The sequence below is a fragment of the Manis pentadactyla genome, chromosome 13 (assembly GCF_030020395.1).
Source record: "Manis pentadactyla isolate mManPen7 chromosome 13, mManPen7.hap1, whole genome shotgun sequence".
NCBI lineage: Eukaryota > Metazoa > Chordata > Mammalia > Pholidota > Manidae > Manis > Manis pentadactyla.
Window position 1 is genome coordinate 5,107,376 of NC_080031.1, and position 134,376 is coordinate 5,241,751.

At 48.5% G+C, this 134,376-nt stretch overlaps 6 protein-coding genes across 16 annotated transcripts; 1 reads left to right on the plus strand and 5 right to left on the minus strand.

Moving 5' to 3' along the window:
• Positions 1-7,246: 7,246 nt before the first annotated feature.
• On the minus strand, positions 7,247-22,831 carry SCN4B (sodium voltage-gated channel beta subunit 4). The gene is made up of 5 exons (XM_036919903.2): positions 22,608-22,831; positions 14,523-14,695; positions 13,278-13,506; positions 10,812-10,941; positions 7,247-7,378 (listed from the first exon to the last, which is right to left on the minus strand). Exons 1-5 carry the CDS (start codon positions 22,666-22,668, stop codon positions 7,285-7,287), a joined length of 687 nt encoding a protein of 228 aa, XP_036775798.1. The 5' UTR covers positions 22,669-22,831; the 3' UTR covers positions 7,247-7,284.
• An 11,713-nt stretch (positions 22,832-34,544) lies between these two features.
• Positions 34,545-44,355, minus strand: SCN2B (sodium voltage-gated channel beta subunit 2). Of its 2 annotated transcripts, none has more exons than XM_036919897.2 (4): positions 43,426-44,355; positions 36,154-36,390; positions 35,622-35,832; positions 34,545-34,994 (listed from the first exon to the last, which is right to left on the minus strand). In XM_036919897.2, the coding sequence occupies exons 1-4, from the start codon at positions 43,483-43,485 to the stop codon at positions 34,795-34,797; spliced, it is 708 nt and encodes a 235-aa protein (XP_036775792.1). In that variant the 5' UTR covers positions 43,486-44,355; the 3' UTR covers positions 34,545-34,794. The 2 variants fall into 2 exon arrangements, with proteins under 2 accessions (XP_036775792.1, XP_036775794.1); XM_036919899.2 differs by having other exon boundaries at positions 34,546-34,994; positions 36,154-36,320; positions 43,426-44,303.
• Positions 44,356-50,163: 5,808 nt separating this feature from the next.
• Positions 50,164-71,868, minus strand: JAML (junction adhesion molecule like). Of its 5 annotated transcripts, none has more exons than XM_036919895.2 (10): positions 70,949-71,868; positions 66,435-66,497; positions 63,979-64,130; positions 62,400-62,625; positions 59,323-59,435; positions 58,444-58,681; positions 55,468-55,606; positions 53,524-53,584; positions 52,342-52,428; positions 50,164-50,649 (listed from the first exon to the last, which is right to left on the minus strand). In XM_036919895.2, the coding sequence occupies exons 2-10, from the start codon at positions 66,475-66,477 to the stop codon at positions 50,533-50,535; spliced, it is 1,176 nt and encodes a 391-aa protein (XP_036775790.2). In that variant the 5' UTR covers positions 66,478-66,497; positions 70,949-71,868; the 3' UTR covers positions 50,164-50,532. The 5 variants fall into 5 exon arrangements, with proteins under 5 accessions (XP_036775790.2, XP_036775788.2, XP_057347149.1 ...); XM_036919893.2 differs by having other exon boundaries at positions 70,913-71,868; XM_057491166.1 differs by lacking the exon at positions 70,949-71,868 and adding an exon at positions 70,679-70,866.
• Positions 71,869-72,008: 140 nt separating this feature from the next.
• MPZL3 (myelin protein zero like 3) lies at positions 72,009-93,028 on the minus strand. 2 transcript variants are annotated; one of them, XM_036919902.2, is made up of 6 exons: positions 92,600-93,028; positions 83,691-83,857; positions 80,937-81,147; positions 79,453-79,558; positions 77,812-77,875; positions 72,009-74,840 (listed from the first exon to the last, which is right to left on the minus strand). In XM_036919902.2, exons 1-6 carry the CDS (start codon positions 92,670-92,672, stop codon positions 74,814-74,816), a joined length of 648 nt encoding a protein of 215 aa, XP_036775797.1. In that variant the 5' UTR covers positions 92,673-93,028; the 3' UTR covers positions 72,009-74,813. The 2 variants fall into 2 exon arrangements, with proteins under 2 accessions (XP_036775797.1, XP_036775796.1); XM_036919901.2 differs by having other exon boundaries at positions 79,453-79,618; positions 92,600-92,747.
• A 2,822-nt stretch (positions 93,029-95,850) lies between these two features.
• Positions 95,851-103,930, minus strand: MPZL2 (myelin protein zero like 2). Of its 2 annotated transcripts, none has more exons than XM_036919905.2 (6): positions 103,669-103,930; positions 102,560-102,726; positions 102,059-102,269; positions 99,789-99,936; positions 97,774-97,849; positions 95,851-96,233 (listed from the first exon to the last, which is right to left on the minus strand). In XM_036919905.2, the coding sequence occupies exons 1-5, from the start codon at positions 103,724-103,726 to the stop codon at positions 97,786-97,788; spliced, it is 648 nt and encodes a 215-aa protein (XP_036775800.2). In that variant the 5' UTR covers positions 103,727-103,930; the 3' UTR covers positions 95,851-96,233; positions 97,774-97,785. The 2 variants fall into 2 exon arrangements, with proteins under 2 accessions (XP_036775800.2, XP_036775799.2); XM_036919904.2 differs by having other exon boundaries at positions 95,851-96,299; positions 103,669-103,929.
• Positions 103,931-123,256: 19,326 nt separating this feature from the next.
• LOC118929640 (T-cell surface glycoprotein CD3 epsilon chain) lies at positions 123,257-132,853 on the plus strand. 4 transcript variants are annotated; one of them, XM_036919906.2, is made up of 9 exons: positions 123,257-123,394; positions 123,541-123,616; positions 125,509-125,529; positions 126,621-126,635; positions 129,220-129,243; positions 129,664-129,891; positions 130,690-130,857; positions 131,401-131,447; positions 132,236-132,853. In XM_036919906.2, the coding sequence occupies exons 2-9, from the start codon at positions 123,550-123,552 to the stop codon at positions 132,290-132,292; spliced, it is 627 nt and encodes a 208-aa protein (XP_036775801.1). In that variant the 5' UTR covers positions 123,257-123,394; positions 123,541-123,549; the 3' UTR covers positions 132,293-132,853. The 4 variants fall into 4 exon arrangements, with proteins under 4 accessions (XP_036775801.1, XP_057346582.1, XP_036775802.1 ...); XM_036919907.2 differs by having other exon boundaries at positions 123,294-123,394; positions 123,508-123,616; XM_057490599.1 differs by lacking the exon at positions 126,621-126,635.
• The last annotated feature ends 1,523 nt before the right edge of the window (positions 132,854-134,376 follow it).

Below are 134,376 nucleotides of genomic sequence, written 5' to 3' on the forward strand. Positions count from 1 at the left end.
TCATCCCACCTGGCCTCTGGGCCCCATTCCCTCAGGTCTCTTCACTCTGTCAGCTACCAAAGCCTTTCTGTCTCTTCCCCACCTGCTTTTAGCCCTGCTTTTATTTTTTCCATCTTAAACAGAAAACCATGCATCTTCCTACCCGGACCAATGTGTTTTCTGCCCTTCAATGCCAAGTTACTTGAAGTGGTGACCAGCTGACTTCCACACCCTGCAGTCAAGCTCCTGCTGGCATCCCCTTCTAGGTGCTGGGCTTACTGGGGTCGTCTCTGAAAGGACTGATCCTCAGCTTCGCGATGGCCGTCCTGGCCAGCGCTCCTTGCTGCCTTGACCTCAGAGGCACCACTCAGCCTTGTGCTGGGCTCCGTCCTCATCAGCCCCCTTTCTGGCCTCCTCCGCCTGCACCCAGCCCCTGAGTGTCATAGCTCAGAGCTCCCTGGGGAGCCCAGCTTTCCCGTGGTCTGAACAGATTACTGACTCCTAAGTTCCAGGCTCCTGTTTGCATCCACTATTCTGCATCCTGTGGGCAAACTTGACATGTTTGTCAATGAGCTCACTCTCTCCTCCCCACCCACAACGTGCTGCTCTTCCTCCATTCCCTTTCAGGGGGCACCTACTCATCCCTAAGCACCCAGCCATCCACGGGAGGAGCTTTGAAGCCGGCCATAGCGCCTCTGTCACCTTACCCCCCAAATCAAGCTCCGTGTACCCCACTTCCCAAAACCCTTCTCCCCACCCACTTCCTGCCTTCGTCTCTTGCTGGGCAACACGTCAGCCTCCCAGTGTTCACTGGCTCCTGTCCTACCCGCTCCAGCTCAGTCCTATCTCTGCCCTGCTAAAATCTTCCAGGGACTCCCCATTGCCCACCCAACGTAAAACGTGAGCCTTCTGGTAGGGCCTACAAGCCATGCATGATCTGGCCCCGCCTCCCCTGCCCACCGCCCGGCCTCCACATCCCCATCCCCACCACAGCCACTGCTAAACCTCCTGCAGCTCCGGGCACCCCTGCCATCCCACAGATTGCTCTGCGTCCACCAAACCCACCTTCCTCCTTCCCGGGCACCCAGCAGCTACGCTTCCCAGCCTCCCTGCGGGGTGCCTATGGGAAGAATGGGGTCCTCTTCCGGGCCTGGCCCATCAAGCTTCCACCACATCACCTTCCTGCTCTCCTTCCCCATCCCCCGTCCGCACGGAGAGGAAGCCAAGGACCCGGAGGAGGGCAGAGCACAGGGAAGATGCTAGGCCTCCGAGCGAGACATGGACGGTGGCCCGAGGAGGAGACCCGGATGGGACCATGACACTAGGAGAAGTAAACTTACATCGTGACAAGTCTTTGGTTTCAGCCCTAGAGACCGTAAAGCTCCCTGAGAGTCTGGTCCGTATCCAGGCCATTCTGGCGACGCCAGCACCCAGCAGAGCACCTGCTTCAGAATAGGCACTTATAAATGTTTCTTGAAGGAGTCATAAAAATAGCTAATACTACCAGCCATCTATTATATAGTACTTACTATGTACCCAACACTGCTTAATGTGCTTTTACATACATTAATTCATTTAATCCTCACAACACTATAAGCTAAGTACTGGTATTCTCAGCTCCCATTTTACAGGAAGTTTTAAGAAAATTCAAAAACAGTTCAGGTACTTACTTACCCAAGGTCACACAGATGATAAGTGATGGACCCAGGACTGCCCCAGAGTGCAAAGACCACACCACCTTGCCCGGCACCTGCCTGGGAAGAGGTTCGTTCCCTGACAAGACTTGTCTTCAGGGACAGAGAGAGTGGAAGGGGTGTCCGCAGGCCCCCCAGTCTGTGCTCGTGCCCCCCGAGCGGATCCGCCCTCTGACATGGCCTCTCCTGTTGGTATCTGCGTTTGCACTGATGCCTTCACCCAGGAAGCTGAAAGTGGGATTTACAGGGCCGTCCCCCACGGAGAGGCAGTGTGACGCAGTTTGGGGGTTGCCGAATGCAGAGGAGGGAGGTGAGTCAGCCAAAGACAGGACTTGAAGTTTGGAGAAAAGAAGGAAAATTAGGCCTAAAGGACCTTCCGAAGAAACCACTTCTGTGCCCTTAGAAGTGCAGGCATGGGCCTTTGGGGGTCAGCAAAGCCCCCGTCCCTCTTACGGAAGCAATGGAGGGACAGGAACAGGTTGGGGAGGTGGGGGTGGAGGCTTCTAAAGTGACCAGGGGAGGAGGCAGCGACCAGCTGCTTTCCAGGCGCAGCAGGAATGAGTGGGGGCCAATTCCCGGCTTCCACCCGAGGGCCCTTTTGAAAGGTTGCCTGCACACGTGCACACGCTTTACCTTCATTTTCAGCTTACAGACTCCTGACATCCATCTGGTCTGGGTGCCCACCACCGGCTCAAATTCAGGGCCTTTTATTTATGTGTGTTTTAGCCCTGGTTGAGTCAGCATGGGGTTCACGGGGTGACCTCCTGTCCAGGTTCACCCAGGACAGTCCCAGTTCCTAAGTTGGTTTGGACGCATCTGGTGTTCTATTCGTTCTAGCAGCTGTTGAGTGGGGAAAGGAAGCAGGGCTGAAACAGAGCAAGGATGGGAGCCATCCGGGCCTTGGGAGCAGTGCTTCTATGGGTAACTGCAAGTTCAATGCTCAGCATCGCAAGAGTGTTATAAACTCAGACTTGCACCAGAAAATTTCAATATCCAACAGGTCTACAGCTGATGGGAAGGTGCCAGGGGCCCCAGGCAACAGGCAGTACCTGAAGACAGGTGAGTGGTAGCAAGGGGGAAACCAGGTGACAGTCTGGTCAGGGTGGGAGCATGGAGCAAGGTCACTATACCAAGCACTGGGGAGGCAGTGCTGCCGGAGACACCTGCTGAAATTGGGGACCTCTGATGGAGCAAGAAGAGTCTTTGAACAGGATCTTCTGAGTACTTAGTGTTTGAAGCCCTTTGAAATGCAGTCTGAGGCAAATCCATGGAGGAGAGGGCTAGGGTATGGTGAGCAATTGTGGTATGACAACGTCCAAGAATATAAGTACATGCTCGCACATGCGCACAGGCACGCACACACACACACACACACAGATACACGTGCACACAGCCCTGATTCCTTCCCAGCCTGGCCTAGCAGCCAGCAGCTGGGAAGTCTTCTGAAGGAAGAGTGATCTATGGGCAATCTACGTCCAAATAATGTCCAGTGGACAACATGAAATGCACATGGGTAGAGTCAGCCCTGAGCTAGGAGCCTAACCGCTGCCCCATCCCCACCCCCGGGCAGCCTGTGCCCCCGAACAGCCCGACCAGCCAGGCAAGGCCCAGAGCACCTGCACACTCCAGCCGGCGAGTTGTTTGTGCTTTTCGTCTTTAGGTCGCCCTTGTTCATTTGAAGCTCGTTTCACTGCACCCATGTGTTAACGTGGGGCAGGTGGTGCTGGGGAAGGGGATGTGATGACATTTAGTGGTACCAGATCATCACCAAGGTCATCAGTACAGGAAGGGCCCTGGCAGTGATTCTAATATTAAAGAACCAACCTTCCAACTTCTCCAGAGAAGGTATCAGCGCTAACATGACTCGCATGCCTATGGCTATGCCAGGCATTCTTGCACCTTTTACCCTGTTACCTCACCAGGGCAGGTGACATTGTAGACATAGGAGACTGAGGCCCGAGAAGAAACTTGTCCCAGTTACAGCAGGCAAGTCATAACACCAGCCCCCACTCTCACTTAGCCGAAAATGGAAGTCCCAATCCATTTCTATTAAACATAATTTTTATTTCATCCAAGGCAAAGCTAAATAAAATTCTACAAAGCAAAACATGTTAGAAAGGCAGGACAGTCTGATCACACCTATCCTGTGCTTGAACACAAGTCAGTGCTGGGTGTGTGCACCCCTGCGCCTCCCAGAGGCACCCACGGACCTGAGGCCTCCCCAGGCCGGCTGCTGCATTGCTGAAGCCATAGTGATACAGGAAAACTGACTATGGGTATTGTCGTCTTCCAAGCCAGAGGAACAAACCATGCATAAGATAGTCAAAAGCACTGAATATCAGGGGGGAGGCGGAGGGGGAGGACCCCAACCTGAGGCGAAGCAAAGGGAAGCGAGCTCTGGGATTTCCCCAGAAGTCCCCCCCTGCTCTCCTTCCCCCCACACGGCAGCTGCCTGTAACAGTGAGAGGGAGGCATGGGGCAAGGGAACCAGGAGCACGACTGGTCTGCCCCTCTGTCCTTATCCTTTCTCAGCCTCCAGGGCCCCCAACAGGTCTAGCTCAGGCCAGGAGAGATGGCTCCCAAAACGTGCAGTCTGCCCTGTGTCAGGCACACTCAGCCTTTACACACACTCACATCCCCTCCTGTGTGCAGCCACCTGCTCCAAAGGCATGTGTCCCCACACGCACACGCCACAGCCACGGAACACACATGCACACCCCCACTTGCCACCATCTCAGGAGCATGCTCTCTGCTTGGCCGCCAGGTCTGGTCAGCCAGCCAGGGGTGAAAAGTCCCTTAAGCAGCACTGACCCCTCTCCAGGCCTCTCCAGCATCCCACATTCATTCTGGCTGCCTTCTGTTCAAGTTCAACACAGGAGAAGCCCAGGACCTAGAGCACTATAGTCCTGCAAGGATGAGGACCTGGGAAAGGCTTTGTCTTCGGTCTCACCCACTTTGCTGTCAGCACGCTGCGCACACCCAAGGCTCCCAAGATGAGCTTTGTAAAGAGCTCTCTCCCACCCACAAGCCTAGGAAGCACCCTCGCCAGCACCTGGAGACCACCCTCAGAGACGTGCGTGCACTGAGGGTCTGCCTGGGAAGACGGTGGTGCCTTTCGACATTCTGTTGTGAATTCGTGTCACTGCCTCTCCATGGGTGTGACCCCAGCACTGGGGCAGCATGATTCTCTGTTGTGAGGACTAAGTTTAGCATTCTCAGTTCCCCACTAACTAAATGCCAGGAGGGCCCCCGGGCACTGCAGCAACCAGTAGTTTCCCTACAATCCTCATCACCTCTACTGAAAACCACCAACACAAGCCACGGACAGGAAGCTTTGAGCATCACGGCCAAGGCTTCCGACATTACAAAGATTAGAGAGTGTGTGTGTGTGTGTGTGCGTGCATGTGTGTGTGCGTGTGTTACAGGGATGGGACACAGAGGAAGGCAGGGCAGACTTGGAACGATCCCAATTCTAACACCTGGCTTCCTAGATCACTTTCCAAGCCAAAAAGATTTTTTAAACAAAAACTCGCCAAGCCTCACAACAGTCCTGTGAGGTAGGTAAGTATTATTATACCCATTTTCCAGATGGGAAAAGCTGAGCCGAAAGAGGATGCATGACCCGCCATTAGTTGGCAGCAGGCCCGGGAGCGGGGAGGGTGAGGCTCTTCCCGCTACGCAATCTGCAAGGCCTCCTCTTGAGAGGGGAAGAGGAGCCCGGGACACGCTGCCCACTAAGTGCTGAGCTAGGAACGGGGAAGACAGCGGTTTTCCATGAAAGCAGCTATAAGACGTTTTCCAAATGGCTGGTGGCTCTGCCCCCAAAGCCAGGAAACTCTGAACCCATGCCTAGAACGGGTTCTGGGTGGAGAAGGGTGGGAGGGACAGAGGCAGATCAGAGTGGGTCCCTGCGAACCGCTGTGCAGCAACGGGCCTTGGGGGGCCACGAGCACTCTGCAGGGGCTGTTGCCCATCAGTCCCCCCTCTCCACCCTGCGGGAGGCTTGCTGCTGACCTTTGGCAGGGAGAGTCCTGAGGCAGGCCCTAGAAGCCCTGGAGAAGCAGGCTGCTCTCCTACCACCCCTCCCAGGGACCCAGAAATTCCATGAGAGCAAGGGAATGGGAGCAGACCAGGTGAGACCCCTGTCACCACGCCACCCCTCACCTCCCCATCCCACCCCACAGGGTAACACCGCCACAGCCCCCATCGGGGACCCCCATGGGAGCACAGGGCAGATGGCTCCAAGATCCTGTCACTGGCCAGGGAGCCAGTGGTGACACGATCCACCCTGGTCCCCCGCAGGACCCTGGGTGGAGGTGCGTTGGGGAAACCTCACCAAAGCCACCCCAAGTTGGCTTTAAGGATGGGGGGGGAGGGACAGTGTGCACGGGAACTAAGGCACAGTCTAGCCCCACACACGAGGGGTGTGCATACCAGATCTTAGAAGAGAATCCCTGCTCCTCCCCAAGCCTGTGATGGAAGGGGGAGGTGCAGCTGAGCAGGGGGCAGCCAGCACACCCAAGGGCCCCCTCACCCAAAGCAAGAGGCCCCCTGTGGAGAAGGAAGCCCTGAGCTGGGGCTGGAGATGAGCAGCCCTGGGCCAGGAGAGGTGGGGTGGCAGGGAAGATGGGGACGGGGGCACAGAGGCGCAAGCCAACAGGAGGGAGGGCTGGAGGGCGCAACACCTCAGCGAGAGGATGTCCCTGCCCCTCGGGGAAGCAGGGGCGGGGAGAGCCAAGCTGGGGTGTTCCCAGGGTGGCCGTGGTCCCGCCATGCCCGGGAGAAAGGTCGGCCCACTGGCAGGTCTGGGGTGGGCATTCCAGTGGCCGAGGGGCCCAGGACACCGGCTCACCCACTCTGCAGTCCTGATTCCCCAAGGAGAAGTGCTGGGAAGGGCATACATGGTGCCCCAGTGTCCAGGCAGTTGTCATGAGCCCCTCAGGAACCCAGAGATCAGGGGAACAGGCTTGGTGCACCAGGACCCCCCAAGCCCAAGGTGGCCAGCCTGGGTGGGAGGGTTCCGAGACTCCAAGCAGCAGAGGGAGGGTGGGAAGAGGACAGGGGTGAGGGTCCGAGGCAGGCAGGTACCCTGCAGGTGGGGAAAGGGACACTGCTCACTAGAGGGACGTCGGGGAGCAGGTACCCCTCCAAGCCCCACTGCAGGCCTGCCTCCAGCAGCCTCCCAACCCTCAGCGGTGAGGTCTCCACACTGCTGTCCAGTGGGGTCCCACTGCTGCGCAGGCCCCACTGACCCTCCACGTCTCTCCTGGAGAGAAACCTGGGGGCAAACCCAGGTAGTGCGGGTTCAGGGTGGGGAGACTGAAGAAGACCTGTGTGCCCGGGTGTCGGGGGACCAGCCCCCCACACCACCACCCAGCCCCTTTCCCTTCCAGAACCTTCCGCAGGCCCCGTCCCATGGCCAGCCCTCCCCCCGGGGGGCTCCGGCTGGGAGGGGTGCAGCAGGCTGGCAGGATCCCCGTTCCTCCCCACCCAGAAAGACTACAGGTCGGGCCAAGCAGCAGGTGCCTCGGGTGCATGGAGTCACAGACACGGCTCAAGTTCCATCCATCCCCGCAGCGTGGGACTCCGGCTGCCGGGCCACAAGTGGACCTCACACTTTCGTTGGGGGCTTCTCCTCCGCCCTGGAGCCGGGCAGCCCGTTCTCTGTGTTGTCATTCCCTGAGGAGCTCACGAGGCACTCTTTCCTGGAGAGGAAGAGAGGAGGGTGGTCTGGTGGGCAGAGAGGGGCGGCGCGGCCGCTGGAGGGGAACCCGGGCCTGCACCCAGCCCAGGCCTCTCCCTGGCCTCCTGCAGAACAGAGGTAACCGGAGGGCACACCACCTGACCTCTCTGGACCTGTTTCCTCCTCTCCAGATGGACATGACGGTGATACCCTCTTTGTGGGGACAGCGAGAACAGTGCGTGAGCACAGAGTGTGCTCAGTGGGGCTGGCTGTCACCTAGTCGGCTCAGCACAGCACAACGCAGGGCACCAGGCACCGTTCCCGGGGCTCGGTGCCCAGGCGAAGCCAAGCCAGGGTGATTTCCAGGCTGTGACAGCCCGGGGGAAGGGTCGAGGCCCGCGGGCAGTACACCCAGGGCGAGGAGCTCCTCGCCGAGCTCCTGGGACCAGAGGGAGTTGAAAGAGCTCAGGAGGGGCAGAGCCAGCAGAGGGCTTGGCACCAACAACAGCAGGGGGTGGGATGGGCAGAGGCAGCAGGAAGGAGAGATGGTTGGATGGAAGGCGTGCCTCGGGCGCACTACCAGCCCTGACCGGCCTACGCTGGGGGTGCTCCCATTTAAGCACGTCCCACAGCAGGGCCAGGCTGCCCAGAGCTCTCCATGGCGGACCCGCTGCTACACCACTCTGAGCTTTCTGCTCTCGAAAACCTCCAAGTCTTCTTACGGCTGTTGTTGCTAAACTACCTCTTAGCCTCACTCTGTGTAGCTGGGTTAGAGGCCTTCAGGAAGGACTGAGCATTCTCTTCTCAGCAGTTTCATCTTGCAGGATTTAGCTCAGAGCTCCAGCCTATCAAGATCCTCCTAGATCCCAATTTAGTCACTAGGTTCCTAGAAATCTGATATCATTCTTCATGTAGTTCAAGTACTAATAACAATGAAAAAGCAGAGCCTTGCGGCATACCGCTAAAGACCTCTATTTAGATGGGTCTGTCATCTATCATCTATCTTTATCATCTGTCTACCTAAGGTATAGTCGATCCAGCCAGTTCCTAGCCATCTAACTGTACTCTCAAGCAGTCTGTATTTCTTTACAGAGAACCTACTGGGTCCCAGGCACTTGGGCTAGCTGGAAGGATGTACAGTTTTACGTGGTGCCCACTCAGCCGTCTTTCAGGGGATGTGACATCAAACAAGTCACTGCAACACAATGTGGTAAATGAGGGGATGGGGGTGTACCAAGGAGGAACCCCACCTAGGGAGACTACTAGGGGTCAGGCAAGGCTCTTTAGGAGTGTCATTTAAGCTGAGACTAAGATGAGCAAGAAAAGAGGGAGGAGACATTCCAGAGGATGCAAGTAAAAAATGTTCCAGGCCCCCGTGAGACCCTTTCTCCAAAGCCCTCTGATCATGCCAGGCCCTGCAAGCCCTCACCAGCTCCCCTGCAGTGAGAGAGAAAGCCAGTCTCAGCCCGGACTCCCAGGTCCCCAAGGGTCTGTCCTCAACCCCTTTTGCAGGCTTTTTCTCCCTTTCCGACCCAGCAGGCTCCCCACTCTCTCAACAAACAAAATGCCTTGTTCTCCAGGCACATGTTACTTCCCAGATTCTGCCTTGGCTCTCAGCAGTTCCCCCATCTGGAACACCCTTCTGCTCACCCTCCCCAGGCCTTAAATTTTATCCATCTTGCAAGGCCCATCACGAATGCCCCCTTGGCAAAAAATCCTTCCCTAGTATTCCACCCTCTTCCGAACCCTTCAGCATTCTGTCTACCTCTTTGCTGGCCCTGATCCTTTCTACCTTGTATTGTATGTATTTGTATTAACAGCTTATCTTCTTTACTTAAGAGCAGAATCTTATTCCTTTCAGAACTTCCCATAGCACCAGGCACAGTGTCTTGTACACAATACCTCAAAAATAGCCACCAAATGAAAGAATGAATGACTGAACTGTAGATATACCCCATGAGCCAGTAGGGTATGGTGGCAAGAGGTTAAGCTCTAAAGCCAAATGATCAGGGTTCAGATCCCAGCTCTATCACTTAGTAGCTGTGTGGCCTTGAGGAAGCCACTTAACCACTCTGAGCCCCACTTTGCTTAACCATAAAATAAAAATTATGGACATTATATAAAAATGCCTGGCGGAGTACCTAGCATGCGGCAGGCACTTGGTGAATGACAGCAAGCATTATCGTCTGCGGCAGTCTCCTGACCTACCTGCCTTGTTTTGATGAACCTGTGGCGATTCCCAAGGACCACTGTTTTCTAAGTGCTTCTAAAACCATATGTTGAATAATTTGCTCCCCAATTCCACTCACCATCAGTAGCAAGATTGGTTATTAATAACAGAATGTGGTCCAACTCCATGCACCCGGCCCCTCTCAACGTCTCCAAAACGCTCACAGCCTCTGGCCACGATGCAGGGAGACAGCCCAGGAATTCTTCATCTCAACCAGCGCCTGGGATGAGAGGCCCAGTGCCTCCCGGCTCCCCACTCCAAGGCCATCCCCTTAATAGTCCTCCTTCCCCTCTCACTAGTGCAGTTTCTGCCCTTTCCAGCCTAGTTCCCTCTTCTCAATAAAGCAGAATGGGGCGAACAGGAACAGGGCGGCCTCCCTCCTCTGTTGCATCTCCTTGCTGCTGTCACCGTCTCTGCTCCAGTGGCAGGCCTGCCCCACCTCTCTCTCGCTAAGAGCACCACTTCCAAATGCCTTTGCTGTGCCCTGCTTTGCCACACGCACCACCTGCTGCTCTGGAGCCTGACACTGTCCTGGCAGTCCTGGGCCTGGGTTTACCCCCTCTGGGTCGGCCCCACCTTCCTTCCTCCCCGCTATAGATGCCCATTGTTAACCTGAGCTTACCCTAGGGCTTCCGGGGAGGCCATAGCAGTCTCTTAACCTCCCCCAGCTGAACCTTCAGAATTCTACAATAAAATGCTCCCACCTCCCTAAAAGGGTCTTCCCTTTTTAGAGTTTCTGTACACGGGATTTTATATTTTCTCTTTAAAAAATATTTTAAAAGCTTCCATAAAAGAGAATCCACAACCATCAAAAAAATTTCTGAACTTAAAAAAGATTTCCTAAATCCCTTGCCAGGACTTTAGGTTGGGGTGGTACAAATGGAAAGAGAAGCTAACTGGATGGGCAATCAGATAAGGAAAGGCAAGGGTGTCGTATTTATGTACTCAGTGAATGCAGTGTAGTCAGTAAATCCCACTGGGAGGATGGGGAAGAGGGAGCGAGATTAGGAGAGGGGCTGGCAGATGGGGAGCAGGGTTGCAGGGACAGAGGAGAGTGGGAGGATTGGGAAGCGAGGAGATGGCTGGAAGGGTGGAGGCACATGGCAGCAAGGTGGACAGCAAGGAGATGCCAGGTGCAGAAGGCAGATGCCAGTGGGCACGCCCACAAGATGAGCGTGAGAGGGGGCCGGGTGGGGGGCAGAAGTGTGGTACGGAGGCAACTCACTTCTTCTCCTGAGTCTTCTTGATGATGAAGGCGACGAACTTCTTGACCAGCAGGATGACGATGAGGAGCCCGATGATCCCGCCCACGACAGCCAGGATGATGAGCGTCAAGGTGTTGTCCACTTCCTCCACTGCGTGGCCAGAGCAGGGAGCGAGGAGAGTGGGCGAGGGGAGCAGGAGGCGCCGGGCACCTGCACCGTGGCAGCCCCAGGGCTCCCCAGCCTCCCGCCTCAGCAGCTAGGACACACCCTCCCCAGGCCTTGCAGCAGGGAGCAGGGAAGCTGGACCATGGCCCCCACAAAGAGGGCCCTTCCCCCAAAACACACACACACACCCTCCCACAGACACACACTCGCAAGCTCTGGGATAATTCACACTCGGGCCCACAGCACCCAGGTTTGTCGAGGCCCCCACAGTGCCCCCTGAGAATTTCCTGGCCTCTTTCTAGGTCTCCTTCCACCATGCAGAAAAATATTAAGACTTCCTATAAATCATTAGTATGGCAGGAAGACTTTGGAGTCAAATAGTCTGAATTTTAACTAAAGGATTTCAATGGTCACTCATGAGCTAGTAACCTTGAGCTGGTCACCTAACCCTTCTAGCCTCAGTTTCCTCATCTGAACACTGATTCCTGTCTTGCAAAAACTGCTCTGCCCACAGTTACTCCCATGTCCATTGAGAAAACTCCATCCTTCCAGTTGCTGTGACCCAAATCCTCAGTGTCACCCTTGATTTCTCTCTTCATCTCAAACCCCATATCCAATCCACCTGAGAATCCTAATGGCCCAAACTTCAAAAAATTCTAGAACCTGACATCTTGGTAGCACATTAACCTAAGACATCCCTTCCCTGGATATGTGCAGCAGCCTTCTAACTGGTCTCCTCTTGGTGTCGTGGTTGTCAGCATAGCAGCCAGAGTGATCCTGTTCCTGCTCAGAGCCCTGCGGTGGCTCCCGTGTCACTCATGCTTACAGGGACCCCCACACAACCTGACTTAATGTGACTCATCTCTTGCTCTGTGCCCTGCTCCGGCCACACTGGCCTTCTTGCTGTGCAAGTATCTGTCTCAGGGCCTTTGTACTTGCTGTGCCTTCTGCCTGGACTATCTTCCCAGACACCCTCATGGCTTCCTCTCTCGCCTCCTTCAAACATTCTTACTCCATGCCGCCTTCCCTCCTGATGCCACTAGCACCCCATCTTTCCTTCCCCGTTTTACTTTTTCTCTGTAACAGCGGCCATGTTCCCTTGCATGGAACTTTCTTCCTGATTGCGTGCACTACAGATCTCCCCTGACTAGAAGGAAATCTCCCTGCAGGCAGGAACACGTCTCTCATGCTCAGCCTGAACCCTCGGCAGCTGGAACAATGTCCCCCGCGTAGTAAGTAACATTTGTTGAATAGATGGATGGGTGGATCTGTAAGAACAGAGAGAAGATGCACCCCGAAGGAATGTGTGAGGAGCGAAGGAGTGAAGGTAAATAAGAGTGCCGAACTCAGAGCCTGGCACCCAGGAGGGCTCCATAAATGCTGCTGCTCCCCTGCCCCTTCTCTTCCCTTCTGGGAAAGCTGGGCACAAAGTGCTACATACAGACTTAACTCAAGTGGCCCAGGAGCAGAACGAGGTGGATGGCCTCCGGTTCTGCCCTTGGCCTGGACACCAAACGCTCAGGTACCTCTCTCTCCAGGCAATGCGCGCCATCTAGGGAAGCAGTGAGCCCCCAGGCACACAAGAGATGCAACACGATCAGGACCCTTGAGCCCATTCCCTTCCTTTTTTTTCTGTGCTTCTGCGCCTCCGTAGCCTTCCAGGACCCCCGTTCATGAGGCCCGGCCTAACTCCCCCAGACCCTTCTCGAGCCACCGCCAGTGTCTGGGCTCACGTGATCACCTCACTACTCATCACCTGCTTCTTCGCTGTCTCATCAGTCCGGCTGGACTCCGCAGCCGGGATCTGTGCTCGGGAGGGGACGGCCCATTCTTCGCAGTCTCTGCTACCCCAGCTGCCACGTGCTCCGCCCCAGCTTCAGTTTCCCCATCTCCTGTCTTGCCCTGAACCGTAATTCCTCAAGAAAGAGCCCTGTGTATCATCAACAGCACTTTTTGGTTCAATACCTGGCATTCAGTCAACTGTTGCTGACAGAACACACAAGAGTAGTAACGCTCCGCACACACAGAGAGCTTTTCCCATCACAAAACACCCCCATGTCGCGCCTGCACCCCTCAGGACCACCCTGGCAGGAGGCCGACCATACAGATGAGTAAACAAGACTCAGGCTAAGTGCATATCACCAGCTGCTCAGTGGCAGAATAAGCCTTCAAGCTAAATTATTTGAGCTTCCAGGAACCCTTCCAAGTGTGAAGCAAAAGGACACAGCAACGTGGCCCGTGTAACCATGTCCCTGTAGCACTGAGCTGGGGGCCCCCAGTCCTTCCCACTCCACTGCCCGGTCCCAGCCCCCACTGCATACATTTATCTACAACTCGGAGTAAGATAGTGGCCTGGTGCTGAAGATTATTCTCCTTGGGGTTCTTCACGTGACAGGTGTATTTGCCCATGTCACTGAAATCCACGTTCCTCAGCAGGATAGAAATGTTGTTCATCTTGTCCTTCGTAGTGCCCTCCAGAGTGATGCGGTCATCGTCTTTGAACTTCACCTTGGGGTCAGTCTTCTCATTCTTCACAGTCCCCTCTATGAGCTGTGGGGGAAAACGGGGGTTGGAGGTGGCCGAGAAAGAAGCAGGGTCCTCAAGAGCCATGACGTCACTCCAGCCCACTGCCTGGATGGCTTCCCTGTCCAGGTCCAGGAAGAGCCTGTGACTCGAGGCGCTCCCTCCCCTTTTCCTTCCTGTCTGGATCGCTCTGCCTGTCTAACCTGAATTGTGCTTGCTGCAGGCTAAACCCATTTTCTGTTATTAAGGTCTCCCTGGAATACAGCTCTTAGGGCTTTCTTGTAACAGCCTTTTACATAATGATTCCTGCAAGTACCACACTCATTCCCCTCTGTCACCCCCACCTCCCCCACCCCACTCAAGCCTTTGCTGATGCTGTTGTCCCAGGTCCATCTGAATTCTTGCCCTCCTTCAAGACCAGGACCAATCGTACCATGGTAGCCATCAGCACCCTCTGTGTTCAGCACTTAATTATATCCGGAGTTGGTCTCCTGGGACTTCCCTGTGTATGTCTCGGGTCCTCTGTGGACTGCAGAGTAGGTACGCAATAAGCACCTGCCGACTGGCCCTCCGCACCGGGCCCGCAGCCCTTTCGGCCTCCTGCAGAGCTCGCCCTCTTCTCTGGCTTCCCCTCCCTTCTTCCCAGGTCTGCGTCCCCAGCCCTTCTCCCACGTGGACTCTTCTCATTCCCCCTCTCCGAGCCTTCCAAGGGTCTTTCTATCTCCTGTTTTTTTTTTTTAATTAAATAATTTCTACACAAGCAACCCAAGTTTCAGGTATTTCTTCAGCCCAGACAGACACTAGCCAAGAATTCCAACAAGCCCCAAATTCTGGCAACACGATCGCAGCATCCCTTCTGCTTAGATCCTTCTAGACAGGCTTTGGAAAGAATACTGGGAGACAGGGTGGCAAAAGGTGGGTTCTTGAGCGCATCAGAGTGGGGCTGGCCCAGAGGGGACCAGAGCCGGGAATGGAGGACAGGGGTGAGGCAGCAGGGAGGGCAGGAGGGGCTGCAACGTCCTGTCTCTTCCCGCACTACTTACAATCTTGAAAGTGTCACTGCTGTTGTAGGACCATGAGAACTGGAGGTCGTAGAAGCCAAAACAGCTGGAGAAGGTGCAGGGCAGCAGGATCTCCGAGCCGTTCACAGCATAGATGGTGGTGGCCTTTCCCACAGACACCTCCAGTGACAGGGACGCAGGCAGCAGGAAGAGACCTGTGTAAGGGGCACCACCTCCCTTAATGAACCCCCCCCCCCCACACACACACACACACCTCCAGGCCGCAGCTCTGGAAGGGGGCTCTCAGGCAGGGTGGAGTGGCTTGGCCAGGCAGGGCGGTCTCCGTCACCCTCAGTGTCAATTTCGGGAGGATGGCTCTCTTTACTTGCATTGATACTGACCGGGGCCACTGGCCAGAGTTCGTTTCTCCTGCCTGGCCTGGGCGGAGCTGCATTCTGGGCTTCAGCGGCCTTTGTGGCACTCCGACTAACCACCAGGGGTCACCCCAACCCAACGCCACCTTGCAGCGAAGCTCTTGCAGCGAAGCAGCCTGGGCGCGCCACCTACCCGGCCGCGGTCCCCGAAAGTGCCGCCCTGCACCCCGCCTCGAGCAGGATGGGCTCCTAACGAGGTTTCCCCTGGGAATGTGCGCGGCGCCCTCGTTAGGTTTTCTGGAAATTTATTGTTTGGGGGCGGGGTCCCGTGACGTGAAGAAGGGAAAGTCTGCAAACGCGGTGCCCGGACACTGCCCGGCGGCCAGTCGCCAGCGAGCCCTGGGACTCCCGCCGGCCCCGAGGGGCGCAGAGGCAGAGGGTCTGCGCTTGGCCACGCGGGCCCAAAGCCCTGCGGCACCGACCGGGACCCTGAGAGCAGAAGGGAGACGGAAGCGGCAGGAATGGCAGGGCGTGGGGCGCGCTCGGCACTGGGCAGCCGCCAGGGCGGAGGGGGTCCAGCGATAAAGGCAGAGGAAGTGAGAGGGCGCAAGACAGCGGAGCGGAGGCGGGACGGCCCGAGCGCGCGCGGGGTGCCGCGAGGAGGACGCAGGACCCGCGGTCCCCTCCCCACCCGGAGCGGCCCGTGCTGCCCCCCTCGCCCCGCGGCCCCACCCGGCTCCCAGTCCTGGAGCCACCGTCCCTCGGGGGCCCGCCCCCGCCTCCTCCACACGCCCTCGCACGCGCCCCCCGGAACGTCACCACCACCGGTCGGCCTGAGCACGTGGACCCCGGGAGTTTCCACTCGCGGCCTCCGGAGGGCGACTTCCAAGGGCACCTGGCCCTCGTCCTGTCCTACAGAGTCCTTGGAGAAACCCAGGGGTACCTCAGGGTCGTGGGGGGGCCGGCGCACAGTAAGAGACCTTGCTCGTCGTGTCCCTAGGAGAACCGGGCACCAGGGTCACCCTGGGTGAGGCCACCCTTCTCGGGTTCCCAGCGATCCTGAGAGTAAGGACCCTGCCCCGGGCCTGAATCCTGCCTAGTGCTGCAAGCGGCTGATTGCATTTCATTCTCACCTCTTACCGGCCAGGGGAAGGGTATTATTAATCACACGCAGCAGCTGGTCCCAGAAGGACAAGGAGCCTTGTCCAGCATTGTTCAACGTCCCCGCGGAGCTGAAATCTGAACGGGGGACTGACTCAAGGGCTAGTGGGCCGTTGACAGCAGCCGCCCGGCAGCACTGGCTTCTGGCTGGGTTTCCCTGATATTACTTCCGAGACTGCAGCTTCTCGCAGCCACTCAGGCCTCCAGCCTGGCGCACCCAGGACGCCAGAGCTAAGGACGCAGACTGATCCATTAGCGTCGCTGCCTCATTTTAGAGACAGGTCGACCCAGCCCCACATGGGAGGTCACTCGGATGAGCTGACTGGGGTTAGTGGCTGGGCAGACTGAGAACCCCTCTCTGCCCAGGTCAGCTCCCAGCTCTGCAGAAAATTCCCAGAACTGGTCTTGTTCCCAAGACAGCCAGGGCCAGTCTGTTTTAAAGGTCGCCAACCTCACACGCTCTCCCATCCTCTTAAGGAAGGACCTCTTTTGCCTAACCTGAGTCCCCCATGGTGCCTCGTAAACCAGTTTCCTTTTGTTTTTGTCCTCACGAGAAAATGATGTCTGGTGCCACCTGCATAATGCTTTGCAAATGACAGAGAAGGAGCTCCAAGGGGAGCCAGCGGCCCCAGGCTGCCCTCAGCTTCTTCACATCCCCTTAGCTTCTGATGGCCAAGTGGGGGCTCTCACCTCCAAGGGCAGAAGTAAACGCCGTGCTCCAGTACCTCTCATCACCCTGCCACCGTCAGTAATAGGTGATATTTATTGAGCTTTCACTATGCGTCAGGCATCTTATGAGTGACGTACTGTCACAGCTCCATATTTTAGACAAGACAACCGCATGGAGAAGTTACATGACTGGTCTAAGGCCAACAGGAGACCTTTCTAGCACCAAAGCCCCAAAGCAAGAAAATCCTTCCTTACATCCTCACATAGTGGGGTTTGCCACCAGGGTTCCAACTAGTGCTGCGATCAGCCATCAGCCCTCATTCTTTGATCAGCCCCTGCGTTCCAGGCATTGTTCTAGGGCAGAGGCTTTCGAATTTGAGCCAGAGTCAGAATTACCTGAAGGGCGATTATATCCAGCTCAGCCTCGCCTCTGGAGTCTCTGATTCAGTAGGTCTAGAGAGGAGGCTGAGATTTTGCATTTCTAAAATGTTCCCAGAGAACACTGTGGTCAGGGATGACATTCTGAGAATCACTGTGCTGGAAGATTTATACGTATTAACGCCAACTTTCACTGAAATGTCGAACGGCAGGTGCCATAGTAAATGGTGAATCTGGGATGGAGCATGTCCTATAAGACAGGACAGGCATTTTATAGATACCGTCTCATTTAATCCTCATAACAATCCCGTGGGGTAGTCATTATTTCTATCCCCAATATACAAAATGAATAAACAGGCTCAGAGAGATGAACTTGCTCAAGGTCGCTGACCATCGGGTTGGAATAAGCAGTATTCACACTGTGGGGACCCACTCTCCTGCGCGCTCCGGGTCTTCTTTTTACCTCTGCCCCACCCCGCCTGCCCCCACAGACCATCACCAGAAGTCTGGGGACAGGAGCCAGGCCCAAGATCCACCCTCCAGCCTAGAAGATGGCCTTGTGGTGGGGGACCCCAGCTCGGCTTCTCAACGCCACCCCCCCTCCCCCCAGTGCCCCCACAAGCCAAGGAACGGAGTGTGGAGGTGGAGCTGTGGCAGGAAAGCTCTCCGAAGGCAGCTTCCTGATAACTATGGGCCTCCCTCAGGAGTACCACAGCTCGAGGCTCCAGTGCTCGCTGGTAGCCCTGCCCAGGAACCGGGATCCTGGGGAAGATGGGGAACACAAGTCAGGGGTCAGATCACCTCCCCAACTCCAGCCAGAATGAGATATCCAAGAGCACCAAAGAAAACGTATCAAAAGTGAAACCTCTTTGGCTGCTTTAAATAGATAGAAGCAAAAAAGAGCAGAACCAGAGTCCAGAATAGAGGAGAAAACCACTTCTTTGAGGTCTGGTTCATGACAGTGCACATTTCTGCCTGACTGGTGTGCACCTCTGTGGCTGACTTAACTCTAATACACTCAGGAATCCCAGACTCCCAGAAGAGGGCACCGCCATTCCCACCACAGCCTGGGGGGCACAAGGGAAGGCAGAGATGTTTCCATGAAGAAGTCCAGAGCCCTGCGTAGTTAAGGCATCAGAGAGGGCGGACCAGGCGGGCCTCTGCGCTGTATGCCCGCCCAGCAGTCAGGAAGTCCTGCCAGCTTGCCCCAGGGGCCTGCGTCCTCCTGTCCTCTCCCCTGTGAGGCTGTGCTAGGGGGCGCGGAGGGTGCACAGGCAGGTGATGATCCGCTAGAGGCCCCCAGACGTGCTTCAGTAGGGCGACCAAGCCAGGAGCAGAACGGCCAGCAGATGCAAGGCAGGCCCCACTCTGCCTGCTGCCCTTGAGAAAATCAGAGATGCCACACCTGGTACGCACATCCCCAACCCACGGATGGGTGTCTTGCCTACCTCCTGAACTGGCATAAAGCCAAAATGTGAGCTTAGAAAACCCAAGAAAGGCTTCAGTGAGTCCGTCCTCTGACCTAAGCAACCTGCAGGTAGAGGAGGTTAGTGTTTGAAAGAGGGCAGGGAGCATAGCTGCCCCATCACAGGTCTGCATGTAACCGGGGCACCCCTAGCTTAATGACCAGTGTCAGCCAAGACTGTCGCCAGGCCTCCACACAGTTTTTTCCTGACACCCTGCACCACCTCTTAGAGGTAATTTTTTCCATATGGCTATTTCCCTGGAGTAAAGTGCTTTGTCCTAAACGTAACTCTTCAGAATTTCAAGGTGCGTGTATGTGCATTTGGGATTGGGAGTCTCTTTCTGGATGGATGGATGACCCCCAGCTATTCATGTGGTATCCAGACCTAGACCCCGAAGCTTTGCCTTCGCTTACTAAAGGGCCCCAACCGTTTAGCCACTCCCAGAGGAACCAGTGCCTCTTCACCATCCTCTGAAGGCTCCAGCCTCCCTCTGCCCATCCTCATCTGGTGCCATGGGTTTTATCTAAGGATTGACTCAGGACTCCCAAGTTTTATTAAAGTGAAAAGGTATTGGGTACATGCAAATGTTACCATTAAATATTCACACCCAAAGGAATCTTTTGGCTCCCATCAGACATTCCAAGGCAAATGCCAAGGCAGGACACGGCTGCCACCTGCTCTGCTACTTTCCCCCACCTTCAAGGATCAGTCACACCCACCCCGGTGTGGAGGAAGGAAAGAGGGGCAGGGTAGTGCCTCTCTAAGTTTAGCTTGCCTGGCATGGCGGGCGGAAACACGGCTGACTTTAATAAGGAAGCTGATACACTCAGCCCCAGCGGAGTCAAAAAGGCTCAAAGTTAGAGCTGCGAGGCAGAAAGTGGGCCCCAAGGCCAGCGGGACAAGACCCCCTCCTGGGGTGCAGGCCCTGGGGGCTGTGGGAGGCAGGGCTGGGCCAGGCAAGGCCCCTGGGCCCAGAGACAAAGGAAAGATTTCAGCTCCCTCTCCCTAGGCAACCTGCCTGCTTCCTGCCCACTCCCAGGAGCTCTGCTGGGATGGAACATGCTCCTGAGGCAGCACTGGATGCTCGACAAAAGCAGCTTTACTAACAAGTCCAAGTGCCATGAGCCTGCCCGTCCTCGTGCAGGCCACAGCATGGGCGTGCATGGCCAGCCTAGGGCTTACGCCGACCCCTACACCCCCAGCAATTGGGAGGGAGGATCTGTGCCCAGGGTCTGCCTGTCCTGCCGATTCCACCAGGAGGCAGCCAGTCATAAGGGCCTCAGGGCACCCCACAGGCCTGCATCTCCAGAGAAAGAATCACTGTTTACAGAGGCGAGCCTGGGGGGTCCCTCCCCTCCTCCCCTTTGCCGTCTTCCTCTCCACGAACTCCTTACTTAGCCTTCCCTTCCCCTCCTCTGAGTGGGACTGAGCGCCCTCTCCTTAATTGTGTTCTCATTAAACAAGCCCTTAATAAATACATACTAAGGGAAAGAGGGTTGTGCAACATAGCACCCTCACAAGTGATAATTACACACAGATCACAGCAATTAAGCAAATCAGGGAACAACGAAGGGGTGGGCAGGACAGATATCTTACCAGTTACATGCTTAGGAAGGGACTGGCACCCTCATAAACCTCCATAGCAATATACAACCTTGCAGGAACTTTGGAAAACAGCACAGAGCTCCTCTAAGGATGAGGAAACCACAGTGTATAGGATATTCATAGACCTGAATCTTCCATGGGGAACCCTCAATTTAAGAAAAGGGTGTCCTGTCAGGTTACCAAAAATCTTGAGTCTCAGCCTGTGAGTTGACCTGGATATGGGGAGAGGGGGCAGGAGGGGTAGAGGACTCCTGGGAACTTGCTGCTCTGGACCTGCTCTGCACAGTTGAGAGAATGACAGTTCTGGGTCCCCCAGGCCTCTGTACTCCCACGGCCATGCTGCAGAGCCTTCTTCAGCCCATCAACACAATCCCTGCTGACCTTCCCCTCCTCAGACTTCAGTTCACCGGGAGGCAGGTTGGTGTGACAGAGCCCGCGAGACCTGGACTCAGTCCTACTTGACCATCAGCTGGCCGTGCACCGTTGGGCAAGTAACTTGCCGTCTCTGTACACTGTGGTTTGCTCATCCTTAGAGGAGCTCTGTGCTATGTTTTCCAAAGTTCCTGCTAGCTCTGATGCGGCCAGGGAGCATCTCCAGTTAGCTGGCCGGTGGACCCTGCACCTCCCCTCCTGGACTGACAGCAAGGATGGCATCTGTGTCCCAGGCTCAGAACAATGCCACTCTGAGGCATCAGCAACGGCTGCCTGGGCAAGGTCCAATTGAGGACTCTGGTGGTGCCCCCTCTGCACCAGAGGGGCATGAGGCACAGAGCGGGGTGGCGGGGGGCAGTGCTGGGGCCTGCTGGTCTCCCGCCTGCAAGTCACCCTGTTCTCCCCTGGGGCTCCCAGAGGGTGGCTCAGAGATTCCTCCGCACCTGCTACAGTGGGTCCCTGCTCTCACCTGGTCTACCCAGCCGAAGAGTCCTTGGAGGAGGTGGGGAATCCACCTGGAGAAAAGTACCAAGACTCTGCCCACAGTCCCCCCGACACACACACATAGGCGTGCTGTCTAGTGTGGTTCCCCACGGAAGATTTAGGTCTGTGAATATTCTAACAGCCCAGCTACTGGCATCCTGACCCCCAGCCAGGCAGCAGGAGGAAGGGAAGCCAGAGGTGTTGATAAGCAGGCGACTTTAATGACTGTATGAGTTTGAATTCCCCAGTGACCCCTTATCCCTGCCATGGTCACAGTGGAAATCTGGGCTGAGCCGAGGTGGGAAAGGGGGGCTCATGTGGAATGGCACTGTGCCCACCCCATGAAGAGGGGCCTCAGGCCTCACAGAGGCCCGCTTCCTTAGGCCCACTGTGAACCCAGCGTACATCTGTGCAGAAGGCCTCAGAGCAAACACCAGTTCTTCTGTCCAGCTGTAGGGGTGTAAACCAGGGGCTCCTGAGTGAAAGAAAAAGTCCATCCCCCCTCCACCACCAGGTGCCAACATGACAGGTCTGCATACACTACATTTGCAGAAACAGCAGCGACCACCCTTAAAGGCTTCTGTCTCCGTTTTCAGCACAAATGCCTACACAGTGTGCCCAGCCCGGTGGGAGAAGCTGCCAAAAGCCAAATCCGACAATATAAACAGGAAGAGGTGCAGGTGCCAGAGATGGCGTCGGCTTACATTGAAATCCGGCTGTGATTTATAAGGTTACATTCTGGACTAATAAATACCATTCTCTAATCTCTCAGAGTTTGGCACTCAAAACTGTCATGTGCTTATTTATAGATATTAATGCTGTGTTCCTTCTGTGTCCCCTGGATGTGTCTCCTCAGTCTTCATGTTCATCCCAAAAATGAAGAGCCAGAAGAAGGTTAAACAGTCCTCCCTATGGAATCTTTGCAGGAAGAGAGACAAGATCCTTCCTAAATGGGGGTTTGAATGACCCTCCAAGTCCCTTCACCCCCTTCCAGTCTTTAGGAGCTGACCGGAAGGCAGTGGGCACCAGAGGAGGTAGAGGGCAGAGCAGACAAGCCGAAAGAGGGCCAGGAGGAAGGGAGGGCCCTCCTCCCCCCTGCCCCCCCGCCAATTGGTGCATGCCTGATGCCTGGGCAACGAGCATTCGAATTGCAAGCAGCTGGGGGCAGGCGTAGAAACCACATGCACGTGCAGCCCACCTGGCAACCCCGACCCCCAGGGCACAGACACCCTCCGCCAGCACGCCTAAACCTCTGAACTTGGGAGGCCCTCTCTGCAGCCCCAAGACCCAGCTCCAGAAGCCTAGGGCTGAAGGCGCCAGGGACAGCAAAGAACTAATCGTCAGGCTAGGGGGCCAGAGGGGCGAGGGTCGCACACGGTCCCCAGGGAGCACCGCAGTCCGGGCCGGGTGTCCGGCAAGAAGCCCGTGGCAGCGGTGCTCACTCGGCGCTGCACTGCAAAGCCCACCTGATCCGACGCACTGCTCCTCCAAGTATCCCCTCCTCTGGGGGCCAGAGGGGGGAAGAGTCAGGGGAAGAGACCAAGCCGGGGCTGCCTTACCCAGAAGCCCAGTGCCCAGCCATCTCGCCCGGACAGCGCCTCGGTCCCCAGCCCGGGGCATCGTTCCGTTCTCTCCGCAGCGCGCCGGGGGCGCGGGGATGGGATACAGGGCACAGCCGCGCCCGCGGCCCGCGGCGTGCGGTTGGCCCCGAAGCTTCCGGGCAGCTCTGCGCCGTGGGTCGGGGCTCGGAAAAGTTAGCGGGCAGAGAGCGGGGGGCGGGGGGAGAGGAGGAGCCGCGGCAGGAGCGGCGGCCGAGGGCCCGGGAGGGAGGGAGGGAGGGGCGCCCCGTAGAGGCGGGACGCAGGGGCGGGAGCACCGCCGGGCGGGCGCAGAGGCCAGTGGCGCTGCGCCTCTGCTCTGGAAGCGCTCCAACCGCAGGAGGGGCGGTGGCCGCGGCGGAGCCCGGGGCGCCCCCGCCCGCTGCGCACCCAGCCCGGCGCGCCCGCCTCGTGGTCCGGGCGCCCCGGGAGCAGGCCGGGACCCCATTCTCTCTCTCCAGCTCGGACTGGACTGCTGCGGCTTGGCTCTGCAGGGCCGCCCGCAGCCGCCCGCACCTTCCCAGACGCTGAGATGCCAATTAGCAGATAGTTTCCGGGGAGCAGAGGTGGAGCTTTTCGGGTGTTGGGAGGCTGAATTGCTGTGCTTTGGGAACGGGGGTACAGTAGCGGCTTCCTCTCCCCGGGCCGCGGAGGGACCGCTGGAACCTCCGCAGCCGGCGCTGCGGCAGCGGGTGGGCGCGGGCGGGCCTGACCCTGCAGCCTGGGCGCCCCGCGCCTGCCGCCTGCGGCGCCCGCTGTGCAGGGCTCCGGGAAGAGAGCTTCAGATTGCAAGCTGCCCCCGCCCACCCACCCACCCCTTGTATTTCTCCAGAGACTCCTGGGAAATCATGATGCTCCTGGTTAGGGGATCAGGGCCAGACACTTCACCCTCCCGCGGCACCCCTACTTCTCATTTGCCCCACCTAGGTCTCCCCTCAGACTCTGCCCCCTCCACCCTCCTCCAAGAGCCTCCCACCTCCCTCGGAGGCGGCGAAGAGGCCCTCCCCTGCCCTTTGGGGTGCGGGTGGAGAAGCCCAGGGCAGCCTCCGCCTGGAGGATCACAGCCAGGTCAGAGGGCTAAGGAGAGACTGCTAGCAGCAAGCCTTTCTCCGGACAGTCTCGAATTAAAAGTGAGCAGGGCTATGTGGGTGGCTTGGTAAGTAAAGTCTGATGTCCTCAGCACCGTTCCCAACCATCCAAGGTCTCCCCTCCCCCACAGATCTTGTCTGCATCCCGACCCTCCATTCCAGGTCTGTCTGGAGACTAGTTCAGACTTGGAAACCTGCTCCCGCTTCATGGCCTGACCCCCACTACAGCCCCAGCAACGGCCTCTCACCACCCACCTTTTTTACTTGGGGTCTTGGGCTTCAAGAGGTCATGGACCCCTGAGGTTGTATGGGAACTGCTGAATGTCTGCTTTTCTCTGGGGGAGAGGGTCACTGCCGTCCCGCAGTATGGCTGTGCCCCTGGCCCAGTGGCTCTCCAGTTAAATGCTGGGGAGTAAAATCCCAGTTCCAGCATTTATTGCTACATGACCTTGAGCAAGTTATGTGATCATCGGCAGAAGCCTCACCTGTCATACAGTGAAAGTAATATTACCTCGTGGGATTGTTAAAAGCCATGGCACCCTTAGACCTGGGTGACAGAGGCCTCTGCCCTGGACACCTGAGTTCAGAAGGTCCCACTCTGGCCCTCCTCTGGCCTCACTGGGAAAGGCGGTTCATGGGACAAGAGGGAGGGTGGGCCATGCACCTCCTCTTCTAGATCATGCCCTGGATTTCTGGAACCCCGAAATTCCCTGCTTAAATGTCAGTACCCTGAGCAAGCCCCTTCCCCAGGTCCGTCCTCTCAGGAGCTGCCAGATGTGTCCCCACAGGCCCCGGGGAGTGGACAAGGGACAGCAGGTTGCAGGGGATGGGGGAGGGGGCTGGAACTTGACATGCAGGTGGCGCATTCTCAGGCACGGGTGAAGGCCCCACCCCTACAGGACCACAGAAGAGGAGGCCAGGGAATGCTTTTGGACCTGGTCTTAAAATTAAGACCAAGGAAAAATTAATCAAGTCAGAGGCTGGTAAGTAATTTTAACACTTTGTTATCTTGATGTATAACTTATGCAGACAAATACATCATTTCCATTTGTACACTTGCCCCAGGCCTTGGAGCTGACTGAATGAACTGTCACTGCATGTAAAATTGCTTAGCAGAGTGCTAGGCACAGGGCAAGCACCCATTTCAGCTCTTATTATTTGCAAAGAAGTCTGTGGCCCAAAAGGCTAAGCCTCTTACAGTCTCTAAGTTTGCACCCAAACCCACTCCTTTGCCAGGCGGTCCCAGGCATTAGACCCACAGGACCAGGCATCCATGCTGCCCATTTTATTTTTACAGCAGGGGTCATGTTTCTAGAACAGGAGGCTGAGGTGAAACAGGGGGTGAGCCAAAGGGAAGGAAAGTGACCCCTGCCCAGAGAGGAGGGAGGGAGGGGGACAGAGCTCCCTGGATATCTTTAGATCCCAGCAACAGGAAGAGGTGCCAGTTGCCCCCCTGCCCTCCACCTTCCCTCTGCCTCGCTGCTCACCAATTCTTAGAGCCTGAAGGGTCCTTTGGGAACCCACACGTGTACCTCACAAAAAAAACAGGCCCAGGGGTAGAAGGTGTGGCCCAAAGTCACAGAGAAAGTGACCCCTAAAGTCAGAATTCAAACCTCCCCCACGTTTTGATTCCCTCCCTGGACAGCCCAGCATTTCTCTGAAGAACATCAGGAGGCCCCACAGCCGGGCAAAGTGCTTGACAAATGCATTAGTGGCTAGAAGGGTTTTAGTTATAGGGCACTTTCCTCAAAAAGTCTTAAAACTCTAGACCATTGATCTAGCGTGGAGAAGCCTCCGGAGGGTGCCAGGGGAGAGGGCAACAAGAGGTCAGAAGTCCTTCTCTCCGCCTTTTGAAAACAACCTCTTTGAGGAGCCCTCCCTCATTTAGACCCCTTCACCAGCTCAGGAGCCCCCAGCCACTGGGTGGGGAGGGGAGGAAACGGGCAGGCGCCTGGGCTCACCTCCCTCCTTTGGCTGGCAGTCCCTTGAGGGTGGGGACGGGGCTTGGACACAGCCCCCACTGCACCTGACAGCCTTGATTCTTGGTGACAGGGGAATGCACTCAGGCCTCCGGAGACCTGGTTCACAAGCACCTTAGGAGCGAGTTTGCAGGGATGCAGAGAGGGGTTGGCCCAGCGCCATGGTGCTTTTTGGTCTCAGGCAGGAGAAGGAGCCTAGATGTAAGGGGGAGGAGACTGTTTCCTTGCAGGGTTCATACAGGTTACTTGAAGCAGTTCATCCAACAGTCCTCTCTGGGACCAGGCGACCCCCTCTGTTCCTGCCCTCCAGGGAGCCAGACAGAAGCAGGAGGGGAGGCAGCCTGGAGGAGCAGTGCGTGGGGGGGGGCACGCAGGCGGTCAAGGGGCTGAGCTCAGCTCCCACCCCCGTCAGGGAAATGCTCTTACAGGGGAAGTCGCTCACCCCTGGGGCAGTCCCGCTTCTCCCAGAGTGGCTGGCTGGAGGGCTCCATTTCGTCAGCTCCCAGAAAGTCGGCCAAGAACCCCCGCAGGGGAGGATGGGGAAGGGAGGGCTCCAGTGAGGTCTGCAGAGCTATTTCGGGAGGAGTTTGCCCTGAGTGACAAGAGCCTGGCAGGGAGCCTCCACCCCTGGCTCCCCTGCGCGGCCACCGCCCTCTCCCGCTGCTCCCATGGCCCTCGCTGCTCTGGTCAGGGCATTGCAGGTATCGGGAGATCGCCGGGCCGCACTGACGCGTCTGGCCTGGGCTGGTGGAGGCAGGGAGCCCCCCAGCACCCCACCTCGCAGCTCCTCATCAACCTGGGAGCTGCCATCGGTTACAAGCAGGGCCCCTACCTCAGGATGGGGGACTGCACGCACCAAGATCTTCTGCGTGTATCAACTTAAAGTTAAACGCTCCCAAATCCCTCAGCCTCTCCAGCTGGCGTTGGGTACTGGGCAGCTGGACAAACTTTGGGGAGCCTATTTCTAGTGCACCTAGGTCTGTTCCCTTAACACCCACACCTGCTGCCATCCTTCCCTCCTGCCCAGGGTGCCCGCTCGCCCCCAGCCACAGTCTCAGCATCCCCTGAAGTCTGGCAGGTGCCGAGGGGGTTAACAGGACGTCCTGCACCAAGCCACCCACAGGCTTGCGGCTTAGCGGCCCAGCAAGGACCCAGCGCTGGCCACCTTGCCCACTGCCCCCAGCCCACCTCCCATCAGGGAGCTGGGGTAAAGAAAAACCCTTCCGGAACCCTCCTCACCCATCTGCCCTTTCTAAGGGCTCTGGGCACAGCAGGTAGACAGCCACCTCCTCCATCCCTCCCTTCCTCTCTTTCTGTTTGTTGCCAGGTTTTGCCCAAACATCCTTTCAGGCAAAGGGGGGTGGGGAACCCCAGACAGATGAGCTCACTGGAAGGAGGAGGGCAGAGGAAGGAGGGAGCTGAAGTATCCCGGTGAGGGAGGTGCTCACTGGACAGTCCCACGCTGGAGAGGGCATGTACCCACTTCCAGGAGCAGGTGCCTTCCCTCGCTGCAGCTCAGAGACAGGGTGAGTCCCAGGCATCTCTTCCTTCTGGGCCGCGTTGGGGTAGAGTGTGAAGCCCCAGGGCAGGGCCTCAGCCACCCTCCCAGCATCCCAGAGCTGTGTTTATCCCTGCTTCGGGGGTCGCCATGCCCCACTGCCCTGCCATCAAGGGAGAATGGGGGCTCAGGAGGGCTGGGGGCTGTAGGCATTGGGAGAGTTTGTCATTCACTGCAGCCTGGCTGCCCCTGGGACTGCTGAATGGCCAGACGTCCTCCTGGAACCCTAGATCTGGTCCTGCCGCTGAACTGGGCATTGAGACAGAAAGACCAAACCATGTGTGTAAAAGTGTGCAGAGTGCCAAGCCTGAATGCTCCCGCCCTGGCCCCTGTGAATATTTCTGACTGGGAGCAGTGGGTCTTGCAAAGTGCGGGGTGAGGGGGGATGTGGAATAGGAGAGATGTGGCCAGGGAAGAAGGTGGGGAATGATGGAGAGGCCCAGAGAAGGCAGAAGCAGGGAAGTGGAGGGGAGTCTCCCTGGATGAAGGGTAACTTGGACAAGTTGGAGTGTGACACGGCCGAGGAGGAGGGCTGGGGACAGGGAGACAACCGGCCAGCAGGTGAAGAGGAAGTTTTATAGGTTTTCAGTAGCCAAGAGAGGAGAAGGTGGCCATCAGAGGTCAGAGCTGTTTGCAGAGAGCTGTGGGGTCAAGGGCCAGGCTGCAGGGGTGGGACCCGGGGGGCTACTGAGAAGGCTCTGCCTCTGCTCCCAGGCACTCTCACTGCACCTTGCTGTGCACAGTCGTGGGGAGGTAGGTTCGGGGTCACCCTCCCCCTCCCCCTCACAAGTGTTTGGGCTGTAAGAGGCCAGTCGCCTGCCCTTCCTCACCGCATGACAGGATGGCTTCAGCACCACACCCCCTGAGCTTGAATTCTCTGCTATTTTCTAGCCATGTCACCTGTGGGCACGTGAATTAGTGTAGCAGAACCCTGGCCTCCTCATCTGTACATGTGAGGGAAGAATGCAAGCTTGGGAGCTGTCCTGATGGTGAAGTCAGCTGATATAGTAGAATGCTTAGCTCAGTGCCAGGAAGAGTAGGTGCTCGGGAAATGGTGGCTGCTCTTATTAGTCTAATCAACACGCACGCATCCCCCCCACCCTCCGCCCTTCAAGCTCTTCCAGGCTGGATATGTGCCCCTCGGCGCAGCCCTTTCCAACCGTGTCAGCCCCACCGGAGAGCCGGCGTAGGGCACGCTGTGGGCAGGGGTGGGGTAGGGGACGACAGGCAAAGCTGGGAGGGTGAAGGCAGGCCAGGAGGACTGTCACCTTTTATCTACAGTCTCAACTGGAAGGACAGGGGACGCTTTGCCCTGGCTGAATGGCCAAAGCCACGAGTTAGACTTGGCCTGATCTGTGGAAAGAAGGGCCCAACTGATGCCTCACTCCAAATTCCCATCCTTTCCCAACCTCTTTCTCACTGTGACTAAGGGCTTGCCACTCCCCGAAAACCATGGACAAATGAAGATGAATAGGGAGGAGGGGTACAAGGGTACAGAGGTGGCCTGGGGAGAGCATGGCTGGTAAGAAGACAGAGGGTCAGGAGTTAACCTATGTGTGGTCATAGTTATCTTCAGGCAAGCAAGAGTTAATCCCATTTCTATCATTTGTTCCTAAAATGAGGGCTGCAGAAGGCCACTGTTGGTAAATTTAGAAAGCATCACAAAGTATGCCCGGATATATGAATTTTCTCAGCAACACCCCCAAGCTATGCTTGAATACCTTCCGGGATGGGGCTCTCGTTTTCTCAGAGAAACTCAACCCTCTGCAGAGTCGGGTCTTATACTGGATCAATATCTGTCTCTGCCCACTAGCCCTAATGTTTCGCCTTGGGGCAGAATGGGACAATCTAATCCCTCTGCCCTGTGGCCACAGGCCTGGCCACTGCCTTGGCCGTAGCTGTGACACACACTTCCCCTCCTGGCAGACCACAGCCTCTCCATCTGCCCATTTGCCCACAAGAGGGGCTCTCAATCTGTTGAGTCAAATGGCTCCCAGGCCCTATGCCACCTGTTTGCAGGGAATTTGTCCCAGTTGAGAAGCAGAGGCAGCTGCAGTCAGTATAAAGGTGACTTTGCCAGGGCTGCGAGGGAAAGCCCCTCCCGGGGGGTCCCCAACGGCCAGGCTGAGCGTCCAGTGTCCACTTGCCCCCCCTTCCCTAGCACCTCCTGGACTCTCACGGTCATTATTGCCAGAGAAAAGGAAAGGGCTGCTTTCCTAGGCTACCCACTCACAACTCATCTATTGCCATCACCTCCATCCCCAGAGTCTTTCTCCCTTTTCTAGCTCGAGGCCTCCTCTGCTGTGCGGAGCCTGCAGAGCGAGCGGGCGGCGCGGGCGCCTGTGGGCTGTGGGGAGGACAGCCAGCCTGGAGCCTGATGGGAGATCCTTGGCAAGTCTTGCCACGCGGCCTTAAGCAAGTCAATTCCTTGTTCTGGTCCTCAGTTTCCCCTTCAGGATAGCCAGGAGCTTTGGCCAGGTAACCCCGGGAGCCCTCCTGTGTGTGATGTTGTAAAGATCTCCTCTCCTATCCCACTCCTCTTGGCCCCCAAGACCTGTCCTAGGGACTCTGAAAGCCTCAGCATGCAGGCCCCTGTTCCACGGCAGCAGGCTGCAGGCAGGCCCAGGCTGTGCCAGATCCCTGCAAGGGGCTCTGCTGGGAAGTGTGGAGCAGTGAGAATGGAGAGGCTCTCGTAGTGGCCCCTCCACCTCAGTCAGGGGACATCGGAAGTCAGTGACCAAGTCTGAGCCCCAGAGTGGGAGGCAGCCCTTCCCCCACAGGCAGCTTGTTCTGCGCTCAGGGCTTCCCCTCCGGCCCCAAGCAGGCTGGGCCAAAGGCCGTCAGTTTAGGGGAGAGGCCTCAGCCAGATGCAGCCCTCCAGAAGCCGGGCCTGGCTCCAGAGGGCTCCGAGAGAGAAGTCCCAGGAGGAGGAAGCCGGCCAGAATCCCCGCCGCCTTCTGCTGGCTCCACATCCCCCTCAGTCCACCTCCACTTTGCTGTCTCTCAAGTAGAGAAGCACCTTCTCTGGCACCCCTTCCTTGGAAGGATCTGAGGGCTCTGGAGCCAGACGTCCTTTTAAACCGAGGTACCCGTGGCCCTGTTAAGTGCCAGCCACCTCTGTCTAATGCTGCCATCTCCTTTTTGGCTTCTTTCTCAAGTTGTAATCTTTGCAGGATTAGGACTAATGTCAGTCTCCTCCTGGAACATTCTACAATGTATCTGGCCAGTAACCACCGGCAAAGTTCTCTGGGTCACAGGCAACAGACAGAAATGACAAGGAAACCAGGAGAAAGGGAGAGCCAAACCACACGAGCATTTCCTTGCCCTTCAGAAAGCTGAGGCTTTTCTTACCCAGTGAGCCTCCTAGGCAAGGGCACGTGCATGCGTGCGTGCATGTGTGTGTAAGAGAGAAAACTGCAAGGAGAGACATAAGGACAGCAAGCAAGAGAGAAAAAACCTGGTGTGTCTGGGCCAGGGGGACGCCTTTGGTCCTGAACTCAGAGCTGACTCAGCAGCACATAAACAAGACACAGCAGCCTGACTCCTGCCCTGGCCACTCTCGCCCATGAAGTCTCAGGAGGGCATACTGAGCAGCTGCCATCTCTTCTTCCCAAGTCTAGAGCAGGCGAAAGAGCTATCTGCCTAGTCAGACTCAGCTGAGAAAGACGGGGCAGTCTTCATCCCAGAAATAACCAAAAGCCCTCCAGGAAGTGGGTGTTCAGCCACTCTGCCCTCAGGGTGCTCCCAAGGTAGAGAGAGAGAGAGAGAGTCCCCTGGGATTCTGGGAAGACAAAGGGGAACAGAGATGAAATATCTGCAGCAGGGGTAGCATAGAACGGCTCGGTCCTTGACGGGGGTCTGGTAGTGTCAATGCAATGACCAGGAATGGGGCCTGAGGGGGCCCTGTCAGGATCCTGGCAAAGCCTCATTTCACTCCACTCTGTACCCCTGAAAAAAGCCACATTCAAAGGATATTCAGGAGAGACGATGTGTTTATTATAGCAATAGATCCAAGCAGTAAGACAAAGTGCAGAAGAAAGTCCGCTCCGAAAGCAGACACACCCCACATTCAGGTCACAGAGGACTGTTTGAGTCCTTCTCCCCAACACCTCTCCCAACCACGCACAGCACGGAAAGCCCAGAAAGTGCAGAACTAGTTGGGTTTTCCCCTCCAAGTGCACAAAGAACATAACATGATTTGCCTTTGGTGAACCAACTTAAAACACTGAGAAATGATTGTTCCCCCGCCCCCAGCCCAGTGGAACTTTTGGGGTGGATGTAGTGAGATGTTTTATATTTGTATATGTAATATACCTATACCTATATATAGACTATGTACAAATGCGTCAGCAAGCTCCAATACAGGAAGACAGCAGCAGGAGGCACAGTAAGAGACAGGCTGTCTATCCTTAAGACATAAGTAGGAAGGAAAATTCTTGATTCATCACCCGTTCCAACTGCTCCAAGCCATTTCCACGGCCTGGGACTCTCTTTTGGACCTGGCCCGTATTTTCCATTGTCCTTCTGCTTAACCTGACCTTGCAAACACTTATCAGCCCACCTCCCCAAGGAGATTCATAGGGAGAAATATGGATCCAATCAGCTTTTCCTTTTTATACATTGGGAATAACTGTGATTAGTCCAGAGCTAGGGGGCAGATGGCTACTTCCAAAGCCAGTTCCAAGGCACCTCACGGCGTTTCAGTCCTGAAAAACGGTTCTCCGTTCTTCGAAGCTACATCCCATGGGTTGGCCAGCCCATCTCTTTTTACAGTGGCCCTTCATTAGAAGGAAGACAGACAGACAGGGGACTCTGAGACAGCGGGAGAGGCAGAGGCCGTCGAGAAAACCAGGACTGAACCCAGTAGAGCGTGGTGACACGGACATGCAGCCAGAAGTGGGGCTTGACCCCCACCGTGCAGGAAAGGGAGCAGTTTGCTGGCATAAGCTAGAAGCGGGGTAGAGCCGCGGCTTGCTGACTTCCCACCTCTTCTCACAGAAGCCCCACTTTTTTCCCAGCCTCATTGCCTGGGGGAGGCAGCTCGCTCAGATCTCTGGCAGAGTCTCAGAGGCTTAAGAAGGAGTGCATTCGAGGGTGGGCACCTGGGGCAAAGGTGGTTCCTGGCTCATCCCCATCTGTTCGGGCCCCTGAGGCTCCTGGGGAGGCACATTGCTCTCCCCGGTAAGGGCAGAGAAAGGAAGGAACCCAGAAGTCTTTGGGTTCTTTATGGAGAATTAGGATTTAGAATCAACCTGGGAAATATTGCAAGTAAGTCCCGTAAATGTTCTGTGGCCTGGAGAAAGGTTCCCAGCATCAGCACAGACCCTCCCTCATCCTGGGAGAGGACAGCACCGACCAGGTTGCCCCAAAGTGAAATCTGCAAGCTGGAGAGGTGTACTGCAGCCACCCCTGGTCTCAGCTGGCACGAGGCCCCTGCCACCCGTCTCCCCTCTCAGCTGGTTGGTTCCAAGAAGGGGCAGTATCCGCCCGCCCCAGGCATCCTGGAGCTTAGCCCACCCCCATTGGCAGTGTGTTGATTGGCAGTTAGGTACTGAGCCTACCGAGTTGGAGTTTCCAGACGGGGTGGGCTCACGCCACCCAGGGGCTCTCTGGCTGGCTGCCCATCCCCCACTCTGCACCCACTCTCTCTGGCCTCTCACCCTCCTCCCTGCTCTACCTTCCCTCTTCCTTCCTTTCCTCCCTCCCCAGGGCCTTCTTCTCCAACTCCAGCCCTGGAAACAGTGGCTGCAGAGGTGGAATTAGATGCACCAAAAAAAATTAATCTTGATCCCCACGGTGCTGACCTGGCAGTTCCCAACTCTGTTATGGCTTTGTGTGTGTCCCCAGCACCCAGCACAGTGCCTGGCACACAGGAGATGCTCAATAAATGGAAGTTGAACTGAATTAAACTGAATCTCCCATATGTTATTGCTCTCTCCCCAAACTGGCTATCTGATGGGCAAAGGCAGAGAATGGTCCCTGAGACTGTCACAGTCCTGTCTCCACCCCTTTCCCCAGACAAGTTCCAGCCCTGGGCTCTGACACCCTGAGCCCGGGCAAGGCCTGTGCTCCTGGCAAGGCTGGGAGGCGCTGAGGAGGGTCCCATGGGAGGCAGGGGGCACTAGCAGCAGCTCTGCCCTCTGACCCCCATCAACCCGTCCCTGCCCCAGCCACAGTGTGGAGGGGCTGGGCTCCTCCACGCTCTGCACATCCGTCCCCAGAGGCCCTCCCACTGGGAAAGCTATGGCTCTGTTGACCCAAACTGGACACTCAGGAGCCAGAGGAAGTGGTAGGACCCTCGGTTTCTGTCAGTGAACCTCAGTTTCCCTGTCCCCAGGATGCCCTGGCTAGTTGATCTCTGAGGTCTTCCCAAGTGGTGTTCTCCACGTCAGCATTTACTCTTCTCTCTCTCTCTCTCTCTCTCTCTCTCTCTCTCTCTCTCTCTCTCTCTCTCTCTCTCTCTCTCTCTCTCTTTCTCTCTCAGCTTAAATAAGTCCCTCTTAATGTGAGTAAAATGGCAGTGAGATTGGCTCTCCACAAAGGCTGCTTGTTTCCATACAGCGGGAGTTGTTGGCAAGGGAGGACGTAACACGGCTCCAGACGTGGCCCGGCGGCTGGGGCCTCAGCAGCCCCCAGGCTCCCCTCACGCTCCACAGGGCATCCCAGGCCAGAGCCAGAGGCCACCCCACGGAGGGTGACCTGGAAGGCTGGAATAGAGCTGCAAAGGGAAGCCCCTGCCCACCCTGCAGGGCCTCCTGCCCTGCCCTCTCTGCCCTGACTGCCCCCCACCCACCGCCAGCACTCACCCTGCAGGAAGGCGGGTGCAGAGCGCTCCGTTGCCCTGCGGAGCCCCCACCGTTCAGCCCCTCAGCTGAAGTTCATCCAGTTAGTGAGTATGGTGAAAAATGACCACTACTGGACCCAGCGCACCCGTGGCCCAGCCAGCGGCTGTTCAGTACTAGTCTCGCCAAAAATCCCACGGGACTGGGGCCAACCGGGAGCCATGAGGCTTCTATTGCAGCAGCTCGGCTGGAGAAGGGGGTGAGCTGAGCAGCTCCCGGCGCCAGGCTGTCCCCGCTGGCCTCCAGCCCCGGCTTCCTCAATACTCAGGAAACGCAGTCCTCCTTCAACAACGCTCCCAACCCAGGCCACCGGGAGCCGTCACGGGAAGGCCGGTGTCCTCCGAAGCCACACCAGACAGTCCCCGCACTAGGCAGCCAGACAGCTGCCTCCTCCACTGCCCCCCCACACCCCCTGCCTCTCAGGGCTGGCAGCTCCGAGCCCCCTGTCCCCCCCCCAGGGCCCACACACCCCAGACGCCGTGGCAGGTCCCTTAAAGGAGAGGTGGGTCGCTCTTGGTGCGGGGTGGGGGATACGAAGTGAGGGGCTCGGAGGGGCCCAGACGGGCCCTGGGATCCTGGTTCAAGGGAAGCATACCAACAGAGGGCGGGCAGGGATACACTGTGCAGGGCGGAGGGCGGGAGGCGGACAGGACGCGGGCCGGGGCTGCAGGGCCGCCGCGGTTACTTGGTACCGTCCTCCACGTTGCCCTCGCCGTCCGTCTTGCCCTCCTCCTCCGTCTTCAGGTCGTCTGTGCTCAGCTTCTGCTCCTTTTTCCTCCTCACGCACTTCACGACCATCAGCACCAAGATGACCACAGCCAGGAAGCCCCCCACGGAGGCGCCCACGATCACAGCCACCGTGGAATCCCGCTCAGGCGGCTCTGCAGAAGCGAAGGCCACAGGGCTGAGTGGGGGTGGGGGGGAGCCTCCTCCACTGGCACCTGCCCCCCAGGATGCACGGGGGGCCTGACTTCACGCTCCTCCGTGGAAAGGACTTTAGTCAAAGCCAAAACTCAGCCCAGCCATTAATAGCTAAGTGTCCCCTCCCCAAACCCCGGGGCACCTGGAGCCCCGGTGGGGGGCAGCGCCGTGCAGTATTAAGAGCGCCGGACTCTGAGATCGCACAGACTCCAATCTGAGTTCTGACTGTACTATATGCAAGTTGGGTGACTTCAGGTAACTTTTTTAAGCCTCAGTTTCCTCCTCTGTACAATGGGGATAATAATAGCTCCTCCCACGCAGGATTTTATGAGGATGAGACAGGATAATGCATATATCCTGGGACATAGTAAGCGCTCAATAAATGAAGCTGCTGTTATGATTCTTAAGATTGTAATCATGACCGACGTCATCACGAGGACTCAGACAGGTTCCCAGGCCTCCGAGGCCCGGAAGGAGGAAAACCGCCGACGCCTCCCTCCGCTTCGAAGGGCGCGGCCCGAGCAGCCCTGGGCCGGGCCTGCCGACTGGCGGGCGGCAACGGTGCGGGGCCCGCAGCAGCGCCTCACCTTCCAGGAGGACCTGCAGTTGGATCCTGCCGTGGCCGCGGTGGCGGTCGGGCGGGTTCATGACGTAGCAGTTGTAGGTGCCCTCATCCTCCAGCTGCACGTTTCTCAGCGTCACGGACACATCGTACTTGCTGGGGTTCCCCGAGAACTCCACGCGGTCTCGGAACTGCTCCAGCTTCAGGTTAATGATCTTCATGCGGAACTGGAGGAACTGGGGGCGGGGCGAGGGGCAGGGCGGGGCCGGATGAGCAAGGACCCGCCAGGGGAGCGGGGTGCCCCTCCTCCCGGGCAGCCTCAGGGCTGGGAGAGAGGCAGTTACCTGGGATCTCCGCCTCCCTCCCAGGGCCACCCAGGTACGACACCACACCTCCTGCCAAAGCCCTGCGGAGCAGACAGCCCACAGGGTGCTCCGGGGCCCGGGTATTCTGGGGTCCTGGTCCAGCGCAGGAGCAGGTGGAGGGAAATGTGCGCTCAGCATGGGACCTCCTGCTCCTGCCCCACCCCCACGCCCCATCTCCGCCGCAGGACTCACCATCTCCTCGGAGCAGTTACTGCACCCCTGGTAGGTCCAGTTCAGGGAGAACTGTTTGTGGTTCACTGTGTAGCAGGAGTTGAAGGTGCAGGGCAGGCGGGCATCAGAGCCGTTGAGGACATTGAGGGTGGCAGGTACTGTGACTTCCATGCTCCGCCCTGGTGGCACTGTGGACAAAGCCACAAGCTGGTGAGGACTGTGTGTGACAGAGCTGGAGAGGGGGCCAGCCTTCTGCACCTGGCAAGGAGCAGAGCAGGAGTTATGGCAGCAGGCTGGGTCCCTCAAGGCTGAGACCGAGGGGACAGCGTGGGGTGGGCAAGGCTCAGAAGAGGCACCTGACGTGGCCCTCAAGCAGCTCAACGTTGAGGTGGCAACAGACCAAACTGGCTGTTAAGCCAGGGATGGACAAATGGCCCCAAGCCTTTTCCAGGGCCATTGCTGTGCAGCCCTCCACCTGGCTGTCCTGTCCCAGTCCTGCCATTGCCTCCTGTTAGCTGAGAACCCTGGACAAGGGGCTTCACTGTGCTGGCCTCAGTTTACCCCTTCCTCCCCACCACTTCCATCCACCTCCGCCGAGCCAACGCTCTCCCAGCTAAAGCCACAGTGTCCCACGTGGGGGGACAGCCGGAGATTCAGAAGGCCTTGCGCTCTTGGCGCCTGAGCCGGAGTAAAGCGGTGTGTCCGGCCCAGCCCGGCCCCTTGCCCTCCCCGGACTTCCAGCAGGCAGGAAAGAGGACAGAGGAACAGTGAACGGGAAGAGGTGCCCCAGAAGACTTGGCACAATTCCAAGGGACCAGCTGACGGGTCTACAAGGACAGAAGTCCCTTTTGGAGAAGTCAGGCATGCAAACACCACAGCCAGGAGCCGATCAAGCTGAAGGGGTGGCAGGGTGGGAGGAGCAGGTTTCTGTGGAATCCCGTAAGGAGCTCCAGCCTTGGTCCAGGAGACCTGGGTGCGGGAGCTGAGAAAGGCCCACTCAGACATCCTAAGCAGGGCAGAGTCCAGAGCGAGGTGAGGGGGCCAACGTCCTTCCAACTGAAACGGCTGTGCCCCTCACAGGGCAGAGAGCCTCAGGTACAAAATATAAGGGGCACCCACTCTCGGGGTCATGCCATACCTCTTTAAGCTGCACCCTAGGCCCTCATTTGCCTCACCCTAGTCCTGGCCTTCATTCTAAGGTTCTAGGCCAATATTGTCAAAACCTCATCCCAAAAGATTAATTTCCTTTGTAGAGGATAAACAGCAATGTTCAGCATCAATAATTTTTCCACTTATTTACCAAATACTTACAAATTGCCTACTACACTCCAGGACTCAGTCTAGACCCTGGGGGTTACTGCTGTAAACAGAGTCGCTGCAACATGTAACTTGTATTCCAGGCAGGCGACAGACATTAACAAGGAAAAACACTAATGTCACTTCAGGTAGTGATACAGGGCAAGGACTATAAGGAACACAGCCAGGTGAAGGGGGTGTCAGGGAAAACACTCTGAGCGGGGGACATGCAGGCAGCTCCTGAGTGAAGCAGGGGAGGTGGTCATTGGAAGTTCTGAAGGAATCGAGTTCCATGGCAGTGGAATATCAAGAGTGAAGCCCCAGGGGCTGGAATAGGCTTCATGGGTCTGCGGCACAGGAGCAGAGCCGTCAAGGGGACAGACCCTGAAACCCGAGGTCTACGAGTTAGGCAGCAACCAGGTGGTCAGGGGCCTCACTGGCCAGAACAAGGCGTTAGGACTTTATTCTCCCAAGAGAGGTAGGAAGCCACTGGGGGCTGGCGGCAGGGGGCATCTAGAGAGCTGCCCCGGGGAGAGCTGTGGCTGCTGGTACGGAGAGGTCACAGGGACGTGGGCTCCATCCCAGCTCTGCCCCAAGTGGCTGGGGGAATGTGGGCCAGCCTCCTCACCTGCTAAGCCTCACCCCTGTGCTCTGCAAAACTCAGCAGAAGACACCCACCCTCCAGGGTTGGCATGATGATTAAATAGGATAAAATATAGAAAGCACAGCACAGTCTGCCTAGCATAAGTGCTCCTGGATAGCTCTTATCCAAAATTCTCCTCCAGTTCTGCCCCCAGCAGAAAGGGCCTCTGGAGCCATCTGCCCGCACAGCACAGCCCCTTGGACCTCCCCCAGGCCCAATAGGGGTGCAGCAGGGCGGGAGGATGCCCTGCAGGGCTTTGCCATTTCAAACCATTGCCTTGTACAAAGTTGCAGGGCCCCACCCCAGAAGCGGCCATACTGCACCGGGAAGCAGATAGCAAAGTCTGCTCAGCCCATCCCTGAGGGTGTGTGGCCAGGGCCAGTATGGAGAACTCAAGAACAGAAGATGCTCTGACCTGCTTGTCCTGGAGGCCAGGCTGAGCCCTAGATAGAGGGTTCCGCATGTGCCCCCACCCAAGGGCCTAGGCTCCCGGTGTGCGCTGAAGTGCCCGTCCCGGGAGGATGAACTGGGGCGGGTGAGAACAAGGCCCGGCTCCAAGCTCTCCACTTTCATGCCATTACGGAAGCACGGCGCCAGCACCAAGCAAGGAGGAGGTGTGCAGAAAATGCCATCGCCGCCCCCGCTCTGCAGAGGCAGGGAAATCTGCAGGGAAGGAGCCTGGCAGGGCCTTGTCCTGAGCTCACCTCGTGTCCCAGGAAGGCCCTGCCTCCGCAGCCCCCTTCCTTGGAAGGGTTTGCTACCTGCCAGGATCCCCCCAGCCAAAAGGAGCCTCCAGGTGACGCCAGGAAGTAGCAGACCTGGCTGACCCACCCCCGCTCTGTCCTGCCCCGGCCCAAGACATCACTCCCATTAGAACTGGAACCCCACAGGGCAGCTCCCTCCACGCTTAAGGAGCCAGCACTCCCTGTGTGGGAGGGCAGAGCAGAGGGGAGCCAGGGGCCTTTTCTGGCTGGCAGGAGGGGGCAGAGGGAGGGGCGCACTGCAGGGGCCTCCCCTGCAGGCCTGCAGCGCCGCCCCTGCCGCCGGCACCAGGAGGAACCCGCGTGCCCTCTGGTGGTCAGAGAGGCCAAACATGAAGTCCCAGCTGCAGGGAGGCCCAGAGGTCGCGGATCCCAGGAAGCCAGGGCGGGAACCTCAGCTCTAGACCCCATGCCTTACCAATGAGGAAAGCGAGGCCCTGAGAGAGACACTCAGAGGCCAGAGACAGGCTACAAAGCTGGGCCAGTACCATGGTTTCTGACCCCTGGTCCCGGTGCCCCCCTCAGCCTGCATCTTCTCAGGATCACAGACCCAAGGCAAAGGCCAGAGGCCTGTCACCAATCCAGGCCTTCATGAAAGACAGGAAGCCATCGCGCCACAAGGTCAGAACTGTGCACAAAGTCCTGGTCTCTCGACGAAATCTCCTGCTTCAGGAAGGTAGCGGATCCATGGCGAGGACCACTGAATGATCTCCCTAACAACAACAGAGTGCTCACTGTGTGCCAGGCGCTGTTCAAGCAGCCTGCAGACATCACCTTTATACTCAGCAACACTCTTAGCACCCCCACTTTCCAGATGAAGAAACCGAGCACAAGGAAGTTAAGTGAGTAACTCAAGTTCACAGCTAGCAGGTGACAAAGCTAGATTTGAACCCCGGCTTCCAGGCTCTAGACAGAGAGCTGAGGGTTGGTGAGGAGGTGATGACCATTCCAAGGAGTGTCAGGGACCGGGCCTCCAGTCCGCAGGGCAGGACCAGCCCCAGGCAGGCTGGCCAGAGTGTAATGGGCCTATTTAAAGGGCCCTCCGTACAAGGGGAGCCACAGTCTTCCTGGCTGTCCCATTTGGGACCAGGCCAGGGACCTGGTACTCCTGATTTCTAAGCCACAGAAAGGAAGTAATGATCAGCGGGGCTGCAATAAGGACGTGCCTCTGATCTTAGCTCCAAAGCACCACAGTGCCCAGGTGTCCCCACTTTCTCCAGGCCCCATGTCGTACCCTCTCCTAACTCGCCCATCCTGCAGACATCACAAAATCGGCTCGTCTCCTGGAGAGACTGGAAGTTCATTGCTCTCACTCCTCTTTGCTACCCCAGAGCAACCTGTGAGGCAGGTTTATTTTCCCTGTGGTTAAAGAGAGAGAGACACTGTGTCTAAGCAGGGAAATTGTCTCCCAACCTTCTGGAGTACACTCTCCCCTTGGGCAGCTCCTGCCTCGCAGGTGGAGGTGACACTCAGCCCCTGTCTCCTGAACTGCCTCACCCTGTGGACCCTCTCCCACCCTAGGGACTCCACTCCCAGCCTAGTCCACTCCCGTGCAGCCAGGAGAGCAACGTGTCCTCTCACCGTCGCTCCCCCTGAAACCTCCACTGGCTCCCTGTTACTTCGGGATTCCTGGCACGGCTTCCAAGCCCTTTGCCATCTGGGACCAGCCTACACCCTGGCCCCTTCTGCCAGCTCCCAGCCCTCCAGGCTTCCTCCACTCCGGGGACCCCAGAGTTCTACTCTTCCAGACACCACCGCCTCCTTTTACCCCTCCGTGCCTTTGCACAGGTTTTTGCTTCAGGCTGGGGAGCTCCTTCGCCCTTCTGCCCCTGGGGCCTTCCTCCATACCCTGCAGGTCCCTGTGACTAAGGCAGGTCCCGCTGCCTCCACGACAGCTCCCCAGTGCCTGGGCCCTCTCCCCAGCCCTGGTCCTATCGCCTCCACACATCTCGGAGGCGGAATGGCATAGTGGCCGAGGCCAGGGTTCTAGAGCCCTGGTCTGATCTTAGGCAAGATAGTTAACCTTGCAATACTTCTATTTCCCCATCTGTAAAATGGGGGACAATAATAGAACCTACCTCCGCGGGCTGTTGGTAGGATGAAAAGACTAAACTAATGTGCAAAGTTCACAGCAGTGCCTAGCACACAGTCAGCCCTCAACAAAGGATAGCTGCTGTTACTGTTATCACAACATATACGATAATGTGTTGTTATTATTTGATGCACCTGCATTCTGAATCCCTCGGGAAGCCTTGAGGAAATGACTCTCACTCATATTGGTATCCCTGGACCCAGAACAGTGTGTGACACACAGCGGGCACCCCATAAAAGTCTGTAGAAAGAAGGGAAGGCATTTTCCTCTCTGTGTCTGAGTCCCTGCCCCCAGGAGCAGACATGTGCAGGGGCTTGAGTGAGGACGAGGCTGTACTTTCCAGGCCCCTGCTAACTGACCCACACTTTGGTAACCAGACTTGTGATCACAGAGTTAATAGTCTCAAGAAATCTCTAGGGAAGCCCAGTCTGGGTTGTTTCTAACCAAAAGCTAGTCTCGCATGCTGCTGCCATGTGCACAGAAGGCTGCTCAGCGTGGCCCCTTCCCTTTGCCAGCTCTGGAGTCCTCACAAACCCAGCCCCTGATCCAGTCCCCGCCCTCATCACCTGCGGCATCCTTCCGTCTGGGGACAGATGCCGTCCTGCAGAAGTCCCGCTGTCCACCTGAGCGCTCTGCCTTGGAGTTCCGAGGTGTGACTTCTCACAGCACCCACCAGACTCAAGTTGCAGGCCCCGTTCCTGCATCCTCCCCCCAGGCTTGCAGAAAGGCTTTAGTTTCCTCCTCCACCACCTCACCAACCCCCTCCCTGACCTCTTTACCCCAGATCCATGTGCCCCTCCGCCACGGAGCCCCTTTCCTTCCTTCATTTGGATCAGACTCTCACAAGGCTGCCTCCCCCCTGAAGGAAGCTCTCCCCAACTCCCCCAAAGAGTTCTCCATCCCTGGCTCCTGACACACAGGTGTTCCACCCGACTCCCTCTCTTTTACCTGCCCTTGAGATTCCTGGACCAATTATTGTTAATACAGCAGTACCACTTCTTGAACATTGGGGGCAGTAGAAGTCAACGGTTAAGAAGGTGCTGCAGTCAGACAAGCAGGGGTTCAGCTCATCTTAAACTGGCCGCGACCTTCTTAGGCAAGTTACTTAACTTCTCTGTGCCTGTTTCCCCTCCTGCAACCTGAGAGTAATAGCCGTATCTACTTCCTATGATGACCGAATACCATGAACACTAAACAAGAGATGTAGCCTCTGGGCACGTGAAAAGCATTCATAAAAGGTTAGTGTTACTGAGCACCTGTTACGTGCCAGACTCAAAAAAACAACCTGGCGGTTGTAGGCATTCCTCAGTTTACCTGTGAAAGAACTGGGGCTCAGAGGGGTCAAGTAACTTGCCGGCGGTCGTGAAGAAAATGACAAGGTAGCTTTAAACCAGATCTGATTCCAAGGCTCATGCTCTTTGTACTGCCCGAGCTTCCAAACATTTCTGCTCTGTCGTTAATATGTCCAGTAACTGAGCAAAGCTAATAGGCCTCCCACAGGCTGCCGGGGACTCTGCACAGCCTCTGTTTAGCACTCCTGCCAATATCCAGCACAGCTCGCTAGAGGAAGAGAGAAATTGTGATGGGGAATATCCCCACTGACAGCCCTTGGACTTGACCAACTGCTACACCGGCAGTGAGAAAATTTAGGAGCATGAATGAAAATACCTATAAAGCAGGCTTGCAAACACCACTCCAGCCCAGCTACATACCAGTAAGTGGACAAGTATGACATTTACATTCGGATCATGTGTCAGCAGTCCGCCAGGCTGGGCCAGGCAGGTCTGAGACAGGGTGTCAAAGGGGCACAGCCACCCCGAGCCCACGGGCTCCTTTCTGATCTCTTGATCCCTTCGCCTGAGCCCTCCTCCCGTCCCTCCGGCCCAAGCCAGAGGCCTTCTCGGTCAGTGCTCGCCTCAGCCGCTCTCTTCCCAGCCCAGAGCTCACTCCTCAAGCCCGCTTCCCACGTACTTCTCAACACATTTCCCCAAATCAGGGGTACAGATCTCCAGGAAGCCGGGCCCAGACTTGACTTTCTGCCCCAACTCCCCCACACGCTCTTTCCTCATATCCTGAATCCACCGGATTCCAAAGATCAAGGTTCACAAACGAAACCCCTTACGGGCACACAAGGTCCCAGAACCCCACGAGTGCAGCAGCTGAAAGAAAAATCCATGAAGAGCCTCTGCGGGCCAACCTACCCCTCTGCCCCCACCCTCCCATAGGTCCATCTCAGGGATACCCAAAGAAAAATCACCTCCATTGCCAACTGTCACCCCCGACAACACGGAGACCCCGATTCAGCATTTCTGGGACCAAGTCATCCCGGCACTGTGCAGTCCCCAGTAATGTCTTCCCCAGTCTCCGGCACCTCCCTTCCCAAGGACACCAAAGGGAAGCTCAAACAACGATGTCTTCTTTCCTGCCCCCTGCCCCCATCCTCTTCCAGCTGTGGCTAACACTGAACCCTCAAGAGCATGCAGATGTGCAATCTAACTTACCCAAAGAGAAAAAGAGACTGAGCCCCGTGAGACTGAAGGCAGGGCGAGGTAGCCAGGCATCTCTGTGCATTTTCAGAGACTGTGATGTTAGTCGGGTGGGATATGGGAGAGCGTGAATTGGGGGGCCGAGGGCTACACGGGTGGAATGGTTGAATGCTAAAAAAAAAATGCACAAATGTACTTCAAAGACACATACAACATTACTGAAGCTTTATTTCCATCTCTCTAATATGGCCGGCTTGTCTGTGGCTGCTAAAAAGAGAGAGGGAGTGTGTGAAGGAGAGAGAGAAAAAGGGGGATGGAGTAAATTTTGTGGTTGGTGGATTTCAAAAAGCAGGTGGGAGGGCATAAAAGAGTCTTTCTGAAAAGAGCAAAGTTCCCAGAAATTGTCACCCTCTAAAACAAGAACTAAAGCAAATCCGGCCTGTTTTCTTTGATGATTGTTGGGTTTTGAAAGCTGTTAGAAGAACCCATTCATTTCAAAGCTGATGTAAGGAGGGAATTCTTTTTGTCCTTTAAGAACACCCCATAAAGGAGTTGCTTGTTTTTGTGTTATTTGGAAAGGGAAGTGAGTTGGGGGGACTTTTAGGAAGTAAGGACTTCCTCCTTTTTCTAGCATTTCCACTGAAAACAGAACATTTGAAACAGGCTGGTGTAAACGCATCTAAGAGATCTTACAATCGGATGTTATATGGACCTTTGGGGAATCCTGATTCACTCAAATCAACAGCAAAAAGACATTCTTGAGACAACTGGGAAAACATAAACATGGACTGAGTATTAGATTATATTAGCGAACGATTCTTCATTTTGCTGAGTGTGACAAAAACATGGTGGTCATATGCTTTAACATATTTATTTGTTATACACACTTGAGTGTTTCTAGGGGAAATGGTGACTGGAATTTGCTTTAAAATATTCCAGGAAAAGAAAAGAGAGGTGGTGGAGGTGAGTGACATGGAGTGGACAATGCTGATCGCTGAAACTGTGCCAAGAGTTCATCATATGGCTCTCTCTTCTATTGTGTATGTTTGAACATTTTTCCTTTGAAAACAGAAGGAAAAATGGGCTAGGATCACAAACAGGAGAACTTAGGTGGATTGCCAAGGTGGCCCTAAACAGAGAAGGTCTCCTTCCTCTTCTGGGAAGACATTTAAGTAGAATCCAGGTTCTTGGGCAGCCAAATCACATGCACACGGGATGGGCCATCAGTGCACCAAAGAGGGAGCAACTCATCACTGTGAGCTTGAGCTCTGTGCCAAGTACCTTATGCATGACATCTCGGCTTGACTGTAACCCTGGGATAGGTGATTTCTTCTTCTTCTTTTTAATTGCAAATAAGGGAAGTGAAGCTGGGAGCTCAACCCACCCAAGTTTACATAAGGTAGCTAAGGGCAGAGTCAGAGCGGGGATTCAGACTGAGGTCCGGGTAAAGCACTGGGTGTTGCGAGGATTCCTCATTGCCCATCTCCCAGGGGAGGAGACAGGAGACCTCCCATCAGGTTATTTAGAGACACAGGGAAGAGAAAACTGGTGTAGACGAGCAAGAGGAGTGTGCTGTGAAAGGAGCTGAGGGGCGGGGTGTGGAGGAATGAAACAGGACACCACAGTGCTTGGCTCAAAGCAGACACACTCAACAGGCAGGTGACGCAGAGCTGCACTGGGCAGGCCTGAACGGATGAACGCATGTGGAGAGGGAATGGGGGAAAGCAGACGTCTGTGAAGGCAGCAGGACCTAGCCCGGCACTGAAGCTGTTCAAGGCCAGGGAGGACTGAAGCGGGCCAGGTTCTGGGGACAGTACCTTAAGGCAGAGGGGAGGAGAGGAGACCTCCATTGCTCTCCACCCCTCAGAGGTGGTCATCAGGATGGGATCTTGCACAGACCCTGTCCCCCAAGTGCCCCTGTCACTAGACCAGAGAGAGTCTGGCTCGTCCACAGAACACACAGTCCAGGGGAGGGAAAACCAGGGGAGAGGAGGGCAGCCTAGGGAAGAAAAAGTACCCTCCCTCCCAGGTCTGCTCCAGCTAGTGGCCCGGCTGCCAGGTGTGTCCTGAGGAGTAGATGGGCTGAGCCCAGCCGGCCCAGCGCTGCTCCAGGCCCCAGCCGGATCCCATTCTGCAGCTCTGCCTCCCAGGCTGCCGCAGACACAGGTCAGCCCGAGAGTTTTGGTTTGACGTAGCCGGCCTCCTCTTTTTCCTTGATGCAGCTGAGTGCCTGCGAGGCGGGTGAAGCTGCTTACCTTGCTCACTTGGTCACACGCTGGGCCCAGAAGCTTCTATTTTGGAACTTTGGCTAAGAAAAACTGGGTACATGACCTCTAACAGAATAGCCTTTGTCAAACTCAACCATCAAGGACCAAGGGTCAGAAGGTACCCCATTAGGGGCGAGGTATCCCGGCAGGAGGAGAGCCACCCCAGAAACTCCCCACAGCTCACATGGGCCTCCTGACGCCCATTTGCTCCGAAAGAGCACGCCTTCCCTAGGGGCCAGTAAAATCCTGGGAGGCAGACACTCCGAGAGGTAATTTCCAGAATGAAGACACCAATATCAAAAATGTCTACTTTGGGGAGTAAAATCCTATTTTTGGCATTTATATGCCATGCCATTTAGCTCTGAAGATGTTATTAGACAACATTCAATTACCTACTCTGCTGGGAGAAGCAGGATCACAAATGATCCAAAGGAAAGTAGTTTCTCTTTGCTGCTGGGAGGCCTCGCTGAGGCTACTGAGAGCCTCCCTAGATTGCCTGAGAGCCTCACCACTCAAAGTGTGGTCCCCGGACCAGTATCATCAGCATCACCTGGGAGCTCCTTAGAAATGCAGAGTCCCAGGCCCCACCTCAGCCCCAAGGAATCAGAATCTGCATTCTTAACAGGAGCTCTGGATGATGCTTGAGCACATTAAAGTTTGAGAAGTATTGTCTTCAAATCCTATGAAAAGGTTTGCCTCCTAGGAGCAAGGGACAATAGGAAGCCAGGTTTGGGTGGCTGGAGAGAAGGGGCTGCTAAGCAAGAACAAGTTTAGGATTCAACGCTGGCCTCCGGTGATCTGCACCTGGCCACCAGCTCGGGAATAACATGGTAGGAATTCATTTCACTCACCTCTCCTCTGCCCCACGCCCTTCTCAAGCCACTCCATACCAGGTGAGGCTTCTCTTAGCCTGCAGAGGCCTTCACATCTTGGTGCCTTTGCCTTTGAAGTTTCTTCCTCTAGGAATGCCTGTCCTCTCTCTTCTGCTTGGGAAACTTGTAGTCTTTTCAGATATCTTTTCTGAAGTCACCCATTCCTCATCTTCTACGTATCTATTCTCATCATGCTCCTGACACTACGTTCACTCATTGTTTATCAATTCCCTCGTTCAACAAATTCAAGTATCTACTTAATGTCCCATATACGCCAGACAGTAGGCTAGAAACTAGAGACTCAGAAATGAATGAGATACGGCTCACCCTTTGAGAACTCACATTCTAGAAAGAGAAACATGTATAGAAAACCCATCCATACCTGATATTGCTTGTGTCCCATGTTATTAGGAGTTGGGGAGTATTTTCACTTTTTGTTTACACATCTTACCTCCCCAAACTAGACTTTAACTCTTTAAGAGTAGGGATTGTGTCTTATTCTTCCGAGTTAGTGCTGGGCCTCTAGCGGCCCCTGAACAGATGGGAACGAACATATCTGTTTTACATCTGGGAAAGGGCGGAAGCTCCATCAGCCTGATCTTACTCAGCAACAGAACCAGGACTGGGAGCCAGGTCGGTACCCCACTCCCTAGGAAGTCCGTTCAACAAGGAATTGCCCCACATGGGGTCAGATGCAAACAAGCTCACAGAAAAGACCTAAAGCAAGATCTCTAAGAACTCAAGATCTCCGGGAGGACATACAGCCTCACAGCCACGAAACAATTAGAGGTCATCAGAAGACAAAACCTGGCAAGTGTAGGGACATCTAGGAAGATGTGAGAACTAGGAGATCACCCAGGCAGGACTCAAGAAGGGCTGTGAAGAAATGTTGATTTGGGCAGGCAGGAAGGGAAAAGGAACTCCAGACGGGGGAACACAGAGGGCAAAGCCTCAGAGCAGCAAAGACAAAGTTATAAGGAGCAGGGGGTTCCGGTCATGAAAAAAATGGGGAATGTGGGTGGGTAGATAAGATGGCACCCAAACTCAGAAGGCCAGGACGTGCAGTTCAGACAGGTAATACTGCCATCATCATCTGTGAAGTAAGAAAGGTCTTAGCTTTCTGAGAAAACTCCAAGTTCCCTTATTTTTATGCAGATACGTTTCGAGAGTTGGGTTTACGGAAGTGGTGATAGATTGCCTGACATCCCTTGAGGAAGACAGACCACATCAGCAGACCAGCTGGCCAGCACAGAGGGTCTGCATTCCTGGGAAACTTTGTTTAAGATGACAACTGGTCTGTGTTGGGATAAAACTTGCAACCTAAGGTTCTTTGACTCTAAATAACTCAGCTATTTCAGTGGCGGCATGACACACACACGCATACACACACCCAGCTCGTGTTTTAGCAAGTAAATTGCCAGTGTAGACAGGTAAGCATAAGGACTAGCCAAGAGGAGACAAAGAGTGGTGTGGGAAAGAGAAGCAAAACACTAACGGGCTGGAGGAAGGCTGCTGCCTTATGAAAGGGGCATAAACTCTGCAGGTCCCCATGGACAGGCAGAACGCTTTGCAATTATTCCCATAGTCAAATTCTGACACTGCTAGATTCTCCATTATTCATGGCTGGTCCCCCACCCCCACCCCACCCTTAGGCTGCTTTCTGTTGGCAAAAGCCTGTATGCTTCTGGAAACCTTTGAATATGGGAGCATCTGGTGTTCTAGGGACTTGAAATACTGCAAATTCAAGTAACAAAACTGCTTGCTGGAGGACAGACCACAAGGAGATCCAGCTTGTTGTGTCTCCAGCAGCCCTCGGAGTGCTGCCAAACCCTTCCCTGAGCTCAGCCTCCTCTTTCTTTGGACAGGAAGAGGGGCTTCAGTGTTTGGGGCAGAAGGGCTTCGGCCCACAGAAATACAAATCAACAAAAGATGGGGACTGAATCACTAGAAGGCAGATCCAATTGGGAAAAACATATCGGAAGGGGATGGAGGGCTCAGATCGGGCACTAGTCCCTCAATGGCCTCCTCTAGTCCCCACAAAAAATCCTGTGAGTCTCCATTTGATACAGCGGGGGAAGCAGCCTCAAAGAACTGAAGTAAACTTTGGCAACATTGAAGAGGCAGAGCCAGGATTTAAGCCAGGCCTGTGTGACTTTGAAGCTCATCCCCTGGGCCACTTCTTCATGTTCCCGGATTGAATGGACAACAACCACCCTTGGGAGAAGGGTACAAGCGAGCAGGCAGACATTTGCCATGGTCCTCTGCAGGGCTGTTTTGGTTTTAGACAAAATTAGCATTTGTCAGCTGCGGGCTTCCATGCCTGTGTGTAAGAGGAAGCTTTGTAGGAACGCAGGGTTAGAGGACAGAGGTGGGCTTCTCCTTCCTCCTCCTCAGTTCCAATGGCTGAACCCAGAATGGACGCCGCACTTTGAATGAACCGAATTCATGCTTCGGCAGGGCAGCCTCTGGAGGGGCTGCCCACACTTGCACAACCAAAACTCCCTCCGCAGGAGAGGGTGGGTAAGCAGCTCGGCCCAGCCTCCCACTCATCTCAATTACTTTCTTCCACCCAGAACGACAGATGTAAAATCACCATCCATCCATTTAACTCTGTGTCCTGATGGTTCTGATCCAATGCCGATAATATCTGAGGAAGTAGAAAAGGGCCCCTTAGCCCAGAAATGGAACCACTTCTTCCACATCAACTCTTAGGATGTGAAAGAGTCCTCTTCCCCTCTCTACTTATCACGTCAGTACGTGTCCCCCTCTCTGGTATGTCCTGGACAGGATATTGCCTTCAGTATGCATCCTGAAAGCCACTGACAAGCTCCTTATTTAGAGCCGGCAGGGAAGAAACAAACGCTGCGTGACTCTGAGCCACGGCTGAACTAGAACAAAGAGAGGCTTCAGGCCTCCAAGTGGAGACCCAAGAGAAACAGGCGATAATGGGTGTGTGCTGAGTGGGTCGTGATGTTTGGAGAGTTAAGGGGAAGCCTGCAGAAATGTAGCTCCACTTGAGGCTGGATCAGAAATCAAAGAACCACAGAAGACCTCCTCTGGCTTCACGCCCTGAACAGCTACGTGGGGAGGATGGGGTGCGGAGCATGCGGAAGGGCCTGCGGAAGTCGGGGAGAGCCCAGCCAAGCCCAGGCTAGAAGGAGGAACTCAGAACCTAAGGTTTTTTAAAATAAGCCTTACTAAATCTTACAATATGAACCAAGAATTATAGGAACCTCACATTTCAGACCAAGAGTCAATTCAGTGGCTGCCCATTTGGACAGCCCATGAATGCCACTTTTGAAAAAGACAGATGCCGGAGCCCCCAAGCTCCGGAGCACCACCCAGGGATTCCAAACCAGGATGCCTCTGAGGCCCGGCAAAGAGCCACCTCCGATGGAGCCTCACTAGCACCAAGAAGCATGGGGTTAAATCCTAGCCCTTCACCCCCCACTCCCAGCCCATACACCCCCAAAACCTCCCCAGGCCCCAAGCCAGCCCGCAATGTGTTAAGTCACAGCATGGCTTTCCTCTGGCCACTTCGGTGGCGTTCCTGACTATAAATTCCTCACCAAGATTTCACCTGACCCTCATCCAGGGTACAAAAACAAGATGCCTTCCACAAACCACATTTATTTGGGGATAATTTGTCCAAGTCATTCGGCTGATTTTCATTTCTGTGATTCTTTCCAGTAACTCATCCACAAAGAACACCACCCAAGCAGAGGGTCTGATCCAATGGGATGTTTGGGGTCACTGGGGCAGTTCAGCCAGGACCCCAGCACCAGCAACCACTCCAGAAGGACCAAACCCGTGTGCCCCACACCAGAGCCTGCACCTCCAGAACTGTCCCATCTTCCTGCCAGGCTCTGAACCTTCATCTTCAGCCCTCTGACCAAGCAATGGGGCGGGAGGACGACTGGGAGGGCAAGGGGTCTGATATAGCCGGTGCGCGACTCAGCGCACCAAGGACAGCGTCCACCGTGCTACTGACAAAGTGCCTCCCCTTTCTTCCCTTCATGCTCTGTTTTTGGCATTCGTCCAGGTGGCTTTTTTTCAAGGAGGTTATTTGGTGCTGACCTCAGAGAAGGCCAGACTGGGTGCTGCGGGGGGGAGGGAAGAAAAATAGCACGTGTGAGAAGCATTTGAATCCTAATCAGCATCACCTTTGGAGCTGTTTCCATGTACCTGGTCCCTTCTGAGCCTCGCGTGCACTCTCGCCTTGGATCCTCACCACAGGGAGGTAGGGACTATATTCCCATTTCAAGGATGAGAACATGGAGGCTCACAGAGGCTGTTACCTGCTCAGGATCATCTAGCTTTGAAGTCACAGAGTCAGGCTGGGCCTGGGTCTGTCCAACTCCAAAGCTCGTGATCTTAACCACCGTGCTGCACAGACTCAGAAAGGGGACACAGGACAGCAAACCCTTCATTTAAGTCAACTTAATCAAGCCAAGGGGAAAACCAAAGGTTCTTTGTGACCCCTGCTCCTTCTCAGAGAACACCTCTATCCCTGAGGTCCCAAACAAGTGGCCTGCAAGCCAGGATTCACCCACAGGCTTGTCTGACTTGGCACACAGTGTTTTACAGTTACCTGACCAGCCCCTGCTGGCCTTTGAGTTTGTGGCCCTGCCCTCTCATCACACTCGCTTTACTGGATCAGTTTCAGAAGGAGAGAGGTGCTGTTTTCCACAGTTTAAATCCAAGCACCTAGCGCTAAACATGGAGAAGGTGGCTTTGAAAGCCACCCACGCCTACATCATCTCTACCCCACAGACTTTCTGCAGACGGCGTCACCCAGCTGGGGACACACTCAGCAGTAGCCACAGTGCAGCTGGCTCCGCAGGACTCCAAGAGGCCTGGCAGGCCTGTGGCATCACACAGCAACAATGGGTAGGGTGCAGGGGCGGGGTGTGTGGGCGGGGAATGACTCAGTGCAACCTCAGAGCAGAGCTACTGTTCCACGTGGTGGAACCAGGTATCTGATCCACACTTCCTGGCAGAGTCTTTCTCTGCCACGGCCATCTGGGAGTCACGCGTCCTCAGTGCTGGTGTGACAGGAATAAACACAGCCATCACCCCGCAAACAGAGGAGGCCAGCCCTCCTGAACCTGCAGGACCCAGCTCCCTTCGTGGCCTGGGGGCCTGTAATTAGTCTACAGGTAGCATGGTGCCCACTGCCAGCTCTCTCCTTTTGTCCCTGTCCCTACCTGCTACATGCCAGGTGCGTTTTCTACTTGCCTGGGGAGTTAAGCAAAGAGAAAGAAGGAATCAGCTTCCATATTATTACATGGAGTTCAGCGTGAAGCCTTCCTGGCAGTTAAATTACGTCAAGGTACAACAAGTCACAGAATAAAAGAGCTGGAAGGGACCTTCTGACAGGAAGAAAAATGCTCCCTTGCAACGCAATGCTTGTCCAGGGATCTCAGCACCCTCCTTACTGGGCTGTGTGTGCCAGGGCTGCCCGGCTGAAGCAGAGGCACCGTGCCTACCCCATGACCGGGCCTCTTCGCACCACTAAAGTCCATCATTTCCACCCGTGATGACCTGAGCACTCAAGACGGGCTGGAGGCGAGCTGGGCATTACTCTTCTGCCCAGCAGAGCTTTAGCTTTTCAGACAGACCTCCCTCCTCGGAAAGCCTCCACCCCAAGCAGTGCCCCCCCAACATCCGCACCCAGAGTTTGCCGGCCCCTCCTCCCCACCTTCACCTCCCACCTCCTCTTCCTCCCCCTCCTCCTGCCTCCGCCCCCTCCCCCTCCTCCGGACACCAGGCTGGACCAGAATCGTTCTGACCATGGTCATGTAGGTGGTCTCTGACTTTCCACTCGATTCCTCTTCCTCGATCAGCTCCCGTGTAGTTATTGAGGAGTAAATGTGTTTCTAGAGGGGAAAATAGTGAAAGCATTTGCTCCTAAAAAATCAGTGGATGCTGCATGCCAGAGAAAAGGCCACCTACTAATAATATTCATAGGGCGTCAATCACCAAAACCAGGAGTTTCAGAGGGTTACTGAGAGCTAGGGAATGATCCTCCATAAGGATAATTCAGTCCTCATTCTTCCAGAAAAAGAAAACTAACTCATCAGCAAAGAGCACCATCTAAAGAACCAAATTCTCTGCTTCAAAAGACAAACGTCTTTGGATGGGCATTTAGGCAGCAGCAGGGAATCCTTATCTTGCCAAATTGTTTGTACTCCCTGGTTATTCCCTTCTAATTAGAGGCATGGCAGGATGGTATTAATCAGCAGCTGATCGTCATCTCTTTCAGAGGGTTTGCAGGGACAGCCCTCGGAGAGCCTCACATCTGCTAGGTCGGAGGCACTTTGCGATTCCCATCCATGTCACTGGGGAAGGAATGTCCTCCAGGGACAGTTTGGAGGCCTCTGGAGGCCCCTGCACTGCATCATGAGAAACCCTACTCACAAACAGCCCCAAAGAGGGAAAAGTCCATATTCTAAGAGGAATTTTTAAAGTTTTTTTGAAAAAAAGAAAGAAAGAGCAGTCCAAGGAAATGAACCCACTTCCCAGGCCCTAGGGGCAATTATTTATAGCTCCCTTTCAAACCAGCAGAGAGAAGTCCTTCTTGGTGTTCTCTTTCTAAAGGTCCTCAGAGTTAAACTTAACCATTAACTCCTTCACTGAACGTCAGAATGTACCGTGATTCTGCCTTATATTTAACCCGGGGCCTCACAGATTATGAGGCACCCAGATCTCATCCTGTAATTTGATCCTTACTTACTGATGAGGAAACTGAGGCTCGGGGAGGTGGCAGAGCTGAGCTTAAAGGGGCACTTTCTGCCCACCCCACCGGCCCACTCCCTGGACTCTCCCTGCAGTGACGAAGATTTCCTGGGCCCAGGCTCCGTGCCAGGCTGCGAGGCACTGATGAGCAGAATGACGATGGCACCACCCTAGTGCGGGGGCAGCGTCCTCTTCACCCCATTGCCTGGGCCAGCAAAATAGAGTTCTTTGCTTACCTCTGGATGAGCCTTCTTTGTGTTCTCCAGGCTTTTCACCAGGGCTGTGGAAGGTACTGAACTGCAAGGCATGAAAAGCGTGAGGAATTAGCAAGCCGGCACCATACATCCAGGCCCCAGAGAGCTTGGGGAGAGACACCCCAGGGGAGGAACTCTCCAGTCAGCCTACAGCTGGTGCTAACCCAGCTCACCTTGAAATGTGAGAAGTGCATCTCCTTACTGGAGAGCAGGAAGGCGTTCTGGAGATAGACTGGGCTGAACAACAGCTTTGACTTCCGTATCATCACTCTAACATCTTTCCATCCATTCAAGGGAAGGGCTATGGGACTGATGAGCTTTTATCATCTCCATGGACTACGGAGGTGTGGCTGGGCCGGCAGGGAGCAGCAGAAGCTCAGCGAGACACCAGTTCACAGCGCTCCTGGGCCGTCCGGGGGGCCGCCCGGCATGACCGTCCCCGCAGACACCCCAAGCAGCGGGCTCCGGCCCCTTCCTAGCCCACGGCCTTTGACCTCTTGACCATGTGCCCTCTGCATTTGCCACTGAATATATTTCCGTTTTCTATTTTGGCCTAAGGTAGAGCTATAAAAAAAATTTTTTTCTAAAGCTAGAAAAGAACCATATTTTTTTTGGCTCAAAAGGGAAATATTTTTATCGTAATTCCTGATTACAGGTGTATGTTCTCATTGTAAAGTAATTCTTTCTCAAATAATTCTCAAATAATACAGATACACAGACAGTTGGAAGTTGAAGTTCCAGTAAACCCCCTACTCTCATGGGACCCACCTTCTCTTTTATCCCAAATACCACTATTCGTAATTTAGAATTATCTTTCCAAACCCCTCTCAATGCAAGAGTAAGAACACTCACAGAAAATATATTTAGTATATCTGCTGAAGTGATTACCTTTCTGACAGATCCTGAGGATGATCCCAATTCTGAATGATAACCAATGCTACAGTGAGCATGTTTATGCACAACCCTCAGCATATCGGTCTGATGATTTCTTTAGAGTAAACTAGTAGTCATGAAAGCGCTACTCTTCATTTTGAGGAAAACTGAGGTCAAAGTGGGGAAGTGAGCTGACCTGGAGCCCAGGCTGTCTAACTCTTGGTTCAGTGAGTCTGCATGCCCAGAGCAGAGACCCTTAGAGAGGCCACCAAAGTTCAAAACCAAGTCAGAAAGCCCCTAGGGAATGATAGTGCAGACCTAGCTGGTGCAAGCGATTTCTGTGGTGTCCATGTTCCATGGGGAAGGGGGGCTCACAAGTCAGCTCTACCTAATCTTGATGGGGCACTTTTCCATTGACATTGTTTCAACAAGACAGTCAAGGTGCCTTAGGAACATATTATATATTCAATAACTGGGTAAACTGAGGGACATGGACCTGGGAGCAGGTGCCTGTGTCAGAGCACCTGGGCATTTCTTAGATACTGGAAGAACTACTGATGAAATTCAAGCCTTTAAAAACACATTTCAACAATAAATAATTTGGGACCTGAGGGTATCCATTCAAAAATTGTCTTTCATAATTAGAATGTGGTCTTTAAATAAAGCCCCTGATAGCCCTCAAGATCTGAGCTTCTATATGAAACATACCTTGTGGGCAATTCAAAAGTCTTTTCTATCAGGCATTGAATGGCACCGTTATAGTTCTTGCATAAGATTTATACTCTAAGTACACTCCACTTAGACCACCACTTGTAAAAGAGCTGGTAATCTTTGTAAAATGCCAAAGCTAATGAGGGTGGTGTGGGAGTGTGCAAGGCCTTTCAGGAGCACAGTCAGCAAGGGGGCGGGGTCACTATAGAGATGACATCTAATGTGACAACCACAGAGGATTCTGTTCTCAAATAGGGCCTTCTGTGAAAATGTCACCATTAGGGCCCTATAATTCTCTTCCCCCTCAGCCTCCCAGCCCAAGACAGGGCAGCAGCCCGATACCTCTTATTCCTGTGGGTCTTCTTCATGACCAGTATCAGAACAGAAAGCAGCAGGACAGTGGTGCAGACAATCCCCACAATGATCACCAGCTGATTATTGCCCAGGATCTCAGGTCTGAGGGCTCCGGGGGTCGCCAATGCTTGGGGAAGGAAAAAAGCGATGACAGGGCTTCAGGATTCCAGAAAAGAGCTGAGAGCCCCACCCGTTCTATACCAAGTAGCCACAGCTAAGCCAGGAAGTGGGGGGAGAAGGTCAGACTGCACCCCATTCAAGGGGACCCACAGTCTGACACCCCTGCTTGCCCCTTCAATGTAGATTAAGGCAGGTGGGAAAGAAGAATGGCACCTCACCTACAGCAGGGTTTCCTTTTACATAAACAATCCTATCGTAAAACGTGGTTTACCAGATGACAGAGAAATAACATTTTAGAGGCTGCTGATCTTTCTGTGGGATCCTGATTGTCTCTGAAAAGGCTGTAAGCTACCACACTCAGCCCCACAGTCATGACACCAAGAAAGGCCATCGGAGACACTTCCACCCACATGGTCCCCTTCACTCAGATCCTCGACTCACTCTCAGCACAGACAGTGAACACCTCCTGGGTGCCAGGTGTTGCTGGGCACGGAAGATACAAAGACGGATAATGCCCAGCCTCAGCCTTCAAGAAGAGCAACACAAAAACATGTATACAGAGAACCACAGACACTACAGGCGCTATGATAGAAGTCCATACCGTGTTCAAAGAAGCACAAAGGCTACCAATTTCTATGGGGAGCAGAAGATGAAAATTTGTCAGCCAAAGTTTTAAAGTTTGAAAGTCTTAAGGAAACATTAAGTTTGTTGGGCAGACAATCTGGTGAAGGAGAGGGGACCGTATGCACAAGGTCTAGAGGCCCAACAGGATGGTGCTTTACCTAGGTCTGGCCCAAAGGAGGCATTTGTGGGTATGGTGGGGAGTTAGGCGGGACAAATGATGGGTCTAAGTCATGAAGGACCTTGATTATCCCCACGAGGGGTTGTCTGTATTTCTGTAGGCAATGGAGAAACCACTGAAACATTACAGTGGAACAGTACAAACAGCACTGGAACAGAATGTTCAGATTCGTGATTTAGCAAGATGGCTCTGATAGCTGCTTGAGGAATGAGAGCAGGGGCTGGGGATGGAAGCAGGGACTGGCTAGAGGCCGACAGGCCAAGTCAGCAATGAAGACATCCAGAACCAAGTTGTTGGTGCTAGACTGGAAAGAGGGCAGATTCAAAGTCGATAGAAATGACAGGACTTGTTGACCTGTTAGACTGGAGGTCTTGGGCAAGGGAAGAACAGGTACTGCTCCGAGGCATCCGGTTAGATAACTGTAGATGGTGGTGGCATTAGCTGGGGGGATGGACCAGCACAGGTGAACAGGGGTGGGTGTGAATATGTTGCATTGGAAGTATTTGTGGGATATTTGGGTGGGATTTAGACAGACAGACCTAAGTTGTGTCCAACATAGACTATATTGACTATATAGGTAATATAGTGTCCAATACTGCTGTGGTAAAGGCAGCTAAGGATGAACAATTCAAGTCCCATGATCCCAGCTAGAGCAGAGCTAGAGAGAAAAGCCAGAATGCAGTGCCCTGGGGAGTTAGTAGGAGATGAGACAGGAGACGCTGTGTATAGCCCTTCAGCAAACTACTGGACTATGCCAACAAATATATACCTGATTACGCTGAAAGTTGCCCGACTCTTAATATATTCATAACCATTGGGTTGTACACTTGAAGTGGGTGAATTGTGTGGTATGAGAGTTGTAGCTCAGTGAAGGTGCTCTAAGAAAAAGAAAGACCTAGGATGAGGGCTAAAGTAGACAAGGATAGAAGGTACGAGGAGGAGCTGAGCATAGTATAGGCTGAACAGCAGAAGCCAGTGGAAAGAGAGGGCTTCAAGAGCCCTGTTGCGAGGTTCAGAAAGGAGAGACTGGCACCTGAGTCCAGGGCCGAAGGGAGCTTACAGCGCAGGCAGAGACAAGGAGCAGGTGGAGATACGTTTGGGGGGACTTGGAAGTTGAATAAGCTTCCACGAATGGCTTTTATTTTCCCTGTGAAGTGGAGATAAGACTTCTGAGAGTGAAAAAAATCCACCTGTGCTGCTTCCCTGTCCAGCTGGAACCCTTTGCTATGAATAAGAAGGTGCCTGGACATAAGTTTCTGGGCGGAAGTATTGAGCTGTGTTCCATCAGCACCCCATCCCCACCCCCGACCAACCACAGCCAGCCCCGAGCCTAGCGAAAGGCAGAGTCCACAGGCCACATCCTGAGTGCTAACTGGGTTATGGCTTAACTTTAATACCTCACTTATCAACCTCTCTTAAACACAATTGAGTCTTTCTTCTCCTACACACCGCTGGCCGTAATGTGCCGTGTTTGCTGGAAAACAGAACCTTTGATCAGAAACTGCCCCCCCCATTTTTGGTTCTGATCCCTTCTTGTTTTCTCTCTGTTCTTTGCTGTCTCTCACCAGCTCAGGATCATCTCCCCTTCCCCTACAAGTATACAGCATCTCCCTTGAAGCCAAGTAAATAAAAATTACTTTGGACATCACTCCAGTCCATCTCTGAGCTCCTGTATCTTTAAATCGGTGAATTTCGCTGGCAATGAGTGACTTCCAGCTGAGGGCTGGTGTTCACTAAATATTAGTTCCTTTTTCCCAGACCTACATCAGGGCCAGAACTAGGGTGAGGCAAGCAAGGTGCCTCGGGCCCCCAGTTTCAGGAGTTATGCCTCACAGGGCAGTACAGGTACCTGATGGGTACTCACCCTGGGCTTATCAGGGCTGTGCAAGCACAGCGCCTCTGAGGGAAGCGTCCTTAAATTTTGCACCCTGGAAACCTCTCCGGCCTCACCGGAGTCCTCCCATAGAACTCTCCTACTAGGCCCTGCCTACCAGCTCTGAGGTCCCTCATCCCATTCCCCCCAACAACTGAATGTTACGTACTTAGGGGCTCTTTCGGGATCACGTGCAACATGATGGTCTTCCTGAAGGTCAGGCTCCCCAGGTGGATACTGCACGTGTAGTTTCCTCCATCAGGCTCCTTCACTTCTTGGAGCATGATGGACCCATCATTGCGAGAAGTGTTCCCCACCAAGGTGACACGGTTCTGGAAGCGGCCCCAGCTCTGGGCGTACCCCACAGGTACACTGAGTTTGGGGAAAGAGCGTAACACAATCTCCTCCTGGAAGGGAAAAGTAAAACATCCAAGATTGCAGGGACTGGGGAGAGGGGGCAAGGGGGAGGCTGAGGGGCATCTCAGCACCCATAAGGCCCTGTATGTAGGCAGCAAAGGCATTATCAGAAAGTATTAGATAACATGAAGTCGTGTACACACGTGTGCAGGCATGTATACTTGTGAAGGATGCCACGGAACCATGAACAGCTGTTCATCGCGAGAGAGGGATGAGCAAAGAGGAAGGAAACATGGGACTTTCAACTTTCTGCACTTCTCCAGTAAAAAGAAGTGAAGTCCACCTTCACATTTTCCTCAACTACATTTGCACTTGGATTTCTAACAGGCACTTGACATGAGTCTACAACTGAACTGCGAAGCTGTCCTCATATATGCATCTTGACAACCCTGAACATTGAGTAGCATCATCATCGTCCTCTCCTTCAGCATCATCTTCATTAGGGTCATCTTTCCCAGCAGGAAGCTGGATTTGCCCAGCCAAGTGGCTGAGCCAGGAGGCCCAGTCCTGACAAGCTCCAAAGCCCAAGCTTTTGTGCCACCACCCCCTGCGCCTGAGGCCAGCCCCCACCTGCCCTCCGCCAGTCCCCCTGGCCTGGGGCTGTGACTCTGCAGTGATGGCTCCTCCTTACCTTGGAGCGCTTTCCTGGTGCAAACACCCAGTCTACCCTGGTCATGCGTCTCTCATCAGTGCTCTGGAGAACACATCCCATCCGAATCGAGTCACCCACAGGGACCATGAGCTCTGGGGATAAAATGGCAAATCGCGTCAGACCCAAGATATAATCTACAAAGGCCAGAACACTTCTAGAAGAGAGAATGTTTACCAAGGACGGTCAGCAGTAAAATGAATGTCACCTCCAAGTACCGTACACATTTCCTCCACAGAGGCCCCTGTGTTGGACAACATACTCGGAGGCCTCGCACGCAAACCAACACGACACCCGAGGGTAGAGAATACGAATGCGTTCTAGCTACCCACACGCCTGACGTCTAAGAGGTCTTGGTCTTTATACTGCAACAAACACTTTCTGGCTCCCTTTAAGTCTCCTCTCCTTCCCCTTTTCCAGAATGTGTCCCAAGAGCCCCAATTCATATTTATACTGAAAGTTTAACTTCAAGTTTATACCGAAGTACGGAACATCGTGAAAGCCCCCACTTTCTGATAACGACGTGGATGCCCACATCTGCTCAACATCAACAGGAAGTGGAAAGTTATATATCTTTTGTTCTTCTATATAACGCACTGGCTCTCTGAGCTGAAAAACTGAATCACGGGGGACTTTCTTCAACTCGTTTTATTTTTTTTACAAATTGCCTTAGGACTTGCTCAAGACAGTTCTGGCTATAGTACAGGTCACAGGACTCCTTGCTAATTAGACCAACACAAAAGATAGCTTTCCTCTTGACTTTTCTTCCTGTTTCAATCCCAGCCCCCACCCCCACCCCCACCCACAACTGATCCCCCTTCCCGAACTGCTTCTGAGCTTCCAACTCCTACGTTCTTCCTTCTGTTTATTTGGGTAAGTGTCTGACCCCATTACATGTCTACTGCATAAGTCACTTCACAAGGTCCCTGAAAAGGAAAACAGTCAGAAAGATGTCCCTGATCTTCAGTGATGCTCTACGCAGACCAAGCACAGAGTCAGTTAAGAAATGACAAGAAGCCTGGTATTTAGGGCAACACACGCCTAGGTCTTAACTGGACAGGGTTCCTTCAAAAGAACATTAAGCAAAGCTCATGAGAGAATAAACACTGTGCATAAGGCGACCTTTTCATCCCAATCGCCTCCCTGGGAGAACACTAACTTCCTGCCCGGCAGGATAGATGCACAAAGAGAGGAAAGCAAAAGGAAATATTATGAACTGGAAACTCTGTGGAGGGAATAATTTTGAAAGTAATACAGATTCACTCCAAAGAATACCAGTAGGGAAAGAAACTCCTCTAAATCCACTAGTACATGAAGAACTGAACTCTATTTTTTAAATGCAGAATAATAACTGAACATTCTGATCCTTTCGATGTACCAGGCACATGTTAGACACCTTGTATGCAAAAGAACAGACAGTCAGTCCAATATTTTGAGATATGCAGTAGGACTCTGCCATTTTACAGAGGAAGTGAGTGAAGGAGCCCAAGGCCACATGGCCAGTAAAAGGTAGCGCCAGCACTCGAACCCAGGCCTCTGTGAAAACAAAGCGTAAGCTCTCTCACTCACGTACAGTACCACCTCTCGTAAGTGGAAGGATGGCTGGTTCTAGAGCCACAGTTAATTTTATTTTTAGTTGTGAGCATATTGTCTATAGTACTTAAAATAAGAACTATGAAAAAAGGAATTGAGGTGGTCATAGAAAAATTATAAACTTAAGTGTAAACTCTGTAGAGAAAATTATAGAGAGCTGCACAGAGAGTTCTTACACGGGAGAAAACAACCTCCATCAGGCAAGCTGGACAACTGCCTGCTAGCCACGAGGCAAATTTTTAGGAGTTGGATCTAGTCCCCCTCTAGCTGCAGGGAAAAATAAATATAAGTTGCTCCCCTGGCTACTGGGGAAGTATCTGACCACCCCTAAAATTGTTCTGGCCTTTTCCACGGATTATTCAACTCTATAACTGGCTCCTTTCAGTTCATGCCCTCCACGTCTCTTTTAGGCAGGAAAAGCTGTCCGTTGTGGCAGGCTGTGTGTGTATGGATGAGTGTTCGGGCATGGCACCCTGGGACAAAGCAGAAAGGGGGAGCCCAGAGATAATCCTTGGAGAACACAGGCAGCTGATTCATTTCCTTGTTCAAAAGAAACATAGCTTTGGAATCAAAAGAAAAAAAAATGCCAATTGAAAACAAAGTAGGAAAAATTGAGACAGGCTGGAGGCCAGCTTCTGCAATTCCTTCTACAACTCCATTTTTTAGAAACCAGATTCAAGTGAGGGATGCTAATACAAGAATTTCGTTCATTCAACAAACATTTATTGATTGCTGACTCTGTGTCCGCACTGTGCCCGGGGGCGGTCAGAGGACAAAGAACGCAGACCCAGGTGAGAGGGAAGACACAACTGAACGTGTGTGAGGGGTGCCACCACAGAGGACAGGGTGCCCCTAAGGAGCTCGTGCCAACTAGCTCCTCCGTCAACCCCGCGCCCTGTTCTCACCCCCTGTGCAGCCTCCCCGTTCCTTGGACCTTAAGGGTACTGAAGAGCACAGTTTTAAAACCAGTCACTGAAGCCTCCCCCTCCATTGCCAGATGGGAAAATGAGGTTCAAAGAAGTTCGAGAGATCTGCTCACTTCTTCTGTATTCCCCAGAACACTTAACATAGGACCTATAAAATACAGACAGGCACCAATGTGGATACCAGATGGGAAGTGTCAGGGTGCAATAAAAACAACAGGCTTTTTGTCAGACGTGTCAGGGTTCAATACCGAACGTGCGTTTACTAAGCATACGTCGTGTAGCCTCTCTGGGCCTCAGTTACTTCATCTGCAAAATGAAGAGAACAATGCTTGCTCCACAGCATTTCACAAGAATGCCTTTATGTTTCAAGTAATAACACACTTATCGTCTCTGCTGTTACGTGAAGAGCACTTTTTGAGGACTTGCTCTGCGGTAAGCCCCTAGCCCAAAGGCCAGCATTGCTCACCCAGTCAGTTCCCTTCCCTCTTGCACACCAAACCTCATGCCCCAGTGCCCTCGTCTGAGTAGGCAGTCACGCACCTTTGGGCCCCTCGGGCAGCACGTACAGCACCACGGCCTTCTGAAACACAAGGCTCTCCCTTTCAAGGCGCATCGCGCACGTGTAGGTTCCCTGGTCAGCCTCTTGCACATCTTGGAGCAGGAGAGAACCGTCCTTGTGTGCGACGTCCCCCACCAAGTGCGCACGGTTCTGGAAGCGTCCCACAGGCACGCTGAGGTTGGCGTAATAGTATAGCACATAATCATCCTGGAGGGCACACAACATGAAGAAATCTAAGATCCCCGGCGCCAGACCTGGGAGTCTGGACTCCAGAGACCCTGGTCTGTGCAGGCAGCAGAGTCCCCATCATCACCATGATCAAAAACCAGTGGGTACCCCGTTAATGAGGATAACATCACGCCAGGCAATCCTTGCACCCGCACAAGGCTTTGTGGCTCATTTTATACAAATACAAATGGTGAAATGCAGTCCACACATTTTCATCTCTTACACTGAAGATAAAACGTAACACCCACGCTGGGGACTCACACTCACAACTTTTGAGCCATCTCCCATCTTCACCCTGTTTTTCTGCCACGCCCTCCAGATCAGATGGCATTAGAGGCATGATGCTTTCCACAGACTGGCAGCAAGACTTCTCAGTCTGTTGGCCGTAATGCCTCGCCTCTCTACCCTCCTCCAGGCAGTACATTGTAAGGCATGGGAAGGGGTCATCAGTAGGAAATGCTTTACAGGCTGGGAGGGGAGCCCTGGGGAATTCTTATTTCTACTTACACCATGGATCTGTCTCTCTCATAATAATAAGTAGTACTAAAAATTTGAGTGAGAGTAGCATTACAGAAGTAAAAAACTCTGAGCTATAAAAAGAGTATTTCATTTGCAAACGTTGGGACCTTATTGTTAGTAATACATTACACAGGGCATATTTCACAGATGATCCTGACATACAAATATCTTCACAGAATGAGGCTTAATACACTGGTTTCTACCCCAGAGAGCACCCATGAAAGACCCTCACCCAGCTAGGCTGCACCTGCGATCCTAACACTTGAAGCAGCCCTGAAGGAGAAGGAGCGGATTCCCCAGCACATGAACAGAGCTGCGGAATGCCCCAAGAATCTGCTCCCCACCCAACCCCGGCCCCGCCCCCAAAAGAGATAACTGCGACATCAGTCTCCTGCCTAGGCCACAAACTCCTCTGTCTAGACCAACATTCTGTCACCCTTCTCCCACTCCCCACCCACCTATGCTACTAGTCTGCAAACGGCAGAAAGAGAGAAATGAAACAGAAGGAACTTTATGTGCATATCTGCCCTTAGCTTCTCAGGCACCCGAAAGTTAAGCATCCCCCTTATCATAATGACCTTCATCCTCACAGATGGGGAAGGTGAAGGTCACAGAGGTTGAGTAACTTGCCCAGCTGATTACACAGCCAGGCAGCAGAGCCAGGACGAGGCCCACTTCCGACAGAGCTCCGGGGCCCAGACTCTCGCAGCGCTAGCTCTTGGCCCCTGATGACCGGATTCTCCCTCTCCCCACACCAGCCCGATGCCGCCGGCCAGGGGCTCCCCCTGCACGGAGACGTCCCCGCCCTCTTACCTTGACATGCTCTCCTGAGAACATCCAGTCTACCTTGGTCACACGCTTCTCTTCTGTGCTCTGGAAAACACATCCCATCAGGGCTGAATCACCCACGTGCACTGTTAGCTCAAGGGAGGAGACAGTCAAGTCATTCGGGCCCAAGAAGTAACCTATAGATGTCAAAAGCAAGGAGAGACATCATTTAGACAGACACCCCCGACAACAAGGATCAGTACTGATCATCAAGAGCCATACGTCTCCCCTCCCCGATGGGCGCGCATGGACAAGGTACTTGGGGCCCCTCCCTCAAGCCAGCAGGGCATCCCCAAGGGTGATAGGAGAACCACCCTCTAGTCACCCATTTGGCTTAAGCCAGAGGGTCCTGCTTTGTACAACGGAAATCCTAGCTCGCGCCTTCCCCTTTCCCAGCATTCCTTTCCCCGATCTCCTTGCAAAGAAAGAAGAGAAACCCTGAAGTCCCTCTTTTGGGTCATGAATGCAGAGACCCATAAAGAGGAAATGGGATGCCTCTTTCTCTCAGTTTCCCACGAGTTCTCTATTTGAAAAACCAAACACAGGTATTTTTGCTTCCTTCCCTTTTCCCTTTCGTTCCCTTACGAAAGCTTATCTCTGCATTTGCAGGCTGTAGTGCCGGTCCTTGCAACTCAGCCGACACAGAGCACCGCTCTCCCCTTGAATTTCCTTTGTGTTTGCCTTCTCCCTACCTCCCGCCCTCCACTTCCACCATCAGCCCTGGCTTTTCAGCCTCTAGATGTTTGCATACACGAGACCACTCCATTATCTATATGTCGCTCAAGTAACTTCTCTTTTCACTAAAAGAAAACACCATTACGTGGATATTTCTGTTTTCATAAGATATGCTCTATGCCAAGAAACACCAACATCAAGAAAGACTTTAAGATGCTGGCCAGTTAATATCAAAGAAGAGCCAAGTGAACATGAATGGGAATAAACAGAAACTGTGCCAGTCTTTTCATCCAAGCTGCTGCCCTGAGACAAGAGAGTTAACTTCCTGCCCAGCAGCAGGCACACCCAGCGGGGGAGAGCATAAAAGAAAACCTGACCCCCGAACCCTTTGGAGGGAATTATTTTGAAAGAAATCAAAATTAGCTCCAAAAATGATTTGGAATTTTCCTATAAGGAAGAACTGAACAACTTCATGTGTGGTTAAAGGTCTAAGAAGCTAATTTAATATTAAGCATGCTGAATGTCAAATCAAATGAAGATTTGTTAGAAAGCAAGAGCCGCAACTGAAGCGAAGAGAAGCTCCCACCTGACAGGTAACCTTTGTAGAGAAACGGCTGAAGAAAGTGAAGCTTTGTACAGAGGAGGAAAACCTCTGCAGGAAGGAATACAAAGCCCCCGAGGCCACCCAGCATCTGCATCTGGGGTTGCATGGCTGACTCTCCAGGTGGAAGGGCAAACCCCTCGAGCTGCTTCACAGAGCTCTGGGGAAATGTCTAAATACCCTCCGAGATCATTATAACCCCGCTTCCATGAAAAAAATGTTCTCTAAGACACTGCGCGCGTGTGTGTGTGTGTGCGTGTGTGTGTGTGCATGTGTGTGCATGTGCGTGCGTACATGTGTGACGGTCTGCCTGCCTGCCTGTACACGCTCTGTTCCCTGGCATTGGAGCAAAGGCGATTCTCTGTGTACTTTGATGAGTCAGTGTTTAGGTCCCCATGCACAGTGAAAACACTAAGGATAAAGTGACAAGCAAAAGGCTATGAGAGCAAAAGCTCCAATTTGTCTTCTTACAGAGTTATGTCCACGGTATAAAGAGAATGGCAAGGGGGCCAAATGGATAAAAAAGAAGGAAGTGGAATGAGCAGCAGGAAGCAGCCCTGAGCACTTAGGTTCTGTATGAACTGGAGATTCCAGCCTGGTCCGTGGTGGCAGCCACAGGAAGGAAGTATTGCTTAAGGGGAACCCGAAGGCCTGGAAGCCTCAGGCAGGCTTCCTAGGGTAAGATGGGGAGAGAAGGTTCCAGGCAAAAAGAAACCACCTGAAATCGTGAAAGGAGCCCAGTGCATTTGAGGAACTACGAGGTGCCAGTGGCTAAAGCATGAAAACAATTACAGGGATTCTGGGACCCTCTTTGGTAATTTCATCCTGATGTGAGACTAGCTGCAGTGTTAAAGGTAACAACTGTAAGCACAGTGATGCCAGGGAGAAACGTCCTTTGTGTCACACAGGAGGGTCCTCAAACACCCAGTCAGGACTCAGAGGCATTTCCTTTCTAAGAGAAACAGAAGGAAGGCTCGGCTTTCCAAGAAAGAGTCTATTACCTGCTTCTAACACAGCTGGTTCAGCAAAACTATGAAGTTCCAGATTCAGGTTTCCATTTGCAATAAACCAAGGGGAAATGAAAGTATACAAAATTGGCTGTTGAAAATGCCTGGGACTTACAAGAAATCAAATACCCTCCTTGGTTCCCTTGGCTTCTACTTACCCAGTAACACTGGCACTAGCACGAGTTTCAGTGGGGAAAACATGCTGCTCTTGACTTTTCAATCTGGAGAAAAAAATCAGAAGACAATGTCAGGATAAGTTCATTATTAACAAACCAATAGTGAGTGGCTCTGTGGACCAGCCTCCATGTGAGGACTGGGATGCAGTTTTGAATGAGAAAGACAAGATCCCCACTCACATACTGTTTGCATATGGGGGAAAAAGCAGCAAATGAATGAGTGGGAAGATAGCAGATTCTAGTAAGTCTATGATGAACCAAAGTAGAGTGGTGTTTGGAGTCACTTGGGGGCTGCCTTCGATCGGCTGTAAGAGAAGATTAGGTGAAACTTGTTGTTTGCAGGGGAAAAAAAGCAAATCATGTCAGGATACCCTGGAGATGACAACCCTAGACATTCTACAACCTAAGAGTTTCACATAAACAAAAAAGCTACAGGATACTCAGCCTGGTGTTTTTAGGTCTCTCTCCAACTAATGAACATTAGCACTTTTAAACATAGGAAGTACGTTCAGGACATGTGGGAAAGGAGATACACAAATAAGGAGAAAATTTTAAACTCAGTTATAGGAGTCACCAAGCTCTGTGACACAAAGAAGCCCAGGATGAGCTGTTTTCTTTTTCTTTCTTTTCTGCTTTTTTAGGCAGGGCCCCATGGGGAGAATGAGGATCGGGCTGAGCATGGGCAAAAGTATTTTTTAAACATCTGTCTTATCTCTGTTGTATTAATTTCACCGCACGCACCAGCTCCCAGGAAAGGATTCGCTGTTCTGCACAGCATCCTACGATTTTCTAAATGAAACAGAAGAACCCTAACTCCAAGGACTTCCAATTCAACCAGACCTGGGTTCCTACCTACGACTGTGGCTGGTCTCAGCCATGATCCTGGCACCCCAAACATCCTGCCATTGGAGGAATTCCACCTCGGAACCTGCTAGGAGGAAACATCTTTGCATTAACATCCTAGCACCCTACCCAGTTCTGCCCATATGGTGGCCATTTTAATTTGTAAAAAAAAATGATTACCTAAGAGATTCCTTAACTGTATTCCAATCAACAAAATCCTCCACCTGGAAAATCAGGGTCCACCTGTTCAAGCAGTTCCCACCCTAGGTCCCACTTATGCAGAGAAGGCAGTTGGCCTTCTGAACCTCAGCTTCCTTGCCTATAACATAGGGATAATAATGCAAGGATCACGTATGATAATGTAGATACCATTGCTTTGAAAAAGAGGAAACATTATCACATAGATCCTTTTTTTTTCTAACCTAAAAGTCAGATAGGAAATAGAGTTTACACCTTCAGGGGAGATTTTGTGCTCTGAATGTCTACCTTCATAAGAATGGCAAATGATGAATCAGAACGAACTGGAAACTTTCAAGTTTCAATTTTTTAATCTCACAACAACGCAGATAATGATCACACTGACTCAGATATACCAAAAGCCACATTGTTTCCCCAAACATAAGTGCATCTAATGAAACCACAGATCTCTCTCAAGATAGCCACAACCCCATTCCTGCTCCGGGATGCCCACCTCACCCCACATATACATGGCTGGGCATGATAAAGGGCTTCCACTACAGCCTGCCATAACTTTAATTCCTCTTCTCTGGGACATCTGAGGTCCCTGTCACATTCTAGATGAATTCTTCCCCGGGGAGCTGACTGTGCCCCCTCTTTTGCCCAGCAGACAGCTCTTGTATATTCCCCAAATGAGCAAACCATTTGCATGGAGGAGTAATAACTGATTTATATGTCTAGCCCCAAGTCCCATTCAGTTGACATTCTCCAGGCAGGGCCACACATGCCCTGTTTGTGAGTGTCCCGGCCTGCGCTACAGCCCGGTACAGTCCCTGGCCGCTGCTGAATAGCGCCGATGGCTCCCCTTATGACCATTAAATCAAAATCAACTTCGATATCCTTCAAGAGCACCACTCTATTCTAAGAGGAAAACTGTGACCCCAAAAAGCCTCTGAATGTAGTCACCAAACTGTGGTCACTCAGTGCCACACCCAAACTATTTTCAAACAAATTCTAGGAAATGTGCAATCTGATAAATGGAAGATACACATTTTCAGTTCTAAGTACGCAACTGCACTGTCAGAACTCTGAATGAGAAGCAAAGATTTAACAGACAAAGCATTGGATTGAATTTTTTTTTAATTATCTTCCCAGCCAGACCTTCTACTGACAACTAATTCTTTGATTGTTCAAAAATCACTTGATCGCCCTGGACCTCATCCTTAACATTAAAGGATCAGACATTTTCCCCTTAGTTAATACATCACCCACCAGAAATCAGCAGGTGATAGGCAATAAACTAGAGAAGGTTATATGCCAGGGACTGTCTGAGTGCTTCACACATCAACCTACTTAAGCCTCATAAGCCTACGAGGTTTTACAGGTGAGGGAACTGAGGCAGAGACTGGTGAAGTGGCTTGCCTAATAGCACATAACCAGTGGCAGAGCCAGGATTCAAGCCCAGGCATTTGGGAACCCAGCCTTTCTCCTTACTACACTGTACTATGAAAGCAATTCATGTTGTACAGAAAAGCGCCTGTGAACTGCACTTATCAAAACAAGATTAATCTGCCCACCCACCCCCCTCCAACGAATGCTCTTCCCACCCACTTCACCTACCTAACTCCTATTCATCTTTTAGATCTCAAGTGAAATGTAATTTCCTCAGGGAAACCTCTCCTGAGCCCCTCTTCCCAGGCCGGGCTACTAGCCACCAGGTTTAACAGAATTATTTACCTTTCCTTTAGGGCATTTGTCACAATTTCTAATGATCTATTTTTGTATGTGCTTGTTTGAGTAAAGTCCCATTCTCCACCTTCATCCCCCAAGACAACAAGCTCCACAAGGTCAAGCTCGGAGCCTAGGCACCACTTATGCCCAGTGCCAGCCCCCAGTGAGCCCAGGGTGACAGTCCGGTAACCACCTGCCAAATGAGCTCTTAACACCCAACAGGGTGAGTAGGCGCTTGTCAAGTTTCATTTTCCTAGTCTGCTGGCAAATATTCAGAAATTCCCATCTCATATATATATACACACACATGTGCACATACTGTATTTATAGATATAGTGCTTAGATATATAATTCAGTATTTTATATGTGTGTGTAATATATATACATGTATGTGTGTATATATATGTATTGTACATATGTATATGTGTATATATACATATATGAATCTAGTCTTTAAAAACCCAACCAAGGCATTCAGATGTACCTTGAGCAGCATGATAATAACAGACTAAACTTAAATTCCCAACTTTACTGTTGCCTCCTTCCCCAGATACTGACTTATCTCTCAGATGTTCTCGAGGTGATTCCACATAGGAAGTTATCTCATATGTTGACCAAATGTTTTGACTTGAACCCATGGCTCTTTCATAATATAATTCCTGGCAAATATCTTTTCTCAATCCTGGGGAGTTGTAACTGTCATCACCACCTTTCCTATTATTAATGGTGTAGAGGAATTGTTATCCTTGGCACAATTAGGACAGAAAAAAAAATCTTCAGAAAAGAGACTCATGACAATGAGAGTAGTGCCCAGGATGTGAAAATGACCCCCTAAATGTTACAATATTACAGGGCAAAATACTGTCTTTTGTCCCAGTGTTTGCGCCTGGTAAGGACCACCAACCACTGTGCAGCCAGCCAGCCACGCAGCCTTCCCTCACCTACGCAGCCGCACCACCCGTGGTGCGAAGTCCCCTCAACTCACAGCTAGCTGGCTGTGGACCTCGGGGGAGGGGGCTTCAGATATTTGTAGGTATATGAGTCTATGAACTGCCCTGAGGCATGAACCTCTTAAAATGAGTCCCCATTTTTCCTTCCAAGACCATTTAATGCAGGCTGGTGGGTTAGGTGGCTCCTTGCAAAACAGTCTAGGTAACATTGGTCAACCCTCTACTTGAAAGAGGTCTTGGAAGTATTTTATTCCTGTTCCCTCCTTCACACCAGATTGTACGTAAACTGTCCTACATCAGTCTCTCGTGAGACCAGGGCCATGTGAAAAGTATGGACAACAGCCTAGCTCTCTGGAGAGGCTCAGGTCCTGACTTCTTAGAGGTTAGAGGTCAGCCTGCCTAGGATTGGGAGAAGAGACACAGTGAAGGGAGAGTTCCAACATGAGTTCAAGGACAGCTAGTCAGAGGCTCTACCTAAAGCTTCAGGCAACTTCAAAGCTACAGCCTTATCATCACTCCACTTACTCTTTCACTAAGAGCACATCTTCTTCCTCTTTTCTCTGAGGACCTAGCAGAATTTCTACTCTACAGAAAGGACACTGGCACCCTCCCAGACTGCCTCACGTGCCCCTGCAGAGGTTGAGAGGTCTGCGATTGTGGCCTCACCATCCAGAAGGACTGCCAGGAAATTAAACCTTCAGAACCAGAGAAAGAGAAACGTTCAAATCACGGCTTAAGAAACACGAAGCAATTGCTTACCCGAGATGAGGAGCTCCCAAGAAGCACTGAACTCACCACAGCAAGCAGCGCCCGGGGCTGACTGGAGAGACTCCTTGCAGCTCTAGGTCAGGCTCAGCGCAAACCAAAAGCGTGCGTTCTCAAGTGGCTGCAGAGACGCAAACAGGAACCTCTGAATCCAGGTTTTCCTTTCACTCATCTGGCCCATTACCCGTTGTTATTTATATTTTCATTTTAAAAAGGTAGCAAATTCAACTCATGGAGGAGAGACCCTCCTATCCCAGACTTCTGCAGGTGTCATCTGCCCTTTTAGATTACAAGCTCTCCGAGAGCAGGCTCTTGAAGGGCAACAGGCAAACATTTGCTGAGCAAGAAATCAGCCTCGTGCAAATAAAACACGATACATTTAAGATTAACACAAAACATTTTGCAACCTCTCTTATTTTTTTTCTTGAACCAGAGGTGCATAGCCAGGCAATTACCCAATCCCTGCTTCCAAAGATAATTCTTCCCAGACCCCCAACTCACCACCTAGACATGTTGATTTCCTCTGACCATGTGATACCAGCATCTCCAGAATCCAGGTAGCATCTTATTCCCCCAGAGAATCCCTTGGGTGACCTGGACATCCTAGATAAGAACTCAAGGCTTCTTTACGTCAAGGTAGCTTTTGCTTTTAAGTCACCCCTTCAAAATAAGTGCTGTGAGGGTATATGCCTTCAGCCTTGGCTGGACTGGCTAGACCTAAACATGGGCATACTTGTTTTTTGGAACTTCCCCTGAATTATTTGAAAAGTTTTTGAATGCTTGTTCAACAATTCTTAAGGACTATTCTTCATAGTTCTTGAGAAATGTTACGCTGGTGAAGCTAGCAATTTACATAAATACTCCCACCATGGCCTATTTCAAGCTACCAACAGTTTAACGATGGGCTTGTAAAATTCCTAAAAGTTCAGCAGTCAGCTCTTGCCCATGAGCTGGCTCCAGAGCGCCACTGCCTCTGTGCAGGGTCTCGCTGGGGTACAGCTCAGAGATGAATGGTTGCTTGATGGTAAAAACCACAACCCCTCCCTTTCATATGACAGCTCGCATATGCAGACAGACATCAAAAAGCAGCCAGAAAGAACAAAGAAGTTTATTAGCTATGATGCAGGAAAGATATCAAGAGGTACGATGTCTGTGCATATGGCCCAACAGTGCACACACTCCTAGCAAAACACACCAGTGAAATGCTGCAGCAAACGGTCCAACAGCCCGACAGTGGGGCCAAAGGGATGCAGCCGCCTCTTCTGGCAGCAAAGTCTCAGGCTGTGCAATGAAGTAACAGTCGTGACCCACTCCATCTGGGCCTTCTTAGGGCTCCCCTTCGGAACCATGACCGGATGACACACGGAGCATCCAGATTCAACATCTGGCCTCCAGAACTTTGTGTTAAACAGGAACATGCAACATTCCCTCTTGAAGCACCAGGGCACAGTGTGAGGAGCTGCAGAGAACTAACCTGTCCCCCAAGAAGCCTGAGGTAATGGGCCACATGGGAAACACGAAGTATTTTATAAATTCACATTTGTAACAGAATTAAGCACTCCATGCACAAAACTGAAAAGGTAATGTAACTACAGGTAAAGGCTTCAGCAGCCAAAGAAAAATTCTGAAAAGCCTTTAACCCCTTCTGATGCTTTCAGAATTAAATTCCCTTTCTAGACAAAGCTGGTCTCCGTACAATGTGCTAAGGACATATGGAGCAGCAAAAAGAAAAAGAAGGAGGGAATAGCACCTTAGAAGATATTAAAACAGTAGGTTAAAATAACAACATTTTATATTCCTTCCATCCTTAAGAAGGCAGGTGTCCAAACATTGCTTTGTGCTGCTAGGAAGAGAAAAAGATGTAATCCAGTCCTCAGTGTAAGGGACGAAGAGGAGACTGACACAGCCTTATGACTGTGATGTGACCACGAACCCAGGGAGCAGACTCAATTAGCAACTTATTCTCTTACCATGAAAGGCTCTCTTGTTCAGCATTTAAAAAGGAAGGGACTGGTTCAATTGGTTCAAATCATGCTCAGGTCTACGAAATAACACGACTAAGTATTCACACAGCACCATTTACCTAAAGCGACGAACACACCATACTGGATTAATCCCCCTAACATGCCTGAAAGGAAATGACAAGAAAACCTAACCAGACCAGGCTCCTCAGTTAACACAACATGGCTTTAACTGGGTTCCCATAACACTGTCTTTTTCTCAGGGAAATAAAGACCCATAAAAACAATCTGCCTCACAATTAGATCTCTATCTCCAAATGGCCAAAATCTCAAATTCTTTTTCTCCCTGCTCAAATTTGTTTCCTTTCCCTGTGTGGTGGTAGATGGTCTTACCAATTGGCCTCAGACAGCCAAACGCATAACAAGTAGCCCAAGACTATGAGATTTAACCACTGCAGAAATAACTGCTCATCCTGTGTTCATCTCATCTACTTCCTTATGTAACCAGAGGTAAATCATCAAGTCTATTAACTAACCAGACTCTCTAATCTTTGGGCTAGGTTAGTAAAAGATGCCAGGCCAAATCTATATCATTTTCTTGAAGTCTTTACTGATGACTTCCAGAACTAATAACAACCCAAGTTTTTTAAAAGACATCTTGGCAAAAATATACAAGTAATTTGTCTATAACATGTACGTTGTATTGTGCTATGATGTGGGAACCTCCTGAGCTACCTAGTAAAGAACCACAGACTATTTTGTTGAAAAACCATGGTAGGAGAGCATAACGCTAGTCTCTTATAATTGAGAGGTGAGCTCTATCACTCTATGCCATCAATCTGTCCTGACACGTCACATGTATTTCTTAATGGTTTATGGAAAACCCCATGTAAGTTAAAATCTGAGATAGATTGCTGTAAGAAAATGGAGGAGGCTGACGTAAGGTACTGAAGAACACAAAGGGGAAGCATAGGTTACACACCACCTCACTTCCTTGTCTCAAATACTATGCAAAACCAGTTCGTAAATATCTTAGTTCACTCATACATGACACACTTTAGAACTCAAAAGTTTTGAAGAATAACACAGGTTAAAAGATGATTCACTGCAAGTAACTGGTAAAATAGCCTTCACATCCCCTCTGAGAACCTTTCTAAGAGTTTTTCTTGCCTCTGATCTAAAGAGTCAAGGAGGAAACCATACATCATCAGCTGTAAGAAAGTAAAGTAACAAATTTTGCCTAGGAAGACAAGAGAAAGGACTCCCTCTACTTCATCATTGCTTTCCCTAATTGTAAACTGATGACACCTTAATACTTTAAAATCCTGATCAAGGCAAACCACTGACTCCCAATCTTACCAATTCTACAGAAATTAGGGTTATATCCTCCAGGTCACCCAAACACAACTGATGGTGAGATGACCAAACCAGTGGTACAGGCTGTGTGCTCACCCACAGCCCAAGGTGCTCAGGTAGCAAAATACAAACATACTCCTCCCAAACGTCTGGCCTTGCAGCACAACAGGAAACTCTAAGCCCCATTTCATTTAACAAACATATTTTGGCATCAGCAGTATGGCCAGCATTTAGAATTCTCCCTCAAAGAATTGGAAGAAAACGTGTAATACATTCAAGAGTGAAGACAAAACAAAACATATCTTTCTATTCAGGAAAAGAATTTCTTCAGTCAATTAGAGCATGAGCTACTAACAGGGGTAGTTCTGAGTCTCTTCTGAGAGTTTTTGAACAGTTTATAAATACGAAAAGAGCATATTTTCAATAAATAAATGGTTCCTGAAGTCTTTACTGGTAACTTCTAGAATCTTCCATCACTGCTCTCCAGGCCAGCTCCACTTCTCAGAGAGGCTGTAGCTGCCAGTGGAATGGGATTATGTTCTGTTATTAGGTGACTCCTCACATCGTGAAGACTTTCATCAGTACATCTCTTCATAGTCTGAATCCTGGAAGAGAAAGAGCAGGAGCTGTGGTGTGTATGTAAAGTACAATGCCACTCGGAATTCAGTGGAACTGGAGGCTGCTGAGCTAATTTCTGTTTTGAAACTCTAAGGGTTTCATTTTCCTTGGTGAATACTTTTCAAAACACACGTGAAAAGGTGCCCGTCCACAGCAGAAGGTACAGGGTTGTGGCTAGGAGTTAGGGCTGGGAGTCAGTCTTGCTCTGAGTTCCAATCCCAGCTCCACATCGTGCTGGTTGTGTGACCTTGAGTAAAGTTATTTAGCTCCTCTAAGCCTCAGCTTCCTTCTCTGTAAAGCAGGGATAATAAAAATACTGACACCTCACAGAGTGGCTCTGAGCAATGAATGAGACCATGTATGTAGACCACTTAGCACTGTGCCTGGAATTTTGTAAGCACCCATTCAAGATTTGTTACTATTACCATTATTCTTATTCTTATTTCTATTACTCATACCTGCATTTATTACTTCTAACCTCAAGTGGGCCATTGGTACCACCTGGCACACCGCCTGTCTCTGGTCCATTCGCTCTCCTGTTCTCCCAGATGACTATGTCATACCTTTCCCTGTTCCCTCGGATCTCCAACACTTTCTCCTCACTTCACCCTCAGCCGAAGACCATGCTTTTTCCCACCACTGGGAAAAGAACAGCAGGGAACTTCCACAAGCTCTCCTCGCCGTCACCATATTTGCCCCTCACCTGCATCAGAGCCCATCTACCTGGCCTTCTCTACTCTTAGGGATACACTCTCCCCACGTTTATCTAAGGTCAGCATCTCCATTCGCGCTCCAGCAACCCTCCCCTCTCTCTCCTGCAGTACCAGCCAGCCTTTTATACTGGATCATTCCCACCAGCATACAAATGCGCTATGATTGCTCCCACCTTCAAAAGAAAGGCAACTCTTGACACCCGCCTCGCTCTACCTCTTGCCCTATTTCTCTGCATCTCTGCAGGCAAACTCCTTGAAAGAGCTGTTTACACCCATACCCTCGATACATCTCCCTGTATTCTTTCTTCACCTTATTATCCCCATCAAGCTTTCCTTCCCACTCCTCTGCTGAAGCTAATTTTGTTAAGATCTCCAGTGACCTCCACGTTACCAGATCATCCAATAATCAATTCTCAGTTCTTACTTTACTTGACTGGGCTCAGCAGCAATTGACACAGTTAATCACTTTCTTTTCCATGAAACACTTTCTTTACTTGGCTCCCAGGATATTAAACGCTCCTGGTTTTCTGCCTCACTGGACATCCCTCTCAGCCCCTCATTCCTCTTCGGCTTTCCAATCCGTCCACCTTGGAGAGCTCCAGGGCTCAGTCCTTTGACCTCTTCTCTATCTTCACGTACTTCCTTGATGGAAACATCTCCAACAGCACGCTCCTGTGGATATGCTCTCCCTGCTTCTCTCTACCAGGCTCTATCTGCTAACGATCCCTAAATTTCTATCTCCAGTCTAGACCCCTCATCTGATTTCACGTCTTATAGCCAACTGCCTACATCACATCTCCACTTGGATGTGTGATAAGGATTACAAACTTAATATATCCAAATTCAGCTCCCGATCTTCCTCCTAAAACCTTGTACAAATTAGAAAATGGCAACTCTACCAGTTGCTCATGTCACGTAAAAACCCTGGAATTATCCCTGACTCCTCTCACTCTTTCACATATACATGAACCCTACCCATAAATCCTCGGGCTTATCTTCGCACCATCTCACCACGTCTGCCACTATCACCCCAGCTCAAACCAATAACATCTTCTCTCACCTCCATTACCACTAAAGTCTCCTAATTGGACTCTCTGACTCTATCACAGCCCCTTACCACCTATTCTTAACACAAAAGCCAAAATGATCCTAGTAAAGTCTTTCTCTTCCCATCTATATACACCATCTCATTTACTATATGTTTTACTTACTTTTAAAAGATTGAGTTGTTGTACCCCAATTTAAGAGACATTCTAGCTGTGTCTCCAAGGATGAGTTTTCCAGGTAGGGGAAGGATGTAAGTTATTTGAAGGCAGACAATTCTGTCAGTGTTGTTCACTACTGTTTCCTAAGTCCCTAGAATTGTATCTGGCATGTGTCTGATACTCAGAAAATAACTGTTGAATGAATTAATATCTGAAATGTGAGTAATAATCGTATGGACATTAACTTACTTTTTGTTATCAAAATACTCAAACCCTAAAGGGTTGGTATTAGATCCTCCCCATTGGCACATATCAACCTTCCCTCGTCCTACCCATTATACTCAAGTATGCGAGAGAACAGAGAACACTGCGGTGAGTAACCAGGTTACAGCCACCGGCCAAGTGCTGAGCTCGGTGGTCAGCCCAAGAGGCCTCAAGTTTAAACCCTGCCATGACGGGTGTGCTTCACATTAGATCATAAGTCGCTTTTGACCTGTTTCCAGCTGCACCACATCAGAGGGTCTTTCCTCCTCCGGGGAACCAGACACAGCCACTTACCAGTCACAGCAATTGCTCAAAGGGGGATGGATGACGGCGTTTTGAAATTCATATCAAAATTCATGCCTTCCAATGTGGGTATTTTGTACTGATAAGGCCACAATCACCTAAAAGGCCGTGCCCCTCTGATTCCCTGGAAAACTGAGTCACAGCAGGAAAGCTCCATCAGGGCTCGAGGGCCAGCCAGTCTCCTCCTGTGACCTCAGAGGCACAGGATACTCCTGCTTCAGGAGGTCTGTAGTCGGCAGACCGCTCTACACAGTCCCCTTTCCTAACCTAAGGAGCTCACTCTAAGCCTATCAGACAGAAAACAAAACAATGGTTAGAACTGGGAGGGTCCCCTGGGCCTAAATGCTCTGGGGGAGACCCTGGCTCACAGCGTGCTGTGGCCCTGCTATCCTCTGCGGCCTCTGAGGCAAAGGTTCCCCTTAGCGAGCAGGAACTGAGACCTGAGCAGTGAACGGAAGAAACCGTGGGCTTACCAGGCACTCGGCGCAACGGACACAGAGCCTCACCACGCAGCCTCCCTCCTCCTCCTGGTCAGGGCTGTCAAAAGAGGACAAAGCAAATTTGAACAGTCACTGTCTTCAGTTCAGTAGAGCAGTTGAGAGCACAGCACTGAAGTCAGACGGGTCTGGTTTTTAATTCCAGTTCTACCACTTACTAGTAGGGTGACTTGGCAAATTACTTAAGCTCTGGAACCCGTTGCCTCATCTGTAATATGCAGATATTACCAACTGGGCTTAAAGGATAGTGGTTAGGAGTAAATAAAAAATACACACATGCAAAACACGTACCACGGTCCCGACACACGATAAATGCTCAATAAATAGGAGCTAGTCACAGTAATTAACTTAGAAATGTCCTGAGCACCAACCATTTCTAAGGCATCGTGCTGGGCTGGGGATAAAGACACAAATAAAACACCGTCCTTTGAAGAGCTCACAATCCCAGGGGGTTAGAGACCTGTTACAACTCAACAAGCATGTTACAATACGATGTGATAAATGTTTTAAGAGTTAAGGTCAAACTGCTGTGCCAGCAAAGAGGCGGATGACTAATACTCCCCAGAGACTCTGGGCAACTCAAGGAAACATTTCAGATGGGTCATGGAGGATAAGGGAGAGTTTTCCAGGCAAAAAAGGGAGGAAGGAGGGAATTCCATGTGAGAGAAGAACATGTCGGGAGGAGAAAAAGATTGAATGAATGTTGCACGCTTAAAGAAGGAAATAGGCTCACTGCAGCTGCTATGTGGAGCTAATGAGAAGAAACGGCAAGAAACAATGTGACTAAGGGTTAGATCATGAGGGGTCTTGTCAGACCATGCTTAGAAATAGACATTTTAGTATCTCTACCAAGAGTTCTTTACTTTTTTGGGGGGGCCACAGATTCCTTACAAAGGGTACACTCTCTCCCATTAAGTAAATGCAGATGTGTGTGCGCACACAGAAAGCTTTAGACCCTCTCAAGGTAAGACTTCCCTCCCCAGGTTAAAAACCCTTGATATAAACAATGGAGAATCAACAGGGTTTTTATGTAGACTTTGGTTACCTTTTTTTTTTTTTTAGTAGATTTGTTCTGAGGGAAAATACTGGATCACGCCTGCTCACTGGCAAGATGACGATTGATGAATGTCTTTGATAACCACAATCCAATCAGCCCCTTCAGAGCAGCTGCCAACTAAGACTAGCTCTCCTGCTTATGTAAATTGTTTTTGTGCTTCACAGCTATTCTTAGAGCCTCTCTCATTGCTCAGGCATTTTCTATCAGGAGACATCAGCTCAGCGCCAGAACAAGGAAAAGGGAGAAATAACTGCCTTGCTGAAATTTCCTGTTCAGTTTGAAGGAATGAGAATTCCACTTCAGAATTTTCTATCAGAACCATAGCACTGTGCAATCTGATTTCCAAAGCAGGAGACGAGGACGCTACTAGCAATCCCTCCATCTCCCTCTCCAAATTAATGTCGACAAGTTTCACTTTCAACCTTCCTTCTGGGACCCCTCAGCAGAATCACTCGGCCCAGAAGAAAGAAGGGTGTGCAGGCAGCGGTCTGGGCGCTACCCACAAAGCAGGGCTCTGAAGAGGAAATGGGTCTCCTGCTCAAGGCTCCAGCCGCACTTACTCATCGGAGACCTCAATAGATGACTTCTTGTAGCCAGACTTGCTCCTCTTCTTCAGCCCCACAGACTTCCTCCCCATCCTCACCAGCAGCAGAGCAACCACCACAGCTGAGGGAATAAAGACAAGGATGGAGAGAAGGGCCACGGAGGAGAGCATGGTGCCAAAACCTGGAGGGGGAGAAAGAGGAGGTAAAAGAAAGGGACGCACGAACGTGTTACCTTTGACATGACAGGTTTTACATCTGGTTTTACAAATGCTCTTGCATTTCTTCTCATTGCAAAAGGAATAAACTTATGGTAGAAAAGGTAGAAAATACACAAAAGTAGAAAGAAGAATAAAAATGTACCCATAATCCCGCTACCCAGGATTAACACACTGGTTATCTGCCCATTCAATCTTTCTTAGAGTATGTGGCTATAGGCCTGCATATAGGGAGCAGGGCAGGTGTTTTTAGAAATATGGATCTTATATTACACACTATTTTTAACCTTTTTTAGTTAATATATGATGTTCTCCATTTTATTAAAAATTTCTTCCAGACTTTTTTTTTAATGGTTGTCTGTCTATTCTACCATACTGAATAATTCGCTAAATCAGTCTTCTGATGCTGGACATTCAAATTGTTTCCAATTCTTTGAATCCATAAGTTATATTATGATGATCATCCTTGTATATAAATCTCCATATTTAGTTTTATTTATGATAAAGCTTTAAAATGAAATTACTATATCAAAAGACATATACTCTTAAGGTATCTGATTCATACTACCAAAATATCTTCCAGAAAAACTATACTAATTTCTACTCCTGCCAGCAATGCAAACATGCCTAATCTTTGAAACCTATGAGTTATTGTTGGGAGAAAGGGAGGGAGGGAGAAAGAGAGACAGACAGATTTGAGAAATGATAAGGCATCTATAATGAACCATAATGCCCTTGTGTATCTCTTAAGTTTTTGGTTCATATCCAACTAAGGACTAAAATGACCACTCAATAGTCACCAGGAATAATGTAGAAAAAAAAAGGCCAGTCCTTAACCTACTTTCTTCTGGTCTCACACTGCAAGAAAACTGCTGCTCTTTGCAACATAAAAGAAATGTGCTGCCTCCCACCATTAGAGGGGACATCCTCTCAAGACACAGGCAAGAATGTTGTCTCATGACTGAGGATATGAACATATTAGGGAAACCAGAACGACTACTGCACACAGATAACAACCCTCCATTTATTCAGGGTTTTGCTGCCCATTACCCAAGACCTTTGGTCACCTGAAGTTAAAATTTTAAAAAGATAATGGAGGAACTATGACAATATTTGAAGAAAAGCTTCGGTATGCAAAATAAAGATTAAAAATCCATCTTAATAGGCAATTCAGAATGGCAGAATGTTCCAGCGACCAATTGGTTTACAAAGATAGGTAGCTTTGCTTGTCAGTGATCTCTCCAGAGAGTCCCTGCAGAAGAAGGCTAGTGGCTGTGAACTTACCCCTTTCTGTGACCGCCAGCTCTGTCAAGGGAATATTATGGTGCACGTCTGGAGGATTCTTCACAGCACAGCTGAACGTCCCGTTGTCCTTTATGGTAGGGTTGCTTATGCTTATGGAGGCGTCCCCTTTATACACATCTCCAACCCAGGAAATTCGATCCCGAAATGTGCCTGCCGTGGTTGGGTACTGGAAAGACTGATAATGAAAAATCTAAGAAAGCAACACAATGAGGAAGAAGTTAATTAGGAGAGTGCAATGAAAATTTAAGCTAAGCAGGTCCAAAATAAGATGCAAATGTACAATAGGTTTTCTAATTTGGGGTCTTTTTTTTTTAGCTTTGTTCACCTCCATCCTGTAGATTAAAAGACAGGTGAATAGAACTTGTAACAAAAAGATCGATGAATCCTGGATTCTTAACTCTTGAACCTTTTCTAAATTCTCCCTCAAGCCCTAAAGCAGTAGTTCTCAAGCGGGGGCAATTTTGACCCCCAGGAAACATTTAGCAATATCTGGAGATATTTTTGGTTGTCACAGTCAGGGAGAGTGCTACTGACATTGCTAAAATCCTCCAGTGTGTAGGACAGTCCCCCACGACAAAGGACTACCCAGTTCAAAATATCAACAGTGCCGAAGTTGAGAAAGCCTATTCCAAAGGAGCATCTAATATTTGCATAGTACTCTGTGGGCTGGAAATGATTTCTACACATTTGCTCACCTGTGCCCCATAACAACACTGAGCTACACAAGGGGCAGGTATAATTAGTCCAAATGTATAGAAAGGGAAACACAAGGCCAAGAACAAAAACTTAGTGCATTACTCAAAGGCACACAGCTAGTGAGCCGGAAAGGGGAGGTTTTTGCTTATTCTCAAAATCACCAGGAAGGTATAATATAATCAAGCCTTTCTCAAGCTTTCTGTGTTGGCAATTAATAAAAACCCCAAACCAGATGAATTCAGTGAATGTATGTTGAATTAAAATGATGCCATTTCAGACTGGTGATCAAACACATCATCAAAAACACTTAAGTATATCTGTGTACCTCTCTACCTCTCTCTCTTCTATTTTCTTTCTTTCTGCCTACTGGGAACTCCCCCTTTAGGAATCCAGGCACTAACAAACAACCACGGAATTGCCCAGTTTTGAACAGCAACTTCCCAGAGAAGAGACTGAATCACTTACTGGTTCACCTGTTCATGCATTTATTCAACAAGTATTTACTGCACATGTACTATGTGCTTTTATGGAATTTTCAGCGTAGCGGAAAATATAGAGTTTTTTTTATTAAGGTATCACTGATATACACTCTTATGAAGGTTTCTTAAAACAATGTGGTTATTTCATTCACCCTTATTATTGGGAAAATACAGATTTTAGGAATATATGTGCAATAAGTATTCCAAAGAGGGAGGTAAAGAATGCCTACTGCTAATTATCAGCAACAATACAAAAGAGTTTGAAACTTCTTACTGACAAAACAAGGCCTGCTGTGTGTATATCTTCAGGATTAAGCCAACCTGTAAGTCCCAGGTTAAGTGAGTAATACTCAAACCCTTGCTGCTTAGTCTGATGGAATCCTGAGAGACCACATAACTGTGACATCTTGTTATGTGACTTCAAAGGCCCACCAGCTCCAGCCTGGGTGAACCTGCCGACTCTCTGTCAGCCTCACAGAGGACAGCGCCGCAGGACAATCGCTGTTTGCAGTTCAGGTTTCTGACAAAGACGATCCCCACTGCTTGCTCTGTCCTACTTTTGGCCAAGCAGGCAGAACCAAATCAGGCCAGCCATGGTTTCCTGGCCACTCAACATCAAGTGAACTACTTTAAGTCTAGCGAAAAAGGGACCATGAAAGGAAGAAAAAGAAGCCCAGCTTCTTTCACTGAAGCCACCTACCTTGCTCCAAGCTACATAGCAATCAACAATGGCTTGTATAACAAAATCCAGAACTTAATACATTAAAATCAAAGAGAAGGTTTTCCATGGAAGGATAAACAATCAAGGACACTTTTAAAAGTACAATCTTTGCATACAGCTATGCCATTCAGCTTCTTGACAGCATCTATTCTGACCCAAGGACACTGCTGGAAGCATGAAGACAGGTTCTCTATAGCATTGCAATCTTCAATTAGACATCCACAATGGGATTTGAGCCATAAATGTGTTTTATATGTGTGCCTAAAGTATACTGCTTCTAATATTGCAAGGCCATCTGTCACCAACAGCATCTGTTATCAACACAAGGTGCCACCATTTCCTTCAAAGGGAGCCATATAAATCAAGGCAGACGTTTATACACTGGAGGGAGAAGATGCCAAGATAAACTGCAGAGTACAGATATACAAACAGATACACCCACTGAGACAACTTCAAACAAGAGGAAATGAGCGGCTTTTAACAGGATATTTATGTTGGGGCCTATAGAATTTTTCTATCCAACAGTCCTGGAGGTATCTTTTCAATACAACAAATCTAAAAACAAAGCTATGAAACCAGGCAAATCAACAACAACAAAGGGGAAACAAAAGCAAACCACATTTCCTCTGCGTTTCTGACAGGTTTTTTTCCTACTTACAAGATTTACATAGAAGAATAAACAGACCCTGGGACCAAATTACTGGCACACACAGTGGAAGCTCATCTTCTGCCCCAAGCTGAGAGGGTCTAAAGCGTGCCTGGGACTTGGAGTAAAAGGATTCCAGCGCTGTTGACCACACAAGACTCAAATTTCCATAAGAGTATATATATGCTTACTGATTCTGTGCGGCTGCTCCTAGGAGGGCGGTAGGTCCAGTCTATGGTGAGTTTATCAGTGACAGACGAAGTTGACTTGAAGGTGCATTTCAACTTGATCTTTTCTCCAACATAACCCCGGACATGAGCATCTGCTTTAATCTCCAAGGAGAGGACCGTGTGAACACCTAAACAAAGCAAGCCCAGACATTTCAAATGTATTCACTTGGGCAGAATATACAGATGTTGAGTGAATAATATAGAGACACTATTGATCATTTTTAAGGCTCTCATGAAAAACAAACACAGCAATAAATGTCTTCCCAGGCAGGCCCAACAGGACAGGGAGGGGATATCTGCATTAGTCAAAGGCAGTATTTTTGTCATTTCACAATATTAAATCACGGCATGGATGCCTGGGTCAAAATTTAAAATCTGATCACATCAGCATTTTTCCAAATACAGAGCTGTGGTTAAATTAAGTACAAACAAGTGGGTCTGCCCAGGGCCGGTTGAAAGGCAATGCCACACACTCATGTCACACATGTACCCCCGGAAGGTAGCGGCTATTGTGGTCCAAGGGACGCACCCCAAGTACAGCACGGTTGTAACCTGGAGCTACCACTGCCTCAACCAGCAGCAAAATGGGAGCAGGAAATAAGGATGGGGAATTTTTTTCAAAGAATTTTAGAAAAGTTTCCCAAGGTTCTATCTAGTTTCATTGTATTTTTTCCTTTCTTAAAGCTGGTTAATGAATCGCACATCCACTAAAATGGGGAGGAAAACAGAACAATTTAATGCATTCCAAAATGTAAACGGATCATTTTTTAAACTCTCTAGAGACCAATCCTTTTCATAAACCACCTCATTTAGCCAACTCTGACATTCCATCCCCCCAAAAGAGCTGGTGCTTTGTCTGGCCAATCCCCTCTGCTGTCAGAGAGCAGTGACTAGAAATTCATCTTCCACTAGGGAGCCATTTTAAAGGAAAGTCACCAACACTTTGTCTTTCCTGCTTCCTTCTCCACTGCGATAAGCCATGATTCTTCTGGAAAACCAGAGGCAACCGGAGCAGTGAGGTTTCAGAGGAGAGAAAACCCACATGCCACTCTGAAAACCAGCAGTCTCTCCCCTCCAGTAGGGGCAGGATGTAAATCCCAGCCCCATCACTTGCTGGCTTTGTGGTCTTAGCAAATTACTTTACTTCTTCGTTTCTCAGCCTGGTGGAAATGATAATGAGTGCACTTTCCTTAGAAGATCACTGTGAGGAATCAATGAGCTAAGACATGTACCCTGAGAAGCCCACCTAACCCAGAGTAGGTGCTCAAAGCACGTAGATAGCTTCAGCATTAGTATTGCCACCTCTTCAGTATTACTTACCCTCTCAACCTTTCCTATCACAGACACAGTAATGAGTCATCGATTCCACTGCCCTTTCCTCTGCCTGCTTTGAATCATTTTTCTTGCTCCTCTCCTGTCAGTCTAGTCTGCTCACATTCCTGTTTGAAGGAGTAGTTCCAAGACTGAGCTCACAACTCTAATAAGAATCTGACCCATCCCAACGATGAGGATTACTTCTGGTTCATCCATAGCACCTCTCTGATGCTGCCATGCTGAACTTGACCTTCTGTGACTCTGCAGAGGCTGTTCCTCTGCCTGGAAAGCCTTCATCCCTCCACGCCTGCTCTCTCCTAAGCCCTCACCTTACTCATCACTAGATCCAGCCCTGGAAACTGGAAGGTGGAAATGAATGGTAATCATACTCTCCCCATACCGCATTCCTTCACCCTAAAACATAAGGAGAGTAGAGAGATTTAAAAGCATGGATTTAGAATTAGACAGACCTGGACTCCAGTTCTAGCCCAGCTACTTTCTAGCTGTGAGACCTTGATGACAGTGACCGAACCTATTCCAGCTGCAATTTCCTCACCTGGTAAACAGGGACAACGAGACCTACTTTGTTGGGTCACTGTGAGGATCCAATGAGATAACACATAACAGGCTTAGCATCTGAAATAAAACCTTTCAATAAATATTAGCCATTATTATTAAAACGAATGCGACCAACATGCAGAAACCTTCAATAATTCTCTATCGGGCTATAGAACAAAATCCAAAGAGTGACAATCTGGCCCCAAACTTCTGCTACGCCACTCACCTACCCATTCCATCCCCTTCATCATGCCCAGAACATCCTGCCATTTCCCTGATTTATGTCCTTTCACGCCACTGTGCCTTCCTTTATATGTCTTAGTCTGAAAGGCTCCCCCCATTCCCACCAATCCTGCCTGTGTTATTCCCACCGCACCAAATCCTCCCATGCTCACACCTTCAAAACCCAGCTCAAATACCTGCCCCCTTTGTGATGCCCTCCCAAATTCTCTGATGCAGTTCATTGCTCTTTCCTCAATGTTCTCATAACATTTCATGCACAGTGCTATTCAAGCACACATACCATTGATTGCACTGAATTTGTAAAGACTATTTCCTCCATTAAATGCAAGCACCCTGAGGGCAAAAATGCGGAGGGAGGACAGAGAGAGAGACTAAGAGAATTTTTGGACAGGTCACCAAAAATTCTAGTACAGGAACGAAGTGTGCTCGGTAGACACCCACTCTCTTCCTATCCCCATTTTTACAGTATTTTCAACATCCTTACATCCCCACACTCCTCTTCCCATTGCAGCCATTCAGGAAAAGCTGAGCCCTAGATGACCATTCTGGAACTGTGGCTGGTGTACACTGAAGGGAGAAATCACACAATGACATAGATAGTTACCATAAGAAATTCATGGATTCTCCCCACAGATGAGCCCTTACTGAGGCATGATGACCCTTTAACTGGTCTTGGTCAGCTCCTCTTTCTGATTCCTGAAACCAGTGCCCTTCTCTTTCATTCCTTATGCAACTTCCAAATCCCTTTCTCAGACGAAAACGTCTCCTCTTACTTTTTTCAAGAAACCTGAGGCCATACAAACCACCCAGCCATACACCTTCCTGTGCTTCACCCGTCCTTATTCCAGTCTAAAAGGGAGTGGTGTCCCTTTTCCTATGCAAGGCCCCCTGCTTCTGCTCTGCTCTAGATCCCTCTCCAAATCCTGCTCCAGCAGGAAAACCCTCTTCCTTTCTGGAGGGGCTCTCTCTCCCTTTCGCCTCTAAAAACACAGAAATCTTTCCCATCCTTAAAAATAAAGAAATAGTAACAATCTTTCCTGACCCTTCAATACTAGCTACTAACTACTGCCCTCTTTCCTTTCCAAGCCAACTTTGTGAAAGAACAGTCTACACCTGGCACCTCCATTTCCTCCTTCCCACTCACTTCTGGGCCCCTACAGCACAATCTGGACTCTACTACCATTCCTGGTAAAGGGCACCATGTCTTAAAACTGCAAAATCCAAGGGATAAACTCTAATAGGTACTTGTCTATCCTGATTTTACTGGACCGCTCTGAAGCAATGACTACCTGCTCCTTGACCTCCTCTACCCTGGGGCTCCCATGACAATACTCTCATTCATTCACTCATTCTTCTAATACCCTTATTGAGCATTTTTTGTGCCACCCTCTAAGCTTAGGATTAAGTGTAAGCAAAATAAATATACTCCTTGTTTTTGGAGCTAAAAATACATTAGTCAAATAATCAGAGACAAATGCATAATTATAAAAATGTGATAAATTCTATGAAAGAAAGACCCAAAGTATGGCTATGAGAACTGCACCCGTAACAGTAATGAAAGCTTCCCTGAAAACTACCTTTGAGTTGAGTTCTGAAGGAAGAGTACCAAGGGGAGGAGGACAGCATTCCAGACAGAGCACACAGCATATGCAAAGGTCCTGTGCCAAGAAGAAACACAGTAAATGAACCAAAAGGAAGGCAGTAGGCTGCAACACAGAAAGCATGTGTGTGTGTGTGTGTGTGTGTGTGTGTGTGTGTGTGTGTGTGTGTGTGTGTGTATGGGTGGTAGGGCGGCAGGGAGAGAAGAATGAACAGGGACTAGGAGGTAAGTAGGAAGCAGATCACATAGAACATTAGAGATTTGGGTCCTTATTCTTAGAGTAATGGGAAGCCATGGAAAATACTTAAATGTGGGACTGAGTGAGAAGAGACATGATGAAGTTTGCATCTTTAAAAGATCGTTCTAGGGAAGACACTTAGGAGAAGCCAAGTGTAAATATAAGTACATTACTTAGGAGGTGACTACAGCAGTCAAGTGAGAAACCAGGGAAGCTGAACTAAGTTGGTGGCAGTGGACAGGGAGAGAACTAGGAAGACAACAACGCTCACAAGGTAAAATCAGCAAGAATTGATGAAAAATCGGATGTGGAATGTTAGGGAAAGAGAGGTGTCCACGATGACTCTGGCTTCTGACTTGCTGGTACCACTCACTGGCACAGCGAAAGAAGAGCACCAGGCTTGGCGGGGAGTAACACGGATTTGATTTGAGGTAAGTTTAAGGTGCCTGTGAGAAAACCAGTGTCAACGGGGCAGTTGGTTTAGGGCAGGAGTCAGCCAACAATGGCCCGTGGGCCAAATCTAGTCCACAATGCCTTTTTGTAAATAAAGTGTTATTAGAACACGGCCACATTCATTCATTTATGTATTGTCTAAGGCTGCTTTTGTGCTACTCCAGCAGAACGGAGGGGTTGCAGTGGATACCATGAGGCTCACAAAGCCTAAAATACTTATTCTCTGGCCCTTTACAAAGTTTGCCAAACCTGGTTTCGAGCAAAGAAGAAATATGGGTTGAAGTTATAAATCACAATCCCATTAGTGTCCATACAACCAACTCTCCACACGGATTGTGTTACATACACACACACAAACTCCACATCTCTGATAGTTTCTATCAAATCTCTATCCAAGGCTCCTCTTTCCTACCTATTCCTTAAACACTGGTGTTCATTAGAGTTCCACCCCGAGCCCATGGTCCTTCATGTAACATGTTCTCCTTGGACAAACTTATCCGTTTGTATACACTTAACAACACTAACAGGCTAATGGTCCCCCAACCTGTACTGCTAGCCATGACCTGCCTCTGAGAGTCTCACTGTTACCGGATATACCCACTTGGGTATCACCACCACAGGAGCTCAAGCTGAATGTAGTGAACTTTTGTTTGCTGTCCATTCAATATCCATTCCCCTCATCTCCTTTCCTAACAATGACCAGATTTTCTTGGATATCCACCCTTTACCACGCAGCCCCCGAGCTTGGGGGAAGATGGCTCTATCAGTCAGGGTCTAGGCAAGAAACAGAAAAGCACAATCAGCTGAGATTTTGAAAAGTGTATGGGCCACTTTTCAAAGGGACTTTACTCAGGGTCAAGGAAGCCAACAAAGGCAGAAAGGCTTTACCGCCCCCAGGCCCCACGAGACAAAGGGGGAGGAAACGGTGCTCCTGGGGCCTGGTAAGAGCTGGAACTGTGTGGGCCACCTGATGAAAGCTGTAGCCATAGAGGGACGCAGCCACTATAGACCAGGGCGCTAAGACTGGGAGGGAGCAGGAAAGAAATACCCGGAAGTCTTTCTCTTCCTTCCTGCCAACCTCCTGCCAATGCCTCCCCAGACCAAACCTAACGGGAAGCCAGAGGGAGGGAGTCTGGGTGATGGTGATGTGGTCTAGAGTCGGCTTTCCAGGGAGGAGAAAAGCGCAGGGAAGGGAAGTGAATGGATCTGGTGGCAGAGGGGCAAGATAAGAAAAACTAGCAAATGACCCTACTCCCAGCCCCGGGGCATGACCGGCCTGGCCTAAACCAATCATTACACCCAGAGGTGTGCTGGAAAATAGCTTTAAAAAAAAAAGGATTTGACAGTTCGTTCCTGTGGTGCAAATATTCCCACCCTGGGAATATCTGGCTATTTTCAAGCCACACTGGTAACATCTCCGAATGCCGAGTTAGGAAGAGATGTGCATAGCCAGCTCTAGAGAGCCGAGGGGAGTTGGCTCCGGCACACCATCCTCCAGCCAGATACATACTTGGGGTCAACATGTGATTCAACCTAATCCAAAGTAAAGTTTCAGAAAATCTGCTTGGAAAGTTATTTAATGCCTCCATGGCCTTGTTTGTGTTTCTCTCTACATCTAGAATTTCCCTCACTCCCTATCTCTAACTCTCCTTTCAAGATTTAACTTGGGTTGACACGTGCACGAAGCCTTCCCTGTATCTCCATGGCCCATTATGGGCACCTCTTCAGAGCTTGCATGGTTTCTAGTGCATCTCTCCCTTAATACCAGATTCTAAAATTATCTGTTGACTTGTCTGTCTTCTCCAGTAGGCCCTGAGCTCACCAGAACAGAACCCAGCACCCCATGGCTGCTCTATTAATACTCACCTGAAACAAACTGCCATAATTTCCTTTTTAAAAAACAAAAACTGTAACAAAATAAGCACCAAAATTACAAGTTCTGAGCAAATTTTGGCTACTGAATTATAGTAAATACACCATTAATAAAGCTACCTACTACCAACTTCTTGCCTTGCTAATATACTTGAACTCCATATTCATGAACATGATTTTGCCACAAAGTTATCAGTCTGTATCAGAAACATAAGATTCATGGATGGACTAAACTGATCTACACATCAGGAAGTTGGTTCCTCTTGGAGGAGAAAGGATAATGACTGGAAGGAAGCACAAGGAAGGTTTCTGGAGTACCAGTAACACTCTACGTCCCGATATGGGTGTGAGTGAGGGTGCTGGTATGTTTGGTTTCTGAAAATTCAAGCTGTACACTTACGATAGGTGCACTTTCTCTACATATAGTATACTACAATTTTAAATGTTTTAAAATCAATGGATGCAAAATAATTTGTCTGCACTCAAAAAATACCAATTCAATGTTACATTCATTCAGAAATTTTCATCCTTGTCTTGTGTGGATAATTATCTTTTTACCCAAGTAAAAAAGCATTCCTGCCAGGTAAAAGCAGCCACTATAGAAATACTTGAAATAACTAACAAAACTGTTTTATAGTCTTGGAGGAAAACAAGAAAATCATATTTAAACATAAATAAGTTTACACATGGAAGAAATGAAAAAAATATGACAAAACTCCCAAATTTGTATGATTTTCCAAAATACAGATGTCAACCTTTGATTCATAAAATTGCACACTTAAATGGAAGATAGAAAAGTGTAAAAGTCCTAGGTGGCCTATTGTTTCTAAATACATTGATAACTTACATAGCAGGACCATATTTATCATTTACAGAGAATTCAAACATGCTAACAATTTAATGGGTCCCATCTTTGAAGAGGAAAAGCAAAGTGACGCTTGTGTGAAACCAGAGTCTATCACCTAACAGATTCAAAGCAAAAGTTAAAAAAAGAACCTTGAAAACATGCTAAGTGAAAGAAGCTTGCCACAAAGGAACACATATTGTATGATTCCATTTATGTGAAATGTCCAGAACTGGCAAATTTGTAGCAACAGGAAATAGAGTGGTGTTTGCCAGGAGCCAGGGGAAGTGGGGCATGGGGAATGACTGCTCATGGGCATGGAGTTTCTCTTTTGAGTGATGAGAATGTTCTAGAATTGACGGCGGTGATGCCTGCACAACTCAGTGAATATACTGAAACCACTCAGTTGTACATTTTAAATGGGCAGATTGTATGGCACGTGAATAATGTCTCAATAAAGCTGTTGTTTTTTTAAAGGCAAAAGATAAATCAACTCAACAAATACATACAGATCATAAAATCAACTTTTAATGCTTTAATTATTTAGTCTGCTGGATTTGATGGATGTTTTTTAAGTCTAAGAAACCACTCATCATTTCTAGAATTTTTTTTCCTCAATAGTGTATTTGAATATTTCTGTGTATGTGTGTGTGTGTGTTTGTGTGTGTGTGTTGAGAGCCAGAGATGAAACTGGAATTTTTTGGAGTGACAGGTCATCCTAATATTATATTGCAAAATAACTTAGCTGAAAAACTGGACACTTGGGATGACACAGACCGCTGGGAGGGATCAGGGAGTGTGCTGGAAACATGAATGTTAGTCATCAAATAATAGAAACTTCCTGGCCTTACCTGCTGAGATTCAGAACATCTGAAGTCTCTAAAGTTAAACGTCCCTTTCAGAAAGAAATTCCAGTTTACCCACAGGGAAATTTATGAAGTTAACAATTCACTCTAATGCTAGCTCTCCTAACGTATGACTTCTGGGGAAGACATACACACACACAAATCCGGGTAATAACTGCACCCTAGAATGAAGGTAATTAGGTTGTTTTGAAATCTACGCAATTTGAAAATTGAAAATTAACTAAGTTTTAAGGATATGTCACAGTGTGAATACCGTCCTCATTAATAGATTAAAATATTAACAGAATTGATACATCCTTTCTTATATTTTATAAAATGTTACTAAAATGCTAAAGCAGTTTATTTTTCCTCAACAAAATGCACCTCTATTACACCAAAATCACAGCACATCCTTTCTGTGAGAAATAAACATTTTACTTCATAAACCCTGACAATCACTTACAAAATACAAAATTACCAACAGTCATGACTCTTTTTTCCCCCGAATTACAGGGGCAAACTACTGAACCCCAGAACTGCCCTTCCCCAGCCAGGATAAAAGGCCCACAAAACCACAGCAGTCAACCACCGACAGCTCATGACAAGACAACCTCGGCACCCCTAAGCCTGAGCCCTCCACGAAGTGGGGCCATCGCCGCGAGGCAGCGCACAGTCACGCACGGTGGTCGGGCTCCCCAGGGTCAGGAAAGCACTGACAAGAGCCCACCTCCCACCGTGGGTGCTGATTACCAGAATGGAACCTTCTCCCCACACCCTCCCACTTCCTTCCTTCTCAGAAGCGTCGTGGGGGCTTTTCTGAGACCCCCCAACCGGAACCGGAAAAGCGACCATCTTCCAACCCTCCCCCCCGGGCGGAAGTGGGGGAACCCGGGGCGCACTCACCCTGGAAGAGCAGGATGCCCAGCAGTGGCCGCAGAGCGCAGCCACGGCCTCCAGCGGCTCCGCTTGGCTGCATCCTGACCGCTCTCCAGAAGTTTGCACACCTTGTTTTCGGCTCCCGGTAACAACACAGGTAACACCGGATGTGACGTAAGAGCAGGAGGCCGCGAGAGCACAACTTGGCGATCCGAAGTTGCCATAGCAACGTGGCTTGTTTCCAGAGCCCCACCTGGTCTTGCCACTCTGACCAGGGAATTTTTAATTCCGAAGTAGCAGTTAATTCTTCACTTTTGCTTGCCGGTGAAGTAAGCTACAGACTTTGGGAAAATTAGTTTATCCTTATGGAATGCTGCAGTACTAGTCTCCATCCTGCAATTCTATTCCAGAAGTCCTTTTTACTCCCTACAGATCATTTTATTTGAACGCTCCCAGAATAGGTTTCTATAAATTTAGTCAAAAAGGACCAAAGAGAACATACAGGATCGGTCAATCAATAGACGAATATATGTTGGGGCTTCGAGGCGAATTTGCCTCAAGTCTCGGCTGGTTGGAGGGTTTTAATTTTGTGTGTGTGTGTGCAGCTATTAACGCGTCTAGCTCAGTACCTGCCTAAGTTGGGTGTTTACTGTCGACAATGACAATGATGAAATCACAGCATATAATAAAGGGGAAAAGGAACTGAGATTGGTTTATCTTTTGGTTGGAAAAATGAGACAGTAATGTATTCACAGTGCTTGAAGTGAAATGAAGAAACGGTGTCTCATTCTTCTGAGAAAGAGATGGAAGGGGTACCCTACTTCAATCATTAGTCCATCTTTTCTCCTGGAATCTACATATTGGATGAAAGCAAGGAGGGAACCAAAGTATGCTTCACGTTTGGGGAAGTTTAAAACTTCTGATTTTTCAACTCCCATTCCTTTTACTTGACAGCTGGTAGTTTTCTCTATTAAGAAGGTAATGTCAGAATATCAAATGGAATAGATGGTACTGTTCCTTCAAAACAGTAAGTAGTTTGTTGTGCCCAATTCCCAGGTATCCAAATAATGTGTAAGTTCTGTGGCAATCCATATAGGTTTATCTATCTAGTAGAAAATAACTCTATCCTTTTTGACTTCCAGACTGCCTCTAAGAAAAATGTCCAGTGAAGATAAAATATATACCCATCTGTTTTCTATTACTTAATATGTAAAATTTTTAGGTTTTGTATATAAGCAAATTATATAATTGATAATTCTTTATTACTAAAGGCTATTTACATAAAGGCACAATAAAAAATAAATTACAATACAAAAGTTCTCTTTAGGAAGAAGACACTGAACAAGGCCATATTAACCCTTAAGTATTCATCCAAGATACAGGCTACAAATATTGCTGCAAAGAATTTCCATGAGTTTTTAACTACTACTTCAATACATTTATGGAACATCACCCAGGCCATTTGTTTGAAAAAAATATCCAGTTATATTTTCAAAGGTTGAATTATGAAGAAAAATAGAAAATGTGAATTAAAGGTAATACAGACTTTAAATCTCATTTTTAGTTTCAGAATTGGGTATTGAAACTTTACTTTTTTAGACAATATAAAAGGCAAAATGAGAGGTATGGAATGAATTTCACAATCAAGGTTAATATGTAAGTTATACCAATTGTTTTTTAAGTATTGAAAAAAATATCAAAGTTTAGCATGTTTCAATACAGATAACTTATTTGAAAATTCCAGTTTATTAAAAGAAATAACATCTTCACCCCAGTCAAGTGAAAACTTAAAATATCAGACTGTACAGATTTTGCAGGGGGGGGGGTGCGTAAACTTTTACATGTTTCCTATCCTTTGAATAAATGCTGTTGTAGCTCAAGTTTGGAAAGACACTGGGAAGCTACTTTTTTAAAAGCACTCTTTCCATAGCCAAGTTATAAAGTTTGCTTTTCCTACTAGTATAAGGGAAAAAAGAAGAAAGCTGTTTCCATTCTGTTTGTTTTACACGCTCCTAAATAATCAATGGATCAATGACCAAATCAAAATGGAGATCCAGCAATATATGGAAACAAATGACAACAACAACACTAAGCCCCAACTTCTGTGGGACGCAGCAAAAGCAGTCTTAAGAGGAAAGTATATAGCAATCCAAGCATATTTAAAAAAGGAAGAGCAATCCAAAATGAATGGTCTAATGTCACAATTATCGAAATTGGAAAAAGAAGAACACATGAGGCCCAAGGTCAGCAGAAGGAGGGACATAATAAAGATCAGAGAAGAAATAAATAAAATTGAGAAGAATAAAACAATAGCAAAAATCAATGAAACCAAGAGCTGGTTCTTCGAGAAAATAAACAAAATAGATAAGCCTCTAGCCAGACTTATTAAGAGGAAAAGAGAGTCAACACAAATCAACAGTATCAGAAATGAGAAAGGAAAAATCACAACAGATCCCGCAGAAATACAAAGAATTATTAGAGACTACTATGAAAACCTATATGCTAACAAGCTGGGAAACCTAGGAGAAATGGACAACTTCCTAGAAAAATACAACCTTCCAAGACTGACCCAAAAAGAAACAGAAAATCTAAACAGACCAATTACCAGCAACGAAATTGAAGCGGTAATCAAAAAACTACCATTCTGTTTGTTTTAGTATTTCTTTGCCCCATACCATATCCTCCTTCCCCAAAGTAAGCAAGTAAATTAAAACAAAAAACAAGAATAGTAAAAGAAAGAAAAAGAAAAAAATTAATCTCTTCCAGTTCTCAGGAGTGTTGTATAACACTAATCAAAATTAGCATTGAAGACTGATTTTTTTTCCACCATCCTGAAACCAGTGCCCTTCTCTTTCATTTTTCAAGTTGTAATATACTATTTCAGAATACTTCTATTTAATTGCTTAATGATTCCAGTCTACAAATGAGCAGACTTTGCTCTGTTATAAACAATTGAATTGGGGGAAAAAAATATGGCAAGCTCAACAGTCATTCACTGCTCATAAAAGACCTGTGTTTTTCATGACACAGAAGGTGTCAGTGAGTCATCATGTGGTGACATTTGTCAATCTGTTAGCGTTTATGTAACTTTTTATAGTTACTCTGTAATTTAGACTTGTACTATTATAAACCTTGGACCAATTGACAAAAATAAACACCTGTCATGTAGGATATTGAAAGAAATGCAGTAAGATGTGACCCCTTACTTAAGGGGGACCAAAAAAATCAAACTGTTAATAGTTTGAATTTCAGATTTTTGTGTTAATCAAAAACATGTAGGAGAATTAGCTCACCTTTTAATTGAGAGTGTGAGAAGGAATGAGTAAACACATTAACTTTAGTGACAAGAGTGCCGCTCTAAAGAAACCAATATGTCCAGGGAATTGTCATGACAGAGAAGTTGGCTTTTTATCCCTTGGTGCCAACGTGTATGTGTACAAGTCATAAAACACAGGGAGTGTTTAAGGGCAAAAATGTAGCTTCTTAGTGTACAAAAGCATTTGAAAAATATTCGCACTCTGAGATCAAATAAAACCTTAGTAATGGGGCTGTGTATGAGTCTGGTGGTATCTGCTCAGGAAGAGCCCTGTGCCAGCTCCAAAGGGATGTCGCTTATTTCTGTGATAATGTGTTGCAGAGCTGGTGGGAAGACAGGTCCCAACTGTAAAAGCCAAAGAAAAGCCTCCTTTAACTTCAACTTATCCTAGGGTTCTTGTTCTTCAGCTTCCTGAAACACAAAAGATTAAATGGACAATGTATTTGGGAGGAGTGCAATGGGAATAGCTGGCATTATGAAATACATATATATTATTAGATCTGGTCTCCATTGTGGTGGAGGGAAATACTCTTAAATGTATTTGTTCTCCAGATTTAAGTTTCAAAAGAAATTTCCTGATCCTTTTCCTTAATACGTAGTTCTCAGAGTCAGTGTCCTTAATTCATAGCCCCTACCTTGAATGGACACTGGGATGGTCCATCTCATTCTCACACATACTCCTTTCCCCCCCCATCTCTCCTCTCTCTCTCTCTCTCTCTCTCCACCCCCACCGCATTATTATGAACAAAATCTAATATACAAAGAAGTAGAGAAGACAGTATATGAAATTCACCCATCACCCAATTTTAAATTATTTTTTGCCTTATTTGATGCATTATGTGTATATGTATTTGGGGGAGGGGGGCTGAAGTTTTTAAAACAAATTACTGACATTTTACCCCTAAAACCAATATTCATTTTTTAAATAGGGACATTTTCCTATGTAACCACACCTGTATTATACCTAATAAAAATTAACAATAATTCCCTAATATTAACCATAACCAAACTTCTCATATTCAAGACTTTCCCAGTTATCACCCCAAATCTTTTTACAACTAGTTTCTTCAAATTAGTATCCATCCAGTTAAGGAACACACATTGCACTTGACTTAGTTCATTCCTTAAATTTCTTTTAATCTAAAACAGCCCCCATCTTTATTTTCCATGACCCCAGCTTGTTAGAGAATGTGCTTGATTTTTAAAAAGACAACAGCCCTCAATAAAATCTGCTTTTTGTTTGTTTTTCTTGGTTTATAATAAAATCATTTTTCTCCATATTCTATTTTATAAGCCTTGAGGTATTTCATTGGTGCTCTAGGCTAAGAAATTCTGATCATATGAAAAATAAGTCATCCTACCTTTTAAACCTGATAAACCCAAAAACTGAAAAAAAAAAAATCACACACTACCAACCCTGAACTCATAGTCTCAATAACTAAATAAGAGAAGTTAAAAATCAACTCCAAATAGTACAAAAATTCCCCTGTCAAAATGTCAGGCATATCTATTAAGTTAGTCTCTTAATACCGTGATTTGTTTACGGTAAAACAAAACAAGCAGATATTATTTCACTGAAAAAGAAAAGATGTATTTGCATGTTTAAAGTTTATTATTCTTGGTGGTGGTAAATGCAACCCCAAAGCCTCAAATAGTCTTAGAATTTTCTCCCATTTAATGGTAGTAGGGTTTAATTTCCTGATCCTTTGCATAAAACAGTCAATTGGGAAGCCCTCCATACCACTGATAGAGTACTTCTATCTCCCCCACCCAGCTCCTCTAATTTCATACAGAAAACACCTAACAGTCATAAAATCTGAGAGAACCACATTAGAGATGGGCAAGACAAGAAAGCTAAGGAAAGAAATCAAACTGTGAACCTCACCGTATAAGAATGTTAGTCTGTGTCTTCTAAATAAACAGAGACCTTTTTTTCTTGGTTGAGTTTTTCCTCTTCTTTTCTGTAGCAAAGAAGCAGAAACCAATGTCAGGTGAACAAGACAAGAATCAAGGGAACCAAATCTCACAAAGCTTCAGGTGAGGTCTTCTTCCTCCAATATTTTGGGAAGAATTAATGCATCTGGGAGTAGACCCAGCCGACATTACAGAGAGCTAAGCCACATAACGCCATCTAATTAATGATACTCGTGCCTTGACATGGCCCTTTGTATCTAAACTTTGACACTTTTCCGGATACTTTTAGATAAGAATATAATTTGGGAACTTCAGGGATTTAAAGCAAACACTTTAGTTTACCATTAGTATCTTACCTCCAATTCTACTTCTCATTAAAAAAAAAATAGTTTTGTGTTGACCTAGAAGTCATCTTTATTGATTATATTCTACTCAAACCAGAACCTTACAGTTGGGCTCACTAATCTCCTTAAAATATTCGATTTACTTCAGTAAATATTTCTTGAGGAAAAGAAATAAATGGTGCTGGGACAACTAAAAAACTACAACCGCAGAAGAATGAATTTGGACCCCTGCTTTGTACCATATACAAAAATTAACTCATATGAAGTGGACTTCATCAAAATTAAAAACTTTTGTATTTTAAAGGACACTATCAAGAAAAATGAAAAGAGAGCCTACAGAATGGGGAAAATAATTGCAAATCATCTATCTAATAAGGCACTTTTATTATATCTAATTTGGACACTCCAAAGTATATAAAAAACACTTACAAATCAACAATAAAAAGACAACCCAATTTTTAAGTGGAAAAATTATTTGAATAGATGTATCTCCAAATAAGATATAAATGGCCAGTAAACACTTGGAAAGACACTCAGCATCATTAGTCAGTAGGAGAATATAAATCAAAACCTCCGTGAGCCACCACTTCACACCCACTAGATGGCTGTCATCAAAAGGAGAGATGTCTTTAACAAGGATGTGAACAAACTGGAGCCCTATACATTGCTGGTGGGAATGTAAAGTGGTGCTGCTGTTCAGGAAAATAGTCTGGCAATCCCCCAGAAAGGTAAACACTGAGTTACCATATGTCCCAGCAGTTACTCTCCTAGGTAAGTGTCCAGGAAAATTGAAAACATGTCTGCACAAAAATATTAGATCAGTATTCATAGCAGCATTAGTCATAATAGCCAAGAAGTGGGGAAAATCTAATTATCCATCAACTGAATAGATCAACAAAAGGTGGAATATACACACAATGAAATATTATACAGCAATAAAAAGGGATGAAGTTACTATACATGCTGTACATGGATGAACTTCTAAAACACTATGCTAAGTCAAGGAAGCCAGACATAAAAGGCCACATAAGGTCTAATTGCATTTACATGGAATGTCCGGAACAGGCAGATCCGTGGAGACACAAGGCAGGTTGGTAGTTGTCAGGGGCAGGTGGGAGGGTAAAACAAGGATTGATGGCTAAAGGGTATGGAGTTCCTTTTGGGGTGATGAAAATGTTCTGGAATTAGTGGTAAATGGGTACACAACTTTGTGAATACTAATAGGGTGAATTTTATGGTCGGTAAGGTTTATCTCAAAAAAAAATTTACTGAGCACCTCATTATCAGCATGCCTGACTTCCCTAGGCACCGATTCATAATGCTGCCAACCGCTCAGTGGTTCTTACAAATGTGTGCTTTACACTGAAAGTAAGGAATGTCCTAGAAAAGTTTTGCATAAGCAGATCGTAATACCAAATCCCCTATAATCAAGCCTATGATGAAATCTTATGTGAAATTAAGAAAAGTTACTTTGTAAAGTTACTGATTGACACCCTAATTTATCCATTGGATGAGTTTGGATTCTTTTAAATAAGGTTTACGCAAGGGGAAGAACACCTGCTCAGTTATTTAGACCCAGTGTAAAATACCAAGAGTCTCAACGACAGTGTTAGAGGACTTTCCCAGCACTGCGCAGCCTTACGATTTTATCTCCACCACTTTCTGAGCTCTTTCAGCCCATCGCTTTTTCCGGAAATGCTGGAAGAGGACCACCACAATTACTATTATGACCATCAGTGCACAGGCAGAGCCAATGGCCAGAGCCAGGAAGTAGATCTCAGAAAAGCGTGCTGTAAGGAAAATAAGATTAAGTTATGTTTCTAAAAAGAGGAGGACTGTGATGAAATCTAAGACAGAACAGGGCTTATTTTCATCATTAAATGGAATCATCCTTTCTCCCACCTGGTGAACTCTAGTAGGAAAGTCATGCACACCACCTTAGTGGTTCTCAAACTCGTGTCCTAGGGGCAGCAGCAACAGTTACTTACTTGATAATTTTGAAATGCAAGCTCTCAGGCCCCACCCCAGACCTACTGAATTATGGGTGGGTCCCTGCAATCTGTTTTGATATGTCCTCCAGATGATTTTGATGCTTGTCAAAATTTTGAGAACCTCTGGGCCAGCTCAACTACTTAGGAGGTAAGGTTATTGCTGACCTGTTTAAATCCAGCACCTGAACTCTTTCTTCCTGACTCCCTCTCACCTCTGTGATTCAGTCACTTCATCAAGTTTATTATGAGCCTCCTGTGTCCCAGGCACTGTGATGGGATTGCAAAGCCAATAAAGACATCGTCTCTAAGAGCTCCTGCCCACTGGGAAGATAGGCAAGTGAATCAGCAACTATAGTCCAGGGATGAAAGATGTAAGAGGAGACCCAGAGGAAGGGTCCTTAGGCCAGGCCAGAGTCTGTGAAGCCCGGGTCTCCTGTCTTCAACTTGACTTCCGATTTAAACTTCAATAAACCCTCAGAGCCAGAAAGGACATTAGAGAATGTCTAGCCCAGGGGTTCCCAGCCTAGAGTCCAAGAAGGGAGGGAGGTGCCACAGGCCCACAAAATCCATGCCATATTGTGGGTGTCCATTTTTTGTGGGAAGCAAGTCTTTCATTAGATTCCCAAAGAGCAGTGATCCTAATAATGTCTAAGAACCATGTGTTCTTGTCTAACCTGTTCATTTTGCAGATGAAGAAACTGAGGTCCAAAGACATTACTTCTTCTAGTACTCAAACGACTTCTCCAAGGTCACACAGCCTCTCTACTGATAAAGCCTTGAAGGATGATACTAGGAATGAAAAGGGGAAATCATACCACTTTACAGGCTTACATGTTTTGGGTACTGATACTGTGTGTGGGTTAAGAGCATGCACCAGAGATAGCTAGGTTAACATGCCAGCTCCACCATTGACTAGAAGTGTGACCGGGGGCAATTAACTTCTTTGAGCCTCAGTTTCCTCAATGTATAAAATAGAAATAATGATATCCATTTCTCGAGTTCTTATGAAAAACAAATTATTCATGTAAATTGTCCCATGTGTGCCTGCACATAATAAACACTCAATATGTAGTAGCTATTGTTATCTTCAGTACAATTCAGAGTATGGGGAATTTTTACATTTATTATCTCTTCCTCACCATAATCCTCACTATATTATTCTCACTTCACAGGAGAAAAAAAATAAGGCTTATTTACACCTGGTGCATGGTGGTAGTAACTCACACCCAAATTTACAACTTTTCAGTTTTATGGACTTTGCTGTTTGTTATCTGGCAGATTTCCAGGCTGTCCTTAACAGGACCACAGGCAACACAATGCATTAGTTTGGAGCACAATTTTGGAGTCAGAGATGCTTGGGTTTGAGTTCTAAGTGAGTCCATTTATCAACTACATGACTTTGGACAAGTGACTTAACCTCAATGTGCCTCAGCTTCCTCATCAGTAAAATGGGGCCACTAAGAGCACAATAAGCTATTGTGATATATAAAGATTAAATAAGATCTGTGAAGCCCCTGACATGTGGGAAGATCTCAGTAAACAGTAGCTACCATTATTGGTATCTCCCTTGGATGAGAGGATTGAATGGACCAGTGCCTGACACAGAGTAGGTTCTCAGTAAGTGTCTTGTGAATAAATGAGTGAATGAACAAACCTATTGTTAGCCTTTTACCAGAGTTGCTTCCTCTCCCTTTCATGATTTCAATGCCATTTTTGTAACAGATTCCCTGGATTCCTTTGTTTTACTTTCTGTTTCTTTCCACAGCCAAACAAGGCCTTTCTCTTTTTTACCCGAGTCTCCTTCTGTGGTTCCAGATTGGGAGGGCTGGTTCTTCTCTGTGCTTTGTCAGCTATCACAAAAGACTGCCTCTCTCTCTACAAGCTCTTATGCTTCCCAAAACTTTTTCTCTGCATGACCTACCAGTGTGCACGACGCTGAGCCGGATCTCCCCTATCAGCCCATCAACGTCAGGGGGGTTCTTCACCTGGCAGGTGTACGTCCCATTGTCATCAAACTGCAGCTTCCAGAGGATGATGGAGGCATCATACCGCTCAGGGTTCCCGTCCCAGACCACCCGGTCCTTGAAATGCCCACTCATGGGTTTGAAGGGATCCATGTGGTAGTAGAAGACCTAGAGAGGAGAAATAGCAAATGGTCTTCCATGACACCTGGGCACGGAGGCTGAACTTGTGGACAGGAAGAGAAACCCCAGCACCCCTCACTGCCCTGCCTGTCTGCAGCTCTCTCGCGAGAACCTCTTGCTTGCCCCTTCACCAGCTCTCAGTTCTGTCAATCTCCATCCTAAGAATTGTCCCCAGTCTCACCCTGTGCTTGTTCCTAAGAAAAAGAAAAGAAAAGCAAGGAGCAATGGACTGGCTTATTCACCCAAGGGTCCCTGGAAAATGACAATAATCTACTTACAAACTGTTCGGGCCCTCCTTCCCGAGGACGGAAGTTCCAGGTCACTGTTAGTGCGTCACCCACAGGAGCGAAGCTGGAGAAAGTGCATTTTAACCGAACATCTGTCCCATTGACAGCCTCCACCACTCGGGAGGTATAAATTTCCACCGCTGCTATAGGCCAAAGAACTGCAGTGAAGACAAGGACAAAGGAGAGTTAACAGAAGATGTGCATGAAGAGAACTGCTGACAGAATAAATGTCTGGGCAGAACATAGGAACAACTGCCGTGCCCAGCTCTCAAACTTACTCCGGCAGAGTCTGCACACGCCTACCTACAGGCAGCCTTGACCCTCCCATGCCACACAACACCTGGAAACCGCTCACAGCGAGCCTTCCTGGTGCTCTCACTTTCTCCTCGGCGTGAGACCCTAGCTTCATGGTACCCACTTCACAACTGTTGGAACAAACTGCAAACATCGCAGATAAAATCAAAGCAGAAACAAAAACATCAAAACTAATCGTAACACGAATTAGACATGTATTCACATTAAGCATGATATATTGAGTGTATATGGTCCCCTAGCAGGTAGGTTTTCCAGAAAGGGTCCTTGGTAAGTGGGTTCCTTACTTTTCCTCATCCTCTGCAGAAACTGAATTAATCAGCCCCAGACTGCTGATATCTGCCTGCACCCCTGGAAACTGTGCCACGCGGCATTTTTTACCATGATATTTATATTTAGAAATTGCATGTCGGGGCAGTTTCAAAAGCACAATCTCAGCTTGCCCAGTGCCGCCGAGAATGCCAGGCCAGACCTCCACACACAAATCCAGGGGCCGAGTCCTGCCTGCAGCAGGAGGTTGAGGGCAGCCACCACAACAATGGTGTGTAACCTGAGATGAGAAAGCCGTCTCTGTGCCCGATTCACTAGCAGCCCACACGCACCTAAACCTGTTCATCCAAGAGCAGTTCCCCACCAGCTTCAGTTTCAGTAAAGTCAAAACTGAAATGAACCTCAGCTGCGGCTCAGGCTTCCCAACACCCCTTGAAACTTAGACAACGAGCTAAGTTTATAGGGGAGGCAAGAAAGGGGGAAATGCCGAGAGAAGCCCTCCACCCTCCAGCTCTCACCTGTCAGCTGTATGCCAAGGAGTAGCAGCTCGGCCCACCGTGTGCCCTTGCCATCCATGAGGGGACCCAGTCCTGGCCCCGGAGACCAGACCGGGCAGACGGAGGGCACCAGCACCCTGCCGAGGCCTCTCCAGGCAGACCAAGCACCGCGATTCCCCAGAGAGAGGAGTCAGCCCCTCACCTATGGGAATCTAAGCACCAGCGCGTGCCTGTGACTCATCCTGCTCGCCGGTGCACTGTGCTGGAATGAAAGGTGGGGCCTCAGCTCCCAGCCCAGCGCCCTCCTTCCTTCCCTCCCTCCCGCCCTCTGCACTACGAGCGTGCCTGCACAGAGTCCCCAAGTCTGCGATCCTCTCTTTACACCGAACCTGACTGGCTGTGGCCTCGGGATGGCCTTGGAAACAGCCAGAGAAGGTGATGCCAGTCTGAAATGTCCCAGGCTGCTCTGGGTTTGGCCCACACATGCTACTTTTTCTAAGCAGGCTTTAGGCTTGCCTGGACAGTGAATGTTGAAAGCACCTTGCAGAGATTGCGCTGCCCGAGGGGCCTCCCCGGGGCCACAGTAGCTTCCGCTTGATCCACAGCTCCGATCAGAATCCCTTAGGGTCGCCTGTGGACAAATAGTCCTGTGGCTTGTACCCTCAGCCTTAGCCAGACGTCACCACACGGATGTCTGCCCCTTTTCCTGCTTATACCTTCCCTGAGACCTGCCTAAAATCAACTGACCAGAATGAATTTCAGGATGTGATGATCCTTTATCTTTAAAGAACAAGCAGAACGTCACCCCTGCATATTACGTCATCTCCACAATACTCCTGTGAAGTGCTCCCATTTTACCAGAGAGGCCACCGCCCAGAGATGGTAAGTAATTTGCCCAAGGTTGCACAGCCAGTAGATAGCAAATGTGGAACTCAAATGTAGTGCTTTTTTCACAGTTACAGCTAACAGGCACCATCAGGCAGAGGGCTCCCAAGAAAAAGATTTTCATAGGAACATTTTTTTGTGCCTCAGATTTAATCTGCCATTTTTAGGGCAACCATCTGTCTGAAAAATCTAAAAAGCCAATTTAAATGAGAAAAGGTGCCACCCTGTCTGGAAAGAGGGCTGGGTAATTGTTACAGATTAATGAAGTAGCATTGAAACAGCCATAGAAAGGAGCTGAAGAGTACACATGAATTTAAGAACTAGGCTTGACCGGGAATCAAACCCTGAACAGAAACAGATTGTCCTTATCCCCAGATTAGCAATCTAGAAACTAGTGATTCATAAAATCTGCTGTTTAAACAGGAAGGTTGCCAGGAGGGGGAGGAAGGGCCAAGCTGACTAGAAAAGGCACAGCAGCACAAAAAGAGAAGAGAAAACACCACCAGGAAAGAGGCAGATGGCACAGGTGAAGAAAAAGAATAGAAAAACAGCAGGAGAAAGATGTCATGGCCATGGAGCAAAAAAAGGTAAACCACCAGAATCGGCTGTTGGAACCGAGAAACCCAGGGGCCACCCCAAAGGCAGATCGGGGGCAGTGCGCTGGCACGGATGTACTGTTGTGATGAGAGTTTGAAAATAGCATGGCCCCTTTGTCAGCTCTGCATCTCAGCCTGGACTCGGAGTGCCGCGGGGTCTTTAAAATGGTGATGGGCTAACACGGAGCCTCTCTGGTATGTCGGCCCAAAGAGCTCAGCCCCAGGAGCCCGACAGAAAAGGAGTTTGAAGGAAACGTGAGCCTCTTGGTTTTCAACTTGCAGGGAAAGGCAGCTCAAGGAAGGCGAGGTAGAAACCTGAGGTTCTGAAGTTTACGGCAAATTGCAGATTTGGGTGAGAGGCAGAGTTACCAGAGCTGAAGGAGACAGCCAGGGATAAAGCAGCGGGAGAGGACTTAGGGCAGGAGAGCTGAACAAACTGCCTGTTGTCAGGAGCAGAAGAATCTCCCCCAGGTAGCCTGACGCCCGGAGAGCTGGCTGGCAGCCCGGCTCTGAGGGTCAGCAGCTGCCCGGATCCCATTCCTCTGCAGAGGTCAAGTTCCTGGCTTTGCGCCTGGTCAACACCCAATTCCTTCCAGTTAGCAGGAGTGGCTCCAGAGTCACCCAGTCCCTTCCCTGGGCGGGATGGAAGGAGGCCAAGGGCTGGACTCATTAAGTAGAAAAAAAGTCTAAATCAGAAGGACGTTTGCCCTGAAGAGTCCCCAGAATGCCAAGCAGCAGTACTTTGACCAAAGCCAGAGGCATTGGGTAAGACCTAAGTTAGCGTCTAGGCAAATGAGAGAGAAGCAGTTCTGGAGAATAAAAGGAAGAAAACTGAAGTTGTCAGAGATACCACTTTTTAAATAATCTTTTCCAGAGAAAAATTCTGACTGTCATTACAATTTCTGGCATAGCAATCGTTTTGAAAGTCCCTCCCCTGCCAATCCTGGTTCACGTTTCCCAAAAATATTTCTAATGCCAAGACCTTGGCTTGTAGGAAATTCACTGGAGGCTCAAAAGACATAAAGGACAACAGGCCCTGTATCAATATTTGTGAAAATTGTTGTCTTAACATGGTAGGCAAAAAAAAAATTATTTTTACAGGATGAAATTAGCTTTCTGTGAAGCAAGGGAAACAATTTAACTTTCAGGTGGTTCAAATAAAGCATGTTTCACTCAAAAGTTTCTGTCTATACACTGGACTAGACCTACAAAGTAGAATAAGACATTTCTGCCTGGGGGAAAAAAAAAACATAGTCTAAAGAGGAGTAGGAGGCGGAGTGTTTAGGTAAACCAATAATTACCATATCTGTGACTTCTGAACTGGCTTCTTAAAGGATTGAAAAGGAATTCTGGAGAGAGGAGAAACAAAAGCATTCCTGTTGGGGCGGGTGAGCGGGAATGTGGACGCCACAGCGACCTGCAAGCAGTTTTCCAAAGCCAGCACCCAGGGAGGGGTGGTGGGCCAGAGGCTGGGCCCAGTGCAGACAGCCCTCATTCGCCATCCTAAGGAGTATGGACTTGGTCTTGACAAATATTCCATTTGCGGGTAGCTAATATGAGAAGAGTGGAATTACTCTGGTATTTCCCAGAACCATAAAAACTGAGGGGAAGCCTTTGGACATCACCCACCACATCCTCACTAGCTTCCTCATACACCCCCAGCCTGGGAACCAGAATGAAAGTACAAATTTAATACCTGTTTTCAGAAGGCTCAGCAACTCCCTGCCTACCCAACCAACTATCCTTTTTTTTTTTTAAAGACTTCCTCTAGTTTAAAGAGCTTTTCAAAGATAAGGATGTCAGAGTCCTAGCTGAAAGGTGGGCTCTTCGCCCAAAAGAAAAGGAGTGTGATTCCTTTGGTCCTCCCCTTGTAGAGATATTCCAGAGGAAGTCTGGGTCCGAGACTGAGCTCTGGCAGCCTGAAACAGCCCTGGGAGAGCATGCGCCATCTCCAGCCTCTCCAGTGAAGCCTCGGGATCCCTTCTTAATTACTGAGGAGAGGCACCAGGCTCTTAGTAACCAGCCTAAGAGACACTGACGTTTAACCCTTCACCTACTGTAAAGAGAAGCTAGGTGGGTTTGCACAGGGCCAGAGAGATGGGGTGTCTTTGAAGATATTTTGAAGAATATCCTAGGAGGATAAAGTGATCCTGCTGGATGCATTTGTCTACCTTCCTGTTCTCCATATGTACCACATCTAAATAATGGGTGAGAATTTCCATTTATATTGTGTTTATTGATAAACACAGTATGTCTTGTTTACCATGACCAAATTTCATTCTTAGGAAATTCATTTCCTGGGAAAAGAAATTAACCACTTCTCTTTTTTTGCTTCTATGTACCCGGAGGCATGAGACACTGGAGCTGGAGTCTGACCTGCTTAGATCCAAATCTGCACTTGCCCAATTACTATCTGTGTGACTTTAGGTAGTTATTTAAGTCTCTGTGCTTCAGTCATCTCGTATAAGATGAGAATAGTAATGTCTGCCCATGAGCTTGGTATGAGAATCAGGTGATAATACTGTATTTAATAAGCTCTATGCTCAGTGTCTATAGAAAGCACTCAGCAAATCTAGTTGGTGGTGGTAACACTTATGTAAGATATTGATAACTGTTAACCATGACCACTTTGGGAAAAAATAATAGTTTCTTATTAAAACTAAGTTTCATATAAAGCTAACTGCCTTAGCAATTCCACTCCTGAGTATTTATCCAAAAGAAATAAAGTTATATATACACAAAAAGAATAGTAGGAGAATATTTTTAGAAGCTTTATTCATAATAGTCCCAAAGGGGAAACAGCCCAGAGGTCCATCAACAGGAAAGTGGACAAATGCTCTGTACAGTACTCATACAGTGGGGTGCTACTCAACAATTAAAGGAACAAACTACTGATACATTCATTCAACCACAAGGAGAAAGCTCACGTGTTGAACAAGATCAGCCACACATCAAGTAGCACACAGTCCATGCATATGAAGTTCTAGAAGAAGCAAACCAATCTTTGGCAGAAAAATCACAACAGTGTTTGCATTGAAGGGCAGGGATTGCTTGGAGGGGCCTGAGGGAACTTTCTAGAGTGCTATTAATGTTCTGCATCTTGATAAGGATTTGGGTTACACAGGCTTATACATTCACCAAAACTGCATGGTACACACTTAAGTTTTATGTGTTTCACTGTATGCAAATTTTATTTCAGTATTTTTTAAAAAGAAATTATAAACATGTATTGAACTCTCATTAATGCTGAAGTAGGTAGGGGGATGTGTCCTGACATTTAGTTTTAAAATGCATCCAAAAAATAACACGCACCAGAGCATGCTGGGTGGATAATACATGTATAGTAAAATGTAATTACAACTTTTCTGCATGTTTGAAAGTTCTCATAATAAAATGTTGGCAAAAAAATCTCACCAAGTTTCCTTAGCATTAAGCAAACGACAACACCAACTTTAGTAATGAAGTATTTCAGATTCATTATTTCTCATCATTCTAGTTTAGACATTATTCCTTAGAATACTGTATCTAGCATTTAGGTCATATTTAGCAAATAAAAATTATCATTAATAAAAGAGTATTACCATTTATCAAGTACCCGCTATGTACCCAGCACTGTGAGAGCAGGTACATTAGATGTATTATTTCTGATCTCCATCATTGGAAGATAAGCAGATGTCTCCATTTTATAGGACATTGAAGCTCAAAGATGTTTATTCACTCTAATACCTATTGAACTCTACTGCAAGTGGAGAGAAGAGGGTAAAAAGGAGAATAGCCAGAGATGAGGCTGAAAAACTAATCGGGGCCTGAAGCTAAAGGCCCTTGATAAGGTTTAAGGAGTTTGGACTTTATCTTGAGGGCCTTCAGGAGACAAATGAAAACTTTTAAGTGACCTGATCAGATTTGTTTATTAAGAAGATAACAGCTACGATATGGAGAAAGACAATGGAGAGGAACAAGACTGGAAGCCAGAGGCTGCTTCTGGGAACAGTAATCCCCGCAGATGATTTGAGCTGAACTGAAATACTGGCAGAGGGAATGGAGAGAAGTTAAGGGTTTTGAGAGGTGTTAACAAGGTAGGGTAGATAGAGATTGGAAATGGAAGTGAGGGAGAGTATCAGAAGCTAATTCTCTAATTGTTGGCATAGGTAACTTGGTGCACAGTGGCTGCCTTTCTCTGAAATAGAGCAGATGAGGAGTTGTTGAGTTTGATGTCCCCCTGGGACAGCCAAGCAGAGATGTGCAGAGCCTAACAGGATACAGAGATCTAGAGACACCAGTTTGAGGGGGTTAGCCCTTCTAGAAGGAAATTGCAAGAGTGCGAATACATGACAAGCACTCAGAACCCCTGCAGAATGAGAAAAGACAAGTCCCAGGACACACTCTACTGGCTGAGCACCTACAGAAGGAGGAGAAGGAAATCTCCAAAGAGACATGTATGTTTCCAGAAGAAAGACAGAGCAAGTGTCACAGAAGCTAAAGGAAGAGCGGTATTTCAAAAAGAGCAAATATACAAAATATCAAATGTTGAGAGTAAGATAAAATAAGAACTGAAAGCATCCATGAAGTCCCCCAGTTGGTGACCATGGTGAAAGTTTCACCAGAAAATCATGAAGGTGGGGGCCATTTTGCAGTAGATTGAGGGGTAAATGGAGGGTCAGGAAATGGTTTACAAAAGACAGTGCTGATGAAGGGGAGCAGAAAGAAGGTTTTAATTTGGGGCTAATTTGCCGGTTTTAAGAAGGGAAAGTTTTAGCACAATAAAGTGCCTATAGGAATGAGTCAGTAAACAGGAGGAAGTGCGCCTCTTTCACTGTTAACAAGAGATTAAGAACGTTCTGGTTGCTCCAGACAGTCCTGCTTTATACCTGTTAGCCACCCGTAATGTTTAATAGCTCCCCTTTCCCTCTCTAGTATTACATTTGGGAGATAATTTGTATAGTCAGCCTAGATACGGGGGGAGCCCCAGGAAGGGCACAGATGTGGCTAACTTTCCAGGCAGAAGAGTTCTACTTTATCTGTATACTAGGAAAGAAAGGTCACTGTCCTTGAGTGAGGCCTGGATGGAGGAGCAGAAGTCTGAACAAGAGAAGTCGGACACAGTTGGTGATAGAAACGAGAGAGGAAATTGGCCAGAGTCTGAGATTTAGAGATCCAGTGTACCCAAGCTCACCTTCCTGGTGACATGGTCAGAATTCAAAACCAGGCCTGCCTAACTCTCAGCCCTTAATTGTGTGTACAGGCCCCTCTTTGACCAGTTAGTGCCTTCCTACCTCCCCCTCCATGACCACATCTACCATTCTGGAAGACTTGTAAAGCAAAAGTAAATAAAAAAATTTTAATGAATGAAATAAACATTAGGCATCCTCTTCTCAGTATCTTCCTGAAAGAAAAGGTTTGATGAGAAAATGCTGGAAATTTTATCTGCAGTGAAGTTTGGAATATGCCACCATCTCATCATTTTGTTCCTTCCGTGTCCTGCTACTCGTTTGTGTTTTTAAAAATAGTTCTGAGCCCTGCTACTCGTTTGTGTTTTTAAAAATAGTTCTGAGCCGCTACCAAGTGTCAGGTAATGTTCTCAGGAATTCAGGGGTAAAAAGAAAAAGATAAGATCTTAGCCCTCAAGGAGTGATCAAGCTAAAAAAAGGTGGTCACAATACAAGGTGATATGCAAAAATAGAGTGCGCCCCAGGTACAAGTGATAGGACAAGATTTAAGGACAAATTCTGACTGGGAGCACCAGGGAAACCTTTGAAAAGGTTAAACATACATGGCATCCTGAAAAATGAAGGCCAGTTGAGAAAAGAGGAGGGCCCTCGTGGGTAAAATTGCAACATTTCCAGAATTCTCAACTGGCCTTAGTACATCTCAGTATCAATAGGAGTTCCCGAGGGGTGAAGAGAAGTAGTCCATCTCTCTATTAAAAAGTAATTACTTTTTGTAATTGATTTGAGGAGGGCGTAATGGGTGGGGTCCCTTTTGGCAGCTGGGTAGAGAGACATGCGAACAGAAGTGGACCACTGGTTTTAAGCAGTAAATGGCTTTCTCCCAATTTATTCCTCCTTTTGCCTCATTTTGGTTTAAAATGCTGGAGGTGTGGGAATAGTGGAAATGACCATTTGTTACGTAACTTACTTTTAATATCTTTACATCTCACAACAACCTTAGTAAGCACTTCACTAATACCCCCATTTTACAGATGAGGAAATGAGGCCTGGAGGTTTAGTAACTTCCCCACGGTGTGGCTGGGTTTAATTCCAAACTGTGATCCTTCCCCCACAAAACAAGCTTAAGGTGTGAGGCAGAACACCCAGAGAGGGGCTGCTGGAGGTGAGATTCCTTTGTTCCCATTGCATTACAGGAGTTTTCAGTTCGAGTCTAGGAATGCCAGGGAAATTCTAATAAGTAATGGAAATTTTAAATAAGAGTAAAAGAGAAAGACAATAGAGACTTGTCAGTAACATTAAGGGAACTTTACTTTTCTAAAGGTAATAGACATTAAGGAGTGTTACACACATTTAAGGATTTAAGCGTAGATGAAAGTGGTCGCATCAAGCACCCACTGAGTTACAGCAGTAAGAGGGGTGGAGCGCAGTGTGTTGGTTGATTAAGAGACGGAGTCTCCCCAGTAGCGACATCGTGCTTCACCTTTTCCAAGGCCTTTGAATATTTTGCTCCATAAACGCCACTTAAACCTTTGAAAACAGACCTAACCTTGGAGGAAAGCTGATCTTGCAAGTAGCCTGCTTACTAATAACGCAGCAAGTGGAGGCTTACCCAAGAAGTTTGCAGCAAGACCTGACTTGAAATCCGAATCAGCCAGTCTGCTCTCCCCTGGCCTCAGCCTCAGCCTCAGCAGGGTCTGCCCAGCATCTTGATAGATTGTAACTCCACCTCTCATTCTTCACTCTTCTTGCAGTGATCTTCTCAGGGACAAGTAGGGGACAAGCTGGAGATAAAATCACAAGCAGGAGAAATATGGAATCTGTAACTCAAGCAATAGGAAGGAGTGGTCTCTTTTAATGGATAAAGGTAGGCAGGAAGAAAACAGAGAATCGGCGGTCAAACTCTAAGAAGTGCAAGAAATCTTGGAGATCTGCAACACTAACATGCCCGAAATTGGCACTCAGACCCCTGCTGCTCTAAGGTGCGAGCAGATGTTGAGTAAAAAAGAAGATCCTATATTCAAGGGGAAATGCTACGGTAAACAAAATTAAACACATTTTTGTTGTGTTTTAGTTTTGGTGAAATAACCCACTCTGTAAGTATTGACAATGAATTCCCATGTTTTTAAGGCCCTATGAACATTCACTGTGTGGTTTCATTTATATTGAATTCAACATCTGGCAAAAATAATCTATGGTGGTAAAAGGAAGGTAGAATGGGGAGGGGAGGGGAGGGGGGTGGGGTAGGGTGGGAACAGTGACCAGAAGGGGGCATAAGGGAGGCTTCCAGGGTTCTTGAACTGCTGTTTCTTGCTCTGGGTGCCTGTTAAAAGGGCATGTTCACTTTGTGAAATTCATCAGGCTGCCTGCTTCAGATTTATACACTTCTCTATAGATATGTAAATAAAAACATGACTTTAAAAAGATGAAGTCTCTACACCAATGACCTTACATTTTAATGAAAGTACACCAAATGGAGAACTCCAAACCACAAGACAGATGGGACATTATTATAAAATTTTGTAATAGTCCATTGAAGCAGATGTGGTCATTAAAGTTTATCTGCTTCTTAAACAAAAATTCCCCGTTTCACTGACCACACACAGTCACTTACACAGTAGGTGTTCAGTAAACGTTGGTGAGTAAACTGATCTTGGGTCACCAGAAGTGAGTGCTTCCAGGGTGGTGGTGAAAGCATACATTTTGACTAAAAATTATTTCTTCTCCACAAAATCAAAGTCAGGTATTCCTTCACCAACAAGCCACTACCATACTGAGTTTTTTCCCTACTCTAGTTTGTTTCCTTAGTATTTTTATATGAATGATTTGTGCTAATTTGTTTACAACAGTCAAACAGAATTTAACCTTAGTACTGATAATAAGAAACTCCAAATTAACTTAGATTTAAATTTTTATACTTACTGTTCTGTTTTACCTTAAGAAGTAAAAACTCATGAGAGAAAATGTAATTTAGTAATTGAATCACTGACAAAGAGATCTGACATGCTAAATCGCTTCTTATTTTCATCTCTGTACCTTTTTCATACTGTTTCTTCCCTCTAACATTCCTTCACTGCTCCCCACCTATTCATCACCCTCCTTTTCTCTTAAGGTGTAGGGTGTGGTGACCATATAGTTTATTGTCCAAACTGGGACACTTTTGAGAGCAAAAGTGATATTATTGAAATTTACACTGGGAAAACAGACATAAACCAAGACCATCCCAGGGACACTGAGAGGTGGAGTCATCCTATTTTAAACTCTTGGGTCCTCGGTTTTCACATGTATAAAATGAGGGGATTAGACCAAGAACCCTTCCAGCCCTTTACAGCCTAAGAGTCTGATTGAAATGCTTCATCCTTAAAATTCAGTGTCACTCAGAAACAAAATCAAAGTCAGGTTATTCTTTCACCAAAAGCCTGCTACAAGCCCCAGCATCAGATTTTTTTTTGGTTTTTTTTTTCCGTCATAGATGTGTTGAATGCTGAGAAGCAGCAAAGGTGCTGAGCTAGCTAATGCCTTTCAGCCTCTCTGCCCTCCCCTCCATTCCCATCGAGGCCTGATGCCTCCAAGGGAACAAGCAGGTTGGACTCGTTGGCTCAGAAGCGTTAATAGGTGGAACAGGCAGCCAGCCGCTTGTCCAGGCGAAGAGGATGTGAGTCTTCTCAGGTGAGTCAGAGCAAGAGAGGAAAGCGCCCTGGCCCCCAGTGGGGGTCCTCCCCCAGCTGCAGAAAGGGGAAGACACAGGGAGAAGTCTCAACAGCACCAATGTTTTCTTCCCATCTAATCCTGTGTCACGTGCCCCTGAGGGTCGATGGCTGCTGAGCTGCACTACCAGTAACCAGAGGAAATGCCTTTCATTTTAAGAAAGTCAGCCACAATTCCCATTTAAAACTGTCACCTTAAGTGCAAGCTTTTACAAAGGCTTGCTGAGTTAATTAAAAGAGTTTTATATAATGATTCTGACATGATCCCAAATGTTTCTAGAATATTCTAGAATTGCCTTAGAAGCCTGAATCACTTTTTTTTTTTTTTTTTTTTTTGAGATCCTTAAGGACAGCAAATCTTCATGCTTTTGAGAGTGAGTTTGATTTTTGGACAGCTTTAAAAGTCACCTGTATCAAATCCAAAGAAAGAGAGAAAGTGACCAAACTGGGCACTGATTGTAAAATCACCTGACTGATGATCTTGTGAAATGTGTAAATGGTCCCTGAGGATCCTTTAAAGGACAAATAATTTTTAATATTATATGCATAACTATGAGTATAATCCTTCATAGAGTTTAAGATCTCTGATATAGCCACTGAGTTGATGTATACATTAAGAAGCTCTTCTCTTTTTGTGGATTAAAGCCCTTCATGATCTGGCCCCTGCCAACCATTTAGCCTTCTTCCCATTATCCAACCTCCTTCAAGCCTTATTCTTAGCCATGCAACCTAATCACATGCTTGTTCTTACCTCCATGTATGTATCTGTGCATACAGTGTCCATGTAATGAACCACTGTCTACTCTGTCTACCTGATAAATCCTTATTTGCATTTCAAAATTGAATTCACATACTGTGAAGCCTTCTCCAACCCCTGGAACCAGAGTTAATAGTTCCTTAACACATGTGACAACTGTATTATAGCCCTTACTGCACCTGCCCATCATTATTTGTTTCATTATCTGTCTCCACTCTAGACTGAGTCCCTTGAGGGCACAGTCCAGGGCTTATTCATCTCTGTATCTTCAGCACCCAAAACTGCTAGGCACATAGTAGACACAATACACATTTGCTAAATGAGTAAATGCTTACTTAGTGAATAGTCTCCCGGGTACCCACACCTCAACAAAGCTAAGCAGTGTGGAGCTCCCTCTGGTGGAACACGAAGAAGTTGTAAGGATGAAGACCTACACCTCAGTCCCAGCTTTAACTGCTTATTTTTGTGAAGATCATCTCCATGATCGAAAAATCTACCCTGAAAAAACACTTCCAACCTTCCACTGTTTTCAGCCTAGAAGCCATAATGAAAGGACCCCTTTCATATTATATGAAGCAAATATAATCTATAATGTATGTAATAAATTCATTTTGAATATGTATAATGAAACATTAAATTGTCAGAACGTGTCTATTTTCATTCATTATAAGTCTTAATTATTGAACGAATAATCAACAATGGTCTGAAACTCAGGGGTCTGAAACATAGCATTTGGAATGTACCTATTCATTTAATATTCAAATAATTATTTACTTCAATAAGAAAACAGGCCAGACACTTAAAAAATATCTGTTATATGCAACACTATGCTGAAAAAATATTAGCAGATGCCCTATCTGGCTTCAAAGAACTCACAGTCGGTGCATATTAGAAACTTTGCAAAACTCTGCAAAGCATTGTATCATTTAATTCTCACTACAGGTGAGGAAAATGAGGATGACTTACCTAACTACCCAGCTCTCTCCTGCTGCAAAATAAATGGTAAAATTAGGGTTCATGCTGGGGTTTCTGTATCTAAATCCAAAATTCTTCCCATGGTTCTCACAAAGCCCCACAAAATCAAAGGCATTTTATTTCTTTAGCTTTTTACTATGGAAATTTTCAAATGTATGCAGAAGCAGACAAAATAGTATAATGAACCCTAGGTACTTACCAACCAGCCCCAATTATCATCAACCCATGGTCAACCTTTTTCCATTTATACCTTTGCTTATTGTGGATAAAATGAGAGTTCCTGTGGCCAGGATTCTCACCTGGCCCTGGTTGACTAGCTCACTGCACACCTGTGGGCAACACATGGCTGTTGACTCTATATAAAGAGCTCCGCCCAGTGCTCTGGGTGCAACAAGGTGGCAGGGCTGCAAGGCTGCAGGAGAGCAGAGCAGGGGCTGGAGTGGTGGCAGTGCCGAGGACAGAGGCCCAGAGGATGACTGTGCAGGACGACTGCAACAGATCTGAGTATTTTATGCAGGGCTTAATGAAGAGTGGGCAGCTGTGGACCAGTGGTAAGGAGTATGAGGTAATGGTGATAAACTGGGGGAAACTTAAGGCCTTTGTTCAGATTCTTCTCGAGGTCCCCTTGTCTTCAGAGATAACGCAGCTCCTTTCCTCTAGGCATAGGGAGGGCACCTCTCACAGGAGGGCTTTGTGCCTAGTTCAGGGGAGACGATGGGGAAAGATCAGAGTGACCTTCCTGCTTCTGCCATTTTCTCAAACTCCTTCAGCTTAAAATATTCAATATGCTGACATGCCATATTTGGGATGGCATGTCCTGAACCCCATCTAAAGCAATAATATTTGGGGTCCAGCCACTATCAGTCAGCTGAGCCCCGTCACTCACCCACAACTCCAATCCTTGTAACAAGCTGATGCAGCAGAGAGAAAGCTAGGATTTACAAACCTTACATAACACAGACTTCACAATGGTTAGATCTTCCCCTGGTTTGCACCCTATCCTCTGGTGGTTAACCTTCCCCATCTCGTTTCCATTGCTGTTCACTAAATGTTTGAACTTGATTTAATAAACCAAATGATTTAATTCTGTCTGTGAGTCATTCCGCTCTGTGATCCCTGGGACTGTTTGTTATGCACTATATTCGGAGGCTATCAAAGCATCAAGGTAGTTTCTTACATGACAATTCTTTTGACACTTATGACAAGATGTTCCAGGCTCATCTTGTATGCTTCTTGCCCTAGACCTGAAGTCATCCACAATTCTTCAAGGATCTCTGATTACTTTTAATGGAAAATAGCATTTGAGGCTACAGTATGGACACCAGTAGTGATCATTGCTACTGCGTTAGTAAGTTATTTTTTCAGTTATATATTGTTTTATGTTATATAGGCTTCTTAATTCTTCCATTAAAATTAATAACTCAAAGTTAAATATGCAGGCTCAGACCTGAATCTACTCTTTATACAATCAATTCTCAGTTAGTCAAACTTTACAGATAAATGCTTAAGTGGGAAAGGAAATGAGATGCCAGATTTGGGGTTAAACTCAACAAACTGAACACCCACATATTTGTCTCCTTTATCTCCTGAAACCCAACTAAAATGGCATATCTATAAAAGACAAGAAGAATGTGAAGACAACAATGTACAGGAAATGGAACAAAAGTTTAAAAGCTTAGGAATGAGTTAATAAGTGGTAAATGAATTAACATGCCAGAAAAAGCTAAATTCCTCCAAAATACTGAAGAAATAGAATACTACTCAACTCATTCATTGAGACCCACACAGCCCTGATACAAAAATCAGATGAAGACACTATAAAAAAGAAATCTCAAGGGTCGGAGCCAAGATGGCGGCGTGAGCAGAGCAGCGGAAATCTCCTCCCAAAATATATTTTTGAAAATACAACAAAGACAACTCTTCCTAAAAGAGAGACCAGAAGACACAGGACAACAGCCAGACTACATCCACACCTGCGAGAACCCAATGCCTTGCGAAGGGGGGTGTCGGATGATCAGCTATGGAAGTACATTTTTCTGATAATATTTCTTTCTCTTAAAAAAAAAACAAACAGTTCCTGTGTGGTGGTCTCCGATAGGTTCTTCACAATGGTATAAAGGTCATATCAAAGTGTGGGCAAAGGGTTTGTTTGTGTTTATACAGAGGATCAAAGCCTAATTTGGCTACCCAGAAAACGAATTAAGATACGATATGAAGAAGAACTTCCAACATCAACATCCTCTGGAAGAGTCATTCCAGAAGATGATCATCAAAAAACTTCAACAAAGATCCTGGCACTGTTGCAGTTGTAGCTGCATTCATCCCTCCAGTTCCTGGACTTGCCATTGGAATGAAGGGGGAGATATCTAAGCTGGCCTGTGCATACAGTAAAACAACAAATTTGTCTGGATCTATATTGTCAGAACTCAACCAAGAATTAGGAGAAGTGCAAGTTGCAGTGCTCCAAAATCATGCCTCTATAGACTATCTAAAAGAACATATGGGATGTGAACAGTTCCCAGGAATGTGTTGTTTTAATTTGCCTGATTTTTCTCAAACTATTCAAATTCAGTTAGACAATATCCATTATATTATTGAAAAGTTTTCACAAATGCCTAGGGTACCTAACTGGTTTTCTTGGTTTCACTGGATATGGCTGGTAATTGTAGGTCTGCTTTTGTTATGTATCTGTATCCCTGTTCTGTTAATGTGTGTATGCAATTTAATTAGTAGTTTGTTAAAACCTATACATGCTTATGACAAGAAGTTATGTCAAAGAAATAATCAATCTTCCCATGTTTTCTCCTGCCTGCTACTTCTATAGCTTTTCTTCTTCCTTCCTAATTACAACCCTTAAATAGAATTCGTGCCTCATATCAAAAATTACTGAGTATCATAATTCTTCCAAATGGTAAAGATACCTCAAGACAAATGCTGGGCATAGAAGCCACAGGGCATAAATCTGCAAAGAAGTGAAAAGCTAACCTTTTCAAAGAATATTGCTTCTCTCTCGCTTACCAACTTTACATTTCCCTGTATGGCCCCGGAAGATGGCTGGTTAGCCAGAGACGGGTAAGATTCCTCAAGGGAGGAACAACCTAAGACAGGCACAGTCGCAGGGGGGTCATCAGGTGAGAAATTGGGGATCAACAGAGGTGAGGATTAGAACCTCACCCCCCCTGTTTTGATAGAAATCTTCTGCATCTGTGGATGTTTTATTGCCCTGGTCTAGCTTGGATTGACACATAGTCTACAGGCACACACCTGATCATCTACATGTGCTCTCTTACAACACTAAACTATGTTTTCTACCTTTATCTTGCATCTACCTACAACTTCAGCATTTTATTAAAAAAATAATAAGGGAGAAATGTGGGATTCACATATAAATCAAGTATAAAAATCAAATGAATAATCATATCTGACTTGATTGTTTATAGTTCATGATGCGTGATCAAAACCGAAAGTTTCTGTGATGGCTGCCCTTGCACTGTTCACCATGTAAGAACTTATTCACTATGTAAGAACTTGTTCACCATGTAAGAACTTGTTCGTTATGCTTCAGAAGATTGGAGACTGTTGAGAATTAGGCTTGGGGTTGATTAATGATTGTGCATTGAGGCCCCTATACAGAATTTTATTGTTGTTAACAACCATTTGATCAATAAATATGAGAGATGCCCTCTCAAAAAAAAGGAAAAAAAACTTGAGAAGCAATTCAAAATAAAAAATAAAGAAATCTCAAGCCTATTTCACTCATGAAAATAGATTAAAAAATGCCAAACCAAATATTAATAAATTGAATCCAGCCAGGTGAAAAAAAGAAAGAAAAGAAAACACACCGTTACCAAACAGGATTTCTCTGGTTATACAACAGTGGTTTAATATTAGGAAATCTATACCTGTAATTCACCATATAAACAGATTAATAGAAAAACCATCTCAGTAAAAGTAGAAAAAGCATTGGATAAAAATCCAGTGCCTATTCTGGATAAAAGCTCTTTATAAATTGAAACTAGAGATAATTCCTTAACCTGATAAAGATTAACTATTAAAATCCTACAGCAAATATTATCTTAAATGGAGAAACAGCAGATTCATTCCCAAATGAGGAATTGGGAAGAATGCCCAATATCTGCACTTCCATTTGGTGTTGTATCAAAGGCCCTATACAGTGCAGTATGACAAGAAAAACAAATTTGAGACTTACAGAACAAAAAAGAGGAAATGAAGCTGTAATTTTTGCAGAGGACATGGTTTTTCAATTACCAAAACAAAAAAGTACAAATGATTAGGAATAATAGGAGAATTTAGCAATGAAACTGAATATAAGATTAATATATATGTATTATATATAAACATATAATATTTATATTTTAAAATATATAAATATATAATATATTAATTATATATAATATTAATATATGTTTCTACACATCAAAAACAATCACTGAAAACATTGCTAAAAAATAAAAAAGATCCCATCTACTATACTACCAAACTATATCAAACAGAAATCTAACAAAAAATGTATGTGATCTGGATGGAGGAGATTGTAAAACATTCTTAAGAGGCATTTTTAAATACTTAAATAAATGGAGAGTTACACTACATTCATGGATTCACAGACTTAATGTCCTAAAGATACCAAATCTTCCCAAACTGATCCACAAGTTTATTCCATTTTCTATCAAAATCCCAGCAGAGATTTTCTTGAAACTGCTAACATGATTTTAAAGTTTATACAGAGAAGTAAAAAGCCAAGAATAACCAGGACACTTCCAAAAAAAGAACAGGGCAAACAACTCACTTGATGAAATACCAGGATTTATAAAGCTATAATAATTAAGATGATTTGGTATTGATGTAAGGATGGAAAAATTAAGTGATGAAGCAATGCATAGTCCATCACACATATGACCTTTACACATATGAAACCTTGGTATAGAATGCGAGTGGCATGTCAAAAGAGTGGGGAAAAGAAAGACTCAAAAATTCAGAGCTTGGAGAAATGTCGTATGAAAACAATGAAACTGAATCTCTAGTTTATATCATATACTCCAAACGGCTCAAGGAGTGGAGGAGGCAGGCAGGAGGTTGTTGGTTTTTGGTATTCATTTTCAGTTGCACCTTATTGTTTGACTGTTGTGTTATTCTGGTAAAAATATAAATTCATTCAAAAAATAGAAATAAAAATCTTAAGATTAACAGAGATATGGTGCTAACAGAGATATAGTGAAAAAAAATAACATTCACACACTCTGAAGATGAATTGGTACCACTTTTGGGGGAGGGCAGTTTGAAACTGTCTGTCAAAAATTTGATTGCACATATCCTTTGGTCCAGCAAACTTTCTCCTTGGAGATTATCCTGTAGATATACTTCCTGAAAGAGGCATATACATGGGTGTCAGTTGCAGCGTTGTTTGAAAGAACAACAAAAACGACACACAACCTAAATAACCATCAGCAGAGGATCGGTCATATAAATAATGGTAACTCTATTTAATGGAATATTTTTCAGACAATACAAAGAAAAAATAAAAGGCTAGAAAGTTTGATACTTCAGATATGGAGAAATGCCAGGTAATGACAAAGTCAAGGTGTGGGTTGGGGAGTACCCCCATCTCCTGAGGTGGAGAGGAGGTAAAGGCCATTGAAGTTGAGGAAATCAAGGACTGTGAAGCCTGAGAGTGGGAAAGGTGGCCCCTGTGGAATCTCTCAAATGTTAAGGGTAGAGAGAAAAAGTGCACAACAGGTGCTTAAGTCCCTAGTGAATGTGGGGGAATGCTGGGGAATCTCTCAAATGTTAAGGGTAGAGAGAAAAAGTGCACAACAGGTGCTTAAGTCCCTAGTGAATGTGGGGGAATGCTGGACAGGTAGATGAGCAAAACCGCGAAAGAAGAGCAGGAAAAAGCCCGAGGCAAGGACTCGGCCTCTGTGAAGGCAGTTGACTGGACCACGGTCACACCTGCTCTCTGGGAACAGTTCTCCTCCAAGGCAGGACGATGTGCTCATTGCCTCAGATGAAGCCATCCCAGCCTCAGAATCCACGGGATCTGCTGCGGTCTCAGTTCCCCATCTCCCTCTGCCCAATCCCCAGCGAGCCACCTGCAAAGAGACCTCCATCGCAAAGCCTGTTTCCCAGACAGCCTGAAGGATGACAGTGCACGTTTAGAGAGGAGCACGTAACCACTAGCAGAAAACTGTTCACACAGTTCAGTGGTTTTCTCGTGGGAGAGGAATAGGGCAGAGGCGAGCTGGGGCAGGGGCCGTCGTTAGCCACTCCTCTGTGCTTGTCATTGTTTTTGGCATGTGTACAGATTACTTCCATAATTAAAACATTTTCTCATTTAAAATTTTTCTTTAATTTAAAGAATCTGATACTGTCCCTCTGCTGCTTTCAACCCTTCAATTGCTCCCCAGTGCCCTTGGAATAATCTGAAAGAATTCCTGACCTGGTTTGTCAGTCCCCCCCAGCTGGCCCCTGCTGACTTTCCCGTCTCATGTCCTGCCACCTCCTCATTCTCTTGTTACCTGCCCTTCTGGACTTGCAGTCTCCTGAGCCGGCCTCTCTTCCTCCTCTCTGGGCTCCAAGCATGGTGCTGCCTCTGTCTGGAACATTTACTTCTCCTCCCCTCCACCTGGCTCGCTCCCATTCTTCCATCAGATCTCAGCTGAGATGTCACTTTTTCAGGGACACTATCTCTACTCCCAAACTATATTCAACCCCTCTTTAATCAGTCCCATGGCACCTGTATTTCCTCTTTCCTGGCATCAATCTCCCAAAATGTAATGTCCACTTTTCCTTGCTTCCTCCACGAGGATGACCTACCTTTGTTACTACTGTATTATTATCACCTAGCACGTAACTACTGCACAGTAGACACTAAATATTTACTAACTGTAATTCTGGCAAGATGTTTTCTAGAGTCCCAGCTCTGTAGTCTACAAGTTAGATGACCTGTCTGAGCCTCAGTTTGCTCAATAAAATGGGGATAAAAATAATACCCACCTTAGAGGTTTGTTTCGGGGATTAAATGAGATAGGATGTAAATCCCTTAGCACAGTGCCTGGAATATGGTAAGCATTTGATCAATGCACGCTTAAAAAATTAAGAAAAGTTGTATTCAGTTTACACACATACTGAGACTGTCACTCTTTACCCTTGCCAACACTGAATATTGTGTTTTAAAGTATTTTTGTAAATATTACAGACCAAAAAAAAAATGACATCTCATGATTTTAAGCCAACATGTATTTTCAAGCCAGGAGCTTTTGTTAACAAGATGGCTACCCCTCGCCAGGCACACCGTAATGAAAGCAGATACTTGGTGCTTGTTGCTCTTCCTGTCACGGCTTATTTGGGGAGGGGCAGTTCTTGAGTAGGGGGTCCCCAGTGTGGAGATACACTGTGCAAGGCCCCGGGGCAGCTGAATTGCAGGTATTTTTCACCACACCTTCAGATTTTGCCAGAGTCCTCTTGCTCATACTATGGGGACAATGTGGGGCTCATCTCCGCAGCCTGCCCAGGTGGCTGCCTCTGCCTCGAACGTTTCCCAGTGACGCAGAGCCCTGCAGGCCCAGAGGCCCCTCCACACTTCCTGCGAGGGTTCAGAAACCCGCCTCCCCTCCCAGCCGTAGGTGCCTGCTTCAGAAAATGGTGAGTCTCCCTCTACAAAGCGCCCTCCTTCACTGGGGCAACTGGGGGGCAAGGGCCCCAGGGTCCTCATCTCCAGCAGGGGTTTTGAAAAAGTCTTCTGGTTTCTTTTTCAGAACGAATAAGTAACTTGTCCTCCGCCATTTTAGGTAGAGTAAATGTCCTGTGAGAGAAGGATGCCGTCAAGGAATCTCTGGACAGTTCTGGGGCTCTGCCTCTTATCAGGTGAGCAGCGTGGAATGGGAAAGGGTGGTTTCTCCAGGCCATGGGAAGGCCCAGTGGTACCAGGGAGCCTCATTTACCCGAAGATGTAAGGACCCATTTGTGCTGTGTTAGGGGAGGGAACTAAGGCTGGAGGCTAACAAAAAAGATGTGCCAGAGACCATTCAGGGAACAGCAACAACAACAAAAAAAACCAGTTAGGTTCACAGCTGTTGAAAGCAAAGAGCTCTTGGCCTCCAAAAGCAAGTGGGTTCTGTCAGTGAACTACCGGGTCTTTGAGAACTAACACAAAAGAGGTTAGAAGAGCCGACCCCCACTCCTTGTGAGGAGAGCAGATAGTTGAACCCCGAACTGCGCAGAGCCTAACAAGCCTTGTATCTGAGACGAGACAATAAAACACCTTACAATTTTCCATCCTTTTCAGCTAACCAAGAATTTTCTATTCATTTAGCCCTTTTTGAAGCAAGGTGGGATACAAATTGATAACCAACATTTCATGTCTCATATGAGATAAGGAAGATTTTCTTTAAAGGTCGCCATTTTTTAAGTGCCAGATACTGTGTAAAGAAAATTTCTTTCCATGTGTTAACTAATTTAATCCTGATCCCCACCTAGAAGGTTAGTGTTATGTTCCCTATTCTGCAGGTGAAGAATTTGATATTCAAAGACGCTAAATAACTTGTTGAGAGCTGCACAGCTACTAAGCGCTAAAGCTGATCTGGGCGATCAGGGCTATCTGTCTACAGGCCTGGGCTCTTAATGGCTGCACTACATGAAGCAAATGGCTCGCCAGGGTTTGATTTCAGAGACCTAGAAAATGCTCTCTCGGCAGGGGCTCCTGTCTCAGAGCCGCAGCCATGATGCCCCCCCACTTCCTGCTTCATCGTGGGTGTCTCGGGTTTGAATGTGCACATAAGTCCTCTGGGGATCTCGTTAAACTGCAGCTTCTGCCTCAGTAGGTTGGGAGTAGGGGCTGCAATTGTGCATTTCTAATAAGCTCTGCTTCTGGTCCAAGGAACACACTTGGAATGTCCAGGGGCAGGTTGTGACTTCTGCAAGGAGTGGGCAGGCATTTTTCTCAGAAGCCTCTAGTGTAAACTATGCTTTGCCTAAAGAGAGAGAGAGAGAGAGAATGGATGTCAGAGACCCAAGCACCGCCAGAGATTTGGCATCAGGAAAACGCGCCCAGTCTGCTCCGGGGGCAGTGAGGGTGGGGGTGTCTCACCCAGGGCCGAGGCTGGGTGTACAGATAACCTTCAGGCAATGTCACTGGAATGAACCAGGTTATCGCTGAGTGAGGGGCCCTGGACTGTTCAGGAAACAGCAACATGTCCCCCGCGGAACATGGGGGGCCCCGCGAAAAGGTGCCCAGGCTCTTTGACACACTAGCTCTAGTTGATGAATAATCCAAGTTTCAGATATCTCCAGCTCTGTCTCAAGCAGAAAACAAATGGAAAAACTGGACCATCAGGCAAGCGGGAGCCAGAGATGGAACAAGAATGTCAATATTTGTACCTAACCAAGAGCTTGTTTTCTTCCACAGTCAGAGACCAATTTTCAAAATGAAGGCTTGGCTGCAAAATTCTTTTGCTGTTTCTCCAGCCACCCAAAGAGCAGCCCCAGCTTTTTCTAACTTCTGATTTTTCAAATACTTCGTTTTCATCTTTAATGTTAGATGCTTTCTTGCTCTGTTTCATCCGAAATTGGCCAGGAGCCCCGGGCCATGCCCAGAAGGACGTGTCCCTTATCTGGGGTATCAGAATGCCTGTGATCCAGCAGTGGTAGGGAGGGAATCTGGTGTTCAGAAATGGTCTGACTGGACCACAGCGCTTTTTCTGCTTGGAATTTCAGGGCCTCATAATTACTAACTCTTTTTCTTCTTATTTGTTTTCTAGTTGGCGCTTGGGGGCAGGAAGGTGAGATCACTTTTCTTTCCTTGTTTTGAAATCAACCCAGCATTCTTTGTGTTCATGAGTGGAGCTTTCTCTAGACCTCCCACAGAGCTTACACAGAGAATAAAAGGGGTTTCTTCAATAAATGGGGTTTCTACCATCTTCTCCTTTGCCTTCTCATAAGTCTAGAGTACTGATAGACAAGAACAGGAAAGCAACAGAGATGGTAGGAAATAATGTCAACTCTTCAAAGAAAAAAAATTGAGACTGTTAAGTTGAAAATGCCAAGTTTTCATTTGTTTGCATTTCATATTTGATGTGAGACTTTCTAGAGCATATGTGGCTTGAATGCACACACCAGGATGCAGTAAATAAGGTTCTCGGGAAGCATTTGAGGATACTGTCAGGATCACTGCCCAAATGCAAATGTGCAGTTGTGTTCCTGTGTGCACATGTGCCTAGCCTGGACTTCTTTTCTTAATATCAACTGTAGGGTCAGGAGTGTCCCAATGTTGGAAACCCTCCTCTTCAATCAGCAACTCCAAACTGAGTGAACCAGTTTTGTGTTTAAAGGCAGCCACTGTGCCAGTCTACATTCCACTGTACTACCTGGTTTATGGTGTCCTTAGGACCACCCCCCAGCTTTTTTTTTTTTTTACCATGCAGCATGCTTTAGTGTTACGTTACTGACAGATAGGATGAGTCAAAAGCACTGACACATGTTCCAGGATAGCTCATCTCTTCTGCATGCTCTCACCATTTAGATTTTTGTTTATTGTTTGACATACACCCAATATGGATCTTCTTTTTTTCCCAGCTCTATTGAGATACAATTGACATATAACATGGCATAAGTTTAGGTGTACAATGTAATGATTTGATATTTAAATATATCTATTGCAAAATGATTATTTAAGATCCATTATTGTATATAGCCATCAGCTGTTTAAGGTAGGTTGTAGGGCCCAAACCAGCTTTTCATATATAGCCATGGGAAATTTGAAGCTCCACTGTTTCCTAAAGGCTGACGCAAGAGTCTTAACCGTTAGGGTCACAGTCTGATCTTAGTAGTGGGTAGGACTACTGCTAATGGTTTCTTATCATTTCCTTTTCAGATAATGAAGACAATGGTAAGAGGATTTTCACTTTGTAGGACCTGTTTTCAAGTGTGGTTCAAAATGGTCATGGAGGACAATCACAGTAATAAACAGGACTATTAGAGGGAAAATATAATTATCTTTCTATAGGATCTGTGTGCAATATGCCTGTTCGTTGTTAACTATCATGTCTGATTATAGCCAAGCATGATATGTGCCCCTATGCATACATTCAGGGAATATACATGTGCTTGTAGGTTGGAGTTTTTGTGTAAATCATGAGTTTGTTGATGGCAGAGATGATGTCTTATTTATCTGGCCCAGTGCCTGGCACATAGTAGATGTTCAGTGAATATTTTTGAATGAATAATGATCATACACATGAATGCATCACTAACTCTCTCCCCTCAAGAAACCAGTGGTCTTGCATGAGAGATAAACAATGATAATATAGTGTGTTGCAGCTATGATATGAATAGATACAGAGTAAAATAAAATATGTACAGAGGAGTGGCCGACTCTAGAGAGGGTAGCTGAGAAAGGATCCCCAGGGGGGGAATGATTCTTGAGCAGAGTTTTATAGGATGAGCTTGTATTTTAGGGAAGAAGGTATTTTAGCCAGAGGAGATAGGGTGTGTAATATGAGGTTAAGAGTCTAACTCTGAAGCTAGAAGCCACTTGGAATCCTGGCTTAACTTCTTACTTGCTGAGTACCTGTGAATAATTTACTTAACTTCTCTGTGCAATAGCATCATGTGTAAAATGAAAAAATAATGATACCTAGCTTGTAGTGTTGTTACGAGGACTGATGGCTCACTTAGAGTATTTCTGACATCTAGAAGGCAGTAGGTAAATTTTAGCTATTATTACATGGGAAGCATGCAGTCTAGGTAATAGCATTAAAGTTTATAGAATATGAATACGTAAATTTAGGCATTGCCCTAAATATTTTACCTGAATTTCCTCATCTAATTCTCATAACATCCTTGTTCTACCAATAAGGAAAACAAGGCTTAGACAATAAGTAGTACAATCACAGAGGTAAATATAAATGCAGAGTTAGCTAATACCGAAGCCCATTTTCTTAACCAGTAGGAAACGTTGTCTCTGGATGTACATAAAATCCTTGGGAACATGCATCCTATTTCCAAGCACAGACATGGAGGCGCTTGTGTAAGCGTGTGTGAGTCTAAGCTCTGCTACTGGAGTTGTGCCAATAGGAGTTGTGAGCCATTTTCTTTACGTTTCTTTTTCAAACATGCCAAGCAGGGTGAAATATCTATTTACTTTTAAATTATTTTATTTATGATTTCTATCTTACTTAAACTTTTTTTTAAAATATCAGTGCTGAAAAATTATTTCTAAGTTAAAATGGTATCAACTATCTATTGTCATTATACTCAATTCCCAACTATTTGCAGACAGATAAACCTGGAGAATGATTCGTTTGCATTTCCTATGACCTCAGCCGAGAGCTGCCTGGGTGGCAGGGTCAGAACTCAGCTCTGTCCCCCATTGCAGCAGGACCCCCAGACAGAAAGGAAGAAAGCAGCTTTCTCCTTGAGCATCAGCTGTGCACTCCCCACCTTCACCTTCATACTCTGTTTTATTCACACAAATACCCTGTGCAGTGGGTGTTTTTCCTCCATTTCCCAGGTGAAGAAACTAAGACTCAGAGAAGTTACATGAGTTGCCTTTGGTCACACAACCTGAGGCGGCTCTGGGACTCAAAGACAGGGCTCCTGACTCAGTCTAGTGCTCTGTCCCCAACAGCATCATGTAGCAAAATACCCCACAGAGAGAGGCCTGTCTCTGAGTGCCACCACTGTCACATCCAGGCTCAAGCCTCGCCTGGTGCTGCCCAGTGCCCCTGCCACAAGCCTCCCAGGAAATGAGGGGCCACCCCAGCCCCCACCTCCTGCGGTAAAACTGCCTCCCGCGGGGAACGTGGCTGGATCTCCAAATTATATAAGTGCATTTCGGTTGTCCACCACGTAAGTTCCTCCCTCTAACAAAAATAATTGAGAGTTGATTATACTCAAAGGTAACTTAAAATAAAGCCACTTTTTAATGGAAGAATCACTCCCTTAAAGTGAATATAGTCCTTCACATAATTTAAAGACAATAACAGAAAAGTGATATAGAATAAATAGATGTTTGATCTCTATTATGAGAGATTCTGTTAGTTACTAGAAAGAACTTCTGAGTAATGAAAAGCAGGCAGGCCCAGGCATCAGTGATTCAAAGACAGAAGGTCTTATCTCTGAGAAGACCGTTTCGTACTTGTCTGGAACAGGCTTCTGCTAGTGCAAGGGGCTAAGCTCCAAGCTTTAGAATTTTTCAGCTTTAAGATTTTAAGACTTTCTGAGCTTCCATGAACCTCAATCTAGGAGTACATGCTGGTATATTCTTGATTTGACGTCTCTGAGTTGCATCTATGAGCTTCCTTCATGGGCTAAGTACATACCTCACCTTTAAGGCTTGTGGTGTCCTAAAGGATGGGCTCTCTTTCAGAATTTGGGGGGATACTGTCTAGTCTCACTTGAAAAACTTTCCCTACAATTTAAATTTAAGCCAAGGTTATTTTCTCACCACTCTTTCCTTTTTCAATTTTCAGATGAAAATATACATGAACAGAGAAGTAAGTGTATCAGCCTTTTATGTATGCCCCGTCTGAGGATGTGGGGACATGGATAGAGGAGAGGGAATCGATGGAGAGAGATTAACCCCCAGAACTGAGGTCCTCCCTACATTACATTCCCAGCTCCCATTTCAGAAACATTCCAAATAGGGACTTTCATAGGTTTTCCTTTACTTCCATCCTCCCTTTCCCAAGTCCCCAAGCCCTTGCCTAAACTCTGACGCCACTTTCAGAAGGTTCTCCGGTTCCCTCTCTTGTGTATCCCCTTTCCAGCTCTCAGTTCCCTTTCGACAAGGAAATCTGAGACCTGGATGACGGATGTCTTTCTGCACGTGGCCAGTTCTTCTGTCATGCGTTTGCCCTTTGAACTCTTACTGGTTTCTCCCTCTAGTTTCACATCTCTTCTCTCCCAATCCCCAGCATATAAAGTTTCCATCTCTGGAACCAAGGTAACACTGACATGCCTGGAGAATTCTGAATCGGAAGCAATAAAATGGGCCAAAGATAATGTAGAATTACCTGGACCATTTAATGAAAATAAACAACTAGAACTGGAAGACTTTTCAGAAGTTGAAAACAGTGGTTACTATGCCTGCTACACAAGCTCCTCGAAGGAGAAGAACCATTATCTCTACCTGAAAGCAAGAGGTAATACAGGTCTCCAGAGCAAAGGCTGCTAGGCTCCTTGGGGAGGGACCTTGGCAAAAGGGCATTCTCCGTCACCTCCCCTAGCCTCGCTCTCCGGTGCCCCAGCATCTCTGTGCCTCTCTGCGATCAATCCAGGGACTCTCCAGGGCCACACAGCACTAGTGTTCTCTGAACTACAGGCGACACATCAGTATGGGGCAGTACTAGATCTAAAACAACAGCTTCCCAAGAGACAGGATTGGCACACTTGCATCATGGCCCATCCAGAATTAGGACAGATCCATATGAGTTTATCTGATGCTTTATCCACAGGCAAATTCTTCAGAAGGATTTGCAAAGGAGATTGAACGCCACTATAATAACATGTCATAAACCCAGGCATAAATAATAAACACCACTGATGGCTAACAGTTATTGAGTGCTTATTAATTTTTAAGCACTATACCAAACACTTGTCAGGGATTTTTTTCAGGTGATCCCCTCATATGAGTTAAGTATTATTTTATTCCCATTTTGTAGATGAGGAAACAGAGGCTTTGTGAATTGAAAACACATTTCACAATTCTCAAAGCTAGTAAGTAATGGAGCTGGGACTTGAACCCAGGACTGCCTGACTGCAGAGCCTCTGCCCATAACCACTACACTTTGCCATTGCCTGTTATTATAAGCTCATCAAAAGAGGCTCTGTCCATGGCAAGCATGTGAGTACAGAAGACGGAATGGCCTCCGTTTGTTCCTTCCTCATGTCCAGTGTTCTCGCGCTCCTTCCTCTTCTCCCCACACCCCCGCCCGCCGCAGTGTGTGAGAGCTGCATGGAGGTGGACCTGATGGCAGTGGTCACCATCATCATAGTGGACATCTGCATCACCCTGGGCTTGCTGCTGCTCGTGTACTACTGGAGCAAGAACAGGAAGGCCAAGGCCAAACCAGTGACCAGAGGGACGGGTGCGGGCGGCAGGCCCAGGGGTAAGACCATCGGGTTGGGTTGGAGGAGATTCCTGCCGAGGGGGGTGTGCAGCCTGGGCCGGGACGGGTGGCAGGTCCGCAGCTAGGTCCAGACAGCTTCTGTAGAACATTCACTGAACTGCCCAGATCTCGGCAGAGGGGTTCACGCCTCAGATCACTCCTCTCCTTCCCACCCTAGGAAAATGCAAAAAAAAATTTGATTGACATTTCCTCAAATGCCTGTCAGCCTCTGGAGTCTTCAGACTCCACCCCAGTCTGTGGGGAGAGAGACTTTGGGACGCTCATTTCTGCCCATTCCTTTCCCTTCCTTGGGGGGAAAGGAAGCAGTGGAAGGGCCTGGAGCTGGGAAAGTCACCAAGTGATAAGAGGGGCGTGGGGTCCTTACGGACCAGATGAAAGGAAGAAAAGAGAAAGGGCAGCTGAGATGCAGAAAGGGAGCCACGGAGGAGGGAACCAGGAAGGCGCCATCCTAGATCTGAGTCTCACTGCCACCAGATTGGGGTTCCCTCATGGAAATGAGTCCTTCCCCCCCCTCCTCTGCAGGACAGAACAAGGAGAGGCCACCACCTGTTCCCAATCCAGACTACGAGGTAACAAGGGATAGAGTGGGGGGAAAGGGATACCTCTAGGGGAGAAGAGGTTAGGTGGGGCTGTCCATCTGGCCTGCCCCTCACTCTGGGCTTCAGGACATCCCACTATGTACCACGTGGGCCTCCTTCATGGTAGAACAGGGCCACCCCGAAGGCCGCATGGCTTCCACAGCCATGGAGCAGTGGCAGCCAGGGGTGACATCCCTCTTTCTCTGGCTTATTCATTAGCTGGGATACAGCCAAGGGGAACACCACGTATGCAAATTCTAACATGATAAACTCTGGACCGATGTCCTGCCAGCATGCACCAGTCATACCAGCTGTTGACACCAGACATCACAGCCTCTCGCCCTCTTGATCTGATTCGGCTGCCAAAGAGTTAATGCGGGGCAGAGCAGAGAACCACCTGGGTTCTTCTGATTGGTTGATGTGCATGCATTACCAGTTGTAAATATCTTGAATTTCCCACCTGGCCAAATCAAGGAATAGTTATTGCGCACCAGCCAAACCTGCGGGGGTCCCTTTCCTGAAAGGGACTTCATTTAACCCTGACAAATGCCCTGAGAGGTGGGTCTTTGCAACTGAATTTTTCAGATGGGAAAACTGAGGCTCATAGAAGGTGACTGGTTCAAGTCTAACGCTTGTGCCAAGTTCAAATTCGAGCCTACCTTCTAATTCCTAGTCCAACGTCCTGTCCCTTGCCCTGAGGCTAGGTTTTCAGAGGCCCTTCTGTCTTAGGAATTGCTTCCTCCCATCCCGCTGACCACCCCTCCCTGTTCCCCTCCTAGCCCATCCGGAAAGGCCAGCACGACCTGTATTCGGGCCTGAACCAGAGAGGCATCTGACAGCGCCCGAGGACACTGCCTCCCACCGGCCCAGGCCTGGCTCCTCTCCTGTCTGCTCCACCCTGTATCCTGGACAAGCCTGGATCCCACTGGAGAACTGTTCCTCTGCCTTGCGGGGAACGCGTCCCAGGCCCTCCTGCCTGCCTTCTCTGCTGGCGCCCAGTCCTAGAATACTTACTGCCTCCTCCTTATCCTTTGAAACATCGCCGCTCCTCACACTGGCCGCCCTCTTGTCAGGATATTTATTTCTGTTATTCGTCCCCCCAAACCTGCCTTCCCCCTTCAGTTCCCTCCTTTTCCTGTGTATAGGTTGTCTCATCCCTAACGATTTCCCCTACCTTTCTACCTTTCCAGCTCTTTCTTTGGCGACCCTGCGGGGATGGACCTGGTACATGCTGGCAGGGGTCCTGCTCCATTCACAGACCCCGGCCCAGAGCCAGCCCTTGGCTCCCTTCCCATCCCCGCTGTTGGCCCCTGGAGGCTCATTTGCATCTCCATCAACGTGCTGTGCTCCCTGTCAACTGAGAGGGAAGAGAAATAAAGTGCATTTGGCTGAAAGAATTGCTGTGCCTCTTTTCTGGAAGGCCATCAGGGGCTGCCGTCTTCCCTGAGACAACTCAGGTCCTCCCTGCCTTTGGCTAAATTCCCAGCTACGATCCCAAACGCAAGTACCACCTGCTTTCACAGCTGGTTGAGGACATTATCTGAAGCTCTCTTTGGAAGAGGCACCAGGGGAATAAATAAAATAGAGGGGGAAAAAAACAAATCATTTGCCCAGCTTCTCTTGGAAAAAAACACTGAGGGTGGCAGAGAGTGACTGATGCGTCCCTGGGCGGATCAGTTTGGAAAATGGGTGAGACAGAAACGGAGGACTGAAAAGGCAGATGAAGGCAGCAGAAGAGAAGAGTGCGGGTTGGGGGGCGGCAATGGGACCCAGATTTCCACAAGCTGGGTCGAAGAAAAAGGGCAGCTGAGCCGGGCTGGGGACCGTTGGGGAGGGAGGTGCGGGCGGGCAGGCACCACCGGCTCCACTCTGAGAGGTAGCAGCCTGCAGCCAGAGGCAGGCTGCGGTTTAGCCGCCAGGATGTGGGCTGCGCTCAAGGCGGGGCGGCAGCCTGAGGCAGTGTGGGAGACCTTCCCTCTCCTCTCAGGGACCTGCGCTCAGCTTGCAGAGAGGAGGCCAGAGCGTTGAGGTGCTGTCTTAGTCCAACTCAAGCCAACAGGCCCTCTGCTCTGTCTCTGCACTCAGAAACCTCCCTGCTGACCACAGAGCTATTTATTCTTGTGACCATGACCGAGAAAACCATTTGTGGTCAACAGCCTTCCACATACTGTACACATTCAGCCTTGGGCTGCGGCCACAGTTTCTATTTATTGCCTCCTGTTGAAGCAGTGCTTCTTGCCCACTAAGCACTCAAGACTTATGCTCAAAAAAGTCTCCCAGATGTTGACCTTTGCTCGCTGCTCGTCAGCAGGCTGGCCCAGAGGTGGCAGCTTTGTCCCAGGTGTATTTTATGGTGCTCAATCAAGGGGAGGTGTGGCTCAGCAGGATAAAAGCAACTACAGCCACAACTAACAGTTAGTGAGCATGTGCTGTGCTCTGAAAGCATGCTTAGCCCTCTCACGTGCCACCTCATTCAATCCTGATGACAATTTGACATGGTATATGACCTCGTTTTACAGATGAGGACATGGGGGTTCAGAGAGGTTAAGTCGTTTACCTAAGTTGCACAGTTAGTGAGGGACAGAGCTGGAATTAGCAACAAGGGCTGTCTACCTCCAACGCTCTGAACAGTGCCATGCATTCATAAAGAATGCTGTCCATTTTCCAGTCTTAAAAGCTCTGTATTTAATTGTTCAAGTATTCCTTTAATGAGTGCTTTTCTAATCACTCATGTGTGTGAAATTGAAATTCTGTGGTTTCCCATGTGGTCCCACAGGCAAAGGGCTGTGCAAGCTGCAGAGGCCCAAGTCAGCTAAGTCAGCTCCTGCTGAGCTGTGAAAATGCCCTGCAGCTGTTCTTGCTGGGTCACAAGACTCACAGCCCCCAACCTTTTACCCAGGACCAGAGAAAAATCAGCCTG

Coding starts and splice junctions, on each gene's coding strand:
- JAML (XM_036919895.2), bottom strand. CDS start 66,477: ATGTTTTCCCCACTGAAACTCGTGCTAGTGCCAGTGTTACTGG. Junction 58,682..59,322: donor CACCAGGAAAGCGCTCCAAG/GTAAGGAGGAGC, acceptor TTTCCCTTCCAG/GAGGAGATTGTGTTACGCTC. Junction 52,429..53,523: donor CAAAGAAGGCTCATCCAGAG/GTAAGCAAAGAA, acceptor TTTCCCCTCTAG/AAACACATTTACTCCTCAAT.
- MPZL2 (XM_036919905.2), bottom strand. CDS start 103,726: ATGGATGGCAAGGGCACACGGTGGGCCGAGCTGCTACTCCTTGGCATA. Junction 102,727..103,668: donor CCTTGGCATACAGCTGACAG/GTGAGAGCTGGA, acceptor TCTTCACTGCAG/TTCTTTGGCCTATAGCAGCG. Junction 99,937..102,058: donor GCTCAGCGTCGTGCACACTG/GTAGGTCATGCA, acceptor TTTTCCTTACAG/CACGCTTTTCTGAGATCTAC.
- LOC118929640 (XM_036919906.2), top strand. CDS start 123,550: ATGTCCTGTGAGAGAAGGATGCCGTCAAGGAATCTCTGGACAGTTCTG. Junction 123,617..125,508: donor GGGGCTCTGCCTCTTATCAG/GTGAGCAGCGTG, acceptor TTTGTTTTCTAG/TTGGCGCTTGGGGGCAGGAA. Junction 130,858..131,400: donor TGCGGGCGGCAGGCCCAGGG/GTAAGACCATCG, acceptor CCTCCTCTGCAG/GACAGAACAAGGAGAGGCCA.
- SCN2B (XM_036919897.2), bottom strand. CDS start 43,485: ATGCCTGGCTACCTCGCCCTGCCTTCAGTCTCACGGGGCTCAGTCTCT. Junction 36,391..43,425: donor CAGTCTCTTTTTCTCTTTGG/GTAAGTTAGATT, acceptor GCTCCTTGCCAG/GTGCAGAAGGCTGGCCCCCT. Junction 35,833..36,153: donor GTAACTGCTCCGAGGAGATG/GTGAGTCCTGCG, acceptor CCCCGCCCCCAG/TTCCTCCAGTTCCGCATGAA.
- MPZL3 (XM_036919901.2), bottom strand. CDS start 92,672: ATGCAGCCAAGCGGAGCCGCTGGAGGCCGTGGCTGCGCTCTGCGGCCA. Junction 81,148..83,690: donor GGAGCAGCCGCACAGAATCA/GTAAGCATATAT, acceptor TTGCTTTCTTAG/ATTTTTCATTATCAGTCTTT. Junction 77,876..79,452: donor TCTATTGAGGTCTCCGATGA/GTAAGTGCGGCT, acceptor CTCTTTTGACAG/CCCTGACCAGGAGGAGGAGG.
- SCN4B (XM_036919903.2), bottom strand. CDS start 22,668: ATGCCCCGGGCTGGGGACCGAGGCGCTGTCCGGGCGAGATGGCTGGGC. Junction 13,507..14,522: donor GCAGTGACACTTTCAAGATT/GTAAGTAGTGCG, acceptor TTTCCCCCACAG/CTCATAGAGGGGACTGTGAA. Junction 10,942..13,277: donor ACTCCGAGTTGTAGATAAAT/GTATGCAGTGGG, acceptor CTGGCCACGCAG/TGGAGGAAGTGGACAACACC.